The 111,008-nt window shown below is 53.2% G+C and overlaps 5 protein-coding genes across 8 annotated transcripts; 2 read left to right on the top strand and 3 right to left on the bottom strand.

Moving 5' to 3' along the window:
• Positions 1–8,301: 8,301 nt before the first annotated feature.
• On the bottom strand, positions 8,302–12,479 carry CLDN19 (claudin 19). Its single transcript, XM_004614199.2, has 5 exons — positions 11,820–12,479; positions 10,503–10,667; positions 10,312–10,396; positions 9,040–9,192; positions 8,302–8,471 (listed from the first exon to the last, which is right to left on the bottom strand). The coding sequence occupies exons 1-5, from the start codon at positions 12,040–12,042 to the stop codon at positions 8,423–8,425; spliced, it is 675 nt and encodes a 224-aa protein (XP_004614256.1). The 5' UTR covers positions 12,043–12,479; the 3' UTR covers positions 8,302–8,422.
• Positions 12,480–16,672: 4,193 nt separating this feature from the next.
• P3H1 (prolyl 3-hydroxylase 1) lies at positions 16,673–36,542 on the bottom strand. The gene is made up of 15 exons (XM_004614294.2): positions 36,015–36,542; positions 31,762–31,914; positions 28,977–29,166; positions 28,244–28,375; positions 26,493–26,632; positions 22,221–22,310; positions 21,990–22,042; positions 21,747–21,868; positions 20,043–20,170; positions 19,643–19,738; positions 19,195–19,345; positions 18,316–18,433; positions 17,570–17,645; positions 17,301–17,441; positions 16,673–17,096 (listed from the first exon to the last, which is right to left on the bottom strand). The coding sequence occupies exons 1-15, from the start codon at positions 36,474–36,476 to the stop codon at positions 16,965–16,967; spliced, it is 2,184 nt and encodes a 727-aa protein (XP_004614351.2). The 5' UTR covers positions 36,477–36,542; the 3' UTR covers positions 16,673–16,964.
• A 199-nt stretch (positions 36,543–36,741) lies between these two features.
• On the top strand, positions 36,742–51,674 carry C5H1orf50 (chromosome 5 C1orf50 homolog). 3 transcript variants are annotated; one of them, XR_008630291.1, is made up of 6 exons: positions 36,742–36,867; positions 36,953–37,068; positions 42,738–42,824; positions 44,403–44,534; positions 45,486–46,069; positions 50,771–51,674. XR_008630291.1 is itself a non-coding variant. In XM_055140185.1 (5 exons), the coding sequence occupies exons 1-5, from the start codon at positions 36,792–36,794 to the stop codon at positions 45,663–45,665; spliced, it is 591 nt and encodes a 196-aa protein (XP_054996160.1). In that variant the 5' UTR covers positions 36,742–36,791; the 3' UTR covers positions 45,666–46,296. The 3 variants fall into 3 exon arrangements, 2 of the variants coding, with proteins under 2 accessions (XP_054996160.1, XP_054996161.1); XM_055140185.1 differs by lacking the exon at positions 50,771–51,674 and having other exon boundaries at positions 45,486–46,296; XM_055140186.1 differs by lacking the exon at positions 50,771–51,674 and having other exon boundaries at positions 36,749–36,858; positions 45,486–46,297.
• A 5,265-nt stretch (positions 51,675–56,939) lies between these two features.
• Positions 56,940–72,867, top strand: TMEM269 (transmembrane protein 269). The gene is made up of 6 exons (XM_055139652.1): positions 56,940–58,506; positions 63,865–63,995; positions 69,935–70,032; positions 71,012–71,170; positions 71,769–71,969; positions 72,719–72,867. Exons 1-6 carry the CDS (start codon positions 58,492–58,494, stop codon positions 72,850–72,852), a joined length of 738 nt encoding a protein of 245 aa, XP_054995627.1. The 5' UTR covers positions 56,940–58,491; the 3' UTR covers positions 72,853–72,867.
• A 5,237-nt stretch (positions 72,868–78,104) lies between these two features.
• SVBP (small vasohibin binding protein) lies at positions 78,105–85,654 on the bottom strand. Of its 2 annotated transcripts, none has more exons than XM_055139156.1 (3): positions 85,557–85,654; positions 84,772–84,916; positions 78,105–78,516 (listed from the first exon to the last, which is right to left on the bottom strand). In XM_055139156.1, the coding sequence occupies exons 2-3, from the start codon at positions 84,883–84,885 to the stop codon at positions 78,430–78,432; spliced, it is 201 nt and encodes a 66-aa protein (XP_054995131.1). In that variant the 5' UTR covers positions 84,886–84,916; positions 85,557–85,654; the 3' UTR covers positions 78,105–78,429. The 2 variants fall into 2 exon arrangements, with proteins under 2 accessions (XP_054995131.1, XP_054995132.1); XM_055139157.1 differs by lacking the exon at positions 85,557–85,654 and adding an exon at positions 85,118–85,532.
• Positions 85,655–111,008: the final 25,354 nt, after the last annotated feature.

The raw sequence follows: 111,008 nt of genomic DNA, 5'->3' as shown, positions 1-111,008 counted from the left end.
GGGTCACACCCAGCGATGCTCAAACGCCCTACCCACTGTGCTATCGCTCCAGCCCCCCACATTTTTTAAAAAAAACTTAAAAAGGGAGGAATTCAGTTGACATGAAAAAGGTTATTTTTGAATATTGACATCAATTCATCTTGACTTAAATTCAGCAAAACGGTATTTTGGAGAACTTTAGGAAAGGAATGAGGTTTAAAAAAGAGGAGAGATGGGGCTAGAGCGATAGCACAGTGGGTAGGGTGTCTGCCTTGCACGCGGTCAACCCAGGTTCAATTTCCAGCATCCCGTATGGTTCCCCAAGCACCACCAGGAGTAATTCCTGAGTTCATGAGCCAGGAGTAACCCCTGTGCATTGCCAGGTGTGACCCAAAAAGAAAAAAAAAAAAAAGGCAAGATTGGCGGCAGGCCAGAGCGATAGTAACAGTGGGTAGGACTTGGATGCGGCCAGCCTGGACTCAATTCCAGCACCTCATATGGTCCCCTGAGCCCTGCCAGGAGTCATCCCTGAACACAAAGCCAGGAGTGAGTCCAGAGCACAGCCAGGTGACCCGCAGCCCCCAAGAGAAGAATAAGATATTAGACTGGAGAGAAAGTGGCAGGCTAGTAAGAATCTTGTCTTACTTGTGACTGACGCAGCTTTTATCTCCAGTACCTCATGGTGCCCCAAGCCCCTCTCATTGGTATGGCCCAAAGACAAACCAATGTAAAATGTTTATTTGGGAAAAATAAGGTGGTAGAGATATAGTGAGTTTCTAAGACTTGATAGCTTAAAATATAGGGGTTCAGGGGTCAGTCCCCAGTACCACATAGCCTCCTGAGTTCTGCCAGAGGCAATCCAACTAAAGGACTACAGACACATAGGTTTTGGGGGTTTTGTTCTGCTCTTTTTGTTTTGGCTTTTTTGGTCACACCCAACAATGCTCGTGTTGCTTCTGGCTCTGCACTCAGAAATTAGTCCTGGTGGTGCTTGGGGGACCATACGGGATGCCACACATAAAACCCGGCTAGGCTGCGTGCAAGGCAGGTTCCCTCCCTGCCATTCTCTTGCTGCAGCCCAAGATGTACAGGTTTTGCAGTAGAGTCTGGAGATGGATAAATGTGTGACAGTATGAATATGTATAACATTTATGTGCCACGCTTTTCAGTGATAGTAAAGTTTTTGTTTGGGGGGCACACCTGGTGATGCTCAGGGCTTGGCCCTGCACTGAGGGATCATGAGAACCCATCTGGGGTGCTATCTGGGGTGCTGGGGATCAAATCCAAGTCAGCCATGTGCAAAGTAAATTCCCTCCTCTCTCTACTCTGTCCAGTCCTCAAAATATTTTTGTGTAGGCACATTTTTCTCTTTAGGTATATACCCAGAAGTATAATTGGGACCAGAGAATACAAGAGTTAAGGCATTTGCCTTGCATGTGGCGAACCCCCTGTTCTATGTCAGATACCACTAGGTCCCCCCCAAGCATTGGCAGGTATGGACCAACCCCCATAAACGTGGAGTTGTTAGGTTAAATGTTAACTATGGTCAACTTTGTGAGAAACTCTTTCCAGAAGTGTTTGAGGGTTCCCTACGAGCACTCACTATTGTCTGTCCTTATTAAGGGTCTGGTTTGCATTTTATTATAATGATACTGTGCATCTTTGTCAGGTGCTTATTGATAATTTATGTATTTATCTTTGGGAGATGTTGATTCAAATCATTTGAGAATTTTAATTTTCAATTTGTGGTGCCAGAGGTTTGTCCTGTTCTGTTCAGGGGCCATACTTGGCAGTGCTCAGGTGTGTGCTCCTGGCTTTCAGATCACTCCTGGTTTAGGGCTGGGGGGGGTACAGGGGCTGCGGGGACCATATAGGATGCCGGGACCACACCCAGGTCTGCCACATGGTAGGCAAGTGCCCTACCACTTCACTGTTTCTGCAATCCAACCCCCCTTTCTTTTTTTTCAAAGTTTTGGTTTGGGGGTCACGCCAGTGGTGTTCAAAGATCACTCCTGGAAGGGCTCAGAGGACCATATGTGGTGCCAAGAATCACTTGTGCAAGGCAAGTGCCCTACCTGCTGCGTTCTCGGGCTTTGGCCCATGTCTGAGTTTTGAGATCTCTTGATTCTAGACTTGGGTCTTTCATCAGGCACATGGTTTCCAAATAGTTTCTCTCTGAGGTTTATGATGATTTCCTCTGAAGCAAAGGTATGTATATGTTTTTACTTAATGTCTTTTTTTGTGTCCCTTGTGCTATGTTGTCATATCTGAGAAACCCAATTCACAAATTCTTACTCGTGTTTTCTTCAATGGGCTCGGGGAACAATATGGGGTGTCGGGGATCAAACCTGGGTAGGCCACATGCGAGACTAGGCTTGTCCACTAGACTGTCTCTCTGGTTCCTTTGCTGAGGTTTTTTGTTTGCTCTTGGGGCCACATTTAGCTGTGCTTCAGTGTTTACTACTGGTGGCTCCAGAAATCAGAGTGGTGGGGATTGGACCCAGGTTGAGTTGGCCTTGCAAGGCAAGTGCTTTAACCTCTTCTTCATCTGTCCAGTTCCTCTACTTTTTTTTTTAAGTTTTATTGATATTTTTTAATCATTGGTTATTTCAAAGCTACAAAATTCAGTTTTAATAATGACCCACTCTCTGTGTATTTTCAAGCAAGCCTTCCATTTATTTAAACACAATAAAGATGCTATTTTATCATTTCTGTTGATGATTCTAGTATCAAATAAGTATTTTTGTTTTTGTTTATTTGTTTTACAGCTTAACTCTTTTGACGACATCAGGTGATGTGAATCCAGAGACATAGCTCCAACTATCTTTTTTTGTCTTGATTGGTGGGGTGAGGGGGCATACCTGGCTCTGCTCAGGGGAACCATATGGGATGGTGGGGATTGAACCGGGGTCAGCTGTGTGTTGGGCAAGCCTGATCCCCCCGCTCCACCTGGCTAAAGGACCAATCACCTGACCTCTGTCCAACAGGAGTGTTCGATGACCATGTGTTCTATCCTTACTCTTACAGATTGTACGGGGGTAAGGTGCTTGCCATGCAGACAGCCAAGCCAGGTCCAGTCTCTGGCACTGTAGGGTCTCGCATGCTGTCTGCCATGGGGCAGACTTGGGTTTGACCCCCCGAATCCTGTATGGTCCGAGCCGCCCCTGTACCACCCCATCCTCTCCAGAAATGATCTGGCACACGGCCAGGAGTAAGCCTTGAGCGCAGCTTGGGGATAGCCCAACCTTGCCCCACAAAGTTCCAAACTTGAGAGGAATTGCAGGCGTAATTCAAAGAACTCTTTGAACAGACACTTCATGGGGCTGGAGTGATAGCACCGCGGGTAGGGTGTTTGCCTTGCACGCGACCGGCCTGGGTTTTTTTTCCCAGCATCCCATATGGTCCCCTGAGCACCGCCAGGAGTAACCCCTGTGCATCACCAGGTGTGACCCAAAAAGCAAAAACAAAATAATAAATAAAATAAATAGACACTTCACTTGGCTAGGCCAGCTAAAATACACTGCAGTTACTGGCTTTTCATTCTTCTTCATGTGTATCTATATCTTGTGTGCTCACAATATGTGTGGGCTCTAGCACGTGCATTCCATGGCCGCGAGCTGCTTACCCCACTTGCCGCTGCTGCCTGACATGTGAAGGAGGAAACGGGGCCGCCGAGCTGGTTGGTCACCGTTTATTCCAATCTCTGCCCCACCATTTGTTCCATTTCCTGCCCAGCACGCCTGCTCCAGTCTCACTGCCACCCCAGTCCAGTTTCACCCTGCCCCTCCCTCACCCCCAGGCTAGTCTCCCCGCACCAGTCTTGCTGCCTTAGTCAAGAACCCAACCTCCAGGGCCGGAGGGATGGTACAGCGGGGAGGGTGTTTGCCTTGTACGCTGCCGACCTGGGTTCCACATAGGTTCCACATAGGTGAGATAGCACAGTCAACATACAAGAGCCCTTCCTTGATGAGCTCTCCTAAGACAAAGATCTCATCCTGCTAGGAGGTCTGCCCCAGGGTGGAAGGGTGTATTTCTCCTTTGCTTAGTCCATAACCATAAGTTTACTACTTAATCTCTTTAATCATTCCGTCTGAACTCAGCAAGAGATAATAGCTTAAAGGTGGCTCTGCTGGGGACATCTCAGATCCCAGGCCATAGCCCTCAGGCCAGATTAGTCCTTCCTGACCCCAGCAGGGTCCTTATCTAGTCACTTCTCTTTGGGTCATGACAGAATTTGTCCATGACCATGCTCTTACCTTAAGAGTTTCATGGCACTTGGCCTGTTTTATTTTGATGCCAGGGTAGCATACAGCTTGCCCTGGGTCCATCCAGTCCCTTCATCGGGACCCTGCTTTTGGGGTGCTAGGAACTAAGGGCAGCTGAGGCTTCAGTTGAGTAAACATGACAGAAGCCCAGGAGTAAATATTATTCGGAGTCAGTTAACTCCCAAGTTACAAAGGCATAGCATTAACTGTCTTCCTGTGTCTATACAAAAAGGATATTGCTCTATGCAAAGGGCATAAGAGAAAGAGAAAAGTAGTATTTCATTTACAAATACAAAATCCAGAGTCCTTAGAAGGATCTGACCTTACAAGTCACAAGGTCTGATTTGAGGATATAGGTAATTAACAGGGGAGGCAGAGCAGAGAAGTTGAAGATAAGCACAGAAGAATGGGAGTGCCTCGAGAGCACTGAGATCATTGTCATCTGAGAAACCTAAGCTCCCTGTAGCAGCGAGGGAGAAAGGGCAAACAGTGTTATCCTGCATCAGATGCATCTGTTTTCTGCTATTGCCTCATTATCCTTAGTACTTGTACTTAGTACTTAGTACTTGCGGTGGGTTCCCTAACAATCAAGGTCACCCCTACAAAACAGTGTTAAATGATTAAGCTCAGAAAGTTAATACAGATTATCATATAATAATACAATATAGTGATGTACTCTCATCTGAGCCAGGGGTATAACACCTCTTACTGGTTGTCCCAGGAATGTCCTCAGTTTCCACAATCAACCAGGATGCGACCCATTTAGATGCAGTTGCTCTTCAATCTCTTCGGTTTGGTGTCATTCCCTGTCTTTTTTTTTTTTTTTTTTTTGATGAGTATAGGTAGAAGTATAAGCAGTGATTCTCTCAGAATAGCCTCAGTTTGGACCTTTGTCTCGTGTGTAAATCCAGGTCCCGTCCCTTCGTTGACTTCTGAGGCCACATCTGGCAGTACTCAGGGGCTGTGCTGTGCTGGGATGAATCAACTCGCGGCTATAAAACTTAGTGTTTTTTTTTTTTTGTCTATATTGATGTTTTACTGTACAGATTTTCTTCCGTATGTATCGGTGTGAGAAAATGAATTATTTTATCCACTGACTTGGTGCTCAAATTTCCAGATAAAGACAGTGGGGCCAGAGAGATAGGTTTTGGGTTAAAGCTTTGCATGCCCTGACTTTGCTGCTGCTTCCCTAGCACCACACAGTGGCGCCCCCTGAGCACAGCCAGGAATGGCCCCAAACAAGAAACACCAGGACAGCTGGTGTAGTCCAGCCCCTCCTGCCCCTGAAGTCAATGGGAACCCCATAAGTCTGACTTCTCTACCCTTTAAGCACATCATAATTTCTTACGCTAGAATGCAAAGATGCCCCGAGATGATTTGGATTTTCCCAGGAACGTCTTTCCATTTGTGTTTGGATCCTGGTGGTACTTGGTGGGGGGCTCCTGGCAGTGGTGGGGGGGGGCAGTGCAGTAGCAGGGATTGCATACAGGGTCCCTAGATGGGAAGCTTGTGCTCATTCTCTTGAGCTGTCTCCTGGCCCAAGTCCTAATATCTTGCCAGAGTTTCAGACTCAAGATCAACCTCGCAGGAGCCAGAGAGATGACACGGGAAAGCGCTTGCTTAGCATACGGCTGCGGTAGCTCACTGGTACCAGAGGCCGAATCCCCTGAGCACCTCCTGGGTGTGGCCCAAGAAGCAATAGTACAGCAGGGAGGGCATTTGCCTTGCATGCAGCCACCCCAGGTTTGGTCCCTGGCATCCCATATGACCCCCCCACTCCCCCCCAAGCCCTGCCAAGAGCCTGAGCCTTGGTCACAGAGCCAGGAGTAAGCCCTATGCACCACCAGGTGTGACCCAAAATAAAAACAAAACAAGCTTGGTGCTGGGGCATCACAGCTTTTCAGTCTTCCCAAGGGATAAAAGTCATGTGTTGCATATATGTGGCATCACGCACATGCACACACCCACAAGCAGACACAATTGCAGCTCCTTCCATATTGATCAGCACACTAAAACATCCACAAGTTGGTCCAAATGCCTTCCATTCCAGTGGGAACCACAAGATTCGTTCTAGTCTTCTGTGTGTGAGCCGTTCCTCTGTCAGTGGAACGCCTGCTTCCCATTATCTGCAGCGTATTTCCTGACTTGCTCAGCGCTCTTCGGGTTTGGATTTTTGTGTTTGTTTCGCAGGGGATAGTCGGGGGCGTATTGGGCCACCCCTGGTATTGCTCTGGGACCGCGCAGCGCTGGGATGAAACTTGGGTCCTCCTGCATGCCAAGCATGCTTACTCCTGCCTCAGTTCTCCGGGATCACCCCGAGTGGGGTTCAGAGCACCGTATGTGGTGCTGGGGATCAAACCCAGTTGGCTGTGTGCAAGGCAAGCGCTTCCTCGCCGTAGTGTCTCCAGCCCCAGGATTCAGCTTTGTGATGACTGAGCCAGTCAGCAGTTTGATCTCGAGCACAAAACCAGGAGTAGGAGTAAGGCCCTGAGCACTGCAGGGTGGGCCCACACATTGCATTGCCCAACCCAATTGGCTAAGGATCGCTGCGGGTGCCCCAGCCTTCCCCCGCCCCGGCCTTCATGAACACCTCAGAAGACACCGCTAAGGTTTGTAGCGCATGTGGATAGCAGGTATCACAGCCCTTGCTAATGCCCGGATGTTCTGAGACTCCCAAGCACAGTCCCAGCTGTTGGGAAGCGCGTCCCCTGGGAGTCAGCCCCGCTCACTCCCGCTCGGACTGGGCAGTCAGCAGGAACCGGCTGCAGGCTGCAGAGCGCTGGGTGGCCGCCCAGACTGCCCTGCGTCCTCCCAGCCATCTCCCGTTCCCGGGTCATTCAGGCCAGGCCTACCCCCGTGTGAGCTGGAGCTCGTCTCTCAGACCTGGCCATGAGACCCCGGCCAGCAGCCTCTGGGGGGCAATGAGCAGCATCTTCATCCCCAGCTTCATGACCAAATTTCTAAAGATGCCCCATCTGCTCAGCCCATGTTCGTGTCCCAGACCCCCCTCGCTCCAGGCGAGGTCCCAGGGCCATGTGTCACTAAAGGCTTTTACAACTTGATTGCAGCAGGAAGGGGTCTTTATTGGACAGAGGGGGGTCTCGGGGCCGTGCTCAGCCCCGCGGTGGCCCCGTGAAAGGCAGAAGCAAGGCCCGCAGTGCCAGCATCCCCTCCCACAGGCCCCCGGGTGCCCACCAGCCTGGTAAGTGGACAGCTCTGGACTCAGGTGCCCGGGCCTCCCAGGTCAGATCTGGGGGTGAACATGGCATCAGCCCCCGGGAGACCCCACCATGACCAGAGGTGCGACCCCCTCCTGCCCACACTGTAGTTCTGGGCCCCAGGGGCCCAGGGTCAAGTTGTATAGGCGCAGGAGGCTCCGTCCCTCTGGCTGGTCTGATGGGCCCCAGGAAGTGGCCCCCAGCGGCTCTCGGGAGGGGTGAGGGGGGCTCCACAGCAGCGGTCTCAGGGACCTTCCTCTCAGCGCGGGTTGGGGGTTTGGCAGCTGAGCCAGTGGCCGTGTGCACGGAGCCAGCCGGGAAAACAAGGGGCCAGGGAGGCCCAGCCTGGAGCTGACCCATCCTCCCTTCCTCTGCACCTCCGAGATAGAGGGGTGCAGGGCCCAGGGCCCTCCAGCTGGCCGCACCTCCGGGGCCCAGCCTCGCCTGGCACCTGGGCAGGAATGTCTCGGGATCATGGCTAAGAGGAATGGGGTGTGGAAAAGGCAGCAGCGGGGTGTCCGCCTCGCTCCGGTTGGACATTCCAAATGTGTGACAGGGCCTGGTGTCCTCCCCCCAGTCCTCGCCTCCCGCTGCAAGCGCCCACAGTGCCCCCCCCCCCCAGCCAAAGCTGGAGGAACTGGCCCAGGGGCAGGTGTGACCCCACAGCACCGAGGCCCCTGGAAGCTGGACCAGGTCTCAGGGGTGGGCGGGGCGGGGTACGGGCACTGGGCTGTTCCTGCTCAGCCTTGGGGTGCTGGACTTGGGTCTCCCCACCTTGAAGCTCCTGCACCCCCAGGAACCAGCTCTGCACTCTCTGAGCAGGTCCCTCCCACCGAGTCTCGAGGGGGGTGGGTGGGGGGGAGACAATGACGGGACTCTTGGGGCTGGACAGTCACTCCTCAGAATGCCACACACTCTGCCTAGGTGCGGCAGGGCACTGCCAGGTGGGGGACCTGGACATTATATCCCCAGGGGGCCCTTGGCGGAGGCAGACAACTTAACAACTGGTCTGAAAGTCAAAAGAGAGAGAGCTGGTTAGTGGGGTGCGCGGCAGTGGGGGGCCTGGGGGGAAGAGGCAGGGGTTTGCGGGCTCTGGGAGTGGCCAGAGGGTTCCCGGGGGCAGTCGGGGTGGCCCCAGGGGCCTGCCTGACCATCTATGGGTTCTGAGCTTAGAGAAGGCAGAGCCCTGCCTCCCGCTGTTGGTGAACCCGTTTCCTTCCGTGGGAACTGGGCATCCGGGCGCTGCCTCCTTCATGCGGCTGCTGGGAGGAGATTGGCGGCCACCATCCGTGTCGGGGGCTGCGGTGCCCGGCTCAGCGCCCCCTGAGCACTGGGCAGCAAGACCCAGCTATGTCCCTGGGCTGACACCGTGGTGGCCCTGGCTGCTGGCCTGCTCCCGCCCTGGCCCCCCATGGAGGGTGGGTCTGGTCTCAGCAGAGGGTGGGCGCTGCGGGGTGGGGGGCGGGCAGCTCAGCGCGGAGGCTGTCCTTGGGACGCGGTCCCCTCACGGCCCCGCCCAGGGGGCTGCAGGGGCCGGCGGCGCGCGGGGAGGAGGCGGCGGCCGGGCTCAGACGTACTCTCGGGCGGCCGTGGAGGGCCCGGGCCGGTAGGGCTGCGGGATGCTGCCGGCTCTCTCGGGCGGCGGGCAGGAGCAGCAGAGGAAGGAGCCGCCCAGCATGGCCAGGCCGGCCGAGGCCCAGCCCACGAACAGGGCGGGGCCGAACTCGTACCTGCAGGGAGAGGGGAGGGGCGTCACGGGCAGGCCCCGCCCACGGCCCCCCCCCCGAGAGAGGTGGGAGGGCACTGGGGAGCAGAGCCTGGGGCTTCCTCCCTCCCTGCCTGCCTCCCTCCCTCCAGCCCCGGCCGGGCCCCTCCTCCACTGGCCAAGGGAGGGGCTGTAAGGGAGCCCCTGGCGCTCCCCCACCCCACCCCACTCCCGCCTGCAGCCAGTCTGCCCACAGACCGCTCCCCCACCCCACCGGGCACTGGGAGCGCTCCACACCAGTGCAGCCTCCCTCGTGGGGGGGCCCCCCTCTGCACCTCCCACGCCTGGCCACCTCCTGAGCCCGGCTCAGATGCCACCTCTTCTGGGGGCTCCCCCTGCCCCTCTGCCCTGAACCCTCTAATAACTCTCAAGGCGGTGCTTTGGGGGGGAGGGGAAGCAGAGGCTGTCCCTGGGCCCAGCATAGACTGCAACCAGCAGCCTGCAGAAGGGGGTGAGTGCCAGCCTGGCACCCGGAGGAGCTGCCCCTGGTCTGGCAGGCTTTGTGGACGAGGCTGCCAGAGTAGGGGGTCGGGGGTCTCCCAGGGCCGCCTTTCCTCCCCGCCCCATAACGCTGCCTCCAGGGGGCCCTCCTGACTGCCCCAGCCTGGGCATCTTTTCTTGTCCTCCCTGCACCCCCAAGGAGGTGTGGGAACGCCTGGAGTTGATACTGTCCTGTTCTCTGTTCCTGACAGAGCTGAGAGGTGACAGAGGGCCAGGACGGGATGGCCAAGCCCTTCACAGAGCCTCCTCAGAGGCCCCCCAACCCTACAAGTCCGACCATCAAATAGCCCAAACCCCTGAACCTGCCACAGCCATGGCTTGACCTGCGCCTTCCGGCCCGGCCCCTCCCCGCTGCTCTGCACCCAGAGCTGAGGGACGCCAGCTGCCCGTCCCCGGGACGGGATTGAGCCTGCAGGACCCGCCCGAGAGGAGCCAGACCCATGGCTGGCACTTGGCCACTGTGAGCCCATCCCACTCTGATAGCCCCGGGCCGACCCTCCGCTCCCCTCTGAGTGCTCCCTTAACAAAGCCCAGTGGCCCAGAGGACCGTGACAGGCAGAGGCCAGCTGCCCCTGGCACTCACCGGGCATTGACAGGGGTGGTGGGGTTGAAGAACTCCTGGGTTACCAGGGTGGCATACCACGACACGGCCGTCAGAGTGCAGAGACCTGGGAGCAGGACGGACAGACGGACGGACGGGGGCTCAGCGCTGCTCTGCGCCGTCTGGCCCCCAGCGCCCACGGGGCAGGGGTGGGGAAGGAGGCGGACACTCACCTGCCAGCAAGAAGAGGGCACCCCCCGAGACGGCCACGCGGCCCTTGGCGACAGGGTTGCTGTCTGCCACCCGCGTGCACTTCATGCCCACGACGCTGAGCACCATGGCCACGAAGCCCAGCAGCACGGCCACCACCATCAGTGCGCGAGCCGACTGGATGTGGCCTGCGGAGGCGGAACGGGGAGGGGGGCAAGCAGGGAGAGCCCGGGATGGGAGGGCTGGAGCAGAGAGCGGGTGTGTGTGTGTGTGTGTGTGTGTGTGTGTGTGTGTGTGTGTGTGTGTCTGTGTCTCTGTGTCTCTGTGTGTATGTCTGTGTCTGTGTATCTGTGTGTCTGTCTGTGTCTGTGTGTGTGCGTGTGTGTGCGTGTGTGTGTGTGTGTGTGTGTGTGTGTGTGTGTGTGTGTGTGTGTGTGTGTGTGTGTGGCTCAGCTCTGCCCCTAACCTCGGTTGCCCTCCCTTGCAGGCTCTCTGTGGCGGAGGAGGATAAGGGGTCCTTAGTGCTCCCTCCTCGACCTTTTTCTGGCTGGGTCTCTCCCACTAGGCAGAAGAGCAAGTTGACCCCAGGGCAGGGGGACCGGCTTCCCCCTCACTCATTCGGTCTCCTCGCCTCCCGCCAGTCTCCCGCCAGCTTGTGCGTGCAGAAGCTCACTCGGACTAGTCCTGGCTCCGTCGGTCAGCTCAGGGAACGTGGCATTCCTGCGGGAGGCCAGTCCACCTCCCCTGACCGCAGGGAGTCACCCGAGTCAGCATAGAGCCAGCGAGGTCTGTTCACCCACCAAGCCATCGGGAGGGACCTGCCCCAAGTATCTGTGTGTGTGTGTGTGTGTGTGTGTGTGTGTGTGTGTGCACCCACATGCACATGCGGGGTATGTGTGCATGTACATGCAGTGTACATGTGTGGAACCACATGTATGTACATGGAGTTGTGACTGCATGCATGCACATGAGTGTGCATACATGAACATGGAGTATACATGCCTGCATGTATATTCATGGAGTGTGTCTGCATGTGCCTGCATGCATGCCTGTGGACTGTGTGTGCCCGCACATGTGTCTAGGTGGCAGGTGTGAGTGTGAGCAGTGGGGGGAGAAGTTGCTGGAAGAATCCTCAGGGTTCTCTCCCCTGAGCCTGCCGCAGCTCCCTCGGGTCTTGGCCCATCCCGAGACCAGCAGGACCCTGAGCCGTGACTTCAGGGGCTGCGTGGTGGCTCTGGGCTCTGGACTGAGTGCGCCCGGCCCAGGCGTGGGCTGGCCTGTGGCACCGGCGGCCCCTCGCCCTCGCCCCCACCCCCGCCCCCTCCACGAGGGGAGCCTACCGTCCAGGGCCAGCAGCGAGTCATAGAGCTTGCACTGCACCTGCCCGGTGCTCTGGGAGGCGCAGGACATCCACAGCCCCTCGTAGAGGCCCACGGCCGTGATGATGGCGTCGCCCGCGTAGGAGGACTGCTTCCACTGCGGGAGCACGGTGCTGGCGATGATGCCCACCCAGCCCCCCAGGGCCAGGAAGTAGCCCAGGAGCTGGAGCCCTGAGTTGGCCATGGCCCAGGGCTGAGACTGGATGTCCCCGGGCTCAGGGCCCAGCCAGGGTCGCTGGAGGGACTGGGGTCATGGCCAGGTGGCAGGACAGGAGCCGCTGGACAGGGTGGGGTAGGATGAGGGGTCAGAGCCGAGAGGGCCAGGCAGCGGCCAGCAGCTCAGGCGGCCGCTGGGGCTCTAGAATGCAGGGGGAGGCCCAGGGGCTGGAGAGCCAGCGTCCGCCCACAGTAGCCCTTAAGCAGGGCAGGGTTCCAGAAACTCCCGCCCAGCCCCCTGGGGTGGGGGCGGAGCCATGCCCAGGTGGGTGCCCCCACGCCGGGGAGGGGCGGGGCTGAGCCAGCCGTGCTGCCAGGCCTCTTTCCTGAGCAGGGAAACCCCTGTTAGATCCTGGCTCAAGTGCCCAAAATCCCTGGGGGAGGGGGGGTGTAAAAGGGAGGAGTAGCTTGGCCCTGGCGAGACGGCCCTGGGCAGTGGGGGTCTCGACTGAGACATGACGGGGGGGGTACTGGGCTGGGGCGGGGAGCCCATGTGTGAACAGTTGGGGCAGGGCCTGGAAACAGATTGCGGGGCTATGAGCTTGAGGGGCAGAAGGGGACCCCACAGTGGCTGGCAGCCAGGGAGGGCTTCCGGGGGCCCAGGAAGGCGCCCGCCCGCTAATCCCCTGGCTGGCTGGCTTAGCAGCTCCTGCTGGGACCGAGACATTCCTGGGGTTCAGGCTGCCAGGCTCTCCCACCCCAGCCCGGCCTCTGGAGAGGGGAATGTTTAACTCTCCTCCGCCTCATTAGCAATCCCCTCACGTCCACGGGGCCCGCACCTCCGAGGGGGTCCGGGAGGGGGCCATGTCCCCAGCCGCCTGGCACTGCCAGGCCCGCTACCCCCGCGCCCCCTCGGCCGCCTTCCGGGACTGCACTGGGGGAGGGCAGGGTCCCCCCTGACCTGCAGGCCCCTCCCCGCCCCCTCGCCCGTGCCCCCCTCGGCAGGGACAAGGCCCCGGCTCGCTCCCTGGCATTCTTCACGTGGCTATGCAAAAGCCAGGGTGCCCGGCAGTGCCTGGACAATGGCAGCCTGTGTGCCCGCCCACGGCGTGGGCCCCTGGTATGGCAGCTCAGGGAGCTGGGCCTGCCCACTGTGGGTCAGGGCCGGGCACCGCGCCCCCGTGCCCAGGCAGCCCTCTGCCGGGAAGTCAGAGCTCGGGTCGGGCCGCAGACCTGCCTCCCGGTGCCGCCCGAGCTCCCCCGGCACAAAGGGGCGCAGAGTCCCCCGGCTGCAGCCACAGTGCCCGTGCTGGAGCCCAGAGGGGAGGGAAATGGGCACCTTCCCTCCTTCCCCCGCTGGTGCTGAGGGACTAGCTCCGGCTTGGTAGGGGAGGGCAGGAATGGGACCTGGGAGTCCCCTGCACTGGAGTTTCTGTCCCTGCCCTGCCTCTGTGCCCCGGTGGCGGGGGCCTTCTCTGGTGCAGAGTGGACGGAGCGGGGACCCAGGGCGGGGGGGGGGGGGCCTCAGATCTGAGTACCCGGCTCTCCCCCTGCGTCCAAGCCACAGACATGCTCCGACACCTCAGGATGCAGCCCCTCCACGACGGGTCCGAGAGTCAAAGAGGGGGAGCCAGCACTGAGGGTCACCCCGCAGGCTCCAGGACCAAGCCTGGGGATGCCCCTTGCCGGGGTGACCCAGAACAAGGCTCGTAACAATTCCTGACGCCCCTGAGCCTTTTTTGTTTTTGTTTCTGAGGGGGTCACACCCGGCTCCGGGGTTACTCCTGGCTGGGTGCTCAGGTATCACTCCTAGAGGGACTTGGGGGAGCTGGATGCCCCCAGTCCAACCCAGTTTGGCCACGTCAAAGGCAAGCGCCCTGCCTCCTAGACTATTGTTCTGCCCGTTTCTTTCTCTCTCTCTTGGGTATTTTTTTTTTGAGTCTGAATCTGGTTCTTAATAGCTGGAGCCTGACGGCCTCGTCTCATCCTCCCTTCCCGAGGTTGCCAAGTCTTGGGAATCAGGGTACTGTCTTTGGGGTGCAGTTTCCAGCCCTGGTAAAGTGCACCCCCCCACCTCCCACACATCTCCCCAGCCCCGAAGCCCAGTGACTCGTGGGCACACAGGGACAGCAGGAAGGCTGGGGGCCCTCCCAGCCCTGCTAGGGCGAGGAGCTTTCTAGAAACTGCCCTGGGCGTCACGCGTCACTGCTTGAAGGCACATTCAGGGGCCAGGGCCATAGTGCGGCTGGTAGGGCACTTGCCCTGCACACCAGCTGACCCCGGGTCTACCTGGGGCACCAGGTATGGTCCCTGGAGCTCTGCCAGGAGTGACTCCTGAGTGCAGAGCCAGGAGTGAGCCTGGAGCGCTGCTGGGTGTGGAAAGGAGGAGAGGATGGAGGTGGTGGGGAGGGGGGAGAGGGGAGGGGGAAAGGGAACAAGGAAAAGAGGAGAGGAGAGAAAGTGCATTCAGGGCCCAAGGAGGCGTCTGCTGCGGAAGGCCAGGGTCCGAGCCCCAGCACCTGCATGGATCCCTGGGCAGTGGGAGCACCTGCAACACCACTGGGTGTGTCCCCAAACACACACACACACACACACACACGCTTTCACGTTTCATGTTCCAGCCTCATCTGCCGAGGAAAGGCTGTGTGGCATCAGGCAAGCCCCTGAGCCCCTCTGGGCCTGCTTCCCCGCCTGAAAACAGGGAGAATTGCCGGAGACAGTACAGCAGGTTGCCTTGAACACCGCCAACCTGGGTTCAATCCCCGGCATCCCGAGCCCCACCAGGAATTATGCTCGAGTGTAGAACCAGGAGAAACACCTGAGCATCGCCAAGTATGGCTCCCCCAACAGAAAAATAGGGAGAATAGCACCGGCCCTCTCTGCAGGCTGAGTCTCTCTCCCAGCACCACCTGGGGGCCAGCGGTTAGGGGTGTCAGTTGAGTATCATCAGGCATGGCCCAGGGCCCCTGCACACACCTTGGGCAACCCCAAAATACAGTAACAGGGGCTGGAGCGATAGCACAGTGGGTAGGGCATTTGCCTTGCACGCAGCCGACCCAGGTTCAACTCCCAGCATCTCATATGGTCCCCCAAGCACCGCCAGGAGTAATTCCTGAGTGCATTAGCCACGTGTAACTCCTGTGCAACGCCGGGTGTGACACAAAAAGCAAAAAAAAAAACCACCAAAAACCATAATAAAATAATAATAATAATAATAATAATAATAGCCTCTGCCTTCATGGTCCATCAGTGTGTGTGAGGCAGAACACGTGACCCAGGCTGCTGGCCGGTTTGAATCCCTGGCACAGTGGATGTACCCGAGTATCACCAGGGGTTGCTCCTGGAGGGTGGCCGATGATGAGATTATCTGGCGCCGGCAGGAGGTGGCTTATGGGAGTGACCCCCCGGGACGCAGGAGACTGGGGGAAATGGGCAGAGGATCTCCGCTTCCGGGACCCCCTACTTAAAGGGCCTCAGTCTCTGGAGTTGGGGTGGACCGGGCGGAGCAGGTACCAGGCAAGCTGCCCTTCCGGGAGAGGGGACGGAGCATGCGCAGTGTAGGCGCTGCCCGGGGCTCCCAGCACACCCGCTGCTGACCCCGCCTGGGTAGAGGGCAGCGGGGGAGGCGCACTGTGGGATGGATGCCCCGGGCGGGCCCTCCTCTGCGCGCCAGCCTGAGGTTCCGCAGCACCACACGGGGGGGGGGGGGGGGCGTCGTACCAGCACCCGCCTCTCCGGTGCTGGCTGCAGAGAATGGGCTGGACCTGACTGACTGGGTCAGCCCCAGCAGGGGAGGGGACTGTGTCAAGCAACCCCCCCAACCCCCACCCCCCCCCACCCCCGTCTCCCGGAGGGAGGCACAGACAGCTGCTCCTCACACCAGAGGAGCCTCACGCGCCAGGCAGGGCTGGGGGACGCGCCGGCCAGGGCCACTCGGGAAAGTTTCCTCAGCACCATCTTCAGGGCACGGCACCTCCCAGAGCCCTGGCTGCATCCTCTTGTTTTCGTTTTTGGAGCTGACTCAGTGGTGCTCAAAGCATTCTCCTGTGCTCGGGGAGCACTCCTGGCACACGCAAGGGACTATACGGGATGCTGGGGACCAAACCCAGGTCGGCCCGTGTGCAAGGCAAGTGCCCTCCCTGCTGTACTACTGGTCCAGGCCCTCCCCCACTTTTTTTTTTTTTTGCTTTTTTGGGTCACACCCGGCGATGCACAGGGGTCACTCCTGGTTTTGCACTCAGGAATCACCCCTGGCAGTGCTCAGGGGACCATATGGGATGCTGGGAATCGAACCCGGGTCGGCCGTGTACAAGGCAAACGCCCTACCCGCTGTGCTATCGCTCCAGCCCCCCTCCCCCACTTTTTAAAACGTTGGGCCACAGCTGGCAGTGCTCAGGGGCTATGCCCTGGACAGGGGCCCCGGACACTGACCACAGCGTGGCCCGCGGGGCTGACATCTGCTTTCGGCTTGGAGAGAATTAATGGGCCCCCCATTCACCTCAGGCGTTCTTGGCTGTCCGCTTGGACAGCGGACAGGGCTGCAATCCTGACCACATGACAGCTCCAGGCCCCTGAGGCCACCTGCCCCAGCACTGTCACTGAGTGAGACCACGGGGGCGGGAAGGGTCTCTGTTCCCTTCCCTGTTTCCAGCACAAGCCCCAGAGTTAAAAAACACAGATTGTTTATTCGTTGGCTGTCGAACAAGACTTAAATACTGGGTGGCGGCCCAGAGCGCCACGAGGTCCAGGGAGTGGCTGACCACCATGTCCACTCCCCGAGCGGGCGGCTGTGTGGGGGGCGCCCTGGGGCCGCGTGGCAGGGGCCCCCCACTGCAGGCGCTGCTTCCCCCGGGGCCAGCTCCACAGTGTGGGGGGCCATCGGGCTGCGCCAAGGGGTCCCCACCACGGGGCCGAGGGGTCGGAGCGTCCGTCGCGGACAGCAGGATGCTGTCAGAGCTCATCCTTTGAGGCCTCTGTAGGCGTCGGGGGGTCCTGCCGTGCTTCGGGGGGCTGCTCCGGGGGAAGGTCCAGCTCCTCGGGGTTGAAGAGCATCTTCACCAGGTCGTCGGCCTGAACCCTGTCCTGCAAGGACCATGCCCTGCCCACTCAGCGGGCCCCCGGCCACTGGGCCCTGCTCTCTGCCGGAACCAGGGCGCCCCACACCCCATGCCTCACCCAGGGATGCCAGTGGCACCCCCAGGCCGGTGCGTCTGTGTCCGTGCCACTGGCTGGGGCAGGAGAGACGGGCGCAGGAGGGCCCCCCAGAGAGAGAAGCCGGGGACTCACCCGCTCGCTGTGTCGCGCGTCCAGGGTGAACCAGAGGGCGATGGCGCAGCGCTGCCCCCTGGTGACCGCCTTCACGCCGTGCGGGTTCTCGGAGCCAGACGAGAAGCCCACGGTCCTCCCGCACTGTGGCCGCACCTCTGCCTGCGCCGACACAGGACCCTCATTAGGGCCAGGGCCGGGGCGGCGCTCAGCCTGGCGTCCGCGGGCCGGGGCCGCAGGGAGAAGGCGGCCGGCCATGGGGAAGCAGATTCACTGTGCGCGCTACTCACCGTCACCGTCTTGGCATCGAGCTCGGTGAAGTAGAAGTCGCCCCCGTCAAAGTCTCCGTTCAGGTAGAGGATGGCACTGGGGGAGGAGGCCGCGTCTTGGCACCGCCCCCAGCCCCAGCCCCAGCCCCAGCGCCAACTGCTCTCAGCGGCGGCAGGAGGGACACTTTCCAGGAAGGAGAAGCTTCCAGAATCTTCTCTGCAGCCCAAAACACCACCCCCCACACCCCTGCCTCCACCCCTCCCGAAAGAGTCCCTCGTGCCTGCTCCTGCAGCACCCGCCCTCCACAGGGCTGCTCATCCCACTGCCTGCAGGGCTAGACCCTGAGAGCAGCTGGGCGGAAATCTGACTGCATGTACATGTACATGTGGGCATGCATGTGTGTGCACGTGTGGATAAATGTGTGTGCGTGTGCATATGTGCATGTCTGTGCATATGTGTGTACATGTGTACGTGCATGTGTGTATGTGTGTGCTCATGCATGTGTACATGTGTGTGGATGAATGTGTGCACATGTGCGTACATGTGTATAGGCATGTATGTGTGTATACATGTTTATATGTGCATGTGTGTGCATGCGTGGATGGATTGTGTGAGGGTGTGTATGTGCATGTGTGTGCACATGTGTGTATGTGCATGTGTGGGCATGTGTATGCATGTGCATGTGTATGCACGTGTGGACATGACTGTGTGCATGTGTGTACGTGTGTGCTCACATGCTGAGCGAGGTGAAGGTGGGCAGCTGCACCTGTAGTCACGGGCAGTGTAGGCGGGGGGCTCTTTGGTGCACTCGAGGGTCTCGGCGTTCAGGATGCAGTTGTCCACATGGACGGGGTGGCTGCTGTCCTTCCTCTCAGCCTGGGCCTCTGGAGCCAAGGAAGTGGGTTAGCAGGGGTCACCGCAGGGGCCACTGCAGCGCTCCTGTTGGTGGACGCGGGGCGGGGAGTGTCCCCAAAGGTACTGGGGTCTGCAGGAAGGGCCTGGGAGGAGAGGCCGCTCGGGCGGAGCCCCCAGCGCAGGAATCAGGACCACGGCAGCTCTGGGGAAGGCTCTCGGCGGGGTGAGCAGACGCGGCAAGCGGGGCTGGGCCCCACGGGGCACAGAGGGAGGCAGGGAGAGGAAAGCGGGAAGGAGGGGCCTGGGCAGGGGCTGGGCTGGCTCCCGGCCACACCTGAGGACGCAGACAGACACCGAGGTGAGCCCCAGTGGCCCCCACACCTCGCCCTGCCCCTCCGACCCGGCCCGCCTCCCTCCTCTGCCTGGTCCCGACTCCCAACCTGTCCCCAGCGGCGAGGCACACTGCGGACCTGGGTCATCCCAGTGTGGGCAGCGACTCCTGCTGCCCCGCCCCCGTGGCCTCAGCCGGTCTCTCCGTGCTCCTGGCTTCACGGCGTGCTCACACACATGCTGCTCCCGCCCCTCAGACCCCACACCCAGAATCGGAGCTGGGCCCCCGCCACAGAGCGGCCTTGAGTCACGTGAGTGTCACTGCTCAACTGCATCCCCACGAACCGCCTCCAGCCCCCGCATCCCACGCCAACGCCCCTCTCCAGGGCTGCAAGGAGAGCCCCGGGCCAGGGCTGGGAGAAGGGACCCGCTGCTGCTCCCCCCGCAGAGGGGCGCCCACCTTCGATGGCTGTGCGGCACACCAGGTGGGAGTAGGAGAAGTAGAGGGGGGTGTCCAGGCGGAAGTAGGACTCCATGACCCGCCGCACCTTCTCGGTCACGTTGTAGTACAGGTGGGCGCTCTGCAGCGGCACCTTCCCTTCCTGGCCCAGCTGCGAGAGGAGGAGCCGGTCAGCTGCCCCGAGTGAGCTGGGCTTCCCATGGAGCCCACCAGCCCCCCCTCCTCTGTCTCCCCTGCGCCCTGCTCCTTCCCGCCCCTACGTCTGCCTCGGGGCCAGCGCTCTCGAGAAAGCACTAGGTTTCCGGGGAGCAGGGGCCCCGCCAGGATCCCGGGGCCTCTGCAGCTGTGGCCCCAGGGACAGAGACCCCCCCACTCTCTATCTTGCCCACCCTCACCGCCCCCCGCTCCTGCTCCCCCCCCCACCCTGAAAGCCGAGCAGGGGCTCTACCGTGAGGGCCTTGAAGACGGTGACGCCGTAGAACTTTTCGTTGGGGGTGTGGGGGGAGGTCTGGCCCCGGTAGCCGTCTCCTGAAGTTGCTGCTGCCTACAAGCGCCCCCAGACAGGGTGCTGTCAGCCAGGGCTGCCGAGGGCCCCCGAAGAGGGGCCAGGTGCCCGCAGCAAGGGTGAGGCTGGCCTTGGCTACTAAGGGCACGGCAGTGGGGGGGGAGACAGGGGACAGGGGAGGCTGGGCTGGGGTGTGGCAGGGAGGGTGCAGGGGTGTGGGGCACTGCTGGAGGGGAAGGTCTGTGCATGGGGGAGGTATCTGCGTGGGAGGTGCAGGGCAGGGGTGCAGGGCAGGGTGGGGAGAGGCTGGGGGGAGGGGAGGGGGAGGGCCAGCGGCTCTCACATTGGTGAGTCTCTGCAGCTCCCGGCACTCGTCGTCGGAGAGGACCCCGTCCATCACCACCCTCTGGGAGCCGTTCAGGACCCTGGAGTTCATGGCCAGGCGGATGCCCTCGTAGAGCAGGGGGCCGCCTGCGGGGCCACGGCAGGCGGTCAGCGGGGCTCTGGGCTGACCCCTGAGACAGGCCCCTGCTGCCTGGCCCCGGGACACAGGGGCCCCAGCCTGGCCTCACTGCCCAGCTGCTGGCTGCAGAGTCTCCCCAGTCCTGGGGGACACGCCTGAGCACACCCCTAAGAAGGGGCCTTGCCCGAGACCTCGGCATGGTCCTAAGCCGCCCTGAGCCTTTTCCCAGAGTTACCGCCCCTCTGATGCAAAGAACAATAAAGCTTCCTCCTCCTTTTTTTTTTTTTTTTGGCTTTTTTGGATCATACCCAGGTGCTCAGGGGTTACTCCCATAATGCAGGCACATAGCGAATGCTTAGAATTTCAATGACCACCTCATCTTTACCATTCATCTAAAATAAGGGGCCGGGGCTGGAGTGATAGCACAGCAGGTAGGGCATTTGCCTTGCATGCGGCCGACCCGACCCGGGTTCGATTCCCAGCATCCCATATGGTCCCCTGAGCAACACCAGGGCTAATTCCTGAGTGCAAAGCCAAGAATAACCCCTGTTCATCACCGGATGTGACCCAAAAAAAGCAAAAAAATAAAATTAAATTAAAAAAATAAAATAAAATAAGGGGCCTGGGGGACAGTGGAGGTGAGGGCTCACACCTTGCTTGTGCCCAACCCCAGCCTGACCCCCCAGCACCACAAGTGAGAATCACAGGGTATAGTCCTGGGGGCCCCGAGCACTGCCACGGTGGCCCTGGGGGTCCCCAGCACCACAGGTCCTGAGCACTGATGGTCTGACCCAGTTGGCCAAATATCCCTGGGAGAGGTCCCAGGCCCCATTAAGTACCCCTTGGAAACTTGCCTCCCCCTATCCCCCGAAAAATGAGTAACTTTGAGGGCCGATCTGAGCTTTCCCTTGGCAGACACATGGGGAAGAGCATTCGAGGGAAGAAACAGCTGGGGGGAGGGGGGAGGAGCAGGGAAGGGGCAGGGAGGAGGGGGGAGGGGGAGGAGAGGCAGGGAGGAGGGGGACAGCCTCTGGCCTAGCAGTGGGGGGAAGGCAGGACAGACAGAGGGAGGTGGTGTCCGAGGGGCACACGTCACAGGGGCGACAGCAGAGCGGGCGCTGGACGGACAGCCGTGTCCGGAGGTGCTCACCGCAGGACGGGAACCTAGCCTGGGGCCCCTCCTGGGCCCGGAAGTATTATGCACCTTTGTTTTATTTGGTTTTGGGGCCACACGCTTATCCCTGACTCTGAGCCCAGGGTTCACTCCCATATGACGAAGAACAGATGGGATGCTGGGAATCGAACCCAGGTCATCAAGGCAAGTGCCCTCCTGGCTCTACCACCGCTCCAGGCTCCAGGGGTATTCTTTTTTGTCTTTCTTTGTCTCCCTTGTGGGGGTGTGAGAGGGAAAGGGTGGGGCCTCACCGTCAGTGCTCAGGGGGGCTCCTGGGGGTGGAACCAGGGTCGGCCGCATGCAAGGCAAGCGCCTTGATGGCTGGCCATGCTCTTAGCCCAGGACTGTTCTAGGCTAATTCTCGGTGCTCTTTGCAGAAGGAGGGGGCCCGGGGGCGCAGCCCCGCTCACCTTCCCGGGTCAGCCTGCTCACGTCCAGAGACTCCTTGGTCTTCTCCTCCACGAGGGTCTCGATCTCCTTCATGAGCTGGCCGATCTCCTGGGAGATGCGGACGGCGGTCTCCCTCTCCGACCTGCGACACGGCCGCTCTGAGCGCTGGACGGGGGTCTGGGCCCGCTCCCGCCCCGAGCGCCCCCCTCGCTGCGGGCCGCCGTCCCGTCTCCAACAGGCCTCCCCCAGCCACGGGACCTCACTTCTGTTTCTCTCGCAACCTCTTGGGAATCACCTCTTCGGGGGTCCATGAGTCCTACAGGCAGGTCAGGGGGGAACAAAGAGGCCCTGCGGGTCAGCCGCGTGACTGCGGACACCCCTGAGACATCTGTGAATTATGGCCCGTCCCTGATAGTCCCCTCCCCAGAGTCCTGAGGGTCCGCACACAGTACCTGTCCCAGCCGGCCCCCCACCCCGCACCCCCGCCCACTCACCGGGTCCACAAAGGGAATCCCGAAGGCGTCGTAGGCGAAGAAGAGCAGCCCCTTCTCCAGCAGGCTCCGCTGGCGGTACTCCCGGGCGCTCTGGGGACAGACGGGGAGGCAGCGCCCTGGCACCAGCCCTCCTGCCGGGGGGCCCTGCAGGCTCCCTCCCACCCATGTGGGCGAGCCTGCTCCCCAGACCGCCTCTGCACCCGAGGGTTCCTTGGCCTCATCCACCAGAGTCTGGGCCCCACTTCAAAGTGTGGCATGACCAGGCACCGCCCCCCCCCCGGGAAGGAAGCGGGTACCCTGCCGTCCACCTCTCCCTCCGCCCCGATGACGTCTGAGTGGAGAAACAAGGCATTCTCAGGAGACAAATACTCCTCCCGGGAGAATCCCTTCCTGACTTCTGCGGGAGTCGGGAGTCAAGGAAGAACCCTGAGTGCTGGGCCCCGGGGCTGGATACTGGGGCGTGCTGGACCTGCCCCCGGGGGTGGGCATGGGCCCCTCCGTTTACAAGGTGCAGAGGGGACCGCAGCTGGAGGGGGCAGAGCAGGGACCCGCCTTCAGCCCCCAGGGCCGTCCCAGCCTCGGGCCCGCCCGCCCCCTCCCTGGAGCCGGGCAGCTGCAGGAGGACGGCAGACTGGCACACTCAGAGGCGGCGCTGACCCCACGGGGACACTAAGTACCTTGGAGGGAAACTGCGTCCCCTAGGAGCCCTGCCAGCGTCCAAGCAGCAGGAAGAGGAAGGCAGAAAGAAGACACCGTCAGTTACAATCAGGGCTGAGAGCAGTGAGGGGCACGCGAGTGCCCGGGTCAGCCGCGTCGCCTGCCCAGCAGGGAGCGGCAGGTCTGCTCCCAGGTGTTCGAGGGCTCGGCCTCGGCCGGGAGGGAGTCTGGGCGCAGGCTCTTGCCTCGCAGGCAGGTGGCCCTCAGTCGACCGCCAACACCCCCTCAGGTCCCCCGAACACCATCAGGGTCCCTGAGCACTGCCGGGAGTAACCCAAACCCAGGCCCCCTAGCAAGAAGCTTGGCTCCTGCACCAAGTGAGGGGCTCGGTGAAGGTTTGGACTCTCCGGATCCACTTGCACCCCTCATTCTTTCACTGGGAGCCAGTGCGTGCCCGCCTGGTGCCAGGAACTGAAACAGCACTGGGGAGGAACAGAGACTTTGCACAGCACCACCAGTGGCCAGAGGCATCCCTGGGCGAGTCAGCTCACCACCCGGGGCCCCAATGAAAGAGCAGTGATTGGGCTGGAGCGATAGTACAGAGGGTAGGGCGTTTGCCTTGCACGCAGCCGACCCGGGTTCGATTCCCAGCATCCCATATGGTCCCCTGAGCACTTCCAGGGGTGATTCCTGAGTGCAGAGCCAGGAGTAACCCCTGTGCATCGCCGGGTGTGACCCCCTTTCACAAAAGCAAAATAAAATAAAATAAAATAAAAAATAAAGAGCAATGATGACTGGGGGCGGCTGGGATGGGCCAACCAGACCGCTGGTGCACACCAACGGGCTCGGGGCTGTGCCGGGGTCGGCACCTTGGTAGCCTCCTTCTCAGTGGGTGAGAGAGGGACCCTCGTGGAAATGGCAGAGCCACCACCTTTGCCTCGGCCCCAGACTTGCTCATACAAGACAAAGAGGCTGGGAGAAGAGCTGTCTCGCCAACACGGAGGGTCGCCCTCTAGTGGCCAAAGAGGAAAACCTCTTTTTCAGGTGGGTGGGGAGGACGTGGGGGATTTGAGAACTGGGAAGAATGGTTTTCTCTTCCAGGTGGGCGAGTGAGTGACACCCCCCCCCCATCTCACTGGGGTGCTGTGAAAAACAGAAACAGACAGACACCGAGGAATTCTGCAAAATCCAAAATACTGGGGCTGGAGTGATAGCACAGTGGATAGAGCATTTGCCTTGCATGCGGCCGACCCGGGTTCGATCTCCGGCATCCCATATGGGTGGTCTCCCAAGCACCGCCAGGAGTAATTCCTGAGTGCATGAGCCAGGAGTAACCCCTGAGCATCGCTGGGTGTGACCCAAAAAGCAAAAAAAAAAAAAAAAATCCAAACTACTGCCCACGTCAGAGAGGGCTGTTTCAACACCGAGGCCGTGGCCCCCCACGGGAAGCGTTTCTGCAGCACCAGCATCGTCCCAGGGAAGAGGACAGGTGGTTACCTGCTCCAGGGGGGGCTCTGGGGCCAGGCAGATGGCACCAGGGATGCGCCTCGCCTCTGAGGGGCACCTACTTGGGTATGAAGCACAGAGGGGTGGGAGCGAAAACATCACCCAGGTTCCACCTCCCCCTCCCCGCGCTCAGCCGCCCAGGGTAGCCGGTCCCCTCTGCCCCCAGCCCGGCACCCTCCACTCTGAGCGCCGGTCACCACCGTCCTCAAGCCATCAGGACAGGACACGCTGTGCCGCCCTGTGCCCCTGAGGCCTGGCATCGGCGGCTGGCTCAGTCCCCTCCACCGCCCTGCCAAGTACCGGGGACAACTGTCCAGGTATGTGTTCAGGCCGCGCTCAGCCTCTGTTCCTCCTGCAATCGCTCTCGGCTGCCTCTGGGCCCCCACACCCTGCAGGGCTTCTCCAGATTCCCACAGCAGCGTGCGAGTCCCACACGAGCTCCAGAACTCCGCACGCACCCGTCTGTGCCCGCCCTGCCCTGGGATCAGCCCGTCTCAGGCAGAGCAAAGGGGACCCACAGAGACGGCAGGCCGGAGTTTCCTACCAGTCTTTCCAGAAAGTTTACCACTTGAAATTTAAATGTATGAATGTTTTGTTCTGTTTTTTTTGTTTGTTTGTTTGTTTGTTTTGCTTTTTTGGTCACACCCAGCGATACCCTGGGGTTACTCCTGGCTCTGCACTCAGGAATTACCCCTGGCCGTGCTCAGGGGACCATATGGGATGCTGGGAATCGAACCCAGGTTGGCTGCATGCAAGGCAAACGCCCTACCTGCTGTGCTATCACTCCAGCCCCTGTTTTGTTCTGTTTTAAAAGGATATATGTATTGGAGTTGTAATAAAGTGGGTAGGGCACTTGCCTTGCAAGCAACTGGCCTGAGTTCAATCCCCAGCATTCCACAGGATCCCCTAACACACTCCCAAGCCCCCAGGAAGTGATCCCGGGTCAAAGAGCTGGAAGGAAGCCAGCTCTAAGCACCACTGGGTGTGACCTAAAATCCATAAGTAAATAATAAAACTAGGGGCTGGAGCAATAGTACAGAAGGTAGAGCGTCTGTCTTGCACGAGGCTGACCCAGGTTCGATCCCCTGCATCTCATATGGTCCCCTGAGCACCACCAGGGATAATTCCTGAGCACAGAGCCAGGAATGACCTCTGAGAGCATCTCCGGGTGTGACCCAAAAAGACCCCCTCCCCACACACACAAAAGCTATAAGGGAGCCAAAGAGTACAACTGGCAGGGCTCTTGCCTTGTATCCACTGACCCTGGGTCAATCCCTGGCATCCCATGTGGTTGCCGGAGCCCTGCTGGGAGTGATCCCTAAGCACAGAGCCAGGAGTAAGTTCTGGATATGGCTCCAAAACAAAATGATAAATCTTGGTCCAGAGGTTTCAAGTGTCAGAGGCGGGGTGCCAGCACGGGCAGACAGCAGGCCTGCGACTTTGCCAACTCAGACATCAGGCTTCGGGGCCCAGGTCCTGCTAGTTAGGGCTCAGCGCAGTCAGGCTTCCTCAGCTCTCCCATCCTTGAGCGACAGCTGGATCGAGCACCCACCCGGCCCAAGCACCCGGCAGCCCCAGCCCCCGAGGCTCCAGCTTGCCCTTCCAACAGCCCACAGTTTGCTCTTGGGTGGGATCGGCTGCCCGGTTATTTCTGGTTTGGCTTTGTTTCTCAGGAGGCCACGCCCAGTGCGACTCAGGGTTACCTCTGGCTCAGTGTTCCGGGGTCGCCCCCTAACAGTGCTTGGGGGACCACGTGGTGCCAGGGACCAAGCTGAGTCTCCTGCAGTCAAGCATCTGATGCAGCCCTTTACTCTTCTTCCCCACCCCCTTCCGCTGCTCTAGCCCTCTGAGCTGTCTCCTTGCCCCCCCCCCCCCCGATTACTCAAGACTCACCTCAAAGGGGAGTGGGGGGGCGGGGAAAGGGGGTAGGTGTGCCCAGAATGACAATATGGGGGGAAGGGCACTTGCTTTGCATGTGGCCGACCCGGGTTCCATCCCCAGTGCCCACAAGGCACATGGTTCCCCAAGCCTGCCAAGAGTGACTCCTGAGCACAGATCCAGGGGTCAGCCCCGAGCATCACCCAAAACAGCAACAACAGAAAGACTCACCTCACGGGGGCCAATGGATGCGGCCTCTTCTTCCCCCAGGGTGGCTGTGTAGTAAGCCAGATTCTGGTTCATCACCTCATCGTTGGGGAAGAAGAGAAGGTAGGTCTTGGCACACTCAATAGCTTGCGTGTAATTGCCAACTGCAAAGGGGGGAGAGAGGGCTGAGGGGAAAGCGTTCCGGGGCGCCAGGCCCAGCACAGGCACCCACTGCTTACAACACTGGCGGGTTTGGGGGGAGGAGTTTCACAGCACAGAATAGAATTTAAAGTGCTCAGGTACGGGGCTGGAGCAGTAGCACAGCGGAGGGCGTTTGCCTTGCACACAGCCAAACTGGGTTCGATTCCCAGCATCCCTGAGCTGGTTCCCTGAGCACTGCCAGGAGTAATTCCTGAGTGCAGAGCCAGGTATAACCCCTGAGCATTGCTGGGTGTGCCCCCCCACCAAAAAAAAAAAGATTAAAAATAATAACAATAGGGGACTGGAGCGATAACACAGCAGGTAGGGCATTTGCCTTGCACATGGCCAACCCAGGTTCGATTCCCAGCATCCCATATGGTCCCCCCAGGAGTAACCCCTCTGCAACACTGAGTGTGACACAAAAAGCAAAAACAACAACAACAAAAACAACAAAATAATAATAATAATAAAGTACTCAAATATCCGCAAGGTTGCCTAGTGCTGCAACAGAGAAGACTGAAATCTTCTGAGCATTCACATCTTTAAAAATTCGTAAGTGGGGCTAGAGTGATAGCACAGCATGTAGGGCGTTTGCCTTGCAAGAGGCAGACCTGAGTTCAATCCCCAGCATTGCCTATGGTCCCCCAAGCACCTCCAAGAGTAATTCCTGAGTGCAGAGCCAGGAGTAACCCCTGAACGACGCTGGGTGTGACCCACAAATAAAACAAAATAAATAAAATAAAAAGCCAGAGAGGTTTATTAAAAAAAAAAAAAATTCGTAAGTAATGTTGGGAGCCAGAGTGACAGTATAGCGGGTAGAGCCTTTGCCTCACATGTAACCTACCCTGATTCTTCCCCCAGGGTGGCTGTGTAGTAAGCCAAACTGGGTTCGATTCCCAGCATCCCAGATGGTCCCCTGAGCACTGCCAGGAGTGATCCCTGAGGGCAGAGTCAGGAGGAAGTCCTGAGCACCACTGGGAGTGGCCCCCAAAGAAAATAAAAATATTTATAATTAATATGATCCCTGGTCTCAATATTAGATCGGTTTCAGGCAGATTCAACCCACCTTCTTCTCCCTGTGGGTGCTCAAAAGTGGGGTGAGCATTACAGTCCCTGACACCTCTTTGTCAGAACTGCTTTGGTTCCAGGGAGCTGGAGCGACAGTACAAGGGGTCAGGCCTTGCACGTGGCTGATCCAGTATGCTCTGGCAGAATCCAGTATGCCCTGCCTGCAAACAGGCGGCCCTTGCCCCTGAGAGCATCAGCTCTCAGGGAGGAGCTGTGAAGGGCGGTGAGTGGGAGACCCACCCCTCCCCTTGCTGTGACTGAATTCAGAAGTAAAATCAGATTATAAATGCAACAGCAGGGAAGAGACAGACAGACAGTCTGTCCTGGCTTTGGGGAGCTGCGGGTGGCAGCCGCCTTGAGGAGCGCCCTGTAAGAAGTCCCCCAGGATCCCTGGGTCTCCCAGGGCCACAGCGGGGAGCTGAATGTAACAGGCTCAGAGGGCAAGAGCCCTTGCCCGCCTGGCTTCCGAGCCCAAAGGAAGAGGGCGAGGGGACGGCGGGACTTACTGTTATAGTACGCGAACTGCAAGTAATTATAATGTGATGGGAGGAAGTCTTCGAAGGGCTTCTCGCGGCTTGGGTGGGAGGCAAGCTCGGTGACGCAGCTCTGCTTGCAGCTGAGCACCTGCACGTAATGATCTGAAAGGAATCAGAGGCGGGGGCAGGACTCAGGGCCTGGTTAAGAGGAACAAGATCGGAGACTGCAGTGACAGTGCAGCGGGTAGGGTGCTTGCCTCGCACACGGCCCACCCGGGCGCCGTCCTCAGCATCCCACATGATCCGTACCTAGCTAGCCAGGAGTAACCCCTGAGCACCACTCTGTGTGACCTCCAACCCCCCCCCAAAAAAACAGATGCACGTGGTAGGGTCGGGGGGAGAGTACAGTTGGGACGGCACCGGCCATGCAGGCCGCCGACCCCCCCTGAAATGCCCAGCATCACGTATGTGCCCAGGAGCCCCTTCCAGGGGTCACTCCTGAGCACAGAGCCGGGACTGGCCTCAGGATACCACCGAGGATAGTGTGAAATAAAGTCAGAGGGGGTAGGACTGATAGAACAGCGGGTAGGGCATTTGCCTTGCACGCGGCCAACCCAGGTTCAACCCCCGGCATCCCATATGGTCCTCCAAGCACCACCAGGAGTAATTCCTGAGTGCAGAGCCAGGAGGAACCCCTGAGCATCGCCGGGGGTGGCCCAAGAGAAAAAAGAAAAGGGAGATAAAGAAGACGCCCGGCACGCACCCGTGATGGCCTGCAGCAGGTCGGCCCTGTACTCGAGGTAGTTGTAGCCGTCGTAGTCGTAGGGCCCCTCGCACAGGGCACGGCACTCCTCGTCCGCCAGGAAGTACTCGCGCAGCGCCGACTCCAGGTGGGGCAATGCCTCCCCGGGCTGCTCCTCCGAGTAGAGCCGCACGCCCAGCCGGAACTCGTGCTACTGGGAGGAGAGGGGGCTCAAGGCAGGCCGCCAGCGTGCCTTGGCACCCCCTCTAGTGAAGCAGGAGCGTGCTCGCTTCCTGACACTTGCACAGACAGGTGTAAAGATGCGAGGGGAGGGGACCCATAGCACATCGGGTGTGTGTGTGTGTGTGTGTGTGTGTGTGTGTGTGTGTGTGTGTGTGTGTGTGTGTGTGTGTGTGTAGGGGAAGGCGCTTGTCTTGCTGGAGGCCCGTAGCACAGCAGGTGTGTGTGTGTGTGTGTGTGTGTGTGTGTGTGTGTGTGTGTGTGTAGGGGGAGGCACTTGTCTTGCTGGCGGCCCATAGCACAGCGTGTGTGTGTATGTGTGTGTGTGTGTGTGTGTGTTAGGGGGAGGCGTTTGCCTTGCTGGCGGCCCACCAGGGTTGGATCCCTGACACCCCCTAGGGTCCTCTGAGCCTGCCAGGAGTGATCCCTGAGTGCAGAGCCAGGAACAACCCCTGAGCATTGCAGGGTGTGGCCCCAAACCAAAATCAAAACTAAATCCTTGGGGCAGTGTGCTAGTACAGTGGGTAGGGAACTTGCCTTGTTCGAGGGCTGACCCACCACACAGGGTCCCCAAACCCTGCCAGGGGTGGTCCCTAAGTGGGGAACTGGGAACCAGGAGTAAGTCCTGAGCACCACTGGTGTAGTCCCCAAAACAAAAGCAAGCAAAAATAAAACTCTCGGGGGGCTGGAGAGATAGCACAGCGGGTAGGGCGTTTGCCTTGCACGTGGCTGACCCGGGTTCAAATCCCAGCATCCCATATGGTCCCCTGAGCACCGCCAGGGGTAATTCCTGAGTGCAGAGCCAGGAGTAACCTCTGTGCATCGCCAGGTGTGACCCAAAAAGCAAAATTATAATAATAATAATAATAATAATAATAAATAAATAAAAGTCTCCGGTCAGAGACATAGCTCCACGAGCTGGGGTGCCTGTTCTGCACGCAGGAGCCCTGGGGTTGATCCTCGGCACCGCATGGTCTCCTGAACAGCACCAGGAGCGACCCCCGAGCACAGAGACCAAAGCCCAGAAGGAGAAGCGCGTAGACTCTCCAAAGTTAGAATGTGGTGCGGCCAGCTTGCCAGCAGTCGGGGCTGGCTAGGGCTGCCCCCGCTGACTGCAGACTCCAGACGTCTCTCCTGGGGCCCGGGTTCCATTCCTGGGGACAACAGCTATTTCATCTGTCACAGAATCATTTCAAACACATGCCCACATACTGGGACATGTACTGGGGTGATAGTACAGTGGGTAGGGCACTTGACTTTCATGGGGCCGACCTGGGTTTGACCCTCAGCACCACAAAGGGTCTTCCAATCCCCAGAAGGAGTGATCCCTGAGCACCCACCACTGGGTGTGGCCCCAAAACCAAATAAAATACACCCCCAAAAAAACTGTCTATAAGTTACTAGATGGATACAATTTTCTTTTTTTTTTTTCTGGGGGTGGGGTGGGCGGCTCCCAAGTCGGGCTCCCATTACACCTGGGACCAAGGAGCACCAGGGATTACACTCCGGGAATTAAGCTCGGGGCCTTTCCATGCCAGGCAGGCGCTCCAGCCTCTAAGCCAGCACCCTGGCCCTACACAGTTTACTTTTTTTTTTTCTGAAGTGGGGGCCCAAACCTGGGAGTCAGGGCTTACTCCTGGCTCTGTGTTCAGGGATCAACCTTGGTGGGGCCCAGGGGACCAGAGGAGGTGCTGGGGTGGGCCACATATAAAGAAGTGTCTTTCCCGCTACCCCATAGCTCCAGTTCAATTTACTCTTTTGTGTTTGTTTGTTTTTTTTTTTTTTTTTAGTTTTTGAGCTGTGCCGGTCGCTAATCCTGGCTCTGTGCTTAGGAATTCCTGATGGGGCTCAGGGACTCACACAAGGTGCCAGGGACTGAACTCAGGTCAGCCTTGCCAAGGCAAAGGCAAACGCCCTATCCGTTATACACTGTACTACCCCTCTAGCCCCGCCATTTACTCGTTTTTTTTTTTCTTTTTGAGTCACACCTGGCAATGCACAGGGGTTACTCCTGGTTCTACACTCAGGAATTACTCCTGGCAGTGCTCGGGAGACCATATGGGATGCTGGGAATCGAACCCGGGTCGGCCGCGTGCAAGGCAAACGCCCTACATGCTGTGCTATCGCTCCAGCCCCTGGCGATTTATTCTTTTTATTTTTTTATTTATTTTTATTTTTATTTTTTTGCTTTTTGGGTCACACCTGGCGATGCTCAGGGGTCACTCCTGGCTCTACACTCAGGAATCACACCTGGCGGTGCTCAGGGAACCATATGAGATGCTGGGAATCGAACCTGGGTCGGCTGCGTGTAAGGCAAACGCCCTACCCACTATGCTATTGCTCCAGCCCCATGGCAATTTATTCTTAATAGTCATTCGGGGGAGTTGTTGAGGTGGCACTGTCAGCTGTGCCCCTCCTCCAATAAAAAAGACCAAAACACCAACTACTGGTTTTCTTAAGGTGGCAGGACAATGGCTGATCTGCATTTCTCAATAACGATACACAGCTTCCGCCTAGTAAACGTCACTTTCAAGGGAGAGGCCGAGGGGAATTGCACGCTTTTCACCATGTGGGGTCTGGCCTCCAGGTCCCGGAAGTCATCCTCCTTCACCCCCGACATCCTCTGGTAGTAGTCCAGGTTCTGGCGCATCTCCTCGTGCTCCGGGTTCCCCACGAAGAAGGTGTGCGCGGCGGCGACCGCTTTCTCCAGCTTGTTTATCTACGAATGAAGCACAGGACCGTGACAGCCCCACCGTGCCGGTGTGTGTCCAGGCCTGCCGCCCACAGTACACGGGAAGCCCAGCCTTCCTGAGCCTCCCACTCGGGTGCTCGGCCCCAGAACACACACTGAGGGTGGGGAACCGCAGAGCAGAAATTCACCTGGGGCCTGGAGTGCCCTGGACTATCTTCCAAATAAAATGACGGGGGATCCCCCCAAATGACAGCAGGTCCCAGGGGCAACACTAACTTTACAGCAATGCCAATCAGTAAGGGACTGAGCGCCGTGGAACCCTGGTGGCCCAGACAACGTTCTCTCAAGATTCAACTGGAGTGACTGAGTTAGAGGAAGTCTAAGGCTCCAAAGACTCAGAAATAGGAGAGAAAGCGCAGTTAAGGAGAATTAACAATTAGACTATGCTTGAGGATTTGCCTAGGAGATAAATTCTTTTTTTTCATAAATGAAGTATTACCACGGGGCCCTGCTGGTAATATAATGGCACGAGGACCTGAACTAATTAATAGGCTAGTACTTGCCAGGCTAGTGCTTAAAGCCACCAACCCAACCTTTAGGCCCTGAAATTGTTTTTGATGCATTCAGAGAAAGACAGGAGTGCTGAAAAATCTCTAGGTTCCTATACAGCATCTATCACAGTGTCCTGATCAAAGCTCAGGAGGTTGAAACCAGGGGCTCAATAGAATTCCAAGAGGATAGTGAGGATAGTGAGATAGTGATCACATCACTAAGAAAACAATGCCTGGAGGAATCAGTCGGGATGGGAGATGCGTGCTGAAAGTAGATAATGGACCAAACATGATGACCTCTGTGTCTGTGTTGCAAGCCATGATGCCCAAAACTAGAGAGTGTGGTCTGCCATGGAGGCAGGGGGAGGGTGGGAAAGGGGGGTATACCCGGGATATTGGTGGTGGGGAATGTGCACTGGTGGAGGGATGGGTGATCATTGTGAGATTGTAACCCAAACATGAAAGCTCATAACTATCTCTCACAGTGATTCAATAATTTATTTTTTTTTCTTTTTGGGTCACACCCGGCGATGCACAGGGGTTACTCCTGGCTCATGCACTCAAGAATCACCCCAGCGATGCTCAGGGGACCATATGGGATGCTGGGAATCGAACCCAGGTCGGCCGCGTGCGAGGCAAACACCCTACCCAGTGTGCTATCACTCCAGCCCCTGATTCAATAAAATTTAAAAAGAGAGAGAGAGAGAGAGAGAGAGAGATCACAATGCCACGGGAATGCACCCCACTCAGCAATGCACCCGCATACCCAGCTCCAAATGCAGAATCCAGAGCACATCTGCCGGGAGAGATAGCTCAATGGACAGAGCATACTTTGCATGCAGAGGGGCCGGGTTCAAGCTCTCATCCCTGAGCACTGCCAGGAGTGGTCCCCAAAGCACGAAGCACAGAGTAGCCCTGGAACACTGCTGGGTGTAGCCCACCCTCCCCCAAAAAAGAATCTAAAGCAAATCAATGATGATTCAATGGTGAGCTAATGTTTTGTTTAGTGAAGTAAAATAGTTCTTATTGAAAGAAATTTAGAGAGGTGTGTGAGTGGAAAGAAACAGAGGGAATTGGGGCTTCTCCAGAGGGAGGGGGAACCAATGATCTAACTCTGGTTACCAGACCTGGGTCAAATCTAAGTTCACTCACTCACTCACTGGGGCTTCTCACAAGGCACTCAAAGTTCCTCTCTGAACTCAGCTCCTTAGTCCACTGGGCACCTGGAGCTAACACTCGGCCCCTCACAGGATGCTGGGAAGGCTAATGAGGTTGAAGTATGAGCAGCTTTTAACATATGCTGCTGGGCACATACCAAACATCAACAGATTTAGGCTGGCATTATTAGTACCCTGAAAATTATGTTCTCCTATTATTGGCACTATAGTTCACTGTGTCACTGTCACTGTCATCCTGTTGCTTATCGATTTGCTCGAGTGGGCACCAGTAATGTCTCCATTCATTCTAGCCCTGAGATTTTAGCAGCCTCTCCTTACTCGTCTTTCCCAACGATTGGAGGCTCTTTCAGGGTCAAGGGAATGAGACTGTATTTGGCATATCGAATACACCATGGGGAGCTTGCCAGGCTCTTCCGTGTCCCAGCTATTTGCTTACAAGAAATTAAATATAGTTACTATAGTTAACACACCCTAAACAAGCCACCTTAGTAACCCAAGGCTGGTAATCCCTCCTCAGGACCTCAGTCTCTTTAACTGCACTATTAGAGACCTTCTCAAGGGCAGGAGACAGTACAGAGGTTAAGGTACTTGCCTTGTATGTGGCTGCAGCCTAGACAATGGTTCAAATCCTGACACCACATATGGTCCTCTGAGAACCCCAAGTGTGGCCCCCACCAAAACAAACTTTGGGGGCCCAACAGTGGATAGGGCATTTGCCTCGCAAGTGGCCAACTGGGTTCAATCCCCGGCATCCCATATGGTCCTTCGAGCACCACCAGGAGTAATCCCTGAGCACAGAGCCAGGAGTAACCTCTGAGCATTGCTGGTGTGCACCCCCCAAAAAAAAATAACCCCCAAACCTCTGAAGTGTGTCCCTTTAGTTAGTGCATTTATCCCCCCACTCTGCCCCTCTGTGCCCTCACTCCTTTCTCCACACCAACCCTTCTTCCCTGAATCTGAGGGTCCTTCCCGCAAGCAGACCACACAGCTTATTTCCCCCAGGCCTGGCCACCACATTCTTCTCCTCGAGGCTTACCCGGCCCAGGCTCCCCGAGTTCATATTCTAAAACCATCCTGGCCAGCCCCTCTGGCGGCATTCAGGTTCTTTTGTTGCTGGGCCACACGGGGCAGTGCTCAGGACTTACTCCGTGCTCAGGGATCACTCTGAGCTGAGGGATCACTCTGCACAGGGCTCCACCACGTGGAGTACCGGGGATGGAACATGGGCCTGCCGCAGGCATGGTGAGCGCCCTACCTGCCGGACTGTCTCTCCAGCCCCTCCAGCGGCATTTAGGAAGCCCAGCTGTCCCTCATCCTTCAAGTCTCTAATGATTCTTGAGTCCATTTCTCCCTTTCCCTTTAGCAACTCTTACTACAGTGATTCCAAAAAGCAAGACAAAACAAAATACGATAATGGGAAATATTTTAATTAGCTGCACAAGAGTTGGAACTAGTGGGCATTCAATAAACACTGATCAGAAAACGTTAGAAGGCACAGCTGACCAGTGACCAGAGACACAGCCGGGTCAGTTATGTCGTTTCCCCTGAGTCACTGGGCAGAGTGGGGAACTGTGTGAGCATCTCACTGAGATGTGGAAATCCGAGACCTCCCAGAGATTCTCCACTCCTCTTCTTGGGCTGAATTAAACTACACATTCCATAGATACACTGCAGCACAGCCCCTTCTTCCCCTTCTCCGCCCCCAGTTACATGGGACCAATGGGCGCACTCACCTCCCAGGATACTGCTGGAATCTGGACAGATGCATTACTAAGTGCACGACACCGAAGACAGTGCCTGGTATCCCACCCAAGCCAGACTGCTTCGGATTCATATGTGCACTTGGGCTCAAGACAGTCTGGCATTCCTAAAACTGCTTATTTTCTGTGGAAACCTGACAGCCTTACCCAGAGGGTCCCCCACAGGGAGGAGCCAGACAGCCCCTACTGGCGACGTGGCAACCTCTCTTCCTGAGAGGCAGCCGCTGCGCGCGGGCCACCGGAGAAGTGTCTTTGGAAAAGGAAGCAGAAAGAGGCCTGTGCGGACAGATGCTAGCTTCTCACTCGGAAAGGATGCAACCGAACGGCAGACCCCGCCACTGGGCCGCCTTGGAGACGCTCCCCAGCCCCCGTGCGCCCGGAACGGGCCATCTGAGAGCGGCATGGTGGGTGTTGCGTCCCCCGCAACACCTTGAGTGTCATCGTTCGCCCCAGAGAAGCGGGCGAAGCAGGTCTTGGGGACGGGTCCCTGCCCGCCCGGGGTCCGACGGGAGCTGGCCCCCAGTCGGGAGCTGGCCACACTTCCCTGGAGCACCGCGCCCCTCCCCACCCCGGGCCACCCCCCTCCCGACCCCCAGGTCGCATGCAACCACGCCCAGGGGCGCCCGGCGGGTGTGCACCTTGAAGTAGGCGACCTGCAGGTAGTTGTAGGGGCTGCGCTTGCGGAACTCCAGCTCCAGCTCCTCGCTGAGCGCGTGGGCGGCCGGCGGCCCCAGGCAGCGGCGCAGGCAGGCGGCGCGGCGCAGCAGGCGCCCGAAGAAGCGCAGGTCGAGCAGGGCGGCGGCGCCCGCGGCCGGCCCGGGCGGCGGCGGCTCGGGCACCGGCCCCCACGGCAGCTCGGCGGCGCAGCGGCCCCGGCAGCGCCGGCGGAGGGCGCGCAGGGCGGCCCGCGAGCGCAGCGCGCGCTCCATGCCCAGCACCACGCCCGCCCAGTCCCCGCGCGCGTAGGCCGCGGTCCCCTCGGTGAAGAGCAGATCGGGCGCCCCCAGCTCCCACCCCGCCTCGGCCTCCATCTCCGCCTGCGCCGCCGCGGCGGTCACGGCCAGCAGCGTGGTCAGCAGCCTCAGCGCGCGCGCGGCCATCGCGCCTCCCTCGGACTTAACGGGACCCTGCTGGCCACCGCCACCGAGGCCGGAGCCCCACCCCGCCCCCGGGACGGCCCCGCCCCAGTGAGGCCCCGCCCCCGTAGCAGCCACGCCCCCATTGGGCGGCTGGCGCATGCCCAGAAGCCCTGCTCCGACCTTATTTGCATTGCCTTCGCCCCGCCTCCTGGGGAGGGGCTCGGCGGCGCTGACGTCCAATAAGACGGGGAAGGCGGAGGCTCCGCCCTCCGCCCTTTGTGCGCATGCTCCTGCCCGCGGTCCGACCCGGTGGGGGAGTCGGAGAAGCCCCCTGCGATGGACCAGGCTGCGGCCCCCGGGCAGGACGCGGCCCCCGGGAGCCGCGGCGCGCCGGCGGCGCCAGGTCGGGGAGGTACGCGGGGCGGGGGTGGAGCAGCCGGAGTCCGGGGCTCGGCGGGCGGGCGCTCACGGCCTGTGTTCCCGGCTGTGTACCGCAGGCGCCCTGGTGGAGTTCACGCCGACCCCCGGCGGCCTGGCCCTGGTGAGCCCCTACCACACCCACCGGGCCGGGGACCCCTTAGACCTCGTGGCGCTCGCCGAGCAGGTGCAGAAGGTGAGGAGGCGCGGCCGCGGGCGTCCGCGCACACCGCCCTGCCAGTCCCGCTGCGGGGCGGCCTGGCCCCGACCCCCGGCCCCGGGCCCCCGCGCGGGCACGCTGGCGGCAGCGCTGGGACCGCCCGGTCCGTTGGGCCTGGGGACGCCCGCCCCAAGTAGAGCCGTGCAGAGCTTGGTCCTCCCGAGCTTGGTCCTCCCGACGGGGCCGGAGTGACAGCTCGGCGGACGGGCTGCCCGCCTTGCACGCGGCAGACCCAGGCTCCAGCCCCGGCATCCCACAGGGTCCCCTGAGTCCATCCACGAGGGCTCCCTGAGCACAGAGCAGGAGGAAGCTCTGAGCATCCCTGTGTGTGACCCGAAAGGGATGAGTGTGTTGGGGCCAGAGAGATAGGACAGTGGGGAGGGCGCGTCCCTTGCAAGCAGCCGACCCCGGACCCATCCTCGACATAACGGATCCATCCTCGACCTAACGGATCCATCCTCGACATAACGGTAGTGATTCCCGAGTGCAGAGTCAGGAGTAACCCCTGAGCATTGCCAGGTGTGCCACCTCCCCCCAGAATCTTCTTCCCACCCAACACCGGGAGAGAAGTTTTAGCTTGGGGGGGAATAGAGGTCACCAGATTCTGCAGGGATACATAGTTCACTTACTTTACCAGCTCCCCGAGCCTGTGCTGAAGGGACCATCCCCGAGGAGGGCAAGATTCCGAAATTATGCCTTTGTCCTCATTCAGGGAACAAAATATTCCCAAGCCTTGTGCTTAGACATCGATTGCCAAAGACGTAAAATCAGGAGGAAATAATGAAAACACTGGACATTTGCACCCGATTGTTTTTAATCTTTATTTGAGGCTCCGTGACCGGCTGCGTTGTTAATAGGGCTTCATGCTTGCAGTGTGCCAGCACTGCACCCCCCACCAGGGACCGCCTCCCCCTCACCCCCTTGTCCCTCCACCGTGGTGAAGTCGGTTCTGTACTCCAGTTCTCAGGTTCTGTTGCTTTGTACAATTGTTCCCTTAATGTGTTATCCACATCTGAGAAATGATTCTGTATCTCTCCCTCTCCTTCTGACTAACTTTTCTCAGCCTGATACTCTCCAGATCCAGCCAATGCAGCAAATTGCATGATTTCATCTTTTCTTATAATATTCCATTGTGCACATCATGAGTTTCTATCCCTCTTTGGATAATTTGCATTGTGTCTTTAGGCAAAGTGCTGTCAAAGTATCTTAGCTTCTTTATCTGTAAAACAGTGTTTAAGATCTAAAGTTTAAAAAAGATCTCTCTTTTTTTTTTTTTTGCTTTTTTTGGGTCACACCTGGCGATGCACAGGGTTCACTCCTGGCTCTGCACTCAAGAATCACCCCTGACCGTGCTCAGGGGACCATATGGGATGCTGGGATTTGAACCCGGGTCGGCCTTGTGCAAGGCAAACGCCCTACCTGCTGTGCTATCTCTCCAGCCCCCTCTCTCTTTTTTTTAAAGCAAGATAGTTTTTAGTGAATGAAATTTACTTAGGTGTGACGGGAGAATAAGAGAAAAATACATGTTCAAAAGAGCACGGGCTTCTTCAGAGTGGAAAAAGCAAGCAAAGAGACAGATCAGCAAGCGAGATAGGTGTTCAAGGGAGAACACGGGCTTGTACAGCAGGTAGGGCATTTGCTTTGCATGCAGCCAACCTGATTTTGATCCCTGGTACCCCGTATGGTCCCCTGAGCCTGTCAGGAGTGATCCCTCTGAGCGGTGTGCCCGCCCGACAAAAAAAAAATCTAATTTCTTCTAATATTATGGTACTCAGACTTGGTCAGTATATGTAGCTGCAGAACCCTGCTAAGCTGTTTTGAAGCTTCTGATGTCCCCTCATACATAATCATCTTGGATCATCTCTCTTAGTTTCAGATGTTCCTGTTTTACTGACAAATCTTTAATAATTTCTCATGCATATATATGATATATATACACACATATATTTTTAAAATTAAGAAACATTCAGGAAGTAGAGAATAATAAAGAAGATAAGGTATTTGCCATGCCTGAGGGTGCTGCATCTATAACTCCATTTTAATCCCCAACATCACATATGGTCCCCTGAGCACTGCCGGGAGTGATCCCTGAGCACAGAGCCAGGAAGGAGTTAGCCCTGAGCACTGCCAGGTGTGGCCCAAAAGCCCCCCCCCCAAAAAAAAAAAATCCAGACACTCAAATACTTAGGAAGCATCTTTGAATCAAACCTTGTCCATTTTCCTTTGTCGTGAGGCTGGGCAAAGTACAGTTTTCTGAGATTAGAAGAACGTCATGTATCTATTTAATCAATCGCCCTATGAAAGGGAGGCTGCCAGATACCGTCTTGATAAATGATTCCATGGGTTACTGAGTGACCGTCATTTTTGTACGATGACCTGAAACTAAGAAGGAATGTAGTTTTTGTCCCTCACCTTGTAATCCAGTGAAGTAGAAACATATTTCAGCCTTAGGCTAGCCAGTACCAGAGCCTGGACCGGCAGCTGAAAACCACTGCACTTGAGTGAGAGAGCCAGTATAATGTCAGGGCACTGGCCTTACTTGCACCTGACCCTTGGATCCCTGGCACTACATATGGTCCCCCAAGGACCACCAGAGTAACCCTGAGCACCACCAGGTGTGACCCAAAAAGCAAAACAAAGTAAAATTAAAGTGAATGAAGTTATGGGCTAGAGAGATAGTACAGTGTGGAGGGCCCTTTCCTTCCTTGTAGCCGGCCTGGGTTTGGTTCGAAGCACTCTAGATGGTCCCTTGAGCCCACCAGGAGCGATCCCTGAGCATAGAACCAGGAGTAAACCCTGAGCACCTCTGGGTGTGCCACCCTCAAAAAATAAAAATAAGGAGCTGGGGCTGGAGCGGTAGCACAGCAGGTAGGGCATTTGCCTTGCACTCAGCCAACCCAGGTTCGATTCCCAGCATCCCATATGGTCCCCGAGCACTGCCAGGAGTAATTCCTGAGTGCAGAGCCAGGAGTAACCCCTGTACATTGCCGGGTGTGACACAGAAATATTTTAAAAATCATCATCATCATCATCATCATCATCCCGTTGACATTTCTCAAGCAGCCTTAGTAACATCTCCATTCATCCTAGACCTGAGATTTTAAAAGTCTCTCTTTACTCGTACTTCCCAATGATGCCGCATTGGAGGCTCTTTCAGGGTCAGGGGACTGAGACCCAGCATTGTTACTGGTTTTGGCATATGAATACACCATGGGGAGTTTGCGAGGCTCTCCCATGTGGGCAGGAAACTCTCTCAGTAGCTTGCCAGATTCTCCCAGAGAAGTAAGCTATAAGATATCGCGCGGCTTGAGTGTCTATATCTGATGCCAGGCATCAAACTTGAGTTGGCTGTGTGCAAGGGTGCAAGGGAAATGCCCTACCCACTGTACTATCACTCCACCCTCTAATGGCTTCATATTTTTATTATATCTTGTTAAATTAAATATATTTGTTTAAATTAAATATAATTAAGTTAAATATATTTGTTTGTATTATATCTTGTTAAATTAAATATACCTTTATATATCAAGTTAAATTAAATATCAGAATTCATTTTACTTATTTTTAATATAGCTGCTAAAATTTTTTTAATTACCCAAGTACTTTGTACTGAGAAGGGTTGGACTATAATCTTGACGTGGGTAGAGATTGCTCCCATTTGCCCACGTCCAGCACACTGTTTGACACAGTAGTTGCTAACTTGTATTTGTGGAACCGATTTTATTTGATTTAGCTTACTCAATACTTTCTCTTTACCCAGAGCATTGGCTTATACCTGATTTTCCCCTCAGGTATCTTCTACTAACCAACAAATTATTTTAACTTTTTTTTTTTGCTTTTGGGTCACACCCGGTGATGCACAGGGGTCACTCCTGGCTCTGCACTCAGGAATCACCCCTGGCTGAGCTCAGGAGACCATATGGGATGCTGGGAATCAAACCCGGGTTGGCCGCGTGCAAGGCAAACGCCCTACCCAGTGAGCTATCAATCCAGCCCCTAACTTTTTTTTTTTTAATCCAAGTTTAATCTCCTAATTTCTTTTTTGTAATTTTATACCCCTGGAAGTTAAAATCAGCTTTTCATGGAGGTTAGTTGAAAGTGTCTGACAGATTTGTAATGCCTCAGTGGTAAACCTGAAGACGCCAATGGGTCACCCCAGTTCTCTTAGCTTTAAGGATGATTTGCTGTTTTTACTTTTATCTGTTTTTTGGGTTTTGAGGCCATATCTGGTGGTGCTCAGGAATTAATCCTGGTGGGGCTTGGGAGACCCTCCATGATGCCAGGGATTGAATCCAGGTCAGCTGCCTGCAGGAAAGCACTTAACCTGAAGTACTATCTCTCTGGCCCTGATTTGTGTTTTTTGTTTGTTTTATTTTGTTCTTTTGTTGGCTTTGGGGCCATACCTGGCTGTGCTTAGCGTTTATTCCGAGCTCTGCGCTCAGAGATCACTCCTGATGGGGTTGTGGGAATTGAACCTGGACCAACTCTGTGAAAGTCAAGTGCCCTGCTTGCTGTCCTGTCTCTCTGGCCCCTGTTTCATTTTTTTCTTTGGTTTTGGTGTGGGGGATCACACCTGATAGTGTTCAGGGCTTATTCCTGGCTCTGCTCAGGGGTCACTCCTGGCAGTGCTTAGGGGACCATGTGGGATGCTGGGGATTAAACTCAGGTCAGCTGCGTACAAGGCAGTCATCCTATCTGCTATACTATCTCTCCAGCCCCTGATTTTATTTTGTTTTATTTTTTTAAAAAGTAATTTCCCTTTCGCTCCAGTGCACTTTCTGTCTCTATTTATGTTTTTGGGCCACACCTGCTGATGCTAAAGAATTACTCCTGACTCTGCACTCAGGAGTTACTCCTGGCAGTGGTCAGGGGACCATATGGGGTTCTGGGGACCAAACCTGGACCATCAGCATGCAAGGCAAACTCCTTGCCTCGGTACTGTCTCTCTACCCCCTTGTTTATTTTTATTTATTGCATCATCTTGAAACAAATGAAAACAAGTTGGTTAATAATTTTCTATTATCTTTTTTTTATTGCATCAGCTTGCAATAAATAAAAACATTTTAGCTAACAATTAGAAATGCATTTTTTAGATTAAAATAGAAGTATGAAGTATGATGTAAATAATTCCACTGAGGTAATGGTCAGATTAACTGATCCTTTTCGATTGGAGCTCGATTCCTGCATTGCAGATGTTAAGAACCTTATCGCTAGTGGCCTCCGATTTTTATTGTAAGATGCACTTCTGATTTCACAACTGTTCACATCTTAGACCACAGAATTGGCATCGTAAGGCCCAAGGGGTCAGCCAAGCAGTGGGGTGGGTGGGTGCTAGCTGGAGGAGAGGCGCATTGGGTGTGTTTGATGACGGGAGAGGCACGGCCGGGTTGGGGAGTGGAGGGGTGGCGAGCCCCGGGAGCAGACCGGGAGGAGCCCTTCATCCTGCGGTGCGGGGTCCTGCAAGGGCGGGCTTCCCGTGAGCCAGCGGGGGGCTGAGAGGGAGCTCCTGGGGCCTTGGTGAGGACCAGACAGACATTCGCAGTGTCAGCACAGTTACTGGCACGACTCTTTACCGGGGACCGAGGTCGGAGCATCGAGGAAGCCCTGGTCCCTCTTCAGCCGCAGTTGCTTCCTCCCACCTGCAGGCTGATGAGTTCATCCGAGCAAACGCCACCAACAAGCTGACCGTCATCGCTGAGCAGATCCAGCACTTGCAGGAACAAGCAAGGAGGGTGAGTTGGTTGTAGTGGGGAGGAGTTAGTTTTGGGGGCACACTTGGTGGTGCTCAGGGGTTACTCCTGGCTCTGTGCTCAGGGATCACTCCTTTTTAATTTTTTTCTTCAGTTTTAAATTTTATTTTCATAAGGTTGTTCACATTAATTGACTATATTCAATATTTTAACAGCAATCTTACCGCCATTATACCTTCCCACCACCATTCAAGCCTGCCAGGAGCGTATGCTAGATACTTTTTTTTTTTCTTTTTGGGTCACACCCAGCGATGCACAGGGGTTACTCCTGGCTCATGCACTCAGGAATTACTCCTGGCAGTGCTCGGGGGACCATGTGGGATGCTGGGAATAAAACCCTGGTTGGCCGCATGCAAGGCAAATGCCCTACCCGCTGTGCTATCGCTCCAGCCCCTAGATACTTTATTTTCTGTTGCTTATTACGAATATCATGAGAGGTCATGCGGCCGATTCCGCGCTCCTGGAATTCTAAAATTGTAAATGATTGGGATCCAGAGACATCTCTGTAGGGAGCTAGTCCGTTTTGAAACTCATTTGTGAGTCTCTGGATCAAGGCTGTTGGTATGCTGAGATGGCGCCCCGAGGCAGCTCGTGGGTGTGACAGCCAGGACCCCAAGCGGGTGGGGAGATTCAGGGATCACTCCTGGTGGTGCTCGGGGGACCATTCGGGATGCTGGAGATTGAACCGGGGTCAGCCACGTGCCAGGCAAGAGCCCTCCCTGCTGTTCTGTCTCTCCGGCCCCAGGTTTTTGATTTTGGTTTTGGTTTTCCGACACCTGGCAGGGCTCAGGGAACCGTTTGTTGTACTGGAGATCAAGCCCGGGTCGGCCACATGCAAGGCAAACCCCTTACTCAGCTCCAAGCCTAGGCGTTTCATTCTCTGCAGTTCTCAGGTTTGGGTGAACTTGCTGAGGAACATTATTCACTCACCTGTCTTCAGTACCTCCTTCAAATGTAAACACTGAAAAAAATGGTTTTTGAATTTGGAGAAATATCAGTGGGGTAAAAAGGTGTTCTTTATTTTTTGGTTTTTGGACCACACCCAGCTCTGCTCAGGGGCTACTCCTGGCTCTGTGCTCAGAAATTACTCCTGGCCGTGCTCGGTGGACCATATGGGATGCTGAGATTGAACCCAGGTCAGTCGCGTGCAGGCAAATGCCTTACCTGCTCTCGCCCTAGAAAATAAAATTTAAAAAAAAGAAAAGAAAATGTAAAACCATTCAAAGTCACTGACAGTTCACATTTAAAATTTTTTTGTTTGTTTTTTTGGAGGGCAGCATACCCAGTAAGCTCAGTGCTTACTCCTGGCTTGCCAGGCAGCCACCTTACCTGCTGTGTTATCTCTGCATTCCTAATGTAATTATTCGGGCAGTGTTTTTCAGCAGAGTCGCTGAGTCTAGTTTCTGTCTCTTTAGACGCTTTGGCTCCCAGTAGGGACTCACTGCTACTCGGAGGGCAAGATCCCAAGCACCAAACGTTCGCCAGGTTTTGGTTGGGATAATCACGGGATATCTGAGCCGTGATCTCCAGGACCTGATTTGTGGCATCTCTGATGCGCAGGTGTTGGAGGATGCTCAGCGCGATGCTGACCTGCACCACGCCGCTTGTAACATCGTGAAAAAGCCCGGCAACATTTACTACCTTTATAAACGGGAAAGCGGCCAGCAGTATTTTTCCATTATTTCTCCCAAGGTAAGGACTTTTTTCCCCTCCCCGTGGAAACCTACTCAAGTCTTAGAGGAATGCGTGGCGTGTGCTTTGTACAACTGTGGGCGTAAAGCTTGGGAAAGGATTCCCTGGAAAAGGGAAGGTGGTGTGAGCCCAGACATGTCTCAGAAAAGCTTCCAGGTGTTTCGGGCCAAGGATGTACTTCAGTGGTTCAAGCACATGTCTGTCTGTCTGTCTGTTTCCCTCCCCCTCCCTACCTCTCTCCCTCTCCCTCTCCTTCTCCCTCTCCCTCTCCTTCTCCCTCTCCCTCTCCTTCTCCCTCTCCCTCTCCTTCTCCCTCTTCCTCTCCCTCTCCCTCTTCCTCTCCCTCTCTTTCTCTCCTCTCTCCCTCTCCCTCTCCCTCCCTCTCCCTCTTCCTCTCTCCCTCTCCCTCTCCCTCTCTCTTTCCCTCTTCCTCACTCTCTCCCTCTCCCTCTCCCTCTCTCTTCCTCTCCCCTCTCTCTCTTTCTCTCCTCTCCCTCTCCCTCTCCCTCTCTCTCTCCCTCTTCCTCACTCTCTCCCTCTCCCTCTCCCTCTCTCTTCCTCTCCCTCTCCCTCTCCTTCTCCCTCTTCCTCTCCCTCTCCCCTCTCTCTCTCTTTCTCTCCCTCTCCCTCTCCCTCTCCCTCTCCCTCTCCCTCTCCCTCTCTCTCTCCCTCTCCCTCTCCCTCTCCCTCTCTCTCCCTCTTCCTCTCTCTCTCTCTCTCATTTAAATGTCCCTGGGTCTGATTTGGCTCCCTTCCCCCCAGACACACTCATGTTTAAATTATTCCCCAGTCCTTATCTCTGTTGAGGAAGTTTCTGCTGTATAGGGTATTTTCCAGGGAGATTCTGACTGGTCTGTAGTGAAAAACCACAGAGGGGATTTGTGACCTCAGTGGGAAGTGGACTGTCGCTTCTGTCCGGCCCTGACCCCGTGGATGTGCTTGCTTCTCTAGGAGTGGGGGGCAAGTTGCCCGCATGCCTTCCTCGGTGCCTACAAACTGCAGCACGACCTGTCCTGGACGCCCTACGAGGACATCGAGCGGCAGGATGCCCGGCTGGGCCTGGTGCACACGCTGCTGGGCCAGCCCCTGGCCCTGCCCTCACGCGCCGAGGGCCCGGCCCCTGGGAACTGACTGCTCACCGGGGTGCCCACCGCTCTCCCAGCCAGGCCCGTCGCCTCCCTGTTGCCCCTCGGTCCCTCCGCGGGAGGTGCGAGAGGATGGAGGGCAGGGAGCAGAGGGGCTCCTCGGAAGCCTGTGAGAGTGTCGGCTCGTCCCGCTGCCCACTTCCAGTCCTCGGAAGGTCAATAAAGGCAGCGAGCCTCTAGCCAGGCTGCCCGAGACGAAAGAAAGAAGACGCGAGTTCCCGCCATTCTAAATGATTCACACCCTCGTCTGGGACCCTCGCTGGGGCGCCGGGGTCCCCCCAGTTACCGAGTGCTGGCCAGTGTCCATTCCTTTATCGTCGTCTCTTCCCCTAGGCCAGAGCACTAGAGAAAAGAAGTAGGACTTCCGGGGCCGGAGCGATAGCACAGCAGGTAGGGTGTCTGCCTTGCACGCGGCCGACCCGGGTTTGATCCCGGCATCCCGTATGGTCCCCAAGCACTGCCAGGAGTAATTCCTGAGTACAGAGCCAGGAGCAACCCCTGAGCGTTGCTGGTGTGACCCCACCCCCCAAAAAAAAGTAGGACTTTCTTCTCCCCTCCCCAAAAGGTTGGCAAGTCCCCTTCCAGAGAAGGATGTTTCAGTGTGTGCTTTCTTTTTTTTTTCTTTTTAGGTCACACCCAGCGATGCTCAGGGGTTACTCCTGGCTTTGCACTCAGGAATTGCTCCTGGCAGTGCTCGGGGGACCATATGGGATGCCGGGGATCAAACCCGGGTCGGCCGTGTGCAAGGCGAACGCCCTACCCACTGTGCTATCGCTCCAGCCCCAAGTTAAAGGTGTTTTAAGATTGGGGCTGAAACTTCTTGAGACTAGAGAGCGTGCAGCAGGTAGAATACTTGCCTTGCATCCAACTGACCTGGGTTTGATCCCCAGCAGCCCATATGGTCTGCTGAGCCTCATCAGGAGTGATCCCTGAGCACAGCCAAGTGTGGCAAAAAAAAAAAGTATATATATATATATATATATATATATATATATATATATATATACATATATATATATATACACAAAAAGATCGGGCTGAGGGGCCAGAGCGATAGCACAGCGGGTAGGGCGTTTGCCTTGCACACGGCCGATCTGGGTTCGATCCCCGGCATCCCATATGGTTCCCCAAGCATTGCCAGGGGTAATTCCTGAATGCAGAGCCAGGAGTAACCTCTGAGCATCGCTGGGTGTGACCCCAAAAAGCAAAAAAAAAAAAAAAAAAAGATCAGGCTGAGGCTCTTTAACATTTAATGCAGCTGCAGTTTCAGCTCCACCTGGAGAAAGGAGAGAGGGAGCAAACGCAAGACCGAAAGACCGAGGCATCTGAGGGCATGTTCTGTGGAGGCAGGGGCGGGGTGGGGTGGGGGAGTGCCAGCACACACACAAAGAAGGAAGTGTGATCTGGTGTTTCTCTTTTTGGTTTTTGTTTTGGGCCATACCCTCTGATGCTCAGGGGTCACTCCTGGCTCTGTGATCAGGAATTGCCCCTGGTGGTACTGGGCGGACCATAGAGGATGCCGGGGATCAGACTCAGGCCAGCAGCATGCAAGGCAAACACCCTACCCGGTGTACCATCGCCCCAGCCACTAATCCGATGCTTCTGCACTCTTGGTTAGCTCTGGCCTGCCTGAGGGACTGGAGAAGGTGAGGCAGTGGAAGGGGCCAGATTTGGGGGGGGTCATTCGATGTCCAGAATCATAGATGTAGGAGAGACATGGCAGGCTGCGGCCGATCGTTACATGATTCATTTTTGGCTCCTTGAAGAGCCACGTTGCACATCTCGAGTTCAGCATCTGCAGCAGGAAAAGTCCATGTCAGTGATGACCTGAAAATACTGTGAAGGGCTGGAGAGATAGTACATTGGGTCGGGCATTTGCCTTGCGTGCCCCCCACCCAGGTTCCATCCCTGGCATCCCGTATAGTCCCCCAAGTGCCACCAGATGCAGTCCCTGAGTGCAGAGCCAGGAGTGAGTGCTGAGCACGGGTGGGTTTGGCAAACGAAAAACAAACACTGAGGAAGAGACGCCAGAACAGTAGGTGAGACACAGAAAGCCTGCAGGTGGATTATAGTTCCCTCACACTGAAAGTCGTCTGGGCGCCGGGGAGAAAGCAAGAGCGTTAAGGCACTTTCCATGCTGCTGACCATGATTTTCTCCTGAGCAAAGCCAGGAGAAAGCTCTGAGCACTATTGGGTGTGTGTGACCTGAAAACAAAACAAAAAACCTTCAAAACATTCGACCTTGCGGGGCTGGAGTAATATCACAGTGGGTAGGGTGTTTGCCTTGCATGCGGCTAACCCGGGTTTGATTCCCAGCATCCCATATGGTCCCCTGAGCACTGCCAGGAGTAATTCCTGAGTGCAGAGCCAAGAGAAACCCCCGTGCATCACCAGGTGTGACCCAAAAAGGAAAACGTTCGACCTGCCTTTGTCAGGACCTTCATGAAGGTGTTTGTTTTGGTCAAATCTCTCGGAGCTGATTCTGTCTGGGCTCTTGTGGGGGCTTCCCTTGCGCTGTGTGTGTCCGTGAAACCAGCCCTGGTGTGACTGCACTGGAGAGTCATGCAACCAGTCACAACTCGTTTTGACATGTTGGTGCTGGCACGTAGCACCAGTACCGCACACTTAAATGTGGCTTCATCAGCACAACTTGCAGCCCTGCTTTCAGCATGTTAGAGGAGCGAGAGGTTGTGCCCTCGGACTGTCTCAGCTTCCTTGCTCGGTGAGACCCTCACGGCATCTTGGCGTGTGCAGCCGTGTTTTCTCAGCTGTGTGCCTTGTAGCTGGCCGTGGCTTCAGGGCATAGCATCGGCACCCGACAGTGCTCAGTCCCGGGCTTCACAGAAGGACACACGCATGAGGCGGTCTTTGATCCTGGCAACCACGGTTTTCCCAGATTTTGATCAGGTTCTGACCTAAAGAATAATGATACATTTGAATTTGAATAAGTTTAGTTTTTTTGGGTTTTTTTTGTTTGTTTGTTTGTTTGCTTTTTGGGTCACACCTGGTGATGCACAGGGGTTACTCATGGCTCTGCACTCAGGAATTACCCCTGGTGGTGCTCAGGGGACCATATGGGATGCTGGGATTCTAACCTGGGTTGGCCCCGTGCAAGACAAATGCCCTACCTGCTGTGCTATCACTCCAGCCCCAGTATATATATATATATATTTTTTTTACCTGTTCTTTTGTTTTTGTTTTGGGCCCACACCTGGCGATGCTCAGGGATCACTACTGGCTCTGAACTCGGGGATCACACCTGGTGGTGTCCAGAGAACCATATGGGGTACTGGGGTCCAACCTGGGTCGGCCTCATACAAAGCAAACACCCTACCTGCCGTACTCCTGTTTCTGCCCCTATTACCTATTCTTTTTTTTAATTTAATTTTTTTATAAAGTTGTTCACAGTGTTTGATTACATTTAATATTCGAACACTAACCTTTACACCACCATTACATCTTCCCACCACCATATTTTGAATGTTTCCATCCCAAATCCCAAACCCTGCCCCCAAAGCAGAGCTGAAATAATTTATTTAGTATTCCTTGTTATGAATAATCTGCTAAAAATTATCCAAAGAAGGTTTCTTAGAGGAAAGTGTGAATATTGTTGTATTATACCCAGGAGCTCTTCTATAAGAGATTAGTAATGTGTTGTTGAAGATTGAGCCTTGGGGACAAAAAAAAAAAAAAAGATTGAGTCTTGGGACTGGAGTGATAGCACAGCGGGTAGGGCGTTTGCCTTGCATGCAGCTGACCCGGGTTCGATTCCCAGCATCCCACATGGTCCTCCAAGCACCACCAGGAGTAATTCCTGAGTGCAGAGCCAGGAGGAACCACTGTGCATCACTGGTGTGACCCCAAAAGAAAAAAAAGATCGAGCCTTATGTGCTTATATTACCTTTTTTTTTTCTCTCTCTGAGGGGTGGGGAGGCCATACCCAGCAGTGCTCAAGGCTTACTCCTGACTCTGGTCAGGGGTCATTCCTGGCAGGCTCAGGGGACCATATGGGGTGTTGGAGAGCAAACCCAGGACGGTCACATGCACGGCAAGTGCCCTACTAACTGTCCTACCGTTCCATTCCGGCCCCCAGTTATCTGCTCTTGATGCCGCACACATTCCCATGAAACAAGGGTGACATCTCAGACCTCTAGTTGTGGTGGGGAAGGAAGGATCCGCCTGGTGGGGATCCAGGGCTGCTGCAGGGGAAACCAGGCAGTGCCGGGGGTCATTTCGGGGCTCCTGCATGCAAAGTATGTTTCTCAGCCCTGTGAAGCATCTCGGTGCCCAAACAAATCATTCATGGCCAGCATACACGGAAAGGGAATGACACAAAAGATAAGTTCCAGAAAGCAGAAATTACGGCATCGGAGCTGGAGTGATAGCACAGCGGGTAGGGCGTTTGCCTTGCACGCGGCCGACCTGGGTTCGATTCCCAGCATCCCATATGGTCCCTGAGCATCACCAGGAGTAATTCCTGAGTGAAGAGCCAGGAGTGAACCCTTAGCATCATTGGGTATGACCCAAAAAGAAAAAAAATTGAAAATGCAAGAGATAGTACATAAGGCTCTTGCCTTGCAGACGTCTGATCTAGATTCAATTCCTGGCACTGCATACGATTCCCTAAGCCCATGGAAGAAAGGAAGGAAGGAGAGAAAGAGGGAAAAGGAAGGAAGGAGCGAGAGAGGAAGCAGGGGAGGTAGAAAGGAAGGAAGGAGAGAAAAAGAGGGAGGGAAAGAAGGAGGGGCTGGAGCGATAGCATGGGGGGTATGGCATTTTCCTTGCACGCAGCCGACCCGGGTTCGATTCCCAGCATCCCATATGGTCCCCTGAGCACCGCCAGGAGTTAAAAAAAAAAAAGAAGAAGAAAGAGGAGGAGGGAGGAAGGAAGGAGGGGCAATCAAAGTACGAGCTTGGGATTCAGCAAGATGTACTCCCTTCACTGACCAGCAGATGGTGCCATTGCGCTTCCTTGATTAGGTAGCCCTAGCATCTCAGGCAGGTCCAACTTGATGATCACATAAAACAACCTTTTTTGGTTTGAGGGCCACACCTGGCGATGCCAGGGGTTACTCCTTGCTCTGCCCTTAGGAATCATTCCTGGCGGTGATCAGAGGACCACAGAAGATGCTGGGGAATCAAACCTAAGTCAGCTGCCCGCGAGCATCCTATCCTCTGTACTATCGCTCCATCTCTCTCTCCAATCGCCTCATGAAATGAATCACCTTCAGGTTCTGGCTCGGAGATTAGACACAACTGAGGAAGCTGACCCGCTTAGAAGCTCCTTTCTAAAGAGTTCACGCTTACGGGGAGAGTGTGGTGCAAGAGGGGCTGTGATGGACGTGTGCACGCCCTCAGAGCACCAGCAGGGAGGGCTGCTGCCTCTGGGTGTGTCCCGCACTTCAAGCCCAACATCATGGGGCACTTCCCCAGCGAGCAAAGCCTCGGGACCTACTGCGTGTCTGAGACATCAACCAGTTTCACCTGGAGATAGCATCAGAGTCCCCGGGCAGAGGACTCCGCCCGCCCTCCACGTCTCATCCCTCCCGACCCCCTCTTCAGACTTTTAATCCCTGTTGCAAACCTAGATTTATTGTTTTGTTTTTGGCTTCCCGGCTGTGCTCTGGCCTTACTCCAGACTCTGTGCTCAGGGATCACGCCTGATGGAACAGAGCCAGAGTTAACCTCAGGCATGGCAAGAGTCTTAATTCCTGCACTGTCTCTCCGGCCCCACCTCTTGTTTTTTTGACAGAGGATTCGTTACACAATTATGACTACCTCATAGGCCATGGGCAACTAAACTCCGTCTCCAGCCCTTCTCCCCGCCCGGGAAGCTGTAAAGATGGGACTGAGAGTTCTATCTTCTATTTGTGTCGTCTCCTTGGCACCCTCTGTAGGCCAACAGCACAAGACACCTGTATCGCTCCACTTAGGGAATTAGAACTTTCTCTTCATCTCTGTCTCTGTCTCTGTCTCTCACTCTGGACCACACCTGGCTGTGCTCAGGGCTTACTCCTGGCTCTGTGCTAGGAGACCCAGGAGACCATCTGGGGTATCAGGGATTGAACCCGAGTCAACCACGTTTTTTGTTATTTATTTATTTATAAAAAAATAACTGTGAGGACAGTTACAAAACTTTCAGGCTTAAGTCTCAGTCATACAATAGTTGGGTCTGCCACATTTAAGGCAAACACCCTACCCACTGTACTATCTCTCCGGCCCTTATTAGGAATTTTTCAGACTGTCCGTCAGTAACTATGGCTGAAGACTAAATATGTATGAAAAGCACTTCATCTGAATGACCAAAATTTATATTTGGTATGTGTATGGAGGGGAGTGGCACCCCCAGCTTTGCTCAGGGCCAACCCCTTGCCCTCTGCTCTCGGGAATCACTTCTGGCAGTGCTTGGAGGACACAGTCCCAGAGATCAAACGGGTTGGCCACATGCAAGGCAAATGCCTTACCCCTATCCTCTCTGGTTCCATATATTTTTGTTTGTTTGTTTTGAGGGGGGAGTGGCAGTGGGGTCGGTTGGCACACACCACAACTTATTTCTGGCTCTGTGCTCAGAGATCATTCCTGGCAGGGCTTTGGGGGATGGTCACATGTGGTGCTAGGAATTGAACCGGGGGGACTGTGAGCAAAGGCTAGCGCCCTGCCTATATATCTCTTCATGGCAGTGTCTCAGGTCCCTAACCTGGCTTAGAGAGTGGGGGAGACTGCAGGGGAGCGGAGACCTGGCGGGTCTGGAAAATCGTTTTGTTAGACCTGGTGCAAGGTTCCCCCCCCCCCCCAGCTGGAGGCAGTCTTTGGGGCTTGAGTTGAGCTACATTTCGGGGTGACATTTGCTAATGAGGAAAGGATTCCCACTGAGCCAAACAGCTCAACCAAAGCAATACTGGCAGTTAGATTGGGTGGAGTGAGATGTGTCTGAAAAAGAGAACTCGTCTCTAGGGGCGGGGATGTGACTCGGGTAGAGCACAAGTTTCGTGTGCGTGAGGCTGTGGGTTCAGAGCCCGGCATCACACAAGAAGAGCACAGAGACCTCCTGTTTCTGGGAGATGGCTACGTGCTTTACGTGGACGTGTGGCAGCTTCCGGCGACAGCCTGAGAACGGTTCCTGGGGACTGCGGCCAGTTCCAAGTGGAGAGCGTGGGCTAAAGGTTATGAGAAGGACGAACCGGAAGATTGGCCTGTAGAAACCTCTTTTTGGTTTTCTGGTTTCTTTTTCTTTCCTTCCTTTCTCTCTCTCTTTCTTTCACTGTCACTGTCACTGTCATGTCATCCCGTTGCTCATCGATTTGCTCGAGCGGGCACCAGTAACGTCTCCATTGTGAGACTTGTTGTTGCTGTTTTTGGCATATCAAATACGCCACGGGGAGCTTGCCAGGCTCTGCCGTGCGGGCGGGATACTCTCGGTAGCTTGCCGGGCTCTCCAAGAGGGATGGAGGAATCGAACCCAGGTCGGCCACGTGCAAGGCAAAAGCCCTACCCGCTGTGCTATCGCTCAGCACAGGGTCTCATCTCCCCTTCTCTTGTTATTTTTAATTACTTATTTATTTATTTTGGTGCTTTAAAGCCAGGCAGCATTAGGAACCCTCCCCCACAAAATGTGGGAGCTGACACTTTGCCTGTAACCCCCGTCTCTCCGATAAGGAGAACCATAACCCAAAATCCAAAATAAAAGCTCCTGGAGAAACCTCATTTTAGCAGCAGAGACGGAATGGATGGAATAGACCATCACTGTTCAGGCACATGATGAGAAATGCCCTGTCACCTCACGGATGGACGTCCCTGGGCCACAGAGACAGTGTAAGGGTTAAGGCAATCGCCCTGCCTGTGGCTCACCCTGGTTTGAGCCCTGGTACCATATGTAGATAAGTGTAGCTTGAACCTCCCCCCCCCAAAAAAAAAAAAGATTTAGAAACTACATTTAAAAGGGAAAAATATTTTCTTCACTCATATTTTATTATCTCTAAAACCTTGGCACTTCCCAAGACTGTAGAGATAGCACAGCGGGCAGGGCTTTTGCTTTGCAAGCAGCCAACCCAGTTCGATCCTCAGCACCCTATATGGTCCCCCAAGCCCCTCTCAGGGTGATCCCTGAGCACAGAATCAGGAGTAAGCACTGAGCACTGCCGGGTGTGGCTCCCAAAAACAAAAATAAATAACAGAGTGCTTCCCAATGTCAACGTCACAGTTTAAGTGACAGCACTCTTCTTCCTAGAAGGACATAAAACAGTGACGGTGGATGGCATCAGAAATGTGCTGGGAAAAAAAAAAAAAAAGGGGGGCTGGAGCGATAGCACAGCAGGTAGGGCGTTTGCCTTGCACTCGGCCGACCCGGGTTCGATTCCCAGCATCCCATATGGTCCCCCAGCACCGCCAGGAGTAATTCCTGAGTGTAGAGCCAGGAGTAAGCCCTGTGCATCGCCAGGTGTGACCCAAAAAGCAAAAAAAAAAAAAAAAAAAAAGAAAAAGAAATGTGCTGGGGGGCTGGAGTGACAGCACAGCAGGTTGCCTTGCACGTGGCCGACCCAGGTTCGATTCCCAGCATCCCAGATGGTCCCCTGAGCACCGCCAGGAGTAATTCCTGAGTGCAGAGCCAGGAATGACCCCTGTGCATTGCCGGGTGTGACCCAAAAAGAAAGAAAGAAAAAAAAGAAATGTGCTGAAGTGTTTTAGATATTACTTTTAGGCCACACCCAGCGGTGCACAGGGCTTATTCCTGGCTCTGAGCTTAGGGGTCCCTCCTGGTAGTACTCTGCAGACCATATAGGGTGACAGGGATCAAACTCTAACAGCTGTAATGTTGCTCCAGCCCCGCTGAAGTATTGTTAAGGGAAGAGTGAGAATTAGAGATTCCTTTAGTTCACTCTAAATTGTGCCAATAGCAAAATTGTTATCCCTCACCTATAGAGGGCGCCCTTCCTCCTACTGCGCATAGAGTCCCCCCAGCTAAAAGAAGGGCCTGGTGCAGGTTCTATGACATCCTCTTTTGAAGACTTCATTCTTGGAATTTAGAAAGATAATCTCAGTTACAAATTCAGGCCTTGTGCAAGTGCATGGGGGAAGCCAGAGGAGCCGGTCAGTGATGCTGGCAGGAAAGCTGTTCTCCAGGGAACACCGGGACCTCTTACTCCATGTCTGCACACCCCTTCAAAACCCGTGGGCTGGAGCGACAGTACAGCAGGGAGGGCACTTGCCTTGCACGCGGCCAACCCAGGTTTGATCCCCGCATCCCATATGGTCCCGAGTATGCTAGGGCTGATTCCAGAAGGCAGAGCCAGGAACCCCTGAGCACTGCCAGGTGTGTGCCTCCCCCCCCCCAAAAAAAAACCCTTGTCCTTTGCATACTGGGAGACTTTTGTTGTTTGGGGAACTCACCTCACAGTGCTCAGGTGCTAGCTGCAGACAGAGACCATTCCTGGTAGTGCTCAGGGGACTCAGGGAACTGAGGTACTGGGGACTGAACTCTGGGCTCCCACATGCGTCCTTCCAGAAGCTTTTGTTGTTTTGGTTTTGGTGCCAACCCCAGCTGTGCTCAGGGCTTACTCCTGGCTCTGCATCCAGTTATCACTCCTGGGATGCCAACGATCAAACCCAACAAGGCAAGCGCCCTCCCCGCTGTACTATCCAGCTCCGGTGGGAAGCTTTTTAAGCAAGAGGCTCCGCGCCTCTCCCATAGGCACTTCCTGAGATGCCTTCTTCTGTGGAAAGTGGCATCCCTGTCCTCTGTGCAGTGAGCAATGCGTGCAGCTTCATGAGTAACAGGGGGCTTGGACTGGGTCTTCTGTCACCTGGAGCTCAGTGGGCACGGTTGGTCAGGGAGAACTGTGTCCCGGGGCAGACTGGCTACTCCTGCTGGGCACAGCCTGAAGTGGCTGTCCTCAGAGGAGCTGCCTCAGCGCGGCAAGAAAAAAAAAAAAAGGCTTCTAGCATCTGGATGGCTGAGTAGCCGTGGGGTTCCACAGGCAGCATCACCGGCCCAGGAGACTGACCTTCCACTCCACACGGCCAGGGTGGGCTCTGGGTAACAGGCTTGGTGGGGATGCACCGAGCACCCTTCCTGGTGCGCCTGCGTCCTTCCCTGCTGTCTTTTACAGGGGGGTAATGGGGGGAGACACAGCTGCAGCGCCCGCCCCCACAGCAGGGGTGCCTTTGGCCCCGTTTCCCCTTGGGCCAGGTGGAAAGTGACTAGAAAATGGTTCCACAGTGCACATAACCCAGACTTGTGGCCACCAGAAGCAAGGGGGTCAAACACCCCGTCCAGTTGCTGATGATGAGTACCAGGAAGCCTGGCCCTTCTCAGGGATGTTTCCAGATGCTGCCCCACCACAGCCCCAGGTCTCCCGGGAGGAGCCCAGGGATCCAGCTCTGTGGCAGGAGCTCTCAGGGCAGTGCTCAAGGGGGGATGGCTGGACAGCCTGTTTCAGTTCGGCAGCCCCAGGAGAGGGGCGTGCCGAGGCAGACCCGTGGATAAAGGCCAAAGCAGAACCTCCCTCTTATAATTTGGCCAGGCAGTCTGAGATGTTTTTTGGTTTTTTTCTCCAATTATTTTATTTTTTTGGTGTTGACAAGCTATTTTTGCTATCACATTTCTTCTCTTTTATTTTTTGCTTTTTGGGTCACACCCAGCGATACACAGGGGTTACTCCTGGTTCTGCACTCAGGAATTACTCCTGGCGGTGCTCAGGGGACCATATGGGATGCTGGGAATCGAACCCAGGTCGGCCACATGCAAGGCAAACAAGCTACCTGCTGTGCTATTGCTCCAGCCCCAGTCTGAAATGTTGACTAGGGGCTTCCAGCTCTTGGAAGTTGTCTACTCCAAGGCCTAAAATCTGGGTTCAGCCATCACCTGACTCACCCCTTTCTCAGCGACGGTTAAATTCACGGCTCAGAGGGGCTGGACCTGGTGGAAGAAGTGTCTTGGAGCCCTAGCTGAGATCTTGACCTGGGTTACCACACTTTGTTGCCATGCATTTACTTTTTTCTTTTTTTTTTGCTTTTGGGGTCACACCCGGCAACGCACGGGGGTTACTCCTGGCTCTGCAATCAGGAACTACCCCTGCACTGGCGGTGCTCGGGGACCATATGGGATGCTGGGAATCAAACCCGGGTCGGCTGCATGCAAGGCAAACGCCCTACCCGCTGTGCTATTGCTCCAGCCCCCAACGCATTTACATTTCTGCTTATCATCCCAGTAAATTCTTCTCTCCTATCACAGACCTTCTACTACCCTGCTGACTCTCTTTCTATTGTTAGGCCAGACCCAGCTGTGCTCCTGGCTTCCCTCTCCTCTGCACTCAGGGCTCACTCCTGGCAGGCTCAGGGACCATATGGGTGCACCCGCCCTGCCCTGCTGGCTTAAAGCTGTCTTCCTGAGTCTCTTTTAGCCCCTGAGCTGTTCTGTTTGTGTTTCAAGCCGAAGAGTTTCATTCTACAGGGGTGACCAGGAAGCACGAAGGACAGGAGTGACAGTACCGAGGGGAAGGCACTTCCCGTGCATGTGTCCAACCCAACCTGGGGGTTCTGCTGTTTTGGTTTTTGAGACCTGCCTGGTGGTGCTCGGGGCTAACTCCTGACTGGACTCAGGGATCACTCCTGGTCGGGCTCTGGGGACCTTACAGCCAGCCCTGTGCAAGGCCAGCACCCTACCGGCTGTACTGGTTCCCCGGCCCCCAATCTGGGGCCTGATCCCTGCCAGAAGTGAACCCCGAGCACAGAGCCAGGAGTAAGCCCTGAGCACCCGTGGGTGTGGGCCAGAAACCAAAAAGCATGAAAGGAGGGGCTGGAGAGAGTAGATGGTGCTTGCCCGGGCAGAGGTGGGACGTGGGTAATGTAAAGCAGGGAGCACAGCTGTGCCCTGCCAGGGCCTGTCTCCCCGCTCCGCCCCCCTCCCCCCATCCTCCTGTATAGTCTCCGTTGGGCTCCCCCAAAGCTCTGTGAGCACCAGGGCAGATTGGGGAGGATGAAGGCGGGTGTTTGGACGGTGCCTGGGACCCCACCCGACACTAATCTACTTCTTTCTGCAGTGGACTGTCCACCTAGACCCCCTGGAAGGTTATTGCCAACCCTTTGGTTCCCCGCCACCCCCTGGGGAGTCCGTCTCACAGTGGCTCCTAGCCCGGCTACTTCCTGCTCCCTCCACGCCCAGCATGGCCCGGCCCGGCCGGGCAGTGGGGCAGAACCTTCTGCCAGAAACTCGACACACACCGTCACTTCACGCTACTCACCACCTAGTCCCTTCAGTAGGGAATCCGGCTTGGTTTACCATCACGCAGTAACACCGGGAGGACGGGGGCGGAAACACTCTGGCCGCACCTGCCCGCATCCCGGCTAACGCACAGCCTCGACTTCCCCGAGCCGCCTCCCGCCCACGCCCCACTGACCACTGACCACACGCTCGGGTCTCTCCCATCCCTCCCAAGTCCGGCTTTTCCTCTGTTCCTCCGTCCCGTGCCTTTTGCGGGGGGGAGGGGGAGACAAAGGGGGGGCGCACCCGACGGTGCTCAAGGGTCACTCCTGGTGGGGCTCAGGGGAACCATGTGGGGTGCCAGGCTCGAACCCGGGTCGGCGGCGTGCAGCAAAGTGCCCTACCCGCTAGGCTCCCTCTCGACCCGGACGACACCCTCGCAGCCGCGGCGCCCACTGCCCGGCCCGCGCCCCCCGCCCCTCCCCTGCCCGGGGGATTGTGAGCTAAGAGCCCCGGGCACGAGGCTCGGGCGCTGCGCGGCCGCCCCGCATCCGGGCCGGACACCTCCACCACGCAGGAATCGGGGCAGCCTGCGTCCCCCTTCCATCTAAGTATGGCCTATCGCCAGGTGAGCCTGCGCCGCGGCCCGGGGGGCGCCTGGTCCCGGGGGCGGGGGTGGAGCCTGGCGGGGGGCGCGTCTGCGGGGGGCCCGCCCTGCGCCCTGCGCCCTGCGCCTGCGCGGAGCTCCCGGCCCGACCCGCCGCCGCGTTCCCCACCCCCCGCGCGCCCCTGGGCTCGCTGCAGACTCAGAGTGGGGGGCTTCTATTTTGGTTTTCTCTCTGGCCACCCATCCCCGGCTGTGCTCGTGGCTTACCCCCGGCTCTGCGCCCAGGGGTCCCTCCTGGTGATGTGATGCTTGGGGGGGGGGGGGGGAGCGGGGATCGAACCCCGGGCCGTGCCGAGGGCTGGAGAGGCTGCTGAATGTGGCGAGAGGCCCCCGGGGAGCCAAGGGAGTGACCTCCAGCAGTCTCTGCTGTCCGCCCTCTGGCCAGGCAGAGGGCACCCGCGGTTGGCGCCCAGGTCGCCTCCCCGCAAAGTAGAGGAGGGGGAAACGGCGGGGCACAGGGGTCCTCGGCGAGCACCAGGTCCGGCAGTCGGTTCCGCAGAGCGCGTCGTGCCACGCGAGGCCGACGGAGGGCCTGGGAGGGGCCCGGGGCTGCCGGGAGAGGCGGCGGGAGCCCGGCCCTGGCGGGTTCTGGCACAGCCCAGGGCTTGGGAGGGGTGCGTCTGGGTCTGCAGAAGCCTCCCACGGGGAGCCCTCGCCAGCCGCTGAGCCCCTTCCAGTGCTCCCCACAGCCTTTCTCTAGGCCTAAATACCCATTCCGGTCCGGAGATGAGACCGAGGCCTTTTTTTTTTTTTTTTTTTTTTTTTTTTTTTTTTTGCTTTTTGGGTCTCACCTGGCGATGCACAGGGGTTACTCCTGGCTCTGCACTCAGGAATTACCCCTGGCCATGCTCAGGGGACCATATGGGATGCTGGGATTTGAACCCGGGTCGGCCGCGTGCAAGGCAAACGCCCTACCCGCTGTGCTATCTCTCCAGCCCCCGAGACCGAGGCCTTTTATCTTTGTGTCCTGAGCACTGACAGTTGGATCTTGCTTATGACCATATGTCACAGAATAGATTGTTCCTTTTTCAAAATTTGTGTTGGGGCTACACCTGGCAGTGCTCAGGGTTTACTCCTGGCTCTGTAACCAGAGCTGCTCCGGGGACCATGCGCAGAGCCTGGGGTTGCACCAGCTTTGGCTGTGGGCAAGGCAATTGCCTTAACCCCTGGCTGTCCCTGCGGCGCCTGGGTTGTTCTTTTGGTTTTGTTTGGGGCCACTCCCAGTGATGATCAGGGGTTACTCCAGGCTCTGCACTCAGGAATTATTGCTGGTGGTGCTTGGGGGAACCACATGGGATGCCTGGGATGGAACCTGGGTTGCCTAAGTGCAAGCCCCCTACCCTCTCCCATCTCTCTGGCCCCTCTTTTTTTTTTTTTTTTTTGGCCAGGGAGGAGGTGGTGATGCTTGGGGCCAGTCTCAGCTGTGCTTAGGGCTTACTGCTGGCAGGCTCAGGGGATCACAAGGGGGGCCAAGGATTGAACCCTGGTCTGCTGCACGTGGGCAAGCACCTTCCTTACCTACTGTACTATTTCTCCAGCCAGTTTTTTTGTTGAGCCGGGGAGGGATGGGGTTGTTCCTTCTTTCAATTTTTTTTTTTCTTTTTGGGTCACACCTGGCGATGCACAGGGGCCACTCCTGGCTCTGCACTCAGGAATTACTCTTGGTGGTGCTCAGGGGACCACATGGGATGCTGGGAATCGAACCTGGGTTGGCCAAGTGCAAGGCAAACGCCCTACCCGCTATGCTATCGCTCCAGCCCCATGGGGTTGTTCCTTCTTAATCCAGGTCCCCACAGCCTTTTCTCTCAGGTGTGCTCCTTTCACATCTGAGGCCTGTGTGTTAAGTGTAAAGTTGCCAGCAGTGGGAAAAGGCCTCACTCCAATCTCTTTTTTTTTGCTTTTTGGGTCACACCCAACAGTGCACAGGGGTTACTCCTGGGTCTACACTCAGTAATTCTTCCTGGCGGTACTGGGGGACCATATAGGAATTGAACCCGGGTCGGCCGAGTGCAAGGCAAACGCCCTGCCCACTGTGCTATCGCTCCAGCCCCTCACTCCAATCTTGACTCCGTTTCCTGGAGCGCCTTCTTGCCCACCCTGAAGCCTGTGTGGGATGCGGTGTCACGGGAGCTGGAAGAGTGTCTGCGGACGCTCAGGCCTCGTGTCTTCCTGGAAAGAACGCACTCGTAGGCGTTCCGAGTTTGTAATGAGCCCGGGACCCGTCCTGTTGGTTGGTAGACGGCAGAGTGGAGTAGGAGGAGCACTGGAGAAGGTGTGTTAAGTCCTTCGTGAGGAGGACAAGAGAAAATAGGCAATTACTGGTTAATTTTTAATTTGCTGTGAAAAACCATGTTCGGCGTGCAGAGGAGGTCTGCTTGGCATTAGCATCTGCCGCTGAGAGCCAGAGGTGCGGGCGGGCGGCTCTTCCTGGCCAGCTGGGCTGGCCCAGAGCCGCCCTGCAACCCTAGAGATGAGGAGAAGGGGAGAGGGCAAGGGGGCAGGGTGGGAGTGGGCTGCAGTCCTCTCCCCTCCGGTACTCCCTTTGCTTCCTGTCTTGGCCTGACAGCACGGGGCCATGAGGTGTCAGGAGTCCTCGTGGCTTTGGGGCTATGGCTGTTGAGCCCTTCGGCAAAGGAGGCAGTCCCCTGGGGGCGGTGAGCCCCACCACGCCGCCACCCTACTGCCGTCCCGGCCCCACGCCCTAGTCCCATCCCCTCTAATTCCACCCCCCTCCTCCCCAGTCTCTGGCATCTTGGTGCCGGGGATTGTGGGGACGAAGTGTCATTTATTAGCCTCAGCTTTGCCCAGAGCGAACAGGCCCCAGCCTGTCCAGAGGGGCCACGCGGGGCAGCCTGAGCCCATGTCTCTGAGGAGGGGCGGGAGAGGACCAGCAGAGCGGAAACTTGTCTCCGTCGCTCCGTGCGGGGGGCCTCTATCTGCGGAGATTTATACCAACCAGGGGGTTCCCTGGGCGGGGACACGGGGCACCTCCAAAGGAAGCCACCTCTCTGCACTGTTGGTTCAAAAGGATAGTGAATCGCCCCTGTCCCTCCCCCCAGAGAAGCTTACAGTGCTCTTAGCAGCATTCCTAATCCCCCGAGTTTATCTTTAACCTTTCCTTTGTGCTATACCTCTCATTCTGTTTGTTAGCTGCTAAGTTCCCCAAGTCAGCCTTGGTTCCTTAGAAAGTCAAACCTTCTGATGACTCCGGACTTTGTATCGGTACTTGGAATCTGTTGTTTGTTATTGGTTGTGCGTCTGTTTTTTCACTTTTTCTCTTTCCCCTATAACTTCTTCATATTTTACTATAGAACAGTGTTCTTTGCTTAAGCACACTAAGACCGTTAATGCTGTGCTCCTAGTATTTGGGAGTTGATTGACTCTGAAATATACCCACTCCCGGGCATCCATCATTACCTGACTCAAGCTTTAGTTGCTGTAGTTCCTGACACCCCCCCAAAAGCTGGACCCAGTGCCAGCAGTAAAGCTACCCTGGCTTTGATACGGACAGTCTAGAAAGCATGAGTCACAGTTGCGATACAAGCTGTAATGACCTAAAGGACAGGACCCCAGGGAGTAGGAAAGGCTACACAGGCCTGAGGACTTAGTCTGAGATTCACAGTGACAGCCCAGCCGGCCTTTAACCCTTGCCCCTGGATCCCAGAGAACTCAGTTTTGGAATCTGTATTCCTTACTGGACTTAGCCGAAGAACTGTGAATATTAATACGAAGTAAACTTAATTGTTTAATATGTACTTGCAGCAAGGGAAAGAAAAAAGCAATCTAGATGGAATGTCGCCCTGGGCAGTTTTCTCAGAAAAGCTTCTAGACAGAGCGTCTCCTTGAGTTAATCCCCCCAAAAGAATGATCTGATGAAACGCTTTACCAGTAGATGATAAATCACACCTATGTGCAGTCCTGTACCTCAAACCCCGCAGATTTTCTATATGATGCTGTTTGGTTCTGAATAAACTGGCCATTGACCATCAGTCCGTGGTCCCGTCTCTTCTTTCCTCTGCTCGGGAGACAGCTCTCGGCCACCGAACGCATTGTACCAAGGGATCCCCGACACACTTGCTTCACAGCAACAGCGGCTGTGCCACACCTGGTCCTCTCTGCCACCTTGGGGTTGGGGCTGACCGCTTCCTGGTGTTTTTTATTCATGAGGTATACCCCAAAGTATTTTTAAAAAAATTTTTTATTAGTGAATCACTGTGAGGTACAGTTACAGACTTATAAACTTTCATGCTTGCATTTGAGTCATACAATGGTCGAGTGCCCATCCCTCCACCAGTGCCCATTTTCCACCACCAATGGTCCCAGCATCCCTCCCACCCCCCCACCCTGTCCCGTCCACCCCATCCTGCCTCTGTGGCAGGGCATTCCCTTTTGCTTTCTCTCTCTCCTTTTGGGTGTTGTGGTTTGCAATAGAGGTGTTAAGTGGCCCCCAAAGTATTTTAAATAGCTTGATTTTTTTTCTTTTTTGGGGGGTCACACCCAACAATGCTCAGGGGGTCCTCCTGGCTCTACACTCAGGAGTTATTCCTGGTGCTTAGGGAACCATATGGGGTGCCAGGGATTGAACCCAGGTTGGCCACTTGCAAGGCAAACACCCTACCTGCTGTACTATTGCTCCAGCCCCTCTGTGACCGAAAGCTCACCTCTCAGAGTGTGTGTGTGTGTGTGTGTGTTGGGGTCCTAGATTCAATCGGACTGGAGGGAGGGCTCACAACACAGACCTAACACAGACCTAAGGCTCGGGGTGCAGTCAGGGCAGTGGGGACTTCTGAGTTTGCCACTTGTCTTCTGCATCTTTATTTTTTTTTCTTTTTGGGTTACTCCTGGCTCTGCACTCAGGAATTACTCCTGGCGGTGCTCAGGGGACCATATGGGATGCTGGGAATCGAACCCGGGTCGGCCTTGTGCAAGGCAAACTCCCTACCCGCTGTGCTATCGCTCCAGCCCCTATCTTCTGTATCTTTGTCTTCACCTGTTCCTCCCACCTCTTCCTGTCCTCTTGATCCCCCCAGGGCCATGGGGTGGGAGGTGCATTCTGGAGTGAGGACGAGGGGAACCGCAGCTACCTGCTGTCTGGAAGTCTCTGGGGATTTGCTGGGGTGGGGGCACACCCAGCGGTACTCAGGGATCTGTGCTCTGCACTCGGGGATCGCTCGTGTTGGTGCTGGGGGACCTTATGGGGTGTCGGGGATCACACCCGGCTCAGCTGTGCGCAGGGTTAAACACCCTCCCCACTGTCCTGTCTCTCGGCCCCTCTCCCTAGACTTTCATGCTTCAGAAATGCTCATCCCTCTCCTCTAGGCCCCAAGTCAGTGTGGCAGTTTCTCCTGTACCAAAACCCAGAGGAGCTACCAGATGAAGGATTTCGCCACCGCACTGTCTCTAGCCAACATGATCCTGGGGCTCTTCTCCATCTTCTGCAGCTTTTGCCAGTAGGTCTGGGACCCGGCAGGCTCTTAGCTCAGAGCTGGAGCCCGTGGTGTGAGGGGAGCCAGGAGGGCAGACAGACAGACACAGACTTGTGGGATGAGTCAGGGCAGGACTCAGGGATCACTCCTGTTGGGACTGGGGGAGGGGGAGGCATACAGGGTGCTGGGGAGTGAACCCGGTTAGCCACAGGCAAAGCAAGCACCTTGCCTGCTGTACTATCTGTCCCATATTCTGGGGGGGGGGGGTTGGGCCATATCCAGCAATGCTGGCTCTGCTCTCAGGAATTACTCCTGGTGGTGCTTGGGGGACCATATGGGATGCCAGAGATTGAACCTGGGTCGATGGGCAAGACCCTACCAGTTGTACTATCTGTCCCCCCCCATTTTTTTTCTTTATGGGTCACACCTAGCAATGCACAGGGGTTACTCCTGGCTCTGCACTCAGGAATCACCCCTGGTGGTGCTCAGAGGACCATATGGGATGCTGGGAATCGAACCCGGGTCGGCCGCGTGCAAGGAAAACACCCTACCCGCTGTACTATTGCTCCAGTCCCCCCAATTTTTTTTTTGCCTTTTGGGTCACATCCGGTGATGCACAGGGGTTACTCCTGGCTCTGAACTCAGGTATCACCCCTGGCGGTGCTCAGGAAACCATATGGGATGCTGGGAATTGAAACCGTGTCGGCCGCGTGCAAGGCAAACGCCCTACCCGCTGTGCTATTGCTCGAGCCCCCCCCCAATATTTTTTAATTAAAAATTAAACAGGGCAGACTGGAGAGATATTACAAGGGTGAAGGCACTTGCCTTTCCTGTGGCTAACCCTACTTTGATTCCTGGCACCTCATGGTTCCCTCAGCACCTATGGGTGCAGCGCAGATGAGCACAGCTAAGGAGTTCAGTTCGTAGCTAGTGTGTGTGCGAGCTCCACAACTACAGGAGTGCAACCTTGGAGAGCACTGTGGCCGGGCATGTGAGCACTGGGGCCGAAGTACAGCCGCTTGGTGGCTGACACTCAGTGAGCACCACAGCTAGAGGTGTTGCACCAGTCAGGTGTGTGCCACCCCTGGGCTTTGCAACAATGATAATAATAATGAAGGAAATGGGGAATAAAACAGGAGGGGCTGGAGCGATAGCACAGCGGGTAGGGCATTTACCTTGCATGTGGCCGACCCGGGTTCGATTCCCAGCATCCCATATGGTCCCCTGAGCACCACCAGAGTGATTCCTGAGTGCATGAGCCAGGAGTGACCCCTGTGCATCGCCAGGTGTGACCCAAAAAAGCAAAATTAATTAATTAATTAATTAATAAAATAATAATACAGGAGTGGGGCCTGGGGCTCAGCAATGGGGCATTTGCCTTGCATGTACGAGTCCCTGCGTTCACAGTAAAAGTAGAGAAATGAAATAATAAGGATAAATCCTTTATAATGCGAATCACTTCTTCTTTGGGGGAGGGTGTTGGGCCACACAGGTGGTACTTGGGGCTAGTCCTGGCTCTCTGCCTGGGGATGCTCCCAGCTGTGCGGAGGGAACCGCGCTCTGCTGGTGCCAGCTGCAGGCAAGGGAGACACTACTCTACCCCCGTACTCTCTATCCGGTCCCGCAGCCAACATCATCTTTATCTCTTTTATTATAATCACCAGCAAATGAGGTCTCTGGATCTGTTTCTCACCCATACGATGGTTTTACCTGATGTGGTTTAAGTATTTCTGTTTGAAATGTTGTGATGTTCTGGGCTACAGAGATCGGACAGATGATGGGGTTACACAGGGCCAACAAGGGTTCAATCCCTGGCATCCCATGTGGTCTCCTGAGCACTGCCAGGGATGATTCTTTTTTTTTCTTTTTGGGTCACACCCAGCGATGCTCAGGGGTCACTCCTGGCTCTGCACTCAGGAATTACCCCTGGCCATGCTCAGGGGACCATATGGAATGCTGGGAATCGAACCCGGGTCAGCAGCGTGCAAGGCAAACGCCCTACTGCTGTGCTATCACTCCAGCCCCTGCCAGGGATGATTCTTGAGTGTAAAGCCAGGAATAAGCCCTGAGCATTGCCGAGTGTGGCCCAAAAACAAAAACAAAAAAAGGAAGAAAAAAAATAAAATTCTGTGATTTTTTTTTTTTTGGCCTGGAGACGGGTGGGGGGGTCGTCACACCTTGCATTGACCAGGGGTTACTCCTGGCGGTGCTCAGGGGGCCATTTGGGATGCTGGAAATCGAACCCGGGTCGACCACGTGCAAGGCAATGCCCTACCCGCTGTGCTGTAGCTCCAGCCCTGATATTCTGAATCTAGCTGTTTTGTTTTCTTTTGTGACCATATCTACCAGTGCTCAGGGTTTACCCCTGGCTCTGCACTCAGGGATCACTCCTGGTGGGGCTCAGGGGATGGTATCTGGTGCCCGGGGTCACAACCTGGTCAGCCGCATATAAGGCAAGAGCCCTACACATTGTACTATCCCATCAGCTCCTTGCCCTAGAGTTTGGAGTCTTAGAAAGCAAGGCATACCTAATTACAGCAGCAAAATCTATCTTCTTAGTCAAGCCTAATTTGCCAATGTAGTTTTTTTTTTTTAATAATGTAGGAATACTGCTATTTACTCAGCCATTGATTAAGCTGATTGAATTGGGCATGAACTTCACATTATTATTTTTTTTAATTTCTATTTTGAATGTTAACTACCAATGCAGTTTTTATGCCAGGTTTGTGGGCCTGTATCACTATATCACTGTCATCCCGTTGCTCATCGATTTGCTCGAGTGGGCACCAGTAATGTCTTCATCGTGAGACTTGTTAATGTTTTTGGCATATCGAATATACCACGGGTAGCTTGCCAGGCTCTGCCGTGCGGGCAAGATACTCTCGATAGCTTGCCGGGCTGCCCTAGAGGGACAGAGGAATTGAACCCGGGTCGGCGGCATGCAAGGCAAACACCCTACCTGCTGTGCTAACGCTCCAGCCATTTTTATTTAGCCTCAGCTCCCTTTAGACACAGGTATGGATCTAAACAAAGTGGATGTTTATTTGGAAACAATAAACATAGGGGCTATTTGGAAACAACTGAGATTTAAGGTCAGGCTTTGGATCTACTCAACTGCTCCAGAATTGCCATCAGTGAGGCTTGAGAGACAGCACAGTGGGTAAAACTTGCTTTGCCTGTGGCCAGCCTGGGTTCAATCCTCAGCATTCCATATAGTCCCCAGCACCACCGGGAATAATTCCTGAGTGCAGAGCCAGGAGCAGCCCCTGAGTGTTGCTGGGTGTGGCCCCAAACCAAACCAAAACAAAACAGTGTAATCAAGGAATAGACCTGAGAGTGTGCTCCTGGGAGAATTGATCTGAGACTGATGACTGCCTTCAGAGAGATGAGGGGGACCCAGAGGGGAACTCCAGGGGTAAGGCATGTGCCATGCATGTGGCCACCTCTGGTTTGGTCTCCAGAATCACATGCACAGAGTTCCCAAAAACAGTTCCTAATGTAATCCTGAGCACAGAGCCAGGGATAGTCCCAGAGCCCACATGCATTGTTAGATATGGCCGCAAACCCCCCAGCCCCACCTTACCCTACCCCCCAATATCTAGCCAACAGCAGAGAGGTCAGGAGCATGCCAGAGAGAAAGCGAAACACATCCAACACAGGTGCGATGCTTTGCGTGCAGGAGGCTTGGGCTTCGACCCCCAGCACTACGAGGTCCCCAAGTACAATGGGGTATGACCCCTGAGTACCAGGTTGGGATTAGTCCCTGAGCACTGCGGCTGTGACTCCAAACAAAACAAAACAAAACAAAATGTCATCTCAGGAAAAACTACGGAGAACAACACTTAGGAAAGTTATAGCCTTAGGTCTATATATTACAAAGAAAGATACTCTGCAAAAGACAGCATCAAGAGAACATCAAAAAGACAAGTCCCTGGCAGACAATATTCACAGAGATATTGTAAGACTAGAATTCAAAATATACAAGACCGGACCAGAGTAATAGTATAGCAAGTAGGATATTTGCCTCGCATGCAGTCGATTCAGGTTCAATCCCTAGCATCCCTTACAGGCCCCCGTGCACTGCAGGAGTAATTCTGGGGTGCAGAACCAGGAGTAGCCCCTGAGCATCACCAAACCCAAAGAATATTTATATACAAAACCAAACTCGACAAGAAAATAGGGCACTGGGAGGTGGAGTAATAGTACAATGGACAGGGCTCTGTCTTTGTATGCAATTGACCTGGGTTCAATCTCCAACACCCCATATGGTCTCCTGAGCCTGCCAGGAGTGAACTCTGAGTGCAGAGCCATGAGTAAGCCCTGAGCATCACTGGGTATGGGCCCCCCAAAACAAACAGAAAAGAAAATAGTGGGCCTGGAGAGATAGTACAGGTGTTTAGCACTTGCCTTGCATTCGCTGACCCAGGTTCAAAACCATAGCACCACATATAGTCTATTGAGCATTGCCAGTAGTAATCTTGAGCACCACTAGGTGTGACATCATCAAACAAGAACAAAAGGAACAACTCAATTAAAAAATAGATCTGGACTAGAGAGATAATACAGCTAGCAGGGCATTTGCCTTGCATGTGGCTGACCTGGGTTCTATCTCTAGCACCTGATATGGTTCCCCAAGCACCACCAGGAGTGATTCCAGATCACAGAGCCAGGAATAAGTCCTGAACACCGCTGGGTGGATCCCAACTCCCTCGCCCCTCCAGATGGGCCATTCTGAGGTCTGCCAGAAGTGACCCTTTAGCACTGAGCAGGGAGAAGCCCATGAGCACCACCAGACGTGGCCCCCGGTCTCCCTTTCCTCCCAAATGACAGCAGCCATCAGTGAAACTAAAAATAAGAAATCAATAAATAAAATTAAGGAGGAGGCCGAAACTGCTTCTTCAAAAAGATCAATAAAAGTGATAAGCCTCTAGCCAGGCTGACCAAAATAAAAGAAAGAAAACACAGCTCAGATCATCACCATCCTAAATGAAGATGGGGCCTCCAGGTCTGATCCTGTGAACTTTATAAAGGATCAATTAAGGGGCTGGAGTGATAGCACAGCTGGTAGGTTTGCCTTGCACGCGGCTGATCCAGGTTCGAGTCCCAGCATCCCATATGGTCCCCTGAGCACTGCCAGGCATAATTCCTGAGTGCAGAGCCAGGAGTAACCCCTGTGCATCACCGGGTGTGACCCAAAAAGCAAATAAAATAAAATAAAATAAAAAGGATCAATTAAGAACACCTCAATTCTGACAAATCCGATAGCACAGTTGGCAGGCCAATTTCTTTTCAAAACTCCCACTCGGAAAAATGGGTGGTCTGAATGGGTCTGTGTCGATAAGCAGAGTTTTGTTTGTTTGGGGGCCATACCTGGCAGTGCTCAGGTTTTACTCTGCACTCAGACCCCTGGAATCACTCCTGGTGATGCCCGGAGGACCATATAGGATGCTGGGGATGGAGTCCCGGTCGGCCGACTGCAAGGCAAGCTCCCTGCCTGTTGTACTATCACTCAGCCCTCATAAGCAGAATTTTTTTTAGCATGCACACCTCACTTCACAGATGGAGGAATGGAAGACAGGAATGGGCAGAGCTGAGGAGGGAGGGAGGGAGGGAAGGAGGGAGAAAGGGAGGGATGGAAAGAAGGGAGGAGTGAGAAGTCAGGGGGAGGGAGAGCAGGAGGGAGAAAGGGAGTGAAGAAGGGAGAGAAAGGAAGGGCAGGAGTGAGGGAGGGAGAGAGGCTGGGAAGGAGGAGTGATAGCAGAGGCGGGGCTGGAATTCTAGTTTGGGGCGTGTCAGAAGGGAGGGCTCCTGGGATCATGCAGGGCACCCCTGAATCGGGAGTAGGGAGCGATGTGGGCGAGTGTGAGGGGTGTGTAAGGGTGGTGTGTGGAAGTGTGGAGGTGGGCGGGGTGGTGCTAGCTCTGGGGACCCTGCGGGAGCTGTGGTGCCCGGCTGCCCTTTAGGAAGCCCTGCGGTGCTTGTTGGATGCTTCTGAGCAGCTTCCTCTTAGACATGGCGGTCGGGGCCATCACCAGACACCTCAACGTCTGCTCCAAAGTGGGTGAGTCCAGGCCTCCGCTCCCCGTGCCAGGGCGCCTCCTCGACCCTCTGCCATCCCACGGGCCTCAGCAGTCACGTCCTGCGAGGGGCTGGGAGCTGCCTCAGCCCAGAGCGCTGGCCTTGCATGAGTGAGGTCTGGGCTTGATCTCCGACACCGCCCCCCAACCAAGCAAGCACATCCCTTCGGGATGACAGAAGCAGCCCCAGCGCTGGGGTTGGGGACCCCCCTGGTCTCCAGCCACGCCCTCGGTGGCTCACTGACCCTCCAGGTCTGGGAGAGGTGGCTGTGATGGGCAGGGGAGGCGGTGGGAAGTGGGAATGAAAACTTACTTCAAACATCAGCTGCGGGGCTGAAGCGGTAGCACACGGGGTAGGGCATTTGCCTTGCACCCGGGTTCAATTCCCAGCATCCCATATGGTCCCCCAAGCACCGCCAGGAGTAATTCCTGAGTGCATGAGCCAGGAGTAACCCCTGTGCATCGCTGGGTGTGACCCCTCCCAAAAAAAAAGCATAAATAAATAAATAAACACATCAGCTGCCCTGAAACTGGTTCAAATGATTCCACATATGATTCCACCTGAGGGGCCCAAGAGAGAGTCCAGCCGTGGACTTGCATCCTGCTGTCCCTGCTTTAAATCCCTGGAACCACAAATGCTCCCCCACACACTGCCGGGGTCATGTCACAGACATTGACACAGAGCCTGGAGTAGCCTCTAAGCGCTGTTGGGTGTGGTCCAGCCCCCCAGTCCCCCCCAAATCAAAAGAACAACAACAAGCATTTTAATGCAAAAGGGATTTGGTAGCTTTTCTGTTTGGGGTCCCTGTTGTCCACACATGGCTACTAGGAGGGGTCCGGGCAGTGGGTCTGTTGCTGTCCAGGACTTCGGTACCCTGCCGGTCACCAGCCCAGCCCCCCAAGAGGGGACAGGGTGGCTGCCTTGGGGGTGTCGGGCCTGCTGACCGCAGCCCTCCAAAGCAGGTGTGGAGCTGAACGACTTCGCCATCTTCACCACCTTTGGCCTGGCCTCCGCGCTGCTCCTCGGCGTGACCGGGCCCCTCAACAACTTCCTCAGCACCATCTACGTGCTGGCGACCACTTTCCGCCTGTGCTTTTATTCCGCCAGTGAGAGGAACCCAGGTAGGCCTGCGGTGGGGGGGTGGCCGTGGGGGCTCCCCTCCTTCCTCCCCAGCCCACGCCCACCGGGCACCACGGGGCAGCCTGGCTGGGAACCTGCTGGGTCCCGGGGCCACAGCGCCTCCCCCTCCCGGTGTGGCTGGTGTGAGGAGAGGGGCTGTGTGCCCCCACACACAGGTGGAGAGAGCGAGCTTTGGTGACAGCATCACCTGCCTCGGGGCCCCACAGAGTCACCTGAAGCTCTCCAAGGGCCTTGGCCGCGCTCCCCTGCAGACCTCTCCGGCACCCCTGCAGGGTCTGCGGTTGCTTGGGGCGCGGGCTTTGGGTTTGCTTGGTTTGGGGGTTAGACCTGTCGGGGCTCGGGGGTCTCTCCTCGTGGTGCTGGGGTTTGTGGGAGACAGATGGGGGGCCAGGATCGAACCAGGGTTGGCCACTGGCAAGGCGGCTGTACCTTCTGTACTATCTCTCCAGTCTGGGCATAGGGATTTGGAGTCGGGGGGCTGCCGGGGGCGGGAAGGCCCCAAAGGGAGAGGGGGGCGCTGAGTGGCCTCCGCAGTCCCGTCAGAGCAGTGGGAAGCACCTGTCACTTCCTCCCACACAGGCCTCTCCACCTCCTACAGGGGCCTCCCCTGCCCCTATGCTTCCTGCGTTCTGGCCTCCACCTCCCTGCTGACCAAAGGCAACACGTTCATTCTCTCTTGCATGGCCTTACTCATGATTCTCTTCATGATGGACCAGAGTTACTACCCACATGACAAAATCCTGGAGTCTGAGAGCTGGAAAAAGCTGGTCTACTTGGGAGGTGAGTGAATGTTCTGTTCTCAAGCGGCACTGAGTTCACCGACCAGTCTGGAAACCGGGGCCAGCGCCCCCCTTAACCCTCCCCGCCTCGGTCAGACCGTCCCTGCCAAGGACATGGTAAACAATAAGGAATACACGTGGGGCTGGATCGATAGCACAGCAAGTAGGGCGTTTGCTTTGCATGCGGTTGACCCGGGTTCAATTCCCAGCATCCCATATGGTCCCCCAAGCACTGCCAGGAGTAATTCCTGAGTGCGTGAGCCAGGAGTAACCCCTGTGCATCGCCGGGTGTGACTCAAAAAAGCAAAATAAAATTAAATTAAAATAAGGAATACATGTATCTGTTAACAAGGGAGCTGTGCAAGTCATTGGTTTCTGTTCTGATTTTGAAGAAATGCCATCAGGGACTGCATTGGATTAGAACTATCTAGATACCTAAAAACAATTCAGGGAGGGGTGTGTCCTTGTGGACCCACCTGGGCGCCCGGCTCACTCTGTGTTTGCCCCTCTGGCTGTTAAACCCGGATGGTGTTTGGGTTAGAGACCAAACCTGGGCTAGCTGCATGCAAGCACCTTTGGCCCTTTACTTGGCTGAGACAAACACTTCTTTCTTTGAGGCACAACCCATACCTTACTGTATGTCTTTGTTCTCAGGCACCAAGTAAAAATCTGGAGGGTGGAAGGGTGAGGTGGCGAATGGGTGTGAGACAGTATCCTAACATCACCTGTTGGCCTTTTTCCTTCCTCCAGGAATCATCACACTGCTTTTGTTTCCATTCTCCCTAACTGCTTTTTACTGCCTGGTATGGTCCCTCTCCTACATCTTCTTCCCAGATGCTCTCTGGGGCAATGAAATATCCCTCCGGCTACAGAAGCAGCACTAAGGAAAGTAAAATAGCTCTACCCACTTTCTCTGGCCTCGGTGGGGTTTGTTGGGCAGTCATCCAAGCCTTGCTTCATCTTTTATTTATTTATTTATTGCTTTTTGGGTCACACCCGGCGATGCACAGGGGTTACTCCTGGCTCATGCACTCAGGAATTACTGCTGGCGGTGCTCAGGGGACCATATGGGATGCTGGGATTCGAACCTGGGTTGGCCACGTGCAAGGCAAACGCCCTGTCCACTGAGCTACCGCTCCAGCCCTGTTTCATCTTTTTGTTGTTGTTTGTTTTGGGGGGGTCACACACAGTTGTGCTCAGGGTTGACTCCTGGCTCTGGGCTCAGGGGTCACTCCTGGCTGGCTGGGGGACCCATAGAGACCTTCGGGAATCAAACCCAGAGTGACCATGGGCAAGGCAAGTGCCCTGTCACTCCAGCCCAAGATTTTATACATTTTAAAAGAACACAAAAAGTTTTTTGATATGGTTCAAGATTTTTCGAGTTGCATCTAGGGCCGCCGGAGAATACGTGCTTTGCCTGCATAAGCCTCTCAGTATTGCCCTCCCTCCACCACTGCTTGGCTCTCTGTGCAAGGTCAGGAGCTAAGCCCCAGCACCAGGCTGAGCCCCAGAGCACTGCCAGGTGTGGCTCCAAAACTAAACAAAGCAAATCAAGTTGCGCCTAACCTTCAGGAAACTGTCACCTGCTGGGTTTGGTGTAGTGTCAACAGAGAGGTCTGCTGAGTCTGAAAGGGGCCCCTCTCTTTCTCTCTTTGCATATCAATGTGGGACTGGATTTTCTCCTCATGTTTTGACCAAAACAATATGCAATTGCAGAAGGTTAAAAAGATTAAGATCAGCTGCCTTTTTTAAGCTCAAGCTGGCTATTAGAGAGATTTGTAAAAATGTAAAACAACTTCATTCTTCTCACCAAATGATTCTTGTATTTTGGAAATTGTCATCCAAAATGCAATTTATGCTAACCTGTCATTTATTATTTTTTAAATGAACATTTATTAATTTTTTTTGAAGTAAATAGATTTTATTTAGAGGTTTCTGAGAGAAGGAGAAAGGGATAAGTGGGAGAGAGAATGGTGAAAATAATGCGTTCAAGAGAGAACGCGGGCTCCTCCGAGGGTGGAGGAAGCTCTACACACATCCTAGCACTGGACACGAAAGCATGAAAGTATACATCTCAAGGGGGGAGATGAGGGCGACACATGTGCTTGGCCACATGGGCACAAGCAGCACATGGGCTCAGGCAGCATATGCATGCCCATTTATTAATTTTTTTTTTTTTTGCTTTTTTTGGGTCACGCCTGGCGATGCACAGGGATTACTCCTGGCTTTGCACTCAGGAATTACCCCTGGCGGTGCTCAAGGGACCATATGGGATGCTGGGATTCGAACCCGGTCAGCCGCGTGCAAGGCAAATGCCCTACCCGCTGTGCTATTGCTCCAGCCCCCCATTTATTAATTTTTTAAAAAATTTCTATTATGAGAAGAGGAGTCAATGATGCTTACCAGGGCCGGGCGTTAGCTCAAAGGACTGGTGCGCATGCTCTGCCCGCTGGGTACCTGGCTTTGGTCCCCAAGCACTGCTGGGAGTCACCCCCCGCTGCACAGAGCTGGAAATTAGTCCCTTAGCAGCTCCAGGTATGGTACAAACTCCCCTCCCCAAATACGGATCAGTTTATTTGAAGTAATAAAAATCAGCTATAGGTTACCAAAAGCAAAAGCACTAGGGATTCTCAGTTTTCAGACAACAAAGAGGAAAGGAGTCCAGACATCAGATGTCTGAGATTCACTGACCTAACTAATGACCTGCATCAACCAGGTGGCCTGATTCCAAAGTCAGTGCAGTCATTAATTTTTGGATGCAGGACTTTAAAAATATGTCCTGTGAAGGCCAGAGAGTACAGCGGGTAAGGCATCTGCCGTATACACAGCTGACTCAGGCTTAATCCCTGGCACCGCATATGGTGTCCCCACTCCACCCTCAGCCCCACCATCTGCCTGAGCACAGAGCCAGGAGTAAGTCTTGAGCACAGCGGGTGTGGCCCAAAAACAAACAAAAACATCTCTTCTCACCGCAGAGAAACGGGAGAAACGGGGCGTTGCTCACCACAGAGAAACTGGGTGTTGCTAGTTTCACGGCTGTGTTTATAAGGAGCCCCAGTTATTTCATGCATGGACATGAAGATCTTTGGAACCTGGTCTAACATAAAAGCTGACATTTTTCTTTTGTAAACTATTAAAAAAAAGGGGGGGGGGGGTTCCTGAAGCGATAGTACAGCAGGTTGGGTTTGCCTTATATGCAGCTGACCCAGGTTTGATCACCAGCATCCCAGTTGTCCCCTGAGCACTGCCAGGAGTGATTCTTGGGCACAGAGCCAGGAGTAACCCCTGAGCATTGCCAGGTAGGGCCCATAAAACAAACCAAAAAAGTGAACAAAAATGAGGAGCCAGTGTTGTTCTGTTCTGGTTCAGGCATTTTTGGATAATCTCTCTCTTTTATCTTTTTTTTTCTCTTTTTTCTTAATATCTGTTTTTGTTTTGTTTTACATTTGGACCACATGCACTGTGCTCAGGGCTTACTTTTGGCTCTGCACTCTGGGATCACTGAGTGCCTAGGACCACATGGGGTGAAGGGGTTTGAACCCGGTTTGGCTGTCTGCAAAGACACCCTTACCCCTACCTGCTGTGGTCCCATTTTGTTTTGGTTTTTTTTTTTTTTTTGGCTTTTTGGGTCACACCTGACTATGCTCAGAGGTTACTCCTGGCTGTGCTCAGGGGACCATATGGGATGCTGGGAATGGAACCAGAGTTGGCCACGTGCAAGGCAAACACCCTACCCGCTGTGCTATCGCTCCAGCCCCCCAATGTATTTTTTTAATTACAAGCCAAAGTAAGAAATAACATCTCAATACACACATTTATGGGTATATGTGTATATAACCTTAAACACTTCTGAAACAATCTTATATGGTGTGTGTGTGTGTGTATGTGTGTGGTGTTGTGTGTGTTTAGACACACCTGGGGTTGAACACTGGTTGGCCACGTGCAAAGAAAATGCCCTACCCACTGTACTATCTCCCTGACTCCAGCACCTTACCCCTAAGCTACCTCTCCTGCCCCTGGAGGTCATTATACTGGCTTTACAACCATCCGCAGGAAAGTCTTTCTCTAGGACAGTATATCCAGGGCTGAGACATGTTCGTGTGAAAAGTTCCCAAGCAGGAATGAGTCTTTTCTACCACTGCTCATGTATTACTGGATTACTTGACATTTGAAATATTTCCCATGAAACTAGGTGCTTAGAAAGAGAAGTAATATTTACCCCATGTCTATTATATATATTATTTCATTTCGTTCTCAACATGTGAATGACCTCAGGAAGAAATTATTTGAGGCTGGAGCAATAGCACAGCAGGTAGGGCGTTTGCATGGGTTCGATTCCCAGCATCCCATGTCCCCTGAGCACCACCAGGAGTAATTCCTGAGTGCATGAGTCAGGAGTGACCCCTGTGCATCGCCGGGTGTGACCCAAAAAAAGCAAATAAAAAAAGGAAGAAATTATTTCATTATAATGAGAAAATTGAGTCTCTAAGATGCAAACCATAGCCAATGTAATAGAATCAGTACTTTTCTAGCATGTCAGAGGGGTTCCTTAGGTATATAATGATACCTCACTCCACGCATCCCCAACTCCTCCCCAAACAAAGCCCCCAAATCCCCACTCAAGAGCAGGACACTACATAGCCTAATTACTATTTATGAGATAATGTATGTAGATTAGCCTTAATCATAACCTGGGCTAACAAGCCACACCTTCTCTGCCATAGTCACAAGATTCTTACACTGCACTCAGGTGGTTTATTCCTAAAAAAAGCCACAGCAATGAAGCCACACAGTGGGAAACAGAGTAGGGATGGCCTGAGATGCTTCCGGCAGCCTGGAGGAAAATACAGACATCGCCAGCAGGGGAGAATAAGGGAGGGTTTGCTCTCGGTCCTGCAGGTCTGCCTCTGCCGACATCCTCCTTCCCCTGTACCTGAGGAACATCTGAAAATAAAATGCCCTGAAAGAATATGCTCTAAGGCGAGAGAAGCACAGTGGGTAAAGCGTTTGCCTTGCATGTGACCAACCTGGGTTCCATCCCCAGCATCCCATATGGTCCCCTGAGCATTGCCAGGAGTGACTCCTGAGTGCAGAGCCAGGAGTAAGCCCTGCACTTCGCCAGGTTTGAGCACCCCACTCCCCACCACCCCAGTCCCACCACCAACCCCCCACCATTCCCCACACAAAAAAACTCTCCTTCTGCCCAAAATTAAAGTGACCCACGTGTAGAGTGGAGTGCGAACCATCATGCCTGCAGCTTCACATACCCCCACCTACTGTAGCTGGGTGGGAGGATCCAATCCAAATCTTCCATCGTAAATTCATTTCTCAGCCTGGTCAAGTGCCATGGCATGGCCATCTCCCTGTTGGTGCCAACCTGCTACTAGCCATCTATACTCATCAGGAAAGAAAAGGTGAGCAGAGCCCTAGCTTCAGGCCACTAACCCCGAGTAGTGGCTCAGCAATGATCACTGGGGCACAGGTTTTCACATGTGGTGAAATTGAGGGTCTGTGGGGCTGGAGCAATAGCACAGCGGGTAGGGCGTTTGCCTGGCCGGGTTCGATTCCCAGCATCCCGTATGGTCCCCTGAGCACCGCCAGGGGTGATTCCTGAGTGCAGAGCCAGGAGTAACCCCTGTGCATCGCCAGGTGTGACCCAAAAAGCAAAAAAAAAAAAACAGAACAATAGGGCTGGAGCGATAGCACAGCGGGTAGGGTGTTTGCCTTGCATGCGGCCAACCCAGGTTCAATTCCCAGCAACCCATATGGTCCCTTGAACACCGCCAGGGGTAATTCCTGAGTCCAGAGTCAGGAGTAACCCCTGTGCATCGCCAGGTGTGACCCAAAAAGAAAAAACAAATTGAGGGTCTGTAGATCTGCATGCTTTAGCCCCAAGGAGAAGGAAAACTGGAAGCAGTCCTTCCTCCTTTCCTAACTTTTATAACCTAACCCACATATTTGGTTTGGGGGCCACACCAAGCTGTGCCTGAGGAACCTCTTGGGAGAATGGAACCTCGGGACCCGAGTGCACAGCAGGTGCCCCAGTCAGCCAGGAGCGTTTCCCTGGACCTGCCGTTTGTTTTCCCTTTAACTTTTCTTCCTAGAACTAGGCACACTCAAACAAAATGAGTAAATGAACATTTTACTAATTTTATTTGTATTTTTAGAGATTTAATTTCACAAGAGACACTGATTTTTTTTTCCCCCTCCAATAACATAAAAATGTTTCTTTTAAAAAATCTATTATCTTAGGGTAAAACAAGTCTTTTCAGTGAGCACGTGGCCAATTTGGAGACATCACTGTAGCAGAAGCGACAAACAAGTTCAGACTCATCCAATTTTAGGAATAATGTAAATGTCCTCGTGTCTAGTTCGGTAAGGCTCCAAATGATCATTGCAGTTTAAAAGTGGGAACGTGCTCCCCTAAAAGCCTCCAGGACACTGTCGCTTAGCCCGGGATCTCACTCTCCGGGCGGCTGCATCTGCTTGCAGAACTCATCGAACTGCTGCTGCTCCAGCTCCGTCATCACTCTGTTGAGGGCGTAGATCTGAAGGGGAAAGAGACAGGTCAGCCCCAAGCAGCCGCGCGTTATCCAAGACACCGTGGCTGGGCCATCTGAAGACGCAGCGCTGTGCCAGGGAGGCAGGGGTAGGGACAGAAGGTGGCTGTTCCTTTCCTTCCCATGGACAATCAGGAGAGAAGCAGTGAGGCAGGTGGCCAACTAAAAAAAAAAAAAACTGTGGGGGCTTGGAGGAAGAGTAGAGTGGGCAGGGCACTTCTTGCCTTGCACGCGCCCAACCAGGTTTGATCTCAGACGCCACATATGGTCCCCTGAGCCCTGCCAGTATGGTCTAGCGCCCTCTATCTCTATCCCCTTACCCCCCCCAAAAAAATCTGTGGGTCTGAAATGCGCAGAGTGGTGAGGGACATGACAGGTGACTGGGCAGGGCAGAGGTGGGTATTATGGTTACGTAATGGTAAGTACTGGATCATTCTCGAAACCCCGACTATGCCATTATGAAGGATATCAGTGCTGCGCTGGGGGAGCTGAGGGAGCAAGAAAAGTATGTTGAATCATGCTCAAAGAATCTTGATTTCCTGGGGTCAGCTCTGGAGAGCAAGCAAAGCATATGCCTCAGACAGTAAAATTAATACAGCTGTCAACCATCTCAAAATTAAATAAAAAATAGGAAGGTGCTGGGGGCTGGAGCGATAGCATAGCGGGTAGGGCGTTTGCCTTGCACGCGGCCGACCCGGGTTCGAATCCCAGCATCCCATATGGTCCCCTGAGCACCGCCAGGAGTAATTCCTGAGTGTAGAACCAGGAGTAACCCCTGTGCATCGCCGGGTGTGACCCAAAAAGCAAAAATAAAAAAAATATATATATATATATAAAAAAATAGGAAGGTGGGACATCCATCGAACTGCAGTAGTCAGTTATCCATAAAGAAATCATAAACCTCTTCAATTTGTTAAAAAGAAGAAAATTAAGGGGAACAGAACTTGATATAAAAGAGACAAAATGAAAAACTAAGAAATAAGAAAAAAAATGCCAACTACAGGCAAAATGAATGAAAAAGCTACTAAGTGTGTAACAGAGAGTGCCAACAAGACTGTGATGGTTCTCAGACTGCATGAAACACTATCACTGACAGCAGGGTACAGCACGGTGACTAAAATCAAACTTCAGGGGCCAGAGTACAGTGGGTAAGGCGCTTGCCTTGCATGCAGCTGAGTTTGTTCCTCGGCATTCCATATGGTTCCCCAAGCCAACCAGGAGTGACCCCTGAGCACAAAGCCAGGAGTAACCCTTGAGCATTGCTGGGTATGGCCCCAAATAAACACACACACACATAAAACACACACACACACACACACACAATTAAAAGAAAAGAGAAAAGAAAGGGCCAGGAATGACTATATAGCAGGAAAGGCTCTTGACTTGCATGTGCCCAACCCAGGTCAGATCCCGGACACCCCAGATGGTACCCCAAACCCCACCAGAAATGATCCCAGAGCACAGAGCCAGGAGTAAGTCCTAAGCACTGCTGGATTTGCCCCAAAAAGAAAGAGGTAAAGGTTATTATTCTCAAAAAACATGCTAGTGATGAAGCGATGATTCAAGTGGTGGAGCTCAGTGGCTGGGGGCCCCTGCTCTGCGTGCATGGTGTCTGATTCCCCAGACCACATGGTACCCAGAGCACCAAGCCCAGAGGAGCCCCTGAGGAACTGCTGGGTGTACCCCCAGACCACAAATACATATGGTCCCCTGAGCATCACCAAGAAGCACAGAGTCAGGGAGAGCCCCTGAGCGGTACGGGGCATGGCCCCCGAACAAACAAAAGCAGAAGCCCCTGCTTCTTCCCTTCATGCCTCGATGAGCTGGTTTTCTACTACTGGGCTAGACACTGAGAGGGACTTTTTTCTGGTGGGGGTGTGGGAGGGGGCATTTGGGCTTTACCCAGGGCTGCTGAAAGACTACTCCTGGCTCTGTGCTCAGGAGTCACTCCTTTTTTTTTTTTTTTTTTTTTTTTGCTTTTTGGGTCACACCCAGCGATGCTCAGGGGTTACTCCTGGCTTTGCACTCAGGAATTACTCCTGGCGGTGCTTGGGGGACCATATGGGATGCCGGGGATCGAACCCAGGTCGGCCGCGTGCAAGGCAAACGCCCTACCCGCTGTGCTATCGCTCCGGCCCAGGAGTCACTCCTAATAGTGCTCAGGGGTCATTCCTCATCAATACTGGCATGGAATCTGGGTTGGCCACAGGCAAAGCAAGTGCCTTAACCCCTGTGCCATCTGAGAGGGATCTGAAGTGGCTCCCTGGAGCCCTGGGGATCAAGAGGGCAGGCTGGGAGGAGAAAAGGGCCTGTAGAATAAGCAGAGAAAGAAGAGTCTGAAAACGGGTCAGGTGGCCAGGCCTGCCATCAAGGGCTGACTTTCAAGGAGGAAGGAACACCAGCGTGTCAAGTGCTGCTCTGGGTGCCAAATGCGCCTTCTGTAGCCATCTGTCCTCACACCTGTCCTTCAGGGCTGGCTTTCTACAATATGGCATCTTTGCAGAACTGAATGGAAACTGTGTCTTCCTCCCCACAGGGAAGGTCTTGTCACATTCCTATTTTAGGAGATTACATTCCAGCCAAGGGCAACACAGAAAATAGCAAGGCAGCCACACGGCAAAGCAAAGCAGGAGGAAAAGTCAGATTATCTGGTCTGATCCAATCCTGCTCCTCTGTAACTTTGGTTCGGGTCACATTAAAGTGAGAAAAATGCTGGTGGGGAGATAGCTCAGTGGTCTGGGGTCTCTGAACTCGGCACAGTCTGGGCCCCTGAGCATCTGTGGGTCAAGCCCTGGAGGCCCCTGAGCCAAATAAAAACAAAGGAGGATACTATCTTCTGCCACACTAAGTAAGCATCTATTTCCTACTTATTTCAGAAGGACTTCCAAAGGTTGAAATGGAAGGATGGCCAGGAGAGATAGAAGTTACGCCAGCCTTGCATCCCACTGACCCTGGTTCAAATCTACAGCATCCTGTAAGGTCCCCTGAGCACAGAGCCAGAAACAGTCCCTGAGCACCACTAAGTAGGACTCTCCGCCACCCCCAAAATTAGAAAAAATAAAATGGAAATGATTGCAGTTCACACTTCAAAGCCATGATGTCAGGCTGATACAGACATGCGGGAGCAGGTGGATCCTGACGTGTTCAAGTGCCACCTGCTACTATAGTGCAAATTCACAGTGTATTTCAGCCAGGCAACACACACACACACACACACACACGTTCAGTCTGGGGCTTGCACAGTAAAAGAACAATAGGCTGAGCAGCTCAGTGACTCAACCACCACTGCTGAGGACCGAAGCATTTCTCTGTGTCAGGCATGGTGCTAACAGTTTCACACAAAGAGCTTGAGCAATAGCACAGCGGGTAGGGTGTTTGCATTGCACATGGACATCCTGGGTTCGAGCCCTGGCACCCCATATGGTCCCCCGAGCACCGCCAGGAGTAATTCTTGAGTGCAGAGCCAGGAGTAACCCCTGGACACGGCCAGATATGATCCAAAAGGAAAAATAAAGACTGCATGAGCCACTCTACTTCCCTCCATTTACCATTGATCCATTATCTGTGTAGCTACCTTTGATAAATAAATATATGGATTTACAGAATGATGAGCCCAACCTCTTCTTTTAAAAAAAAGAAAAAGTATCACACGAAACAGACCTGTTGCTTATAAGGATCTTTTTCTTTTTTCCCCTTTGTTTTTGGGCATAATCTGGTGGTCGTCTGGGCTTACTCCTGGATCTTCGTTCAAGGGTCACTCCTGGCAGGGCAGAAGGGACCCTACGGAGTGCCAGGGACTGAACCAGGGCTGGCCATGCTCAAGGCAAGCACCCTGCCAGCGGCAGCTCACACTCAGCCCCGCATACAGGCATCTTCATTTTACCAAGAAGGAACAGAGGAGCTGAGGGTTAGAGGCTGGGGTCACCCAGGAAGAACTGGGATGCACGGAAGAGCTGAGATTTAAAGTCAGACAGATACATTTAACTCCTGGAACTCAATGGAAGGACATCAATAAGGATATGAATACTCTACTTACTGCCTATTTCTACAGTGTGCACAAAAAGACAGTTTCTATTCGAATAGTCCCCAGGCCTCAGAATGTTCCCCAAAGAGCAACAGAGTAAAATGCTCTGGGGGTGAGGGTCCACAAATGGAAGTGAAGGAGAGAAAAATTTCTTAGAATCCAGGCCCACAGCTTCAAATGGTTGGCATTAATTCAACGGCAGATTTCCTCTCCTGGATTAATTTCACACTACTAAACTAATCTGCTATACTTACAGTTCAATTTACCCATTAAATGTAAGCTCCTTTGCGACAGTACAGACCCAAGTTCAATCCCGGTACCACATATGGCTCCTTTATCGGCTACGAGCAAGTCAAGGGTTTTATCCTCTGCATAATCACTCTGGCTCCTGCATTATTATATCTAATATTAACATGTTGATGATAATGCTACTTTTTTTTTCTTTTAGTTTTGGGGCCACCCTGACAATACTCAGAGATTAGTCCTGGCTCTGCACTCAGGAATTACTCCTGGTGATGTTCAGGGGACCAACCATATGGAATGCCAGGGATCGAACCCAGGTTAGCCACTTGCTAAACAAGAGCCCTAACGCCGTAACTCTCTCTCCAGCCCCCACAACCATTTCTGCTGATCTGTGACGTCCCAGTATGAGCCATCAGTTTGACACTCCACCCAATGGGACAATCAAGTCCAAGCCCCCACTGGGGTCAAGGTGTTTCACATGAATAGTAGATAAAAATGCCAGAGAGTGGAAGCTTTACAGCATTTGCCTTGCACGCTGCTGACTCCAGTCTGATTCCCAATACTGCACTTGGGTCCTGTCCAGGACTGATCCCTCATAGCTAGGAATAAGCCCCAAACACGGCCGCCTGCTCCCCACTCATCCCCCAAAATATAAGCAAAACACAAAATAAAACATGGATTCTTATTAATGTTAAATGTAAACGTGAGTATAAAGGAACATTATATTGCTCAAGGATATCTATTGTTAAAAAAAAAATGGCTGCTGGTGGGCAGGGGGGAAAAGACAGAAAACAGAAAGAGGGCAAAGGGGACCTCAACTTTACAGGTAACTTCTGTTTTTGTTTCAAAAGGACTCTAGAGAGATAGTAACGTGGGTGAAGTGCTTCCCTTGCATGTGGCTGACCCAAGTTCGATCCCTGTCATTCCGTATGGTCCCCTGAGCACTAGCAGGAGTGAGCAGAGCACCACCCGGGCACAGAGCCGGGGTAAGCCCTGACCACCCCGGCAGTGGCACAAAAGTCCAAAATAAATACAAAGGACTCTAGACAAATGTAGTAAAATGTTCACCACTACCGGGCTGGAGCAAGAGCACAGCGGGTAGGGCGTTTGCCTTGCATGCGGCCAACCCAGGTTCGATTCCCAACGTCCCATATGGTCCCCTGAGCACCGCTTGGAGTAATTCCTGAGTGCAGAGCCAGGAGTAACCCCTGTGCATCTCCAGGTGTGACCCAGAAAGCAAAAATTAAAAAAAATTCTCACCACTATTAAAACATCTCATTTTCCTGTCTATTCAATTTCCCCCAAAAAAAATGAATCATAACTTTCCCTGATATTAAATATGGAAATAAACTCATGTCTGGATGTGGCTCAACACAGGCAGAGAAGCAGTTGACGCTTTCTGATTTTGGAGGCCACACCTGGGGTTACCCAGGGCATACTGACTCTGAGGTCACGCCTGCTGGTGCTCAGCAGAACCATCTATTGTCCTAGGGATGGAACCTGGGCCAGGTGCATTACCCACTGTACTATGTCTCCGGCCCCCATTTCAGCTTAATTCTCAAATTGATGGTCTGTTTTGACAGCACAAGGAACACATGAGTGGGTGCAGCGAGACAGTCTTTCCTTCCTGGGGATGACCCCTAACTTACCTGGCCAAATCCAGAACATCTCTGTTCTGCCACGCTGACCCCTGCCTCTCGCGGTGTCCCTTCCCTTTCTCCTTTCTTCCTCCCCTCAGTCAGGTCCCTATCACAAAATCTGCACCAGGACCATTCTGGAGATGGAGAAATGCCTGAGGATCTGCCTGTCACCTGGCACTGGGCTCTAGGCTGGCCCCACCGTAAGCCTCCTGTCTACACCCAGGGGGACACCTGTTGTGCCAGCCGGCAGGCGGGGTGCCTGGCACAGGTCGCTGCTCTGTTCTGTCATCACCTCCGGGCCATCCACGGGTGCAGAGCCGCCCTCCCTCATCTCACCTCTGCTCTTTGTCTTTGCTTCAGCTCCTGCTGGGCTGATTTCTGCTTGGCCTTCTCCACTCTGCCAACAGGTTCCTTAACTTTGGATTTTTCCTTACGTGCAGGTGTATCCATGACTTGGCTTCAGAATATTCTTAGCTCTGAACTGGACGGTTACAGGAAGGGGGCTGTCATCTTTCAAAGCACAACAAAAGCAAGCCCAACACGCCGAGGCCACGGCCAGTTCCCTGGCCTTCCCCTCCCCGGGCCCGGCCCCTGCCCCTGCCTCTGACAGCGAGGCGGAGAGCCGCTATGGAAAAGGGACCTAGGTTTTCAGCTCCAGCCCCTGGGGAGCGGCCGTCCCCACCTCCCCGGGTGTCCCTTCGGCAAGACCCCCTCCCGGATCTGAGCCTCAGATTTTCTCGGCTGCAAAACGGGGCACCGGTCCCTCTCCTGTTCTCCCAAGAGGTGTCGGCGAGGCCCCCAATGAAAAGAGCCACGAGGATGTCATTGACCGCGTCGTGCCCGCCCCCCGTGGCGCGGTCAGGTCCAGCGAGCCGGCCGGTGCGGGGGTGGCCCCTGGGCCACCGCTCTGTCCCCGGCTCGGGTCCCGGGACCCACCAGCCGGGCCCGCCCCCCCACGGGCCCGCCCCCCGCCGCCGCCGGGCCCGCCCTAGGCCCAGGCCCGGCCCCAGGGGAGGTGCCCCTGTCCCGCCGCGCCCTCTCCGGGCTCCTTCCCGCCCGGGCCCGAGGCTTCGCGGCTCTCCGCGGCGCGGGCCCCACGGGGCAGCCTCGCCTGGCCTCACCTCCGGGCCTCGGTCCCGAGCCCGCCGCGCCTCGTCCGGGGCGGGTCTGGGGGCGGGGCCCGGGCGGGGGGCGGGGCGATGGAGCGGCACGCTCCGAGGCACCGCCCCGCGGGAGGGTCGCGCATGCGCAGCAAGAGCGTCGCCCTCCCTGTGGGCCGCGGGGCTGGGGCGGGGGCGCGGCTCGCGCTAAGGCTCCGCCCCCTCGGGGTGGGCCGCGCATGCGCGGCCTGGGCGGCTCGTTGTTGCTCTTGGCAGTGGGGCTGGGGCGGGTCCCGTTACAACTAACAAAAGCTTTTCCTGGGAATGTTTTCTGGGACAGCTGCTAGGCTTTGAAGGGGGATATCTGAAACCAGGGATTACATTCTGCGCCATCAATTGCTTAATTCGAAAAAATGGGCATGGACATTGCCGCTTCTTTGATAAACGATCTCTTTAAAGGATCCTGTTTGCCACGGTTCTCTCTCCCTCCCTTTCTCCCTCCCTCCCCATCTTGTTCTCTCTCCCTCCCCCCTCCCTCCCCCTTCATCCTCTCTCCGTCCCTCTTTCCCTACGTATCCCTGTCTTCCTCCTTCCCTCCCTCTCTCCCTCCCTCCTCTCTCCCTCTCTTTCCCTTCCTCCCTCCCCTCCCCCTCTTTCTCCCTCTCTCCTCCCTCCCTCTCCCTCCATTTCTCTGCCTCCCTCTCTCCCTCCCCCTCCCTTTCTCCCTCCCTCCCCCTCTCGTCCTCTCTCCCTCCCTCTCTCCCTCTCCTTCTCTTCCTCCCCTCCCTCTCTTCCTCCTTCCCTCCCTCCCTCCCCCTCCCCTCTTTCTCCCTCTCTCCTCCCTCCCTCTCTCCCTCTCCCTCCCTCTCTCCCTCCCACCCCCTCTCGTCCTCTTTCCCTCCCTCTCTCCCTCCCTCTCCCTGTCATCCTCCTTCCCTCCCTCTCTCCCTCCCTCCTCCTTCCCTCTCCCTCTCTTTCCCTTCCTCCCTCCCCCTCACCCCTTTCTCCCTCTCTCCTCCCTCCCTCTCCCTCCCTTTCTCTGCCTTCCTCCCTCTCCCTCCCTCTCTCCCTCTCTCCCCTGCTCCTGCCTCAGTGCTCGGAGGCCCAGTGTGCTGGCTCTCTAGCCATTTTTGAGCTCTCTAGGTCCCTGTGCAATGTTTGAAGTAGAAAATTAGAAAGACTGATGTATAGGTAATATATACAGAGAAAAAGTCAAACTGATGCATAATTGATCATTTTACAATCACTGTCAGTGTCCTCCCACTGTTCATCGATTTGCTAAAAAAAAAAAAAAAAAACATTTTACAATTATCACTGTCACTGTCGTCCCGTTGCTTTTCAGTTTGCTCGGCAGACTCCAGTAACGTCTCCCTTATTAGACTTGTTACTGATTGCAAGACAAGTTATAACACTACAAATTAAAATAGTTATACTTTTCATTTATTGCATTTCAGGTATTAGTGAAAATATTAAGTGTTATGCCTACAGAAATCTTATTCAGTAGTAGTAATAACAATACTAATAGCTACCTCTCTCTGAGTTCATTATATTCTATGCACTGTTCTTAGAATCCACACTAATTTATTTCCCATAATAGCTATGTATAGGGATGTGCATGTATAATAATATATGATTATTCCCAATTTACAGATAAGGGAACAGGAGCACCCAGAAATTAAGAGACTTGTCTAAGGTCACATGGTCAGTGGCCCAGCAAGTGTTTCAGTCAGGATTCCCAACACAATGACTGGGCCACAAGAAAATGTCCTAAGGCCCAGATTGCTGTCCTCTAAGGCAGTCCGTCTCTCTGTGGGGTTCCGAAACCATCCAAGGGCCAATAGTATTAGCCCCTCGTGCAGCTGGGGAGTGGAGAGCGGCTACTTTCTATTTGCTCCCTTAAAGAAGGTGGATTTCCAGTGAGGCCCTGAGTAAAGCCTGTATGCTGTGTTCCCCACCCAACACACACACACACACACACACACACACACACACACACACACACACACACACACACACACACACACACACACTCAAAAAACAGCAAACCAAGGACAAAGACTTCCTAAGAACTGAAACGAGGACTGCTTGCTAAAATGAAGACATACCCACCCTCTGGGGCTCTTGCTTTTTCCATCAAATTTTTAATATGCTACATTGTTACAGAGTCCCATGTGGCACCACATAGCAAAAAGCCTTAAAGGTGAGCACAATGCACAAACCCGTACAATTCTATTTATTTGAGATTTCTCAAGCCACCAAATACTTTTTAAAAAAAGGGGGGGGGGCTGGAGCAATAGCACAGCAGGTAGGGCGTTTGCCTTGCACGCAGCCGACCCGGGTTCGAATCCCAGCATCCCATATGGTCCCCTGAGCACTGCCAGGAGTAATTCCTGAGTGCAGAGCCAGGAATAACCCCTGTGCATCGCCAGGTGTGACCCAAAAAGCAAAAAATAAATAAATAAATAAAAATAAGAAAAAATAAAAAGCTTTTCCTAAAAAAAAAAAAAAGGGGGGGGGCTAGAGTGATAGCACAGCAGGTAGGGCGTTTGCCTTGCACGTGGCCGACCCAGGTTCGAATCCCAGCATCCCATAAGGTCCCCTGAGCACTGCCAGGGGTGATTCCTGAGTGCATGAGCCAGGAGTAACCCCTGTGCATCGCTGGGTGTGACCCAAAAAGAAAAAAAAATAGAATGGTGATTTCCAACATAGGAGGGAAAAAAAAACAATGAATGTAGAGCTTTAGTGCTGCCAGATAAAAAAGCCCTAGAGATTCAGTGACAAAACAATATGTCATTAACACTAATGTAATGAACCCTTCAACATGATTATGATAGGGAAAAATTTCAATATATATATACATATATAATAAGGGTGTTAAGCTTTATGTTAGGGTTTTTGTTTGTTTGTTTGCTAGTTTCTACCTCACAAAAATTATATGAGCCCTATATTTTTTCTGCGGTGACTGGGTCTAAAACCGGCTCTCATTCCTGCTCCCTGAACCCAAACTTTGGTTTTGAAACTCCAAGTCGAAGTGATCCTAAGTGGGGCTGGAGCGATAGCACAGCGTGTAGGGCGTTTGCCTTGCATACCGCCGCCCCTGGTTCGATCCCTGGCATCCCATATGGTCCCTTAAGCACAGCCAGGAGTAATTCCTGGGTGTAGAGCCAGGAGTAACCCCTGAGCATCGCTGGATGTGACTCAAAAAGCAAAAAAAAAAAAAAGTGATCCTAAGTAAACAGATAATGGGTTTATATTTGAATTTCTGGTACTTTCTATGTGATTTTTGTTCATCTGTTTCTGGAGGGACCAGACATCAATTCCTGCACTCTTGGTGTTCTTTTGTTGTTGCTCCTGCTGCTGCTTGGCAGCTACTGGATAACGTTGGTTTGTCCTTGCTTCTCCCACAACAGTGCCCCTGCGGCACACCCAACTGCATCAAGCACTGATAATCCTATATTGCTTTCCCCTGATAATCCTATATTGCTTTCCTCTTTCCTTTATGTCACTTCCATGGTTCATTTAGCAATGTCCTTTTTGTATAGACACAGGAAGACAGTTGATGCTACGCTTTGTAACATAGGAATTAATCGACTCCAACCATTCCAAATTTACTCCTGGGCTTCCATCATATTTACTTGACATAAGCCTCAGTTGCCCTTACTTCCTAACACCCCCAAAAAGAGGGTCCCAATGAAGGAACTAGATGATCCCAGAGCAAGCTGTAAGCTAACCTAGCATCGAAAGGGGACAAGATAAGCACCATAAGTATAACAAATTAATCACACAGTCATGAAACAAACTTTGTCATGATCCCCAAAGAAGTAACTGAATAAGAACCCTGCTGGGGTTAGGAAAGACTAACTTGTCCTGAGGACTATGGTCTGGAATATATAGCGAGATGTCCCCAGGAAGATCCAACCTTTAAGCTTAATATATCCTTTTTTTTTTTTTTTTTTTTTTGCTTTTTGGGTCACACCTGGCGATGCACAGGGGTTACTCCTGGCTTTGCACTCAGGAATTACTCCTGGTGATGCTCAGGGGACCACATGGGACGCTGGGAATCGAACCTGGGTCGGCCGTGTGCAAGGCAAACGCCCTACCCGCTGTGCTATTGCTCCAGCCCCCAAGCTTAATATATCTCTTATTGTGTTCAAATAAAATGACTAGAAATATTATAAGAGGTAAATTTACTATGATTGGGGCTGGAGCAATAGTATATCAGGTACGGCGTTTGCCTTGCACGCGGCCAACCCGGGTTCGATTCCAGCATATGGTCCTCTGAGCACCGCCAGGGGTGATTCCTGAGTGCAGAGCCAGGAGTAACCCCTGTGCATTGCCAGGTGTGACCCAAAAAGAAAAAAAAATTACTATGATTGCTTCAATGGATTATTAGCTGAGGAAAGGAGAAAGCAATACACCCTTAGGTGGAATCCTGCCCTTGAGCAGATCTCCTAGCAATCTGGAGTGCTGAGCCCTCAAATGAGATTTTATCCTTGAGTTAATCTCTCAGAACTTCCCCTGAAGGAGTGCCTATACCTCTGTTTGTTGTTATGACAATGTTCTAGCCCACCTATGTGTACCCCCACCCTTCATGATTTCTATATAACTATGCTATAAGAGGTAAGAGGGGTAGAGGACTTTGAGGTCTACAAGGAAACTAGGATGATGGAACTATGAGACTGGGACTACGACCAAAACTACAACTATGACTGTGCTGTAAAGGGAGAGATCGAACTACTTTGGGGAGGAGAGATAAATTGTCTACCAACAAGCCTGGGGCCCTATTTCTCCGTTCCCCCGTCCTTTGTCCGTCCATCACTGTAGGCCAGCAAGGGGAACAGTTCTCTGTCACTAAACGCTCAACGCCTTTTCTTGGAAACTCACAGGGGGCCACACCCAGGTGTCACTGTCACTGTCATCCGGTTGCTCATCGATTTGCTCAAGCAGGCACCAATAATGTCTCTCTCTCATTGTGAGACTTGTTGTTACTGTTTTTGGCATATTGAATATGCCATGGGGAGCTTGCCAGGCTCTGCCGTGTGGGCGCGATACTCTCAGTAGCTTGCCGAGCTCTCCAAGAGGGGTGGAGGAATCGAACCCGGGTTGGCTGCATGCAAGGCGAATACCCTACTGCTGTGCTATATGTGCTTAGGATTTTTTGTTTTATTTTTTGTGCTTAAGATTTACTCTGGGCTCTGCGCTCAGAGATCATTCCTGGTGGAGCTCAGAGAACAAATGGTGTGCTGAGGATCAAAGCCAAGTCAGCCATGTACATGATTAAGCCTCTTAACTGCCACCAGTCCCTGTCATTGTTGGTGTTCTGAAGCTTCCTTGTAATGTATGTCTTTTTTTCATTTAATTAGGAAACAGTTCAGTTCTGGCATAGTTTCTCTGTAATAGATTTCCTTTATAAAAGATATTCTGGGGCCAGAGCAATAGTACAGTGGGTAGGGTGTTTGCCTTGCAACTGGCTGATCCTGGTTCAATCCTCGGCATCCCAGATGGTTCCCTGAGCACTGCCAGGAGTAGTTCCTGAGTGCAGAGCCAGGAATAACCCCTGAGCATAGCCAAGTGACCCAAAAAACAAACAAAAAAAATCTTTCCTCTTGGGGTCGGAGGGAGAGTTGAGTGGTTAAGGCACTTATCTGAGGGCAGAGCCAGGAGTAAACTCTGACCACTGCTGGGTATGACTCAAAAATCAATCTTTACTCTCTCTCTCTCTTTTTTTTTTTTTTTTTGCTTTTTGGATCACACCTGGCGATGCACAGGGGTCACTCCTGGTTCTACACTCAGGAATTACTCCTGGCGGTGCTCAGGGGACCATATGGGATGCTGGGATTCGAACCCGGGTTGGCCGTGTGCAAAGCAAATGCCCTACCCGCTGTGCGATTGCTCCAACCCCTTCTCTCTCATTTTTCATCTTAGTTTTATTATTCCACAGTAGATTTTCCTGAAATTTACCCTCTAGTTCTCTTTTTTTAAATTTTTACTTTTTGGGTCACACCCAGTGATGCACAGGGGTTCCTCCTGGCTCATGCACTCAGGAATTACTCCTGGCAGTGCTCAGGGCACCATATGGGATGCTGGGAATCAAACTAGGTCGACCGCGTGCAAGGCAAACGCCCTACCCGCTTTGCTATCGCTCCAACCCCTACCCTCTAGTTCTTCTATTATTTTTTTTTTCACTCTGCTCTAGTGTTCTTCATTTCTGAGAGTTTTTCCTGGTTCCTTTCATTTCTTTTTCTGGTAGCCTCCTGCTTTCATGTTGTAAATTTAGGATCTCTTCTTATTTCACATTTCCAGGATGTCAATGGTCATTTCTTTCTGCTTTGACCTTGGACTTTCAAGTTGGAGGCTATCCTCAGATAAGAGTAATTGCCATGCCATTTTTTTGGTGTCAAACACTGCTGTTAGTATCTTATGTGTTTACTAATTTTTTGGCCACACCCAGTAGTGTTGGGGATCATTCCTGGCACAGTGCTCAGAAACCACTCCCAGCAGTGCTCAGATGGGACCTGAGGTTCTACACACAAAGCACATGCGCCAGCCTTTTGGGCCATATTCCTGCCCCCTAACTAATTTAATCCTTACACCAATGCAATAAGGTAGTCCTTGTGGTGCCACTTGCACTCACCAGCATATGATCTTGGGGGTCAAACTCAGGGACTCAAGTATACAAGGAATATGTTCTGCCCCTTTGAACTGTTTCCCAGCAGGTAGTTATTATTCTTATCTGCAATTTGCCCATAAGGAAACAAGACATACAGTGAAGGTGCCTACCCACCTCTGCTTGGAAATCAACCTGGATCTAATCTTTCCAGTTATTTCCTGGGATAAGAGGAGCTAAAGAAGGAAATGAATTGGTACTAGGGAGCAGTGAGCCAAATCCAGAGTATGAGATGGTGGTTGAGATTTCCTAATCTCCCCAACAAGCAAGGGAATGAGGGAAAGCTGAAAAGGGAAGGCAATGATCTCTATGGAATGAGGCTGCTAAGAGACTCAACAAAATGCAATGTGTGCTCCTCATTTGCCTTTTGCTTGGAGCAAACCTGGTGTAAAAGAAAAAAAAATCTGATTCAACCAAAAGCATGTGACATTAGCTAGATTGCAAATAATATGATCAATTTTGATAGGTATAGTTATGGCATTCACGGAAGAGCCTGGCAAGCTCCCCATGGCATATTCGATATGCCAAATACAGTAACAATAATAAGTCTCATTCCCCTGACCCTGAAAAAAGCCTCCAATTGTTGGGAAAAACAAGTAAGGAGAGGCTGCTAAAATCTCAGGGTTGGGACAAATGGAGACATTACTGGTGTTCACTCAAGTAAATCGATGAACAAAGAGATGACAGTGATACGGAGATAGTAATGGCATTACCTATATCATTGTGTCTGCATCATTAGAGAAACACCCTGTCAATTAAAAATAAATTCTGAGATACTTACAATTTATTTTATTTATTTATTTGGTTTGGGGGCCATGTCCAGGGAGCACTTGCTCGTGACTTCTAGCTCTGCACTCAAGAATCAGTCCTGGTTGGGCTCAAGATCATATGGGATGCCAGGAATTGAACTTAAAGTCAGATGAGTGCCTAGCAAGTGCCCTACCCACTGTACTATGTCTGCAGTCCCAGTACTTAGCAATTTAAACGATACAGTGACGGCAATTAGCTTTTAAAAAAAATCCAGGAAAAATAAAGATGAGGAGGAAGCTGATAAAATAAAAATGCGCAAACTATCAATAATGATTTATTCTGAGAGATAAGTACCAGGAACTTTATGAAAATAATATCTCTTCCTCTGTGTGTGTGTGTGTGTGTGTGTGTGTGTGTGTGTGTGTATTTGAAGCAATTGAATTAGACATTAAAAGCCTGAATGGCATTTCTCTTTTGGATGGAAATGGTTTGGGGCGCCCTGGGACAGGGGCAGTACTTGGGTCCTACTCCAGGTTCTGTGCTGGCGTTGTGGGAAAATGTGGTGCTGGGATTGGACCTGGGCTTCTGCAAGCAAAGCATGAGCTTGGCCCTTTGTTCAATCTCTCTGGCCCGATGGGCAGTTTCTGAGTTTGAGCATGGACTGAGGCTGCAGAAGAACCCTGGGTTCTACTCTCTGATGCTGCACGAGAAGCCTGAGAACACCGACTCTGAGTCTTTTCTCGTGGGATTTATACTTTCTGCAGAGAACGTTTCCCCTTCTCCTGCAGTGACCCCTCTGAAACCACAAGTTCTGTATTCCTTTTTTTTTTTTTTTTTTGCTTTTTGGGTCACACCCGGCAATGCACAGGGGTTACTCCTGGCTCTGCACTTAGGAAGCACCCCTGGCGGTGCTCAGGGGACCATATGGGATGCTGGGAATCGAACCCGGGTCAGTCATGTGCAAGGCAAACGCCCTACCCGCTGTGCTATTGCTCCAGCCCCACAACTTCCATATTCTAAGAGTGGCAAGGAGTTTAACTAGTCATTGGCAGAAATTCCATTAACCTTGTTCTTATTTCTTATGATTGTCTATCGCATCTCTGTTACTGTACTGTTGAGTTTCAGACTCTGGAAGTTTAGGAGTACAACTTCACATCTCTAGTCACCTGGTGTCTCATCACCCCTGTACCATCCTACTTCACTCCTGGTGGACATCCTCTACCAATGACCTAGAAACATTTAGCTCAAGTTCAGTGGTGGGCCATGGGCCAGAGAGATAGTAGAGGGCAATGTGATTGCCTTGCATGTGGCCAACCCGGGTTTGATCCCCTGCATCCCAGATGGTTCCCTGAGCACTGTCAAGAGTGATTCCTGAGTTTAGAGCCAGGAGTAACCCCTGATCAATGCCAGGTGTGGCCCAAAAACACAAAACAGTTTCAGAGGGCAGGATACTCATGATTGTGCAGTGAGGGGGCAAGGTCAGTGGGCAGGATTATCTAACCCTTGAGTTCACAATAAGCAATAAAAAGTTTCCCCAAATTTGAATCTTTACTCAAAATATCAAATTTCATTTAGTTATTTGTATTTGGGCTACAGTGACTGTGCTCATGGCTTACTCCTGGCTCTGTGCTCAGAGATCACTCTTGGTGGGGCACACAAGGCAAGTATCTTACCTGCTCCACTGTCTCTCCAGATTTCCATTTTTCTTTTCCTTCTTTTTCTTTTTTCTTTTGAAGCAAGGTAGTTTTTATTGAATGAAACAACAGAAATATGTAAGGTGAGAGAAAGAGAGGAAATGCATGTTCAAGAGAACATAGGATTGGGGCTGGAGCAATAGTACAGCGGGTAGGGCATTTGCCTTGCACGTGGCCGACCCAGGTTCGATTCCCAGCATCCCATATGGTCCCCTGAACACCACCAGGGGTAATTCCTGAATGTAGAGCCAGGAGTAACCCCTGTGCATCACCAGGTGTGACCCAAAAAGCCAAAAGAAAAAAAAAAAGAAAGAAAGAAAAAGCAAAGATACACAGAGACAAGCAAGCAGAGTATATGTTCAAGCAAGAACATGGGTTTGATGATCAAGCCTCAAATTTTTTTATCGTCAAAAACTCAAGTTGTGGGGCCATGGTGACAGTACAATAGGTAGAGAGTAACCTTGCTCGTGTTGGACCTGGGTTTGATCCTCAGCACCGCATACGGTCCTCAAATCCACCAGGAATGATCACTCAGCACAGACCCAGGAGTAAACCCTGAGAATCACCAGTGGGAATGGCTCACACCTCCCAAAAATGTTGGGTGATATTATACAGTGGGTAGGCACTTGCCTTGCCAGCTGACCCGGGTTCAATCCATGGCAGCCTGTGTTCCCCCAGCGTTGCCAGGAATGATCTCTGTGTGCAGAGCCAGGAGTGATCTCTGAACACCAGCAGGTGTAGCCCAAACATCCCCCAAACACTCTCCTCAAAAAAAGAAAATAACCACTCTAAGTTTTCTTCCAAGTGACAGGGACATCTTATTCATTTTTGACAAAACATTTACCAAATCCCTCGGTCTGAGTCACAATTCTATGACAGTTGCACTTTCTGCCCAGAACACTGGTGACAATTCCATCACTGAAGTACTTCGCTTAGAGAAATGCATCACTCCATGTCCTGCAGTGCTAAGGTCCTACCTCATAGTTTGGTCACTCTGAATCTGAAGCAATTTGTATTCAATGGTTGAGATCTCCCTCCCTCCCTCCCTCCCTCCCTCCCTCCCTCCCTCCCTCCCTCCCTCCCTCCCTCCCTCCCTCCCTCCCTTCCTTCCTTCCTTCTTCATTCCTCTTTTCCACGTCTTGCTGTGCTTAGGGTTTATTCCTCACTGTATTTAAGAATCACTCCTGGAGGGGCTCAGAGGACCATATGGGATGTCAGGCATCAAACCCAGTCAGGCCATATGTCAGGCAAACATCTTTCCTATTGTATTATCTATCTAGCCCAGTAGTTGAGATCAATAAAATCGGTAATTTTTATTTCAGTTTGGTGCCATTCCCTTACTTTCTAAAAGTTGCCAGTAGTTTTATCTTTTGTTGCTTTGGCAATACCAGGCAACATCAACACAGTAAAAAAAGCAAGTAACTTCCAGTTTAATTTATTTTATTTGGATTTGGACTTGGGGGCCACTCCTTTTGGTGCTTAAGGAATCGTATGTGGTTCAGGAGATTAAATTTGGGCCTCCTGCATGCAAAGCATGTCTGAGCGCTATTATAATGTAGTATTTCTAAGGACCTCCTGGAAGGACCTTAGCTCATATCCTGAGAGCTGATGTCTTAGAAAAACTCTTGCACACATCAAGCAGCAGACATACATCAAGAGTGTTCACAGCAGAACTGCTTGCAAAAGCAAAAGCACAGGGACAAACTTTTGATTGTTCTTTTGTTTGGGAGCCACAACAGGAGGTGCTCAGGGATCACTTTTGGCTCCACATAGGCTCAAAGATCACTCCTGGCAGTGTTTAGGGGACCGTATGGGGTGCCGGAAATCAAAACCCTGGTAGGCTGTACCTAAGGCAAGCACCCTACCCACTATACTATCTCTCTGGCTCCAGAGGAACCTTTTTTTTTTTCTTTTTGGGTCACACCCAGCGATGCTCAGGGGTTACTCCTGGTTTTGCACTCAGGAATTATTCCTGGCAGTGCTTGGGGGACCATATGGGATGCCGGGGATCGAACTCGGGTCGGCCGCATGCAAGGCAAACGCCCTACCTGCTGTGCTATCGCTCCAGCCCCCAGATGAACCTTTTTATCCATGTAGAAATGGATCAACTGGGGCTGGAGTGATAGCACAGTGGGTAGGGCGTTTGCCTTGTGCACAGCTGACCCAGGTTCGCATCCCATATGGTCCCCTGAGCACTGCCAGGAATAATTCCTGAGTGCAACGCCAGGAGTAACCCCTGTGCATCGCCAGGTGTGGCCCAAAAAGAAAAAAAAAAAAGAAATGGACCAACTGTTGGTATATTCATATGGGGATAGGGATGTGTCTCACATATTCGAGCCACAGCATTGCCAGGAAACAACAAATATCAATGTATGGATATACTAGACTGCTATGAATCCAGCTGGATATATTTTAGTATCTGTTTGCTTCTTCCCCACTTCCGGTCCCTCTGTTGACGTTATGCTGTTGTGGTTGCACACATACTTGACTGCGATGCTTGCACGGTTAGGTTTCGACTCTTGCAAACTTAGTTGTGCTCACTAGGGGTCACACTCATTCACCGGGGCACTAGAGCATATTCTGCTGGTCGTGCTTGCTGATCAGGAGACACTCACTGCTGACACTGGTGCTCATTTTTTCTTGCACCCTTTATTTTTTTTTTTTATTTTTTTTATTTTTATTTTTTTTGCTTTTTGGGTCACACCCGGCAATGCACAGGGGTTACTCCTGGTTCTACACTCAGGAATTACTCCTGGCGGTGCTCAGGGGACCATATGGGATGCTGGGATTCGAACCTGGGTCGGCCGCGTGCAAGGCAAACGCCCTACCCGCTGTGCTATCGCTCCAGCCCCTCTTGCACCCTTTAGTTGTGGAACTCACACACCTGGCTCTGGTACAGCTGGAAATTACACGGAGCCCTGGGAATCGAAGACAGCAGAGCTGCCAGGCCTGGGAGTGGAGCTGGGGACTGTGCCCAGCACATGTGGTGGCACCAGAGGTAGGATTCGGGGTCTCAGCTCTAGCAAGGCATCTCAATCTTCTCCACCAAGGCAGAATATGAGATAAATTTTGTAATACAGGAGTGTGAGTTCTCAAAGTAAATCACGGGGGCTGCTGTTGAGACACCGTGTGCAATCGGTGGCCCGGAGCTGCCTCCCCAGGGCTTCCCAACAGAGACGGAGAGAGAGGGAGATGGGGACCGCAGCCTGATGGTGAAAATGACCCGTTTAATGCAGAGTTGCTAGCATACTCATAGAACATCGAAAGGGGGGTTGAGGTAAGGACCTAGGTGTGATTGGTTATTTACGTAGATAAACCTTTGGCAGAGGAAATTCTCTTGGGGAGATCAACTCAAGAAGAAACTCTGTCTCCCAGGGACATCGACATTGCTTCTACCTTTCCCTCTAGTTGTATAAGTTATCAATATTTGCAGTTGTTTGGATAAACACAGTAAGAGATAAAGATCCCAACACTGGGGCTGGAGCAATAGCACAGGGGGTAGGACGTTTGCCTTGCTTGAGGCTGATCTGGGTTCGATTCCCAGCATCCCGTATGGTCTCCTGAGCACCAACAGGAGTAATTCCTGAGTGCATGAGCCAGGAGTAAGGAGTAACCCCTGTGCAATGCCGGGTGTGACCCAAAAAAGCAAAAAAAAAAAAAAAAAAAAAAAAAATCCCAACACTTAGTTCTCTGGGCTCTGAAAGCAAGCAACACTTTTATCATAAATTCTAGACTAAGTCCTCAGGCCAGTTCAGCTTTCCTTCCCATGGGGGTTCTGTCTCTTAGGTTACAACAGCTTGCATCAAGACCGTGCATTTATGCTTTGTAGAGTGCCCTATTTCTTCCTTTTTTTTTTTTTCCTCTCTGGGTCACACTTGGCAATGCATAGGGGTTACTCCTGGCTTTGCACTCAGGAACTACCCTTGGCGGTGCTCAGGGGACCATATGGGATGCTGGGAATCTAACCCAGGTTGGCCATGTGCAAAGCAAATGCCCTACCTGCTGTGTTATTGCTCCAGCCCCTAGAATGTCCTATTTCAATGCCAGGTAGCTTTGCCATTGGCCCCAGGTCCATCCCAGTCCCACGGCTGGACTTCCCTTTTGGGGTGTTAGAAACTACAGCAAATGAAGCCTGAGTCAAGCAATTATGACCAAGTAATTATGCCCAGGAGCAGATATATTTCAGAGTCAGTCAAGTGCCAAATATTAGAAGAATAGCATTACTGGTCTTTCTGTGTTTAACCAAAGAACTTTGCTCTATAGTGAGATATAAAAAGGCCATTGGTGACATAGAAAAGCAGGTACAAATATACAGCACTTCAAATAGAAAGCGGCACAAATACAAAGTTCAGAATTACCAGAAAGTTTTGGCTTATAAGTAATCAAGACTGACGTGGGGAACTGTGATAATGAGAGGTAAAATACAAGGGAAAGGTTAAGGATAAACTTTAATCAAATTAGGGATGTTAACAAGGGCATGTTAAGCCTCTCTGAGAGGAAGAAAAGGGGCAATTCACTAATGAAGCCTAAAGCACTTAGGGTTGTATTATCCAACACAAAGGAAAGGTTGAAGATAGACTTTAACCAAATTAGGGATGTTAGCAAGGGCCTGGTAAGCTTCTCTGGTAGGAGGAAAGGGGTAATTCACCAGTGAAGCCTAAAACACTTAGGGTTGATATCCAACACAGGAGTTTGGGTTTTTTTGTTTTTGTTTTGTTTGGGGGCCACACCTGGTGGTGCTCAGGAGTTATAACTGGCTGAGCACTCAGAAACCACACCTGGCAGTGCTTGGGGGATGATATGGGATGTCAGAGATGGAGCTCGGGTTGACTGTGCGCAAGGCAAGCACCCTACCCGTTGTCCTATTGCCCCAGCCCTGTTTTTAAGGGGGGACGTTGTTTGTTTTGTTTCTGGACCACATCCCTGGTGATGTTCAGGGGTTACTCCTGGCTCTGCACTCAGGAATTTCTCCTGGTGGTGCTTTGGACCATAGGGGATGCCTGGGGATCAAACCCAGATTGACTTCATGCAAAACAAATGCCCTTCTCACTGTACTATCTCTATGGCCCCTGGTACAAGAGTTTATTTAGGGGCGCAGAGAGATAACTCAATGGGTTGGAGCACTTTGCATGCAGCAAGCCCAGGTTTGATCCCTGGTGCTACACGGTCCCCTGAGCACTGCTGGGGCCAAGGGGTCTCTGAGCACTGAGCCAGGAGTAGCTTCTGATATGGCCCAAAACCAGAAACAAAAATGTTTATTTAAGAGGTGATCCAAGGTGGACTGGAGCGATAGTACAGCAGGTAGGGCATTTGCCTTGCACATGGCCCACCCAGGTTTGATTCCTAGCATCCCATAATTCCCCTGAGCACCACCAAGAGTAATTCCTAAGTGCAAAGCCAGGAGTAACCCCTGTGCATCGCTGCGTCTGACCCAAAAAAGAAAAAAAAAAAAAAAGAAGAGGTGATCCAAGGAATCAAAAATGATGATTAAGCAGAAAAGAAAGAAAATCAATAAAAAAGTGTGTTGTTGACCTATTTAAGACTGCTGGCGTCCAGGTTTATCCCACTGTCAACTCTCTGAGGAATCAGAGTATGCAGCAGCTTAAACCGTCCTTCTGGGGTTCCCTCTGGCACCATCACCTCACGCAGAACCCTGGAAGCACCATACTCGTCAGCGCCGGGGATATGCAAGCTGAACAGACTCCTTGTGAGTCAGCTCCGCACGTTTGTCCTTTTTTTTTTTAATTTTATTTTCATAAAGTTGTTCACAATAATTGATTACATTCAATATTTCAACACCAATCCCACCACCATTACACCTTCCCACCACCCTTATTTCAAAGTGTCCCACCACCACTCAAGGCTGTCCCACAGGCAGATGCAAGATAATTTATTTTGTATTACTTGTTATGAATAGTATAAGATGTCTGTAAGGGTCTATCTCACAGTGATTCAACAAAAAAGTAGAAAAAAAAAAGAGTACGAAATGTCACATGGCCACAAAAGCGGCTGTGTGCTCCTGGGATTCTGAAAGTTAATATAATTGGGGTTTGGAGCTATCTCTGCTGTGAGCAGATTTATTCTCTGGCATGAGGGGACCCCGGACAGGCCTGTGAAGATCAGCTGTGAGGGTGGCAATTGGTTTCTGGAAGTTTGGGGCTGCCAGGGTTCATCTAGTGCAGGGAGAGAGAGAGAGGATACCTGCTCCAATCTGAGTGCTCCCTTGCCCTGGTTTTCAGGGTGGCATGGTGGCAGCTGAAGCGAAATGGACCAAGGACACATGGCATGGCCACTGTAGCTGACTGCCAGGCCCAGAAACTAATGGTGCATGATAACAAAATCATACAATGTGAAGCTGGAGAGATAGTGCAATGGTTAGGGTGCTGGCTCTGCATGTGACTGACCTGTGTTTGAGCCTCAGAACCGCATCCCAGAACCCCTCCGGGGGTGATCCCTGTGCATAGAGCCAGGAGTAATCCCTGACCACTGCCAAATATGTGCACCACCCCCCAAAAAAAGAGAGAAAGAAGAAAAAAATTATACAGGGACCGGAGTGATAGTACAGCAGGTAGGGTGCTTGCCTGCATCTGGCAGACCTGGGTTGGATCCCCAGCACCCCATATAGTCCCCGAATCCCTACCAGGAGTCATCCATGAGCACATAGCTAGGAGTAAGACCTGAGCACAGATGGGAATGGCCAAAAAAAATAAAAGTCCCCTAATAAATCATACAATGTGTTTCCTCTTTATAAAGTTCCAAAATACATAAAAATGTGTAACACAGAGGTTTGAGAGACAGTACAGTGGGTAGGACGCTGTTCTTGCATGTGGCACCTCACATGGTCTCCCAAGTTTCACCAGCAGTCATCCCTGAACACAGAGCCAGGAGAAAGTTCTGAGCGCTCTCAGTTGTTCAGTTGTGGCCCTCCCCAAAAAGTCTTATATACATATACACACACACACACACATATATATGTACACATATATATGTAAATGCGGGTCAGAGAGCTAGTAAAGTGGGTAGGGTGCTTGCTTTGCATGCATGCAAGTAATCCAGGTTCAGTCCCCAGCACTACATATGGTTTCCCTGAGCAAAAGCCAGAAGGAAGCTCTGAACACCGCTGGATATGGCCCCCAAACGGAAAAATAAAAACATTTTGTCTGTAGCACTGTAGCACTGTCGTCCTGTTGTTCATAGATTTGCTCCAGTGGGCACCAGAAACTTCTCCATTGTGAGACTTGTTGTTACTGTTTTTGGCATATCAAATATGCCACGGGTAGCTTGCCAGGCTCTGCCAAGCGGGAGAGATACTCTCGGTGCTTGCCGGGCTCTCTGAGAGGGATGGAGAAATCGAACCTGGGTCGGCCACATGCAAGGCAAATGCCCTACCCGCTGTGCTATCACTCAGTCCATTTTGTATATATATATATATTTTTAATTATTTTTTTCAGGGCTAAGAGATGGCTTAACAGCTAGTGTGTGTGTACCTTGCATGCAGAAGCCGCAGGATCGATCCTCAGCACCCTTAGCACTGCCAGGAGTGAGCCCTGAGCACTGAGCCAGAGCAACCTCTGAGCACCACCAGTTGTGGCCTCCAGACCCATATTCATATTAATGTATTGCTAAAGGTGCAATTCTAGATGGATGCTATAAACATACAGTTTATGCTACAAACACGCATAGTATGAAAGCAAACCGTCAAGGAAGCATTTATCACATGCTGGGAGCGAGAAACAAGTTTATTTGTCAAAACGTACAGGTTAGGGTGTAGCTGGAGATAAAGGGGGTGAGTCGAAGAAGTGGCTTGTTGGTGGGTGTCTCGGAAATCCACCTGCAAATTTCCTCTGGTTTGGGAAGTGAAGCTTTTTCAGAAAGGGTACCAGAGGATCAAAACACGAGGAGAAAGGAGTCATCTAGCAGCTTCCTTGGGAGGGAAACGGAGCTGTGGGGCACAAGGGTCCCCACCCGGGGACACCCAGAACTTCCCTCGCTTTTGGGGCAACCATCTTTGGCTGTTTCTTTATCAAGGGCTGACAGACAGGGCGTGGTTGTCGGGGGAGAGGGTCAGCCCGGCTGGGAGTCCGTGCCACAAAGGGAACCCCGAGCTGAAGGCAAAGACTTGAGTGTGAAAAATGAACTTTCCCCAGGTTCCCATCTACAGCCCTTCCTGACGCGCCCCCCTCCTTTCCCCCCACCCACCCCCAAATGCCTGGGCGCAGGAAGACAGCCCAGCTTGGAGACGCCAGCTCTGCCCGCAAAGGACAAGGTGCTCCTGGTTCCAAAGGAGGTGAGTCCTGCCTCTCTTCTCTTCTTTCCTCTTAGTCCTTTGTGTTTCTCGGGCTGCCCAGGTTTGGTGTAGACTTACCCTTTCTCCTTCTTTACAAGAAGACTTCAAGGTGACACGGGCAATGGTTGACTGGCACTTGAGTCCGAAAGTGGGAAGGTGACAAATGAGCTTCTCTCATCTAAAAGAAGAGCCATCACTATTAATTATGAGGGCTAATATTCAGTCCTTGCTATTCTTAGCCAGGCCCAGTGCTGTGCGCTTGCTGATTATTTGTAGACGTGTAGTTTTCTAAAGCTGCTCAGAGGTATCAAGGGAAGGTTCATCGTGTGTGGCATATTTTCTCTCATTTAGAAGCTTTTGAGGTGAAACTTTCAAAGTTAAGTGGAATGACTAGGTGAAAGAGGTTGTCACCATGTGTAGTAGAAAGAAAATTGTTACTTGAGAAAGAGAGATTGTACAGGGCTTAAGGCACTTGCCTTGTATGTGTGGGTCATGCTGTTTCTACCCTGGCACGTGGGGTCTCCTGGCAGAGCGACCTCCAAGGACAGAGCCAGGAGTAGCCCCAGTATCACTGGGTGTGACCCCAAATTCACTCTTTCCCCAGAAGAAGAAATTTGCTACTCTATGAAGAATTTTGCAAAGCATCTAAGAGACAAATGCCCAAATAGAAAAATAGACAATGTAAACAAGAAATGAATGAGTAATAATCACCGACAGGAGTGATCCCTGAGAGCAGAGCCAGGAGTAAGCCCTGAGCACTGCTTAAAGATGGCGTGTTTGGTGTCGGAGCAATAAATAGCACAGTGGAGTAGGGCATTTGTCTTGCATGCATTCAACCTGGGTCTGATCCCCGGCACTCCATACAGTCCCCCCAGCCTACCAGGAGTGATTCCTGAGCACAGAGCTGTGTATTCATAAAATGAGTAAAGGGCTGGAGTGATAGCACAGAGGATAGGGTGTTTGCCTTGCACATGGCCGACCGGGGTTTGATTCCCAGCATCCCATATGGTCCCCTGAGCACCGCCAGGAGTAATTCCTGAGTGCAGAGCCAGGAGTAACCCCTAAGCATTGCCGGGTGTGACCCAAAAAGAAAAAAAAATGAATAAGAAACCTGCGGCTCTCTCGATACATGCATTTCGTGGTCTCTGGCCGCTTCCCCACCCGAGACAGCCGATGCCATAGTGGGTGAAGGAGGAAACGAGAGCCAGGCTGGTTGGTGATCTATTGCCGTTTATTCCATTCTCTCCACACACCTATTCCAGTGTCTCACTGAACTCCCCATTCCAGTCTCACCCTGACCCTCATTCCTGTCTTCTCCTGTCCCCCTTGCTAGTCTCTCCATGCTCCAACTCCCCATCCTGCTCTCTCTAGCGTCTCACACCCTCCAAACCTTGGCGGCAGCAACCACACCCAGGTCCGGTAGCACAATCAATATATGAAAGCCCTTTCCGATCTCCTGCAGCCAGGAAATTTGCTCAAAGGCAAAATACCATTTAGGGTGTGTTTCTCCTTTTCTCCTTTCCTCAGTCCAATAGCCATTTAAACATTCATCTCAATTCTACTCCTTAATAATGTTAGTCATTTTGTATGGACACAGTAAGAGACACATTAAGCTCGTAGAGTGGCTCTCCTGGGGGGCAGCTCGCTGTAGATCTCAGACTACAGTGCTCAGGCCAGATCAGTCTTTCCTAACCCTAGCAGGGTCCGAACCCAGTAGTTACTTTTTGGATCATGATAGAATTTGTCCATGACCATGCTCTTAACTTATAGTTAAGTATTATGTGGCTTTGGCCTGGCCCATTTCGATGCCAGAGTAACTCACAGCTTGTCCTGGGTCTATACAGTCCCTCTTCGGGACACTGCTTCTGGGGTGCTAGGAAGTAAGGGCAACTGAGGCTTAAGTCGAGAAAACAGATGCCCAGGAGTGAATATCACTCAGAGTCAATTAACTCCCAAGTTACAAAAGCATAGCAGTAACTGTCTTCCTGTGTCTATACAAAAAGGACATTGCTCTGAAGTAACTATGCCAAGGGCATAAAGAGAAGAGAAAAGCAATATTTGCAAGTTAACAGAGTCTGATTAGGAGATCAAGGTGATTGACTGGTTGAGGAAGCAGAGCACAAAGAAAGAGGTTACAAATAAACACAGAGGAATGGGAGTGCCTCTGGAGCACTGTGATGGGTGTAACCCAATAAACCTAAGCTCCCTGTGGCAAGGGAGAAAGGACAAACCAATGTTATCCTACACAGAGCCAAGAATAATTTCTGAGCAACACTTTGTATAGCCCCCAAAACAGATTGAAAAAACCTAATAGACTCGTGCCCGCACATGTGCGGGGGGGCCCCCCCCCCCCCCCCGTTGCCGAATGCCCATGATCCCGGAGGCCATTTATCTACTTTTGGCAACAGCAGCTTCTTGCAGAAATGCCTCTAGACTGTGAACTGAGCTACAGCCCCATGCCATCCCGGGGGGGAAAGGTTTTTCTCTCTCGGCTTTTCCTTCCCCTGGCGGCGGCGTGGCGACCGCCATCTTATAAGCCCACTAAAGAGATGTACAAACCTGCAGCCACGGGATGCTCGGGGGATCTTAGAACTGGGGGCGGGGGGTAGGAGGCCCGGCATTACCAGTGCCACTCTCTGCGGAGATGTGACCTGAGCAGCCGCACATGTGAACACCCATGATCCCAGAGGCCACCAAACAGCGGTACAAGCTTGCATTGATGCAATTTCTGGCAGAAATTTCTCTGGACTTAGTTACTAAAATACAGAAATCCAAAACCGCGCAGCTGACCTCATTTGCTCTTAATTCTCAGCGATGGAAAACAAATTATCAAATGTTGCCTTTTCAGCAGGTCTGATTTTTGGGGGAAAATTCCAAATAATAATAGTGAGTTTTCTGTTGAAATATTGAATGTAATCAAAGTAAAGGGAAAGTAAAGTGAAAATCATCAGCCACACAGGCGGGGGTGGGGGGTGGGATGTGGGATGGGGGTATACTGGGGGTCTTGGTGGTGGAACCTGTGCACTAGTGAAGGGATGGGTGTTTGATCAATGTATGACTGAGACTTAAGCCTGAAAGCGTTGTAACTTTTCACATGGTGATTCAATCATCATCATCATCGTCCCGTTGATCGTTGAATTTCTCGAGCGGTCTCACTAACATCTCCATTCATCCAAGCCCTGAGATTTTAGAAGCCTCTCTCTACTCGTCCTTCCAACAATGCCATTCTGGAGGCTCTTTCAGGGTCAGAGGAATGAGACCCAGCTTGTTACTGGTTTTGGCATATTAATACACCATGAGGCCCTTGCCAGGCTCTCCCATGTGGGCAGGAAACTCCCAGTAGTTTGCCAGGTTCTCCCAGAGGGAGAAGTAGGCTATAAGATCTCACGCGGCCACAAAGTGGTGATTCAATAAAAAATAAAAATAATAGGGGCTGGAGTGATAGCACAGCAGGTAGGGCGTTTGCCTTGCACGTGGCCGAGCTGGGTTCGATCCCTGGCATCCCATATGGTCCCCCAAGCACCGCCAGGAGTAACCCCTGAAGCATTGCTGGAGTGACCCAAAAAGCAAAATAAATAAATAATAATAATAATAATAATAATAAAAAAACCTAATAGACTCAATGATGAAAGGAGCAGAATTCTTTAAGGATCAGGAATGGGGCAAAGAACCAAAGCAGCAAAGAAAGGTAAATAAAAGTAGAAATAAGTATAAATAAAGCTGTATTCATAGATGTTCTATTCATCTATGCTGAAAATCCTATAGAGAACCAGAGATATAGCCTGTTTACCTTGCACACAGCACACCCTGGTTTGATTCTTAGTATCCCGCATGGTCCTCCAAGCACTGCCAGGAATAATTTCTGAGTGCAGACCAGGAGTAACCCCCGAACATTGCTGGATAAGACCCTCCCCCACTCCTCATAAAGAAAATTCTATAGAGGGCTGGAGCAATAGTACAGCGGGTAGGGTGTTTGCCTTGCACACGGTCGACCCCGATTCGATCCCCAGCATCCCATATGGTCCCCAGAGCACTGCCAGGAATAATTCCTGAGTGCAGAGCCAGGAGTAACCCCTCTGCATCGCTGGGTGTGACCCAAAAAGAAAAAAAATCCTACAGAACCCGCATAAATGCTACTGGAACTGATGTGAGGCCACTGATTCAATATAAATTCAATTTAAGCCTTTCTATATGCCAGCAATAAGAAGTCAGAAATTAAAACTAATAAGTACTTTTTACAATACCATCAAAATATGAGATATTGAAGATGGAGAGACGGCACAGCGGGTAGGGTGTTTGCCTTGCACGCAGCTGACCCAGGTTCGAGACCCTACGGTCCCCCAGGAGTGATCCCTGACTGTAATAAACCCTGAGCACTACCAGATGAGGCCCCCAAACAAACAAATAAAAACACCAAAACCAGAACATTAGACTCTTAGGTATAAGTCTGACTGAGAGTGATGCACTAAAAGTACATTAAAAAACTGAGCACCGCAGTTGAACATTGGACAAACACTGAACACTGCAGAGAGAAATTCAGGACACACATAAGGACTAGAGAGACAGTTCAAAGGACTGGAGCATATGCTGTACGCAAGAGACCAGGGTTCGAGATCTAGAATCGCATGGCTCTTAAACACTGAGGGGAGTAGCCCCTGAGCACTGCTGGGTAGAGCCAAAATACCTTGGTGTTTGGGTCCTACTTGGCCATACTCAGGACTTACTTTATTTTATTTATTTATTTATTTTGCTTTTTGGGTCACACCCGGTAATGCACAGGGGTCACTCCTGGCTCTGCACTCAGGAATTACTCCTGGTGGTGCTCAGGGGACCATATGGGATGCTGGGAATCAAGCCTGGGTCAGCCACCTGCAAAGCAAACACCCTCCCTGCTGTGCTATTGCTCCAGCCCCTCAGGGCTTACTTTAGCTTGTGCTCAAGAATCACTCCTGGGAGGTGGGGGCGGGCTCAGGGACCGTAAGCAGTGTAAGGGATCGAACTGGAGACAGCTGCATTCAAGGCAAGTGCCTTAACCCCTGTACTCTCTCTCTCTGGCCCCTCTCTTTTGTTCTTTTGTTCCACACACTGCAGTGTTCGTGGATTACTCCTGGCTCCATACTCTGGAGCCACTCCCAGTGGTGGGGGCACCATGCGGTGCTCAAACCCAGGCCTCCTGCTTGCGAAGCAAGTGCACTAACTAGTTCTTTGAGCTCTCTCCCTGCTCCAATACAGAATAATATTAACAGTTGAGAACATATTAGTCATTCTGCTAGCTCAATCATACATCACTAGATAGTTGATTATTACAGTCTTGATAGAGTGTATGATAACTGAGAATGTGGTGAAAGAAGGGGCCACCATGGGAAACCAAATCAAAATAAATCCTGGCGATCAGCATCATCACAAAAGCTGGCAGCACCTTTGAATTTTCCACTCAGAGCTCTGGTGAAGAGACTTGACCCAGCTGCCTGGCTACAGCCTCTGTTTGGTGGCCCCTGGGGACGCCCAGCGACGCTGCTTTGTCTCCTTGCTGCGCCTGTCTTTCCCCAGGGGCCCCTTACTGTTCCTTCTACCTTTCTCCCTGGTCCTGCTCCTCCTCTAAGTACATTTGCTTTCGGTATGCATGTTCAAAGAGAAATCTTGGGGCCGGAAAAATAGTACAGGGGTAAGGGGCTTACTTTGCATGCAGCTCACCCTGGTTTAATCCTCAGTACTACATAGGGTGCCCAGGAGCACTGTCAGTAGAGGCCCAAAACCAATCAATCAATCTATAAATAAATAAAGCAAAACTTGGAAAATTCGGAAGAAAATACACAAGGAAGACCCTTAAAGATCACCTTTGATCCTCACCAGGCCCCTCCTTCTAAGTCACTGTTGTCTTTTCCCTGAGCATCATCTTCTCCTTAAATTGTATCCGACTAAGCATAGATTTTTTTTTTTCTCTTTTTGGGTCACACCCGGCGATGCACAGGGGTTACTCCTGGCTCTGTGCTCAGGAATTACTGCTGGCAGTGCTCAGGGGACCACATAGGATGCATAGATTTTTTTTTTCTTTTTGGGTCACACCCGGCGATGCACAGGGGTCACTCCTGACTCATACACTCAGGAATTACTCCTGGCGGTGCTTGGGGGACCATATGGGATGCTGGAAATCGAATCTGGGTCAGCCGCGTGCAAGACAAACACTCCAGCCTTGGAGTCATCACTCCAGCCCCAGGATGCATAGATTTTTTTAAAACGTTTTATTTTGTTCTGTTTGGGGGTGACATCAGCAGTGTTTAGGGATTACTCCCGGTTCTGAGCATAGGGATCACTTCTGGTGGGGGTTGGGGGACCAAGTGCACTGCTGGGGATTAAACCAGGGTTAGCTGCATGCTAGGTATGTGCCCTTCCCCTCTGTCAAGGGGTGCTGTGGATTGAATGCGGGTCTGCTAGTGCAAGGCCTTGCCCACTGTACTGTCTCTTTGGCCCTACACAGTATATCTGTAAAAAGTCATTGTTTAGGAGTCAGAGCCATAGTACAGCAGGTAGGGCACTTGCCTTGCATGCTACTGACATGGGTTCGATCTCCGGCACCCCATATGGTCCCCTGAGTCTGCCAGGAGTGATCCCTGAGTGCAGAGCCAGTTTGGCCCCATCAAAAAAACAAAACAAAACAAAATGTTGTCTTATTTGTAAATAATTTATTTGATACTTATTGCTAAATATCCATTTGAAAGTTGTTTATCGAGAGAAGAGTCCGCAGGGGCTGGAGCAATAGTACATAGAGTAGGGCGTTTGCCTTGCACGCGGGAGACCTGGGTTCGATTCCCTATGGTCCCCTGCACACTGCCAGGAGTCATTCCTGAGTGCAAAGCCAGAAGTAACCCCTGTCCATTGCTGGGTGTGACCCACAAAGCAAAAAAAAAAAAAAAAAAGCAAACAAGAGAAGAGTCCGCAAGTGTGGTCACAGGTGAGTATCAGTTTTTCTAATATTTGATGCTACTTTGCTTTTCTCTGCTGACTGGAGAGCCCCCAGCTCTGATGTCATTTTCTCCTCCCTCCGCCCACTCTTACCTCTGCTTTCCATTAGTCAGTGGCGGGCGAGGTGCTTCAGGGGAGCCCGACTCCAAGTCACCTCAAGCGCCCTCGGTCCCCAGAGCAGGGATCTCATGAAAGGGCTTCCTTCGCTTGTCTGTTCTCAGAATCAGGTGCAAACGGTTCCACGTGGATTTTTCTCTGACTCCTCACTGCAGTCCTCTCCCAGGAGTTCTGTCATTAACGTCAGTTCATGTGTGAATGAGCTGCCTGAGGGCGGAGTGAGGGAACCCCAGGTCACACAGCTGGGGGTGGTTTGCTCCTCTTATTCACCCCTGCATTGAAACGTGTGGCGGAGGAAATGGCCCAGACAGGGGCCCTGACTCCAGAGCTGGGTCCCCTCTGTGGGTCAGTGACTGGCCCAGTCCAGGGTGGAGGGGCCCCGGGGCGGGCGTCACCTCCTAAGTCTGAAGCAGGCAGCGCTGGTTCAGCGTGGGCCTCTGTGTCACTGGGCAAGTCCACCCAGGGTGTGTCTGAAAAATGCTTCCAGTTAAGGGACTGGGGCAACTGCAGGGGATCCTGGACCGTCTTCTTCGACCTCAACTGTGACTAAGAACCTTTCTCACTGACCTCACTTCTCTGGTCACTTGGAGTAGCTGGTAAAACCGGGTAGAAAAAGTCGGCGGGAGAGAGGGGGGCCAAAAATACCCCTGACTGTAAAGGCTAACCTCACGCTGAGCTAATGCAGCCTGGGGAAATCAGAGGAGTGAGTCGCATGGTCAGGACTGAAAAACAAAAAAGAAATAAATCCACCCAAAGTCAGGGTGCTGTTTGCCAAACACAGCATCAGGGGGTGGGTTGACTTCTGGAGTCTCAGCTTAGGTTTTGCAGCACAGCCTCTGACTTGCACATCCCCCCCTTGTAAGCTTTCAGAGAATTTCGAAGAAGAGTGTTTTCATTCTAAACTTCAGCCAACATTGTGGCAAAAAGATTCCTTTCCCAGGCCTGAGGGACAGTACAACTGGGAGGGTGTTTGCCTTGCATGTGCCGGACCAGCA

The sequence above is a fragment of the Sorex araneus genome, chromosome 5, assembly GCF_027595985.1.
Source record: "Sorex araneus isolate mSorAra2 chromosome 5, mSorAra2.pri, whole genome shotgun sequence".
NCBI lineage: Eukaryota > Metazoa > Chordata > Mammalia > Eulipotyphla > Soricidae > Sorex > Sorex araneus.
Note: the sequence above shows the minus strand (reverse complement) of the source record. Positions and strands in the feature narration are given on the sequence as shown.

What these genes read in the sequence shown, in the direction of transcription:
- CLDN19 (XM_004614199.2), bottom strand. Translation starts at nt 12,042, where the DNA reads ATGGCCAACTCAGGGCTCCAGCTCCTGGGCTACTTCCTGGCCCTGGGG. An exon ending in CTCGCTGCTGGCCCTGGACG is followed by an intron (nt 10,668 to 11,819) that starts GTAGGCTCCCCT and finishes CCGCCTCCGCAG; the next exon opens with GCCACATCCAGTCGGCTCGC. An exon ending in ACCACCCCTGTCAATGCCCG is followed by an intron (nt 9,193 to 10,311) that starts GTGAGTGCCAGG and finishes CTCTCCCTGCAG; the next exon opens with GTACGAGTTCGGCCCCGCCC.
- P3H1 (XM_004614294.2), bottom strand. Translation starts at nt 36,476, where the DNA reads ATGGCCGCGCGCGCGCTGAGGCTGCTGACCACGCTGCTGGCCGTGACC. An exon ending in CATCCATTGGCCCCCGTGAG is followed by an intron (nt 22,311 to 26,492) that starts GTGAGTCTTTCT and finishes GTCTGTCCCCAG; the next exon opens with AGCGCCCGGGAGTACCGCCA. An exon ending in TACACTGCCCGTGACTACAG is followed by an intron (nt 17,646 to 18,315) that starts GTGCAGCTGCCC and finishes CTCCTCCCCCAG; the next exon opens with TGCCATCCTCTACCTGAACG.
- C5H1orf50 (XM_055140185.1), top strand. Translation starts at nt 36,792, where the DNA reads ATGGACCAGGCTGCGGCCCCCGGGCAGGACGCGGCCCCCGGGAGCCGC. An exon ending in TCGCCGAGCAGGTGCAGAAG is followed by an intron (nt 37,069 to 42,737) that starts GTGAGGAGGCGC and finishes TCCCACCTGCAG; the next exon opens with GCTGATGAGTTCATCCGAGC. An exon ending in TGCAGGAACAAGCAAGGAGG is followed by an intron (nt 42,825 to 44,402) that starts GTGAGTTGGTTG and finishes TCTGATGCGCAG; the next exon opens with GTGTTGGAGGATGCTCAGCG.
- TMEM269 (XM_055139652.1), top strand. An exon ending in CAACGTCTGCTCCAAAGTGG is followed by an intron (nt 70,033 to 71,011) that starts GTGAGTCCAGGC and finishes CCTCCAAAGCAG; the next exon opens with GTGTGGAGCTGAACGACTTC. An exon ending in CGCCAGTGAGAGGAACCCAG is followed by an intron (nt 71,171 to 71,768) that starts GTAGGCCTGCGG and finishes CCTCCCACACAG; the next exon opens with GCCTCTCCACCTCCTACAGG.
- SVBP (XM_055139156.1), bottom strand. Translation starts at nt 84,885, where the DNA reads ATGGATACACCTGCACGTAAGGAAAAATCCAAAGTTAAGGAACCTGTT. An exon ending in AGCAAAGACAAAGAGCAGAG is followed by an intron (nt 78,517 to 84,771) that starts GTGAGATGAGGG and finishes TTTCCCCTTCAG; the next exon opens with ATCTACGCCCTCAACAGAGT.